The following is a 112,197-nucleotide window of genomic DNA, read 5'->3' on the forward strand; positions in this document are numbered from 1 at the left end:
ACACAGACCAAGTTACAACAAAGCTTAAATCCAAAATAATTACATTTTGTCACAATTCCTTCCACACAGTCCAAGCTACCAAGGAAGCGAGCTGCCAGCACCCAAGGAGAGACATGATTTGCTCCATGGCTCCCTTCAATCCCACTGCAAAAAACTTCCAAACGTTTGAAACAGCAAGCAAGTAAATCTTTTAATGCTCTCCGAAAAGCAATCAGCTCACCGAACGCATCATTCAGCAGCCTCTAATATAAAATAATTAAACCATGAAAAGCTGCTGCAGTAATCTTACTTAAAAATCCTAAATTCCTTTACATTTTGAGGATCTGATGGCACTGATTCCCAGTCAGACACACACAGGCAGGGCAGAGACTGCGGGAGCTTCTCACAGCCTGAGCAACCTCTTCCACTCCTTGAGCAGAGGCAGCTTAACTTTATGAAGATTTGTTGTTGCAGTACAACTATCCAAGAGATACAGCTAAATCCAAATTCATTTCATTTCCAGCCAAATTATGTTTTGATGCAGGTCACTAGAAGCTAATCTTTCATCTCTGGTTTTCATACATGAAAATGACAAGGAAAAGAATTTCAGATTAAGCAGCATTTATCATACTAAATAGAATTAAATCAAATGGAAAATTGCATAAAGAAACTCAGTTAAAACAATTAAATTAAAAAGCCTTTAACCTGTTTGAATGTAATCTTTGATTTTCTCAGAAGAGGAGAGAACCTTATTATTAAGCAACTTAAAAGGGATCCTGGATTACCCTTTCCCCACTTCCTTGCTCTTGAACTGTCAGTCTGTCTTCATGAGCAGACTTTGCTTTCTATCTATCAGGCAAGTTCACTTGCTTGTTCTCACATGCCAGAAAAACTTGAGTTTTCAGTATTGCAGGAGCACTTAAGCTGTATAATAAGCAGCAGATGAATCTTTTATTTGTTAATTTTTTTGTTAGCTACATGCATATATAGACAGACACACAGGTGCATGCACACATCTGCGTTCAGTAATATATAACACAGCTTCAGCAAAAACCTGAGCTCACTGGAAGCTTGCCTGCATTTAGCAACTTTTTATTGCTGCTTTGACAGCTCCCGTCTGAAATAGCTTGTGGTAAGTACTAAAAATGAAGAAATAGCAAAGCTTTCTAGAAGACACCTATTTAAAATGATCTCACAAGTATTTCAGCTTAACTGAAGAAATTATAGTTCTCTTTTTTTCCCCAAAAAAACTCCAAGACTTACATTACATCAATTAAAAATACATTTATTATCTTGGCTTATGGCAAAAGGGAGAGCAATAAGCAGTTGCTGTTTTGGAGAACAGCTCTCTGGGAAGAATTTTTCTGATATAAAACACAGGCCTAAGAGACTCAGTAATGCCTTGGGACAAATTTTTGCTGATGAACATTACCTTAGTTTCTTGGCTGGAATCCCCTCTGGCTTCTAAAAATCCAATTTCATTTCAAGGCAAATTTTGTCTTAGATATAAATGCAGAAAATCATGCAGTAAGGTTGGTTTCACACAGAGCTTGAGAAATGCTGAGATTTGGGGTCTGAGGCAGCATTTTCTTTGTTCCTTGGAATTTGGGACTTTTCCTTTAGATCCCCATGAGTTGGTGCTAACTGCATCCTTTGCCAATTGGGAGAGTTATTTTACCAGTCAGAAACAAGCATCCCCTAATTCCAAGTGCTCCACACGTTACTGCATGAATGTCAAGCTCTGTGAGTACCAACAGAAAGTTGTAACACCTTAGAAAAGCATCCAAGGACAAAAATACCAGAGGCAGAGTCACATACTGTTTACAGACACAACATACTGTCACAGTTTTAGTGGTGGCACTGGGGTCTTTGCATGCATCTGTTCCCATAACCTAAATTTTTGCTTAGTGCTTCTGAACAAAATCCAACACAAGTCACAGGTAAAAATCTGCATTTTAGCATGAGACTTCAAAGCTCATTAGTGCAGACAGTGACTTTTAAGCACAAAATACCACTACTGTCTCTGAAAGCCCCTGAGATGTAAATCATTAGAGGTGGGGAAAGCAGTCACAAAAACCATTCTGGTGTTTCCTGTTCCCATTCCTTTGCCATGCCCTTTGCTTGGGGCTGCTGCAAGGGAGGTGATGCCAGGCTGCAACCTCAGGCTGAGGTGCTGCAGCTTGGCTTACATTTGTTCTTTTCCTATATGTCAGTCCTTTGTGTTTGGAGATGAAAGTTGCAGTGTGACAGAGAGGCCTCTCCTCCCTCCTTTAGAAACTGCTCCTCATCTCTGGTTTTCCACAGTTCAAACGCAAGGCTTTGAAAAAGATTTTGAAGCTGCATTTTGGATATGGAAATTCATGGCTTTGGGCAGGTTCATGATCAGACCTAAAATTTCAAGCTTAAGATTATGAATCTGCTGCCTAAATGTAATTAATTTTATTTGTGCTTTGCCTTTCTCTGTTTTTTTAAACAGCAGTGGGGTATCTTATAAGCATTACTTACCTGCTTTTATATGTGGATATCACTGTACCTGATTCATTCAGGATTTGCAGGCATGGTGGAAGCCAAACTCTCTGCAGTGGAAGCTCAGGGGGTAAAGATCTCAGAGGAGGAGGAGGGGTGCAGACAGCCACAGCAGACCAGGAAGAGGATGAAGTTTGCCTGGACATGGCAGTAGGGGTCCACATGGGAACAGATTTGGGCAGCCACCCACCCCTGCAGCCACACCACCACCCATGCCAGGAGGCACCCAGTCAGGCTCTGAAGACCAAAAGGCAGCAAAGGAGGGTGACAAAATGAAAGGATATGTTGGGTTGGCTTTGTAGGTGAAACTGGGAAACCTGGATTTGTACTGTTTATTGCTTTTTAAATTTGTATGCTTTTTATCCTTGGCCTGCCACGTTCCTTCTGGAGGCTCAGTTTCCAAGCCCTCATTTTCAGCATTGTACAAGGAGCTCAGATTGAATTGTATAAAATAAAAATGAACATTGTGGAATCTGTGAAATGACACTTCATTTTTCAGTAAACCAATGGTAGCAGAGAAGAATCAGAAGAAGAAACAATATTGGATTTATTTTTCTTTTTAATCAGGAAAGAAGAGTTATTGGAAGCCTCACTCAACAGGTAAGATAAAAAAATGTTAAATATCACTGCCTTTTATTAAAGGAATCAGAAGAGAAAAATGTTTCAGCAATCAACAGTAAGGCAAGAGTAGCTGCAGACCTACAAAGATGCAGAAGGAGCACTGTGCCCATCACTATTGCAGTTTCACTGGTTTGTTATGAAAGGAGAAATTTCAGAGCCATGAAAATCAAACACCTCTCCTGTTAAGACATGCTGAGAGTTTAATTGCTTAGCCTGGAGAAGGCTCCAGGGTGACCTTAGTGCTGCCTTTTGACATATAAAGGTGGATCCCAGGAAAGATGGAGAGAGGCCTTTTATCAGGGTCTGTAGCAAGAGGACAAAAAGCAGTGGTTTTAAACTGAAAGAGGGTAGATTAAGTTTGGACAGAGGGAAGAAATTTCTTATGATGGGGCATTGGAATAAGCTGCCTGGAGAAGCTGTGGATCCCTTTAAGTAGGTTGGATGGGGCTTGGAGCACCTTTGTCTAGTGGAAGGCAGGGGGTTGGATGAGATGATCTTTAATGGTCCCTTCCAACCCAAATGATTCTATCATTCAATGAAATACTAATCCAGTGCAATTTTCCAGTCTTTTTGAGGGTTAAAAACATCCATGTTTTTCAGAAGGAAACTGGAGGGCCAGTTACCAGGATGGCCAGAAAGGCTTCATTCATTAGGAGCAGAAGCTACTGTCTAGGACTAGCACTTAGGATAGTTTCCAGCTGTCATATGTTTCTCCCACTTGCAGACCTGCAGTTAAATAAATAAGATTAGCCAAGATATATGCAGTTCTTCAGGGCTCTGCCAGACATTCTGCCAGCTCTTACAGTGCTGACCTGCTAGAGTTTCCTCCTGCTTTCTGCTTTCACTAATCCACTGGAAACCCAGACCCGGAGACCTGCCTTGCTGACCCCCATGTTCGTTAACCGTAATTGTTGATTCTGTACAATGGAATGGCACCAGCACAATTAAAACAGTTCCTTCTCATGCCAAAGCTCTTGTGGGGTTGGCAGAGAGTCCTAATGAGGTCCCTGAACCCATCCATCACCCCCGGCAGCCCCTGCAGCAGGTTCCATTCCCAGTGGCTGTGTGCCAGTCTGACACTGTGTGGCACGTACAAGTACTACAGCAACCGCTGCCACACACAGCCAGGGGACACGTCCCTCCACTTCACGGCCAGCTCCTTAGCCTTGGCACCTTAGAAATGTTTTCTCCTTGTCCTAAAAAAAGTCTCTATTTTTTTCCCTTTTATTCTCTTTCCTCCTACCCCAGACTCCCAGTGAGGAGTGGTTTTCATTTATTCCAAGCGTGTTTGGCAAGAGATTCCTTTTGTCCCACCCAGGCGTCAAGGGCATTTTGAGGTCTCGTTGAGCAATAAATAAATATTTGAGTCTTATTTCTGTTGTCTCGCTGTGGTGGCCTGGTTATCCATCTTGAGCTTTCCACCTTTGCAATCTGATGGAGAGAATGGGGAGAAGACACCTACTTCTCAAAGCCACTCTTCATGTCAGCTCTTCATTATGCCAAGTAAGAATGAATGTAAAATGATTTATCCTGGGGGGAAAGGAGAAATGCTGGATCCAGGCAGCTAAATAAAAATATAAATCCTGCCAGCTTTCAACAAAAATTGATCTTCATTGAGTGAGACAATCACAGGAAAGAGAAAAGAATTCTATATACAGAGTACAATTAATAGTGAGTTTTTATGGAACTACCACAGCTGCTGTCCCATACAGGCTGTGGTCAACGGTCAGAAAGGGAAGCCCTAAAAATAATGCTGCCATAGAAGTGAGGCTGCTAGGGAAATGGTCCAGCAGCACTGAGGGCCTAAGCAAAATCACCAAGGGCAAACTGCCCAAGCAGGAGTGATTTTATGTTCATTCTGCAATGGCAAATCCCATCATGCACCCACGGCACAGAAAAAGGGGAGAACACGGGAGCTTCGCCCAGGTTTGCAGCTTTGAGTCACTCAGTGCACAGGAGAGAGTGGTTACATGTGACGTGTGCATCTGGTGACATGAAATGTGTTTGTACCTGGGCAGCAGAGCGTGGTGCAGTGCCCCAAGCTAATGACGACCTGAGCTAGCGCAGCCCTCTGCAACCAAGGACTTCAGGGATTAATCAGCGGCCACGCGAGGCAGCATGTCAGGCTCTGTCAGCACCCTGGGTCCCACAGCAGCTCAAGGACTGCTTCAAGGAGCCCCAGTGAGAGGGAGGACAGGGGATATACACACCTAGCAGACCCAGGGGAGATCTAGTTGATTGTATCACACCAAGAGAAGGAGCATTAAGCAATGTCCAAGAGCATTAAGTTTGTACTTTCCAAAGAGAAGAGAGCTGTGATTTCAGGTCCCAATACTGCCTCTATTCTTTATTCATGTTTATAGGTAACCATGGTGACTAATCAGGAGATTTGTGTCAGGCTTGGTGATTGCTGTGCATAATATATATACAAAAATAATATACCTGCCTTGTTTAGAACAGCACTTTCCTTATAGGGAGATGGACATATTTTGATTTGGATACAGCCCTTCACTCCCCCTTACATGCAGTGAATGCTATCCTGTATCCTGTAGATTTTTTTGCTCAGGCTGGACCCAATTGACTGGAGCAGTCAAAAAGTTAAATATTTTTCTTTCCCTTCTTAGGAGAGGGGAGCAGAGATGTGCCCTAGACAGACCTGCTCATGGTGAATGAGATTTGTTTTAACTTGTGAAAGCAATTCTGCTTCTCTCTGTCCCTCCCCTCACCCCTCTGCGATGCACATCCTGCTTCCAGACACATTTCATCCCTCCCAGCTGTGAGGGTTTGAGGCAAGTAAACCCCGTCTGTCTCAAATCCATCATACTGTGTCAGGTTCTGCCCTGCTTTATATCTCATAAACATATATTGATGATTCCTTCCATAAACCCTCCCACAACTGCTGCTGTGCTGTAGTAAACTTTCTCTTGGCCTGGTACCAGCCAATGAAGCTTCAGCCCAAAGGAATATGGCACAGTAGCAACTTAGCTGCACAACACCTTGATGGTTGTAGAGTTGACATTTCCCTCCATTGCCAATATCGAAGGAAGTGAGAACAGGCAATGTGCAACCTTACAGCACAACATTGTTTCATCTCTGATTTCCTCCCCAGCCAATAAATGCCTCAGAAACTTTCTGCAAAGCAGGAATATTTGCGCATGATCTTGCACTTGAAAGCATATCAAAATTATAATGGAATGCTTTCCTCCAAGACGAAGATAATAGGGCTTGGGAAAATAATGTTTTAGGTCACGTCTACTAGAGACTGGCAAGCTGTCTGGCAACAAATTCTTAGGGGAAACACAGCTCAATACTCTTGCTGAAGGGGATCAAGTGAAATTACAAGACAGGGAAAAGTAACACGTCTTGAGAGGTTAAATGCAAAAGCCTGATTACTCCTCTCAATTTTCCCAATCTTACTTTGTGAAATTCACTATTTGAGAAGTGCTTATTTCCAAATTATACTGAGATGAGCAAGAGGATAAGTCAGTGAAACTACTAAATGAAAACCAACCCTTTTATATAATACACACAACCCGACCAATTTAGTACAACAAAATCTGTAGGCATTTGAAGTATCATGAAAATAGTGTCTTTAATATACAGTTTATATACTTACAATACGCAGTTTAAATTTGTTCATATACATTACAGGGATATTTATTTGCACCTGGTTTAAATAACAATCTGCCTCCAGCCTTTTACACAAAAGCCCAAAACAGCACAGAATTCCACAAAACCCATGCTTCGTTTTATAATGGAAATGTACTACGCCAAAGTTTTGGGGCTTTCTCTTTTTTTTTTTTTTTCCCGAAGTGTTACTTTTTTGACATACCCGAAGTGAATCTAAAGAGCTAAGAACAAACATATTTTTCATACAATTCAGAAGATTGTCCAAGTCAAGAGAATCACTCTGCAGATTTTCACACTGAAAATTTGGTTATTACACACAAAAATTGTGAAGTCTGAACAACTCCCGGACCACCAGGAGTTTAAGACATAACAAAATGGAGAGTCATTTATTGCTAGGTCTCAACAAGGGGGCCTGCATTTCCCCACTGCCCTGTCATCCCTATAAATAAAAAGGGCGATCCCTCTCGGTTATTAGGATTTGATTTGTACCTTCTGGTTTGCACACAGGAATGCTGCAATTTCAGAGCATCAGAAAGAGGAGCCAGGAGAGCTGGGCGAAGCTGTAGTCCTCTCACAGGGCTGGTGTTTGGCTGTAAAGTACCACGGTGTGAGCCCCTGCCTGGCCCGCAGGCAGGACTCGGCTGGCCTGTGCTACAGGCTGGCAACCCACTGGGAAGCACACAAGAAGCTGGTGCCAGCACAATTTGTTTTGTGGGGGGACAACCAAGAAGTTGATTCAAGATGAAAACATAAGAGAAAACAATTGTTTATAGACAGGTTTGAAACACAGCGTGTTTTCAGGCAGCTTTGCTGTTTACGCTGTTTCTCTTGAAGCTGTTGTTAAGGAACAAAGTTCTTTTAAGTGGCAAGTAAACCTGTTCTATTAGAAAATACATAGCAAATTCTAACCCTTGCTTCTAGCTGAAAAGAACACTTAAAAATGTATTTCCCTTCTAATTTTGGATGGACCAAATGTTTTCGGTCTAAGTTTCTAGCTGTAGGCAATTTTTAAAATATGGCAAGAACAAGAATGCAAATATGCACTTTGAGTTGCTGTCAACCCAGCTTTGGTTAGCCAGGCAGGCAGCAAGACAAAGAATCATCATCCTAGGCACAATGAGCACTTGAAAGAGACTAGCATTTCCCCTCAAGTTTCCTCTCCATCCCTTCCCTGCCCAATTCAGTGTCCACCTCCAGGAAAGCCTCCATGCCAGAATCCAGCTTTCACTGCTGAAGACAGCATCAGTCCTTGTGCCAACACATGACAGTTGCATAGAAAGGATGTGGTTCCTGGTGCAGGACAGAGAGACAGCTCCATACAGAATGACATGATGTGTTTTTTGCTACCAAAACCCCCAGACAAACAAAAACCCCAAGGATAACACACAGCTCAGACACCGATAATCAAGTAAGCACCAGAGGCCATACATTTATTTAATCTGAAGAAAGAAATCCAGGGTTAGAACTGGCCTATTTTAGTGGACTGCCTCGAAAATGTAAGTGATTTTAGGCACACTCTGGCACAATGCTCAATTGTTAGAGCTCTCAGGCCCCAAAGACAATCAACACAACTCCCATCAACATGGCTGGACTCCATTACTTCCCAAAATCAGACTGGTTTTCCCCACTGCCAACCTCAGTGCTGTGCTTGGGAGCTGCCACAGCCTGGCTACCTATAGAAAGGTAGCCCTTTCCATAACCAAGGATCCAAAGGCTGAGCCACAACACTCCACACACCCAGTTTGCTCATCACTCTGCTGATTCCACCAGAGCAGACACTTCAGTTCAGCTTGGGTACCACAGCAGGCAGACTGACACTGGAGCCATATAATTCACAGAACACAAATGTCAGGAACACCTAAATCCCCAAAAATGGCTTGGAAAGGGAAGGCAATGAGTGGCTAAGGGCAAAAGAAAAAGTTAAATGCTAATACATTATGCATAAAAGTAAGCAAGAAGTGCCAAGCAGAATGAGACAACTGGAAGGCCATCAATAGCAAGTCTGCAGTTAGAGGTTTTAGCTGTACTTTGGCACACAGGATCAGCTTCTGCAATCAATGCACATTTCTAGGCCTTTCTGTGAGCCAGTTCTATTTTGGTTTATGCACATGGGATGTTAATGCAGCATGGTCATGAATGCAAATTCCACCAGTCTCTTTGCAAGAATAACCACCTCAAGCAGGTAAGCAGAGATAACAGAATAGGTATGAATCCACAGTGAAAGAAGACTACTTTCTCAGGGATGTTAATATTCCAGGGGGTGTTATTATGTTAATATTATCCAGATTGTAGCACTTTCTTTTTTTTTTTTTTTTTTGAGATATTTTGGGGTTTTTTACCTGGAATTAACAAGCTGAGCAAAACAAGGTACCTGACATTAAAGATTTGGCCCTTTCATATTTGAACAGTCATTTGACACAGTGAGGTTTAAAAGGCAGTTGGTTTTGACTTGCATGTGGTCTACCAACAAGTATACACATCTAAACAGTATCTGAATTTGCTCTAGTCTTATTTGAAGCTAAAATGTTTTAGAATGCTAATTAAAAAGCATTTGGAGAAAAATATTGATCTGTTGCTTAAAGTCAATACATTACAAAAAACAGGATTATAAACTCTTGGGGGATTTTCTATTGGGATATTTATTGGCTCTATAGTACCCACAACAACTGGGCTTTGCTTTCTAGGTGGGAACTGGTGGTTTGCATTACTGGAAGACAAATAATGCATCTTGGCTTCAGCATGGCAACATGACATGAAATGTGTCCCAACAACAGACAGCTCTATTTGCTAATAAATTCTCTTTAATGAGTCAATATGGTTGAGAAAACAGGCAACTCTAGCATTTTTGCCTCTGCTCTGTATTTTCTCTTGATGCTCCCAACTACATGCCCTACCAATGGAGATATTTTTTAACACATCAAAAAGGTAAGCAAGGCAGGTGATGGTGTTCTCTTGGCCAGGGCTCTGCTCAGCAGTAAGTGAAGGTAAAGTTGCTCTAGCATTCCTAACTCTGATCACCTGAGGATCCTGGGCATGTGCACTGAGGAGGAAGGGATACCACGGACTGTTTCCTGAGGACCTCCACAAACCCAGTATATAAAGGCAGGGGGATCCTGGGGTTATTTAGACACATTTCAGAGAGCTCTATCAACTACAAGAAATCCACAAAGGATGATCAAAAGTTAATGCTACTCCTAGCCTTTTGAGCAGTTAAATTTGAGATGTCTTAGGGGGCAGACTAATGCCCACTCACCATCTCTGTGCTCCCTTTTAACTGCTGCTTCCATGTGACATGTACTGCAGTGAGTTTTTGCAGCTGGGCAACTGAATTAGCACAGCCTTTGATGCTACACCCCTCCCACTCTGACACCCACATCGCCCTAGCCCACTGCAAACAAGACAGGTGAACTGAAAAGATCACAGGCATTTCCTGTGGCATGGCCCAAAAGCTCGCTCAGCCCATTCTCAGCAGCATGCCATGCATGCTCTGTTTCCGATCCCTCCCACCTTGCCAGCACTTCATTTCAAAGGCATGACACAGGAGCACTGTCACCTTCCCACACAGGTCTGACCACAGGAACGGGAGAGCAGACCAAGCACATTTTCAGACAATCAGAACAGCAGCAGAAGAAACACAAGGAGTTGTTACCTTTCACCACAGCAGGGCTCCTGCAAGGGCTGTGCTAGCAGGCTGCTGCAGCAGGCAGGATCTGCTGAGAAAAGAGCCTGTGCACTGAATTGCTTTTCCCATGAGAAAGCTGCACGACCAGAAGTCATGCTATTTACTCCAGTCATCCAACTACAAAAGCAACTTTTGAAATCTACAGGTCATAAACTTTTAATTGGCCAGGGCAGAGTGGCTCAGTAGAAAATCCCCCTTCTCCCTCCCCTCTGGGCAACGAGCTAAGCTTGACTCTTGGTTTAAAAACATTTAACTCTTTTTTGCTCAAAGTAACATGGAAAATGCATCCACGTTACAGATAGTCAGGAAGATACTGCTAATAAAAATAATGCTGCAAGAATAGTGTATTAGTGGCACTTCACAGCAATTCTTAACATTTTCAGATGTAGTGTCAAAACCAATGCTTTTGTATATCTGCAAGTCACAGCATGTTGCCAAATATTATGTGAACAGAAATAATCCCGTAAGAAATATTTTTTTTTGCAGTTAACACAAAACTGTAAACTGGATTGGTGTGTGTCTTTCAGCATCAAATCGTTCAGTAATAAATACGACTAAGTCTTAACAGACTATGGAGTCAAAGTTCCCTTAGTGTCCTGTTTTTAGCAGCTGTTGAATGTTCAGGGATGCACAAAGGCACACCTCTGCAGATTCTCTACCTTTTTTATTGACATAGAAAAAAAAAGTCCATTCACCACTGAAAAATGTTTATCTGCATAGTAAGAATTTTTCTACTACTATTTACAAGAAGGATTTTTAGTGCAAAAAACCAGGAAGTGATGTATTAGCTCAAATGTATCAAGTACAGTTTCACTAAAAACTAGCCAGCATCACATCTTGGGCCGCCAGCCATTAATGAACTGTAATATTTTCTTAACCTGCAATTTGCTTAGCTTGAAGTCTTCTGATAGGATTTCTTCTGTAAGCTGAACCAATAAATTGCCATCAATCTTCTCTGTGACAAAAAATGATATGACATCTTCTGACAGACCAATAAACCTCAACGATTTAGACACTTCCTCTATGGAGAGTCCAGAAAGGTCTGTGGGTGGCTGCCAGGGAGAGCCATCCCCACAAGACCTTGGCGCTAACTGGAGGTGGAGGGGAGATGAGAAGGGGTAAGACACAGAGAACGTATCCTGCATGCCCTTTTTAGCCAGATACTGATCTTCCAAGACGGCTGGAGAGCCAGCTTTTGATTCCTCCTCGGCACCATCTATTTTCAGTGGCAAGGGACACATGTCTGTAACTGTCTTATCTTCGCTTGGCTGCGGTGCCCGGGGAGGTAAGGCAGGACACGAATGGCTCTGCTTTGTGTTGGCGACTCCCAGAGTTTTCTCATCAGTGCAGTCTAGAGAGTAACTTGCTGACTTTGGACAGCTGGAGATGGTGTTTGTGAACTCTGTTGGAGTCAGTGGGGAGTACCCTGTTGGGAGCTCACATCCATCGAAGTCAAAAGTCAAAGGTGCTGGACAGTTTCTCTTTGGCGTACCTGGAGTCTTCTGTCTGGGGTAACTGTAGCTCCTGCTTGGATCAAGCAGGAAATCACTCCTATTCAGGCCTTCAGCAGTTCCTGAAAAATGGTTTGGCCAAGATAACCTCGAAGGCAGGGCTTCAGCTGAGGGGCTTCCCAAAGGCATTGTGCTGTCAGGCTCTTTGGATTCACTTTTCATCATGTTACATGGGTAGCAGGAAACAGGTGTGCTCTCAGTCAGGTTGGTGTTGTCGCTCTCTGTGACATTACTTAAAGAACAAAGCAGAAAGGATGTCATTAGTAAGAAAAAAATTGGCATTCCAATGAACTCATAAATCTAATAGAAGGTGACCACCACACGGAAAGAATCTTCTTTCCTCCAGCAGAACTTTTCACATTTGAATTAACATGCTTGAATTAATGTATTGACAGTTCCTTCACCCATTCTTACAAGCCTGACAAGATGCTGATATACCCAAAAGCCCCATGTCTTGTTTTTCAAGCTCATAAAAAAGTTGATGCCTCAATTCAGTTCTGTGTCATCTCACAAATACTCAGTTTTTCACTGTTGAATTTCTGAGGGACACCACCATGGATAACAAACAGTCTCACATACACCAGAAAGATGTTCTAATCCAGCACTTCTCTATATTTATACCACAGATGTGTCATGGTATGCAAAAGCTCATATGAGGGCAGGTCAGCACTGCCCTAGGCCATGTGAACCAGTGCAGAGCACAGAGACATGGAGTGAGTCAATGCTCATGGCCAAAGGAAGAGTTTTAGCTGGAAGGATAAGCAGACCTGGCTGGATGTGCTGAAGGATCAGGCTTTAAGCTTACCCAGAGTAACTTGTTGGTGTGTCTGGATCTTTCAAAAGCTTTGCTGTTAAACACTTGCTCTTCAAAGGCACCTAAAGAAAGTTACCCTTGATCCACTTCTAGGTGGTGAACTAAGCTCAGCCAGTCCAAGGGAGCTGATGGTTTATATCCAAGTGTCCCCAAGAGATGGAGATGACAACAAAAGCACACAATCTGTTATCAAAAGCAAATGTTTACTGATTTTATACCACCTTCTAAAAGAAAATCTGAAAGATTGTGCTGATCTTTGGAATTTTAGCCAACTAAACCAGAACACTGGAAAAACAATTAGCGGACTTATAAAATCCTTACTCAACACAACAGAGAGAAACCAACAGCTGAAAAAAACTGCTTTGATGACTTGTCTCTCTCTCCTGAAAACTAACTACTCAAGTAAAAACTCAGTAGTCACCCCATGACAGCTCAGTGAACACTGCTTGAGAATGGATCAAGCTATCAAAATGGATCAATGGAGCTATCAAAAAACCAGCACAGTTTTCAATGGATTGACACAAAATTACTTCCTTGTGTGCTTCCAGTGGATCAGAGAGGCCAATCTGGGCTTGCCCAGATCAAATACAAAGTGCAGATGTGTAAAAACAGTCCTAATCTACATCACTGGAAAATATCTGTCCCAACAAATACTGTTTCCCTCTTTCTAACCATCTCTCAGTCTCCATTCTGTGCCTTCCAAACTTTTCCTCTGTTTATGTCACTAATACAAGTCTGACAGGTAAAGCAGCTGGATGTTTTCAATATGAGACATGGAGTTTTGCCCCCTCAACAGGCATACACCATCAACTAGTTATTTCTGGCTGCTTAAAGGCCAACTGGTGTATTGCACACAGTGCAAATCATTTTTCACAAACCAAGCCATCAAGCTGAGACAATAGTCAGTGAGGTGTTGTAAACAACAAACAATGCAGAGCAATTAAATTGATTGATCTCGTTTCTGTTCTCTAATTCCATCCTAGAACTGGAACATTTATTGAGTTCAAAGATTAATGGAATTTCTGAAAACATTTTAACACTTTCAAAGTGCTTCCTTATTTGGCCTCCACTAAAATGAACTGCCTGGGACTCAGAGTGAAAGGATGCAAGACAAGCCTCAAATACAGCTGAAGTCAGGTATCAGGCATTTTTAGAGACAGATAAGGACAAATCATACTGACTTTGTTTCTGTTTAAAATGCTGTCTGCAACCCTTCATGATCCAGAAAACAAGTTTATTGATATAAATGGCAAAGCAATCTGGTTACTCTGCACAATAGCAATTTTCTAGTAGCTTCCTCTGCAACACTAGGTCAGCTCTACCAAAATGGAGACACCTGGTCTGGACCCAGCTGGAGATGAATTTCATGCAAATACTGTGAAAGTCAAGGCTTTCTTTTCATAGAATCACAGGATTATTTAGGTTGGAAAAGACCTCTAAGATCATCAATCCAACCCTTAATCCAGCACTGCCAAGTCCACACTAAACCATGTCCCCAGGTGACACATCTACACTTTTTTTGAACACTTCCAGTGACTCCAACACTTCCCTGAGCAGCCTGGTCTAATGCTTGACAGCCCTTTCCATGAAGAAATTTTTCCTAACATCCAATCTAAACCTCCCCTGGTGCAACTTGAGGCCTTTTTTCCTCATTTTATTGCTTGTTAGTTGGGAGAAAAGACTGACCCCCATCTCACTGTAACTTTCTGCATTCCTGAGAAACTTCACTTCTGTTTTCCTAGTTTTTTGAAAGGCAGATGTATTCTTTGCTACAAAGAGAGAAAGCAGCATTTGGTGGGCCCCTAAAGCTGGGAGGTCTTGTGCTCAGCCTCCTGTGGAGTAGACCTTGACAGAACTACCCAACAGGCTTTCATAAAATAAGCAAGCAGCCTTGATTTAGAGTGATCATTGCCAGATCCACAACACTAAGCTGCAAATGTGCAGTACGACTTAGTGAGGCAATTTCAGCCTAAGTTATTATTCCAACTGCATCCAGGCTGAAATTAATTCAGTGATTTTTTGGATGAATTTATAATATCCACACAGGTTGCATTGTGTCATTGAAGGGGTACCAAAATAATGGCAAGAAGACATCCAAGGCAAAAAGGAGGTGAGGCTTCAGAAGATGAATATACTTTCTAAAGCTGAAGGAAAGACACTGTACCACTAAGAAAAGCTGTGCAGCCACATAATTCAGAATTTACTGTCAACTTTCATCAAGCCTGGGTGGATTATCTGGACTGTGGGTTGGGTTTGTGCTGAAGTGTGTTTGATGTGGAAGCTGTATGGCCTCCCTCTGCTACAGCTCACTTAGCACTCAGTGGTGTCTGCTGGTCTTTCTGTCCTCCATCACATCCACCCTGTAGGTGTCCATGCAGTTAGCACAACACATTTCTGCATTACCCCACTCTTTTTGTGTCCCTGATTATCAGAGCTGGCTGCACTGCGTGCAGCACTGAAATCCCACCCAAAAACTAACTTTGAGGTGGTCTGGTTTGAAGATTCAAACCTTTCAAGAAACATGGAGAACTATACATCATCTCTTAACTAGACAGCCTATGTCACCTACGAGTGATATTACCTCTAGCAGTGCATGCAGGTGTTTAGTATAAACTCCTATGTCCTATCTAGTAAAATATAGTTTTGGCTGGAGCTTTCCTTCCTTTTCAATCTTTAATAACAACTTGACAGTTTAGCCTGTTTCACTGCAAGTCTGACACCGCACCGTGCCTTGGAAACAAGTGCCTTCGAAAAGAACACTGCTAAATTTAACTTTCTCAGAAAGTGCTAGCACGGTGCTCCCACAGCTCAACCACATACATGTTGTGCAGTCCTGAAGAGTAGTAGGACAGAGTGGGGCTGGGAGAGCGGGTCTGCTGTCGGGCAGGCTTGGCCGTGCGAGGAGGGATGGAAGGGCTGGTGGAGGACGGCTTTGAGCTCCGTGGCGGCACCGGGGGAGCGTTGAGGAGCCTGCATTCCTCTTTCACCTGCACAAAAGAAGAACATGTAAGCAAGCAAGAAAATCTGGGCAACAGCAGCCTCAACCAGATGAAGCACATCTGGTTCCGCCTTATTCTTTGAAAGGAAATAATTAAATAGGGAGGAGAAGGGAGAAATGAAAAAGTATACACGTTTGCAACAGTGTGTATCTGTCAAGGAAGTCCAAAAGAACGCTTTGCCACTGGTAGAACTACCAGCAATCTTTTTTAGGGCACATTTCAGCAGTTTGATAGCCACTCTTTCAAAAAGTAGCAACAATGAAACCATGTAAAAGAACCTTCCAGTAACACATAAAATCAGACAGACTGTTCCTGACATTATACATTCTGTAAGGAGCAATTCATTACACCTAAACTTCATTAGTGTTGCTTACTCAGATGTAACAAACCAAGCTTATGTAATGAAAATATCTCAATGTTTGATGTTTCCTGACTTACTTCACCAGTGACAGTCAGTCATCCAACTCTAAGATGATTCCCAGCCTCTCTCCCTCAGGAATAGTACATTCATCTCATATTTACCAGCTTCTGGGTTCAAACTAGGGACTTCAGCCCATCTGTAGCTGCCAAAGCAGTGCAGGCAAGGCTGTCCAAAATGTCCAAGTGGAAAGGTGTACACCCAGCTGACAGGTCTGCTCTGTGCAGCCAGAGAACCTCACAGCTTAAAATACACAGCTGTAGCACTATCACCTGAAACTTACTGTGGTGTGCCTGTGTAGGAGCAAAATGTCAGGATCCATCCCATATAAAAAATATGATGGAATTAAGGACTTAATCTCATCAGGACATATTTGGGAGAGCAACTTTATTTAGTAGGGCTAGAGGTGAGAAGGCTGCTGAGAATTCAGCTGCCAGGCAGGATTTTTAACGATTCACCACCTGCCCCTGGGCAGGAGGAGACCTCTATGTTCTCCTTGTCTGAAACAGTCTTAGATGCATCAGAAAAAGGAAATTATTTTTGTATTTGAAAGCTGAAGTTTATTTTTAAATTTTACAACAATGCAGAGCTAAAAGTTATCTTAGCAGTTCTGCAACACATAATTAGCAATTAAAGTGATTTAATTTTATTTAAAAACAAAATAAATGTGGAACCTTTTGCAATCCACTTCAGTTCTTTCAAAATGCAACAACACATTTAGTACTTCAGTGAAATGGAAAACTGGGGACTAGGACATTGTAGTACATTTTTTCCCTAATTCAAAACAAGTCAAAATTACAGGAAATGCCCGTCAGCATAAAACACTGAAATAAATCTTGTTCTAAGGGATCTTATTTGCTCTTTCAAGGAAAGGGGAAAAAATGAATCAATTTTATTCATGTTTGTTATTGAATTCAGGCATAAAATTCTTCAACTGAAGACTTTTTCTCCCCCCAAGTCAGAATAGGCAAAGTTAATAGTGAATGCTATTGAATATATATATCCATGGGATTGGAGAGACCATTCAGGGGAGCTCTTGGAGCACAGCAGATGGTCAAGGGCTTAAAGCTTTTCTTTCCTGGAAGACTGAGGAATTCAAAGGTGCTGGCATAACAAACTATGCCAAACTCCCTTGCTTGACCCAGATTGCAGATGAGAATGAAGCCATAAATAATACCTGTGTGCAGTCCCAATTGGTCCCTGTCACAAAATCACAATTACAGCTGCCACATACAGCCCCCAGGAAAGCCAGCAGAGGAATAAAAAGGAGAGATTTTGCAGATTATTAATAACTGACAAGAGCAAGGGGAAGCTTCAGGAAAGCCATGCTTACTAGGTCCAAGAGAATGGCAATGAAATAAATGCAGGAGATGAGTGGAACAGCCACGGTGTGACAGGACAATGACCTCGATGGCTGCTGCTCTTAGCTGGAAATACTCTTTACCCTGGAAGCACTAAATGTCACATGGCTGTCAGGTACAGATAAAAAACACTTACACTGCACAACCTGAAACTTGTATTTGACATTGAGCTCTCTCATGCTCCAACCCTCCTTCCTGTGACCTAGGGATGGTGACCTGTTTCCATGAGGTGCATGAGGTGCTACGTTGATTTTAAGACCTCTGCTCCTTTTCCTTGCTGCCAGCCCAAGCCCTGCCAGCAGCACCTGGGCCCTGGGGTGCCACTGCTGAATGTGGGCATCACAGGTGCCCATTGCAGTGACCAGCTCTGAGGCTGCCTGGATAAAAGCTGCCTGTCACCAGCCTGTCTGTGAGTGTAACACAGAGCAGTTCCACACTCCTCGCCCACAGGAGCCCGAGCTTCCGGCGCTCTCCATTAGGGATGTGCTTTGTATCAATCAGGAAAACAGCTTCTGATCTTATGCAAATTAGTGTTTGGGGAATGAAGAAATCAGTAATTTACAGGCCTTAATTCAGAGGTTATTCCCCCCTCCTATGCCTTCTGCCTGCATGCTACTTTTATTTTCTGAAAGGTGTTTAGAAAATACACATAATGTATCACAATGCTTCATCCTGCTGGAGAGAAGAAAACCAGAACAGCTTCTGAAATACCCAGATGTCCTTTCCCATCCTACAAACAGCTCCTGGACACACATTTTAAATTTAGTGCAAAAATACAATTGCCAGCCAACCTTTACACAGAAATGCTATGGAATATCATTCTAGAGGGAGTGATGACTAAACCAGCAGCTCCTGAGATCTACTTACTCTATAAATACCTACATGGAAACCATGCAAACGTCTCCTTGGCCCCAGCCCACAGACAAATTCTGTAGGTCACTGATACTCATTCCAAAGCTGTTCCAGAAGCCATAAAAGCAAGTCTAAATTATTATAATCTATGGAAATGTAGGTTTTTAGTTTTGTTTTATTTTTAATGGGGTTACACCCCCTGCCCACCTCTCAATTTCAGCTAATATCTTTAGCAGAAGTTGTTTCTCCAAAATGGCTAGAAAGCTACACTGACATTGCTGACAGCACTCACACATTACCTCAGTAATGCAAGACACACATGACAAAATTGCACACTTTCCAAAATAACTCTAAAGTGTCTATCAGAGTGACACTAGGGATATGCATCTACCCCAAGTGTCACCCTGCTGTCTCCAAAAGGGACTCATGGGGATTCCCCAGGTATGAGGGTCCACAATGATGCTGTGCAGGTGCTCCACAGCTCTCCCAGTGCCCACAGCTCAGGGGTGAGACCCTCATGTTGCAGGCATGCCACAAGGGCTGCAGGGACAGCCTTCCTCCCCCACCACCCACCCCCAACACTGCAGCACTCCTCTGACCCTGTGCAGAAGCAGTTCAGCTCACACAAATCAGCAGGAAACAAATCATTTTCCAGATCCAGACCTGGCTGCCTGCCCAGGCACAGGAGTGCCAGAGCCAGCACAAAAGGGAAGCCAGGACGATGTGTCTGGGAAAGGAGGAGGAGGAGGAGGAGGGGGAGGAGGGTGGGACCAGCCCCACTCCAGTTAACGCCAGCGTAGGCTGCCAGGGAGCCTCATCTCCATATGGTGCTGCTGGGCACTTGTCCAAGAGTGTGGACAAAGTGTCAGTGCATACCTGACCTCAGAGGCAAGGAAGTGCTCTTGGGTTCCTGCACTTAACACTGCACATAAACACTCTGCTGAGAAGACACAATGTCTTGCCTTCCCTGGCGGCTCCAGCTCCTGCATTTGCTTTTTGGGGAAGTTTTGGTGGCACAGTCCAAGGGCTGTAGCTGGGCATTTTGTGCCTGCCTGGTGTCCTCCTCCTCTCTCCTCTCTGCACCTCCCCAGGCACTGCAGAGCCTGGCCAGGGGCATCCCCACAGAAATCCACTGCAGAATGACTGAATGCATCTTAGCTTTCAACCAGGTTGTGACCTGACTCATGAGGGCAAGGCTACAGCCAATGCTACTGGACTGTTAGATGGCAATAGGAAAGGTATGGGATCATCATGTTTTGCTGCAGTTTGGTCTCAAATTATTCTTAACTTACTGTACAGCCATGCTCTTGAAATCACTATAAGACTTGCAAGTGGAATGGTATTTTTTTAATTCCAGAAAAACCCTTGCAAAACAAATTTGTTAAATAATGATATACATCAAGATTCACGTGATATATGTATCACTGACATTTTGCTAAAGACTCCTAGACACTCTTTCCTGCAGGAACCTTCTTCCTTACTTTCTTTTCTTTTTTTTTTTTTTTTTTTTCTTAAATAATGCTTAGGATTATATCAAGACACCAGATAATGAGTGGATTCTCCAGCCAGCCTGCAAAAGGTCCTGTTGATAAAATATATTTGCATTTTTCCCTCCTAAGTCTCCATGACATTTCAGGTTTGGAGAAGTGATTTCTCCCATGAGTTTTCATTAAAAACCTTAGGCCAGGAAACATGGTCAGTTTACAACTGAGTCCTCTAGAAGGATCATTTATCAATTCTGCAGAGCTCCTATTTAAACATATTTTCTTTCAATAAGCAGTACAGAGCAATTAGTTCAGGTCTAGTTTGATAAAGTTTCCTTGGGGACAATGACACAGTGTTCTTCAAAATTTGCTACAGGGTCACAACAGAGAAGACAATTTCTCCTTAAAATCTGTAAAAATTCTAGCTGTTCTCATTATCAGAGCCTGTTAATTGAAGACACACTAAGGCAATCTGAGGCATTGCCAAGCGGGTCATGCCCTATACACTCTGGCCACAGAAGATATGAGAAAACATGGAGGTGACATGGAGAGATGATGCGGAAAGCAAGAGAATGAAGTGACTCAGCCATTCTTAGACCTTGTTTGTGTAAGCAAGAAACCCAAAATAAATATCATCTGAAAGTATCAGGATTAAGCTATTAGATCAGTAATATTAAATATACTCCTCTGATTTTTAAGACTTGACTTACACACAGTAGGAAACTAGCTGAAGTGGCACATCTTGCCGAGTTTGACTGTTCCCTTGCCCTGTATGTGCCCTTCCCCCCTCCACCAAGTATTCCCTAAAAAGATCTGCATGCAAACTCTTCAACACCTAAAAAAGGAAACAAACAAACAAATATAAATAACCCTGACTTACTGCTTCTGATTTGGGAGGCACTGGAGGTGGAGGTAGGGAAACATCTGAAGACTTTGTGGTTGTTCCGATAGTTGCAGGCACAGGAAGAGGCGCGGTGCCACACTTTGATCGGAAGGATCCTCTGTAGTTGTCACACTTGCTCTTCTCACTGAGCGAGCACGAGAGAGGCTGATCACCACCCTTTCCAGACCCTTGGTCCAACCAGAGCTCTTCGTAAGGAAGCTCCGCTTTCGTGGGCAGAAACATGGATTCTTCGCTAACTTCAGGGAAAAGGTAATCACTGCCACTGTCCCCGGACTCCTGGTACTGAAGAGCGTCGTGAGAGAACAGGGCCCACTCGTTACACAAGTCCCTGCAGCCGTGGAGGTTCACCTCGCTGTTGCCATGCAGGTTGTTGCCGTAGACGCAGACGGAGAGCCGGTGGAAGGACTGCGTGAGCTCGTCCCGCGCGTAGCTGAGGGAGCTGGGCACGTGGCTGTGCCCCGCGCACCGGCTCTTCTTCGGGCTCTTGCAGTCGTCGTTCCAGTCGGTCTTCACGTCCCGCACGGCACGCGAGTACTCGTCTATGTCAAACTGCTCCTGGCATATGTTAAACCAGTGCTGGATGAGGGGCTCGTGCCACAGCTCCCCCTTCACCACGCTATCGGGCAGAATAAATTTCGGAAGTGTCAAGTGCAAGGGAAAATGCATGGGAATGATTTTGTTTCCACGAAGAACGCAGCAAACTACCACAGTCTTGGTCTGAATGTTGACAAACTTGTACCTGTGCCCCTCACGGATGAAATGCAGGTCATAAGGGTTTCTTGGTGTAGGACTTGGCACAGTCACGTTCACAGGCAGCCTGGTTTTTTCTACTATATTGCGAATCGTGTGCTCGCCTTCCTGCATCTGCACCTCCAGCGGGCTGCGGGTGCTGAACTTGCCCTTACACTGGAAAGGGAGACTGATGCTCTCGTTGGTCCTGTGGTTCATGCAGATGAGGCAGGGCATTTTGCCTCTGCCTAGCTTACTAATTGAATTAAGCTTCCCGATTTTTTTGAAGATGGTGTTGAGCCGTGACTTCTCCTTAGAAGATTTTGCATAAAGGATTTCTGCTTGCCCCATTAAAGTGAGCTCATCCCCAGTACTAAGGGTAATGTTGTAAACTTCAGTGTCTTCATTGCATTCACCTGAAGCAACCTGCAAAATAATAATAAAAAATTTGGTCTTCCTCCAATGAAGACAATACTTCAAATCACATCAAATCTTTTGAGACTGAACTCATAAGACTATGTATTGGAAAACATTAAAGTAACTTTATTTGAACAGCTGACCGGTCAAGTGCAAGGTGTTTAAGCTGAAGTAACCTTTCAAAATTGTTCAGCTCATTCCTGCATCTTACTTGAGAGGAAAGAGCCACCTGAAACTGTGAGAACAAACATAACCAGAACCAGAAAGGGCAAATCCACATATCCCTGCAGTTCAAATAGCCACTTGTGTCATTCAGCTATGACAGACCATGTCTGGATTCCCTTGGGTATCTTTTCCCACCTTTGTTTTTGCTGTTTGTTAGAATGTATTTGCCAGGCTCTTGAGGGAAACAAACGTCTTTCACCATCATCAGCTCCCTGAGGAGCAGAAAAGGTGATCTCATCATTACAGATGAAGCATATCCCTTTGATATAATTTTTTCCAGGCTAGGGGGAATGACAGATGACATCTATTCCATGAAGGAGAAATCAAGAATATCAGTCTATCCCATATGCCTACCTCCCCCCCTGCTTTGCTCTCCTAGTCATAGACTTCCTTCCTCATTTTTTGATCATAATTGCAATTTAAGAGATTAAACAACATATGCACAGCCATGTGTGAGCGTTTCTAGTGTGGAAATTGTACCAGGAAAAAACCCCCAACAAAACAGATGTCCAAGGCTCATTTGCTTCTGAAGTTATTTCCCTACGACTGAAATAACTCTTTATAGACAAGATGGCTCTGCCTCATATTTGAGTGGTTTAATGTGAAAAGCCCTTTTCAGGGACCTAGCAGAACCCACCCAATTCTTTGGTAGCAGCAGATCCCTACTCACAAATGAAAGTGCACCAGATAAACACTACTGGTCTGTTATAGACCATTTTATTTGCATTTTATTTGAGAAACTGAACCTACTAAAGAAATTGCCAATGAAAACATATGCTAAAATTGTATATCCCTTCCTCACCTCCAAAATCCCTAAAGACTTCATGGACTTGAGTGAAGTTCAAACTCCAAGCTTCAAACCCTGGTATCATCACACAACTGCACGAAATCAAAGCTGTAATTCCAGTAAGTCAATAACTGACAAGCACAGTGAATAATGCTTCCTATTCTAAGACATGACCTGCAATCCCTCTGTATTTGCAGAGCTGTGATTATTTTCTGCAAGCCAGAACTGCAGTTGCACAGGCAGCTCGGGTGAGGTGCGCCGCCTTAGCACTTCAGGCGCGGGGCTTCCGGAGAGGAAGTCATTCAAACTCTGAATTATCTAAACAAACACTAATTGGTCTAATCCAGGAAACCACTAGGGTTTATGGTACGTAATACTCACTCACAGTTTGCACCAGTGGCCTGGCAGCATTTGAAACTCCCTGACATGAAATGAAAGCACTGGAAGTTCTTTTGACGATAAGGCCCATGTGACATTCATTGCTGGTATCTCCTCACACTGTCACAGAGCACTGCACTGGAGCTGCAGCCACACAGCCCTGCCTTTGAGGGGCTGATAGGGGCTGAGGACACACAGGGCTCTGTGCCTGTACCATGCCATCTCCCCCTTCTCTTTCTGAGAGGGTATTTTCTGTAAGAATACTGGTTTCTAGAATCAACAAGTCCCCACAAATGGCTGCTTTGACAATGCCAGCTATATTGTTGGACTTTTCACTTGATGCTGCACCATCACAGCTTTTCTTTACTACTTGTGGGACACTGTCTGGAGCAAGGGAGGTGTCACAACCTGCACCTGTGGGAGCCCCTCCTTGGCCAACTTACAGTTCCCTGGTGATTCCCAAACAAACAAGACACTGCAGGAGGAAATGGTGGGTCAGAGTGAAACCACAGAGGTAACTAAACGGCTGAGCTTTACAATGAGGGTCTTATGGAGCAGCTACTTATTGATGCCATCCTCTTCAACCAGCCAAACAGCAAATGGGCTTTTAGAGTCAACTGACATGTTTAAAGACAAAATTATTTTAAATTAAAAACATTGCAAAACATTTTTTTCATTGTTTAAAAAAATACAGTCACAGGATCATTGCAGGTGAAATAAGGCTGAATTTAACCCTCAATCTGTGTACAGATGGGGGAACGAGATACAGGAGAGCAGCAGAGTAGAAAGGGACCTGGGATGATGGCAAGTTGAACATGAGTCAGCAGTGCTCTGGCAGCCAGGAGAGACAGCTGTGTTCTGGGGTGCATCAGGCACAGCACTGCCAGCATCAGGCAACGGAGGGGATTGTCCTGCTCTGCTCTGCTCTGGGGCGGCCTCACCTTAGTGCTGGGGGCAGTTTTGGGTGCCACAATGTAAAAAAGACATGAAGCTCTTAGAGAGCATCCAAAAGAGGATGGTGAAGGGCTTTGAGGAGAAGCCGCATGAGGAATAGCTGAGGTCACTTGGTCTGTTCATCCTGGAGAAGAGGAGACTGAGGGGAGACCTCACTGCAGTTACAACTTCATCATGAGGGAAAGAACAGGGGCAGACACTGATTTCTTCTCTGTGTGACAGGACTCAAGGCCTGAAGTTGTGTCAGGGGAGGTTTAGGTTGGATATCAGGAAAAGGCTTTTCACCCAGAGGGTGGTTGGACATAGGAACAGGCTCTCCAGGGAAGCGGTCACAGCACCAAGCCTGACAAAAGTTCAAGAAGCATTTGGACAGTGCTCTCAGGCACATGGTGCAATTCTTGGGGTGTCCTGTGCAAGGCAAAGAGTTGGATTTTATTTTCCTCACGGGCCCCTTCCAACTCAGTATATTCTATGATATTCTATGAAAAGAAAGATGATGCCATAGTTCTAGTTTAGCACGCTAAGAAAAACGCTGTTCTGCATTCTTTCTTCTAAACAAAAATATAAAGTGTCACTTGCTGCTCAAAATTATAATAAAAACCAAAAACATGAAATGAAAAGTATAAGATCTCATAAATTTATCTAATAAATTCTACTTATGGTGATGTTAAGATTGCTGATACATCCCACTGGGCTGCTTATACTTTAGAATTGGTAGGTAAATATGTGTTCCAGCATATTGGCAACAAAGATATACCACACATATCATATATATCTCTCTCAAAAAACATAACAGTGCACAGATACTGCTCAGCTTTTGTTCTGAAGATTACAAAGGCTAAGGATCATTAGGCTAAATGATCCTTACTTTGTCCTTGTAGCAATGACATATAAAAATCAGACTTCCTCTTCCTTGTTCAAACATTTCACTTTATCAACAGCCACAAAACTTACAGACAAATCAACAAGGAGCCATGGACTCTAGCTTAGTTTTACACTGCCTTTGGTGAGCTTCACGGGCCTCCAGAAGCCCAGGAATTAGTCATGCAGAGCATTTCCTGAGAACAGATGGGACAGGAGGAAACGGCCTTGAGTTGCACCGGGGGAAGGGGGTTTTAGATTGGATATCCGGAAATTTTTTTTTACCAAAAGGTTTGTCATTCACTGGAACAGGCTTCCCAGGAAAGTGGTTGTGTCACCATTCCTGGAAGGATTTATAAGATGTGAAGACGTGGCACTTGGCGACATAGTTTACTGGTGGACTTGACAGTGCTGGGGTAATGGATGATCTCAAAGGTCTTTTCCAACCTAAATGATTCTGTGGTTCCATGCCAAATAGTACACTTATAGACAACATGAAAGTGCATATCATAAATTATTCCTGGAAGGCAGAAAGGGAAGTCCCACACCAGCCTTATCTCCCTCTACCCTCTAAGCTTTCAGCACTGACCCAGCAGGATTTGCATCTTCACAACCCTGCTGAGACCATTCTCTGGGCCCCCTCTGCTTCCTGCAATGCAGCTGCTGCTGGGGTGTAGCAGAGCCCTGTACTGTCTCACACACTTGGACCTGCTAGTGGCAGGTCCCAGCTGGTGAATGTGACACAGCAAATCCCTGGTATATGATGGACTCAAGCAGCAGGGCACACTGGCAGAGTTAAGGTGGTCCAGATCACAGACTAGTGCAGAAATAATCATACATTCTTGTGGTAAACTCCTAAAGTCTCATAAAAATTCTGGAAAAGAGGTAACACTACAGAAGGCAGAAAACACCCAAGAGGTTTTCACTCAGCTGCATCACATATCCAAGGAGGGCTTTATACATTTTAACAATAATGTTTCATGCACTGTAAGAAGTCCTGCAGTTTTATTTTGCACTCGCTCCTCATCTGCTCTTCTCATCCAGTTTTCATTGGTAACAGGTGAGAATAACCAGTGATCTCAGCTTTGTGAAAGAGGCAGTGCTTGCCACACCACACTCCCAATGACACCTAGGAATCAGGAGTAGATATTCAAGCTGAAAAATAAATGCAGAAGACCCAGAGATCCAGAACTTCCTCCCTATTGTACTTGCCTTCTCCCTTCCAAATGCCAGCTGTTAATCCATACTATCTGCTCACTGCTGATGCCAGGATGCTGACCAGAAAGTTTACAGGCATACAGACATCTTGCCAAACACACTGCAAAACTGCAGTGGTCTAAGTCACTATAATATTTTATATTTTAAGACTCATGCAATTTTTCAGTAACATTGAAAAGCCATTGAAAAGTCCTGCAGAAGACAGGCATCAGAAAAGCAAGGAATGATTACTTAGGAAACTGTTTTTTGGAAAAGCTCAGGTAAAATATTCCTTTTGCCTAAGGAAAGGGTAACTAGCAATAATAGATTTTGGCAACACCTGAGTCAATATGCTGTTTTGGACCTCAATTGTTCTAATTTGTTATAGTTTGAAGCAGAAGTCTTTAATTGGACACATAAAAACACCTTTATAAAAATTACTTGTGGCTTTATATAGGTAGGTATAGCTGCTAGACTTTATTAGAGTAATGCAAGCATTGCATTCACTTTAAAAATACAATTACGAATTTTTTTTAATTGTTAGAGCTCTTTGTAACTGAAGACTCTGATTCACAGCTACAGCATATGGTTTTTACTGTTAGAGCCAAGGGACCAATTGTAGCACTACAAATATATTTAATAGATCATATATATTAGATATATATATATTTTTACAGGGCACAAAAATTGGAAAAGATTTTAAAATGTAAAACAGTGTCTTCAGGAGAGCTGTCAGCAGAAAAAAAAAGAGCAAACATTTTCAAGAAAGTTGGCTAAATTCAGTGAGACAGTATCCCATTTTTCTTTTATAAATGTCTGTTTCCCCAAGACAGGATCAGCAAGAAAAAGTCTTCATGCATTTCCCTCTGGGATAAGAGGGACTGTGCCTAATTGCTACATTAACAGCTGGCTTCAGTGCTCTTTAAGGAACGTCTCAAATGAATCAGTGATCTAAAACTGCCCCAAAATGTGGCAGGCAGCACTGCAGAGCTGTAACATGGAGTGTCTCCTTATGTGGGACGTCAGGAGCCACCGAGGCAGTGGCACTTGCCATCCAGGCTTCTTTTGGAGCAGGACCCCCACACAGGTACCTCAATGCAGGCACACAGCAGCAGCAGCTCTGCTTCCAGTGCTTCCCTTTTCCTTTTTCCAGGAGGAAAAGAGGCAGCCACAGGACTGCAATGCCAATGCAAGACACCGAGGTGTGGAGCCTGTGTGTGTACCGGGGACAAAGGGGAAAAATAAAAAACCCAAACTGCTTGGAGCTGACTCTTGCTGCTTTGTAAGGCTGGCATCAAGCCACAAGGCCACTAAAGCACTAATTCTTGAGGTCAAGTATTATGAATTGCCTGAAACTCCGGAGCCAAAATCTACACAGCACCTCATTTCAAGAAAGTCACTACTGCAGCACTTAAGAATGTCACTGTAAGTTACAGCCTCCTATATATGTGCTTTATGGCAACTCAGGGTCAGTTTATTAGAGTCACCAGAATTACAATCAGGAAATCAATTTTGCTCCACTGTACTGCATTACCATCTGCCAAAAAAAAAAAAAAAATCAAAAAAAAGGGCGAAGTTTTCACTACAGATTTCTTTCTGCCAAAATGCACATTGTACGGGCCAACACGGTTAAATCACTGTGAAAAGCGGATTACATTAAAAAAGATGAACAAATCAGGTATCAAAAGTTCTCACCAATCATACAATATTTTGATAGGTAAGAAAAGAATCATTATAAGGCTAATTCACTAACCCATTTTTCCATTCTAGAAAGTGTCTGCAAACAGCTTCACAGACTCTCCAGGGAGACCAAGTGATGTCTTCAGAAAAAAATGTTATTCTGGAAGATCTGAAGGGTCCTGCAACACTAAGTGAGCTGGTTCTCAGTGTGAAGGAACTCCTAGTTTGTCTACTGTTCAATCTATCAGACAATACTGCTGCTTTTTTAAGGGAACTTTTTGTGAATTGCCTTCAGTATTATTTGGGTGGGGGGTGTGTTCCTTGTCTTGTTTTTAAGACCTGGTGCAAATAGCTTCCTGGGTGTTTGTACACACTGCCATTTGTATGAGACCAGAGCAGTTGAAAGCAGACATCTACTGCTGTTGCTTCAGCAAAAGACAGGGTCCTGGGGTAGCTCAACATTCTTAGTATTTTGCTCCTAGCAATAGAAAAAAAAAAGCTTGTTTTTGTAGCATAATTCTGTAACATAAACAAAATCTTCTTCAATTATGCACTGAATACTAATACAAAAAAGGTTCTCAAGTATCTGGTCAGTGAAGAAAGGACAGAATGCCTCTATTTTTTGATCAGGAAGAGATTAAACTATTGACTGAGTGAAATTATCCTCAGAACACTCTAAATTATTGTGCCTGTAGATGCTGCTGGCCACCACTCGAAATGACCAAGTGGGTATCCAGTGCAGTACATATGGCCAGAAAAGTTACTAAGTACTTTTAGCCATTACAGAAGTTTTATTTAACCCAAAATTTTTGTTTGCTAGTCTCTGAAAAGATACCACCTTTCCCTCCTAGGGGCACTTGCTTGTTACAGCAGTTTTTCAAACACCCATCAGGTCCTCAAGCCCCTGGATCAGGACACTGCCCAGAGAGCCTGTCCAGCTGCAAAACCACAGGGAAGGAAAGGAGAACCATCTCCCCTGCTTTGCTAGGATAAGGTGGCTGAGTTTTCCCTTTAACAACTATTACAAGAAACAAAAATAAAGTAAGCCCCTTGGAAATGATCTCGCAGCCCACCTCAGCGAGAAGGCAGTTTGGAGAATGGCAGTGGTAGCTGTGAAATCCTGCTGGAACTGCCAAGGATTTACACCCAGGAGCAAGGCTCACACCAAGTGGAATCATAACCATGGTGTACTGGCACATGCAGACACACCTCAACAAGCACAGACAAAAGAACACAGCCACTGTCCGGTCACCTTGGAACTCTACAGGCTCCTTCTTCAAAAATTATCCACTGAAGAGTTGAGTGTTTGGAATAAGAAATAATTCCTGGACTTCAGAGCTCCTTCTCATCTTAAGTGCTTCATCAGATATTTTGGGCACTTTTTTTTTCTTTTTTCTATTGGATTAGCTGCCTTCTGATACTCTCTTCTGAATTTAAACAGGCACGCTACATTGGACAGGAATCAACTGTACTTAGTATTCCTCCCTTTGCTCTAATCAGCTTGACAAAATCTCTCCCATATTAAAATTTTAGCGTACATAATTCTCTTGCACGTAAAGGGTTATTAAACACTTTAATAAATCCTGCTAAGTTCATTTATTTTTTGGAAGATGATAACCTTGGAATAGACTTCTATGAAACTGGAAAAACTGCCAAGAGGAATACTGCCAAGATAACTGTGTAACTAGGTTAAACCTGGATTATAGTACTGTTATTTACATTAAGGAGTATCACTATAAAAACCTTAAAAATGGATTTGATATCTAACAGAAAGCTTTGCTTATTTCTCAGTTTGCCATATATGAAAAAGAGTTTTAAAACCACTCATGGTAAACTCAAGATATGGCATTTTAGGTTTAAAGAGGCCTGTAGACAAACAATTTTTTGCACTAGAAAATCAAAGCTGCACATTCTACTGTGCCATTCTCTTGGTTTGGTCATTGGTCAAAAGAGAAATAACAGCACAGCTCTGGATAAGGCCAGCAGTCACAAGGATTTTTTCTGAGCAGAGATAAAATTTTCTTGTTCCCTTGCCTAAATTTACAGAAGTGTTCCAACTTTCTCACCTAGCCTTCATTCATGAAAGCCTCTGTTTTACAGGCTTAGGTTAATGCAGAGCACAAATGAAAACAAGCTACTGTCTTGCAAGGTGCGAGTCTTAGTCACTGAGTAAATTAACTGATGAGCTCTTCCACTTACACCTATAAAAACTGTGAGCTAGCTGGTGTCTCCCAGCTGTAGCAGTGCAAGAAAGAGGAAAAAGCCATTAAAAGGTTGTTACACAAAGCCCAACCCGATGCACAAATGACCAGGAAATTCCAGGCTGGTTTTGCACCACCAGTATTAGCCAGGTTCCCCTGCAGGTACACGATGCAGATTTCCACCACTGCACACCAGCTCTAGGATGCTCTTCTACCAGTCTGAGATGGTGCTGCTGGCACAAACCAACCAGATAAGCCTGGAGACCACTCTGCTCTCACGGCAGAGCTGACCTACCTTGTGCAGCGTCACACGTGTAGGCAGGACAAAGAAGAACAAGCTGTGATTTCACTGGTTCGTGCCCCTGCACTGCAGCATGTTTGGTGATAGCAAACCCTCTCGTGGGATCAGTGACCCTTTCATGAGCCCAAGAGCTGTGCACAAACACACACATGCACACAGAGAACAACTGTGTCTTTTTATTTTGGCATGGTTTGGTTTTTTTTTTTTTTTTTTTTTGTTATTTTATTCACAATAGTATTTAGCTGCAGTAATTTTGAGACAAGCAACCTCATCATTTCACCCTGCATGCTCTCTGAGAAAGAGGCTTTCTGGAGAGGGATTTGAGCAGCTGCTGCTTAGCAGAGAATGAAATTCAGACTGCTGGAGGGGGAGGAGGAAGGGGGCAACAAACAACATTTGTTTAAAATCTGGCAGGAGCATCCTAATTAGATGAATTATTGAATGGATCATCAGGATTGCTCCCCAAAGTGCCATAGGGCAGGAGAGCCCTTAGAGGACATGTTGATTTAAGACTGCAGAAATGATCCCAAAGAGCACCATCACCGAATGTGGAACACTAAAGGCTCGTTTGTCTCAAAAATCACACTTCCCACTCAGCGCCGCTGCTCACTTGCCATGTATATAAAGGTTGCAACAGTTAATCATTTAGACAGGGACAAATATTTATTTAGGGACTACCTTAACGTTGAATGTTATTTCCTCCATGACGTAAACTCGTTCAGGAAATGCTTTAGCCACCTCCTCCACACTGTTAAAATACTGCACTGGCTCCTTAATATCTCGGTCTTGCTCCAGCAGCTTAAACTGCCCTGAAAACAGATGATAAACAGAAGAATTGTAAGATATTTATATTGGACAACTGTCACTGTGGCAACTGCTGGCTCAACTTCTGCACCATTTTGCTCGGTCAATTTTTCCAGTTATTAGCAACCAAACAAGAAGACGAAAGATTGTAGAGTCTCCTGAACCTGCCATGAAAGACACTCACTTTCACTGGCTTGGAATGAAAAGAACATGTGGCAGCCAAAGTGAAATTAAAAAAGATTGGTTTATCACATGCTCTCTAGAAATAGTAAATAATTATGGAGGCATTTGCATTTGTGTACTTAATTCAGTGTCATAGTATCTGTACAGATAGCACTTTTGGGTCTTTAATATTAAAGGTTTTACAGAAAGAAACCACACCTACAAAACCCCAAAACAATAAACATAAGGAGTTTGGGTTTGTTTTTAGCATCATCAAACAGTAGGCGAAACCTAAGCCTTTTTACCCCTGGGCTTCCCTAAGAATGGAACAGCATCTAACTTTCCTTAATGATAAACTGAACGCTTTGAGAACTTTAGCTAACATAAGATATTAAACCACACACATGTAAAACTCTTTTGAAGGTGTCTGCCTTCAGAAGAGCCCGAGAAAGAAGTGTTTCTTGCTAATTTTACCTCCTCCCGGCATGAAAACTTGGGCTATTTTCTATCTCTTGTAAAAGGCAAGAACTAACATGGAGGGAGCCACCCCAGGCAGACCTGCCAGGGACAGCCAGGCACATCAATCACCTGTGTGCACTATGAACACAAGATTTAAAACTTTATTTTATAAATACAGAGATAAGAAAAGTTTAGACAGTTTACTGTTAAACTTAAGCTTACTTTTTTTTTTACTGACTTAAGCTTAAAATCAGTGGAGTGATCTTTCCAAATTTAGAAATGGTAACTACTACTAAGTTAAAGGCTGGTCTCAGCAGGACTTGATGTAAAAAACAACTTTCGAAAATGAGAAAAAGGTTGAACAAAATCTATGGCTGCTGCAGCTCCTGTAAATCACGTTTTAAAATCTGCAATACATGCACTGGATTATTGTTCCCAAATAGCGCTGAAATTCATTAAAATACATCCAGCATGTGAGGATGTCAGCCACCTACAGAAATATTTTCTCACTCCTTCAGCATTCTTGCGCTCAGCACCCTGCTGCCCCTTTACATCCCATCAGGCTTGAGACCTCTGTGACACGCTGGGAGAACTCACCCACACTGAACTATTTCAGGCCACACAAGAGCAGAAGCCAACGCAAACTCAGCGAGCCCTGGCGCCCACGAGAGAGAGCTGTCCTGCCCCTGCCAGGCGTGTGCACACACATGTACCCACTCACCCACCCCTCAGGAGAGGTGCCACAGCAAAGGCTCAGCACTGCTGCCCATCCCCAGCTGTACCTGCTGCCAGGGGCACACCCTTTTAATCAGTATGTTAAGAGCTCTGTGGCTGTAACCCTGAAAATCAACTTGTAATGCGGAGTACTTCCTTTTATACCCTTCCATATGTTTTGTCTTTCTAAAGTGATCATGGTAACTTTGAAGTATTATCAGCAGGGTAACTACAGATGCTGGTATTTCTCACTGCAGGACGATTTTTCAAGTGTTTTAATATCCTTCATTACGCTTCCCAAAATCAGTTGACTTTTCCCAACTTTGTATCTGCTCCAGAACATGCTACGATGTGACATTCAACCAAGGCAATTCATGTACTTTGGAGACCAGCACTGGGTAGAAGCCACAGGAATTTTGGTCTGACCTGAGGAAGGCCTTCCTATAATGTACCACAGCAGGAATGGCTTCTCTGGGTCAGAGCACAGGTCTGCCTCATGCAGCATTCCACCTTAGACAGGAGTAAGCAACAGCAGTGTAAGCAGGTTGGAGTTAATGTACAGTTAGCAATACTACCCAGAATCTCCTTCCCAGCTCTCAGAGGAACTCATGGCTGAAGGATGAGTGACAGTGCAGGGATAAGGTTTTGGGCTTAGCAGGCCCAGAGGTTTTCTTCCCTGTAAATTTGTTTAATTGCTTACTGACGGTAAACTTTCATTGTAGATACACCTTCTTATCTCGAAAAACTCTGGCAAACTCTTTTTCCATAAGCTTTAAAGAACCTCTGGGATTAAGACTACAAACTGTAGGAGTGATAAAACTATACCTGGCAGACAGTATGGGTAGCCACAGGAAACCTGACAGCAGACAAGCATTTGGAAAATGCTTCACATACTCAATAGAAACATGCCAGCATACTAAAGCTGAATTCCTCAGCCTGTCTGCTTTGAGCCCTTTTGGGTGCAAAGCAATAGAGGGGCCAGGCAGCCAACACCTTTGGACTAAGGGAATCTGAAAAATTAGCAGGAAGCTGCTCAGTTAACTGGTGCTGGGAAGTGCGTTATGACTGATGCCAAAGCATGCACATGGAGACGAAGAGAGAGCTGTGCTTTTCAATCCCCAGTCTGCCACAGACCATGAAAATCCTGCCTTCAGGAATTCCCTGTCAGCCACAGCCTAACCAAGAGGAAGATGCATTCCCTGGCTGAACAGGTCCTTTTCCTCACAGGCACCCCACTTTCCTCTAAAAGAAACTGAGGAGTGGGGAAGATGAGTGAAGTCAGGTGCCCTCGTGCATGGAGTCAGGGTGTGCCAGGACATCGTGTAGCAGCAGAGACTATGAGCTGTGCCAGGGAGCATCTGACAGCACAGAAAAGCCACTACTCAAAAGCACAGAGCCAGTAGATGTACTTCAGATAGTCACTAAGAGCAAGATGCTCTTAAATTTAACAGATGCCACACAGTGTTCCTTCACCATGGGCTGACCTGAGGATGTGTTTATATTCAATTGTTATCCTCTTTGACTACCAACACAGCCATTGGGAAGCAGCCCTAACTGATTGCCCAGTTTGGGATCCAGGGGTCTGATTTGCAGGATTTCTGGCTGTGGCTACCACTTGAGGCAAGCTATGATTAGAGTTTTTAATGACAAAAAACCCCAAACTCAAACTACACCAAGTTTAGGTCATCTCAGACAGATCGATACTCAGTGGAGTTACTTCTGATTTGATACTCCATGCTTATGAACAGAACTGAGCTGAATATGATATTGCATGGAAGCTAAATAGTTTTTTGAAACTGCAGTATACTGCAGCAATAAAATTTTACTAGTTCAGAAAGAAATTGAGAATTCTCACTTCAGAGTGGGAACTGAGTTGGCCAGAGTAACAAAGCATGAATTCACATGAACAAGTAAAGAAAACAAAATACTGAATAGTAATACATGATATCAGCAATACTCATCCAGGCCTTTGAATGAGACAGTGGCCTTTAATTCTAGGTTCTCTAGTTACTCTGTTTGGAAGCATAATAATACTATTTTTCTATGACTGTTACATATTTAACAACAGTGAATCTGGTGGCAAGACAAGGCCAGTTACTCCCTGCAACCCTAAGTTCTACAAAAAAAGTCCCAAATTCCTCAACACAGAACAAACGCTTTAGGCTGTGTGCAACTGGGAGCAGAGTCTGCTCTTTACTGCAGAATTACACATTCCTGCAAAAAAAAATAAAAAAGGAAAAAAGAAAAAAAAGAAAATCATAATTGGGAGCTTTGGTTGGGTACAAAGCGAAGCTCAGAGCTGTCTGTGTCGCTATCTGTGCCATCCTCCCCGTCCTTCAGCTGAGCCTCACAAACACAAAGCCGTCTGTGCCCTCCCTGCTAATAAGCAGCAGTTCACGAGGAGGTTGACGACAGAGGAGTACACACAGATCCCAAAGCACAGAAGAGAAGGGCAGCATTAATCTCTGCCTGTTACGAAATCAAGAAGCATGCTGTGCATGGGAGCTGTCAGGGCTAGACGTTAAAATGCCTCTTCCGTGAAAAAGATGGGTTTATAATTTGAGATTTAATATAGATAGTTTTTAAAAATTCATTCCCTCATTGAAAAAAGCAGACTTTGTTTTATTGGAAGGAGAGAAAGAAGGGCTGAAGAGCCTACAATACACTTTGGAACCAGACGTCAGTAACTAACTAGCTAGCTAAGTAACTAACTAACTAACTAACTAGGAGGAAGCAGACAATTTCTTCCTATGTTTCTACCTGGTCTCTATTCAAGCCTCCATAAAAAAACAAAGCATGGCTGAAACACAAGTTTAATGGACATAAGTATGGCTTGACTGCATGTTAAAGTGGAAGTTTATTCCACTTTGAAAAAGGCACAATTTCCACAATTTCTTTGGGACACTTGACAAAACTGACAGAAAGCTTGAACAAACCACAGGGCAATTTCACTTTGTGTTAATTAGGAATTTAAGAAAAAAAAAAAAAGAAAATATAAAGCTAAAACTATACTTTTATAGAAGCTCACCCCTCTCTCTCACTAGCACAAAAAGAATAATGAAATGTTTCTGTAGTAAATCAGTAAGGGTTCAGAAAGATCAAAGATTTCTAATACCTGCATGGTCCACTGAGCAGGTATGGCTATTCCTCTGCAGACAAACGCTAGGGAGAAATGAACAACTCCTGCAACCTTTATATCTCTTTATCTTTCTGTCTGGCCTCTGGCAGGCACAGTATTGGAACAGTTTCATCCTAGTATATATTATCTCTGTAGATTATGAATTCTTATTTCTCTCTGAAGGTACTTACAGCAAAGACAGTAAATCTACTACTGGTGGAAATGAGTCTGGAAAAATAAAAAGGCAAGGAAGGACCTAAAATAGTGCTTATTCTCCAGTTTATGAAGGCATTTATAAAAACCCATTAGGAGCAGGAAGATCAGTCCATCTTCCTTCTTGCCAGATTGGCCCTGGAATGGCTGTGAGCAGGGGCATTAATCAGCCCTTTCTGTCCCAGCTTCTGCTGCTTCCATTGCTTAGTTTCTTGCAGGCTTACGCACATTCCTAACTCCAACCCAGCTCATCCAGGTTATTTCTGTGATGTAAGATCCCCTGGTTTTTGCAGTGACTTACCCCTTACCCTCAAATAGTCCAGCAGTTTCCCACAGTCCAGAATGTTTCCAAAACAGAAACACTGTACATTCTGTACAGTGACTGCACTGTACCTAGACCCAGGCAGTCTTTATCTATGGCAGGCATTCTCTGGCTGGACAAACTGTCAAGTTTTCATTGATATAAAAGCATGAGAGCATGCTTATCCTCATACATGAAACAGAAAAGCCGGAAAAAGAAACTGTTAAAAAAAAATAAATGCATGTCATCAATAGGAAACATGGGAGGTCACTGAAACATCTGCTCAGCTCTGTTAGCTGCTAAATGCTTCTCCAAGGAGGCAGGAGCTGTATTGTCTGTCTTTGATTATTTAGTAAATCTCACAGCCCTCTGTGAGGCTGTGTGCAAGGCCCAGTGCTCCTCAAGAATGCGCAGACAGCACAGCAGGGTAGCAAAAGTACTGCAGAGGTTTATGCTTCATATTATTTGTTGACTGCTGACTGCATTTTAGTATTTCAAAGAACTGCAGAGCTACTCAAAAAGGAAAGGTTCTACCTGCCAGAATATACATATACAATATGTATAATATGCATAATTTTGGAAAAAGACAGTTCTTGCCTATATTTTTCAGCATTCCTGTGCATAACACTGATAGCAAATGACTTTGTTTTTCTTCACAAAATGATGGTCTTTGATATAACCGGGCAGAGTTCAAGAGCGTAAGCCAGTAGAACACTTCAGCAAATCTGGTTCTTAGATGCACCTGTGCAGTCTTTATCTGACTGTGTATACAACTCTCCTCAATGTCTGATAAAGATATAAATTCATTTTAGTGGGGGACAAAGGAAGGAAATCTCAATTTATGTTCTACCATAACTCTCAGCCCATCAACTAGATCATATGGTAGAGCTATTTAATCCCTAACTAATCCTTAGATAAGGCAGCCAGTCAAGAGAGAGCATGGCAAAATAGACTCTAAAATAATAGATTAATCTATAACCATAACATTGTAATTTAAAGAAAAATTGTCAACTTTTAATTTAAATTGACATTTGCCAATATGTCTTTGCATAGAACCTAAATGTGTCATTTTGTTGTTGCAAGCAGTGTTGTCCTAGCAGTGTCTGTAGCTGTCTAGACCTGAGAAAAGGAAGAAAAGCCCATCACAATCTTTGACATAACTATCACGTGGCTAATTGAGACCACAGAGTAAAATTAATACTGAAGCTCATTCAGGGACCTATCACCAAGCCAAGGTGAAAGGGTTTGGCAGACATGCAGAAGTCATGATGAGTGGGAAATAAATGGCTTGCTTTACTTCTGTCATCTTCCAACTTGTCAACATTGAGCCCTCCAGAGGAGAGAAGAGTGCAGGCACACTCAGCAGCAGAGTCCCACTGCAAAGAGAGGAATTGCAAGTGTAAATGGAAGTACAGAATGCTGCTTTCAACAGCAGGAGCTGACAGCAGGCCACAAATGGACTAGCACAGGCAGGCTCGCTGCTCACAGAGGAGACAGGAAAGTGAATCACCTGCTCTGTTGTCTCTGAACTCTCCACTGAAGGAGCTGCTGATTCCATCTCAGGCTGGGATGTGGCAGCAAACTAACATGGATGCAGTGCCATGGTAAGTTCAACCCCTCAGTCAAAGAAAGAGCCAGATAGCCCAGCAGCACAGGTTCATCCTTGTCTGCCACACCGACAGCTTCAGAGAGCTATGGAAAAAATGGCTCGGGGGCAGAGAAGATATTTTTTGGAGTTATTCACGAGAACTTCTTTGTTTATTTTCATATTGTAGCCTGCAGAAGGCATAGAGGAAACTATAAAACGGTGGAGAACACAACAGGAAATACACAAGTATATCTTTGGTGCACAGCTTCCAAAGGATGGCCACTGGGATACAAACAAGAAGTGCTATGATTGATTCTTAAGGCATAATCACTGTGAAACAGGTGTAAGAAATAGAAAGATTCCCTCTGTTTTTTTAAGAACTGCCTGCCAACACTTTTCTTGAGGAGACAGGTGAAGAAGAGATCTCCTGTGTCCCAATCTACACCCAATCTTCCGGAAATTTTGGGTATGTATTGAAAAAAATAGACGGAATATGAACTAGAAACAGATCTAAGTAAACATGACACCAGTAGAATTCATCAAGTGTACTGGAGCTAAACTTATGGCACTGAAAAGCAGAGGGCAAGGCACAAAGGCACATTCAGTCAGCAGATATTGTGTAACATTTCATGGCGAAGGAGCCCTTCAGAATGAATAGTTTTACTTCCTGGAAATCTTATGAAGATTTTGAAGGCTTAAATGCCTTTATTCCTCACTGTGTCATGTCTGTGGCACAAATACCCAATCAAACAAGAAAGAATGAGTCAGGCACACTGACATGGTGAGACATGTTGAAGCAGAGCATCAGCCCACTGACACATCACCTGTGCATATGCACAGACACCATCTGAGAGATCAAGGAAGGGAATCCAACCAAGTTTCCCACACAGCCACGCAATGCTTGCTAATCAAACCCTCTAATCCTGTGCAGGCAAAGCAAAGGGGATGGTACAGCCTAGCATTCTCTTTTGTCTTATCTTACTTTTATGATTTGTAAGTAGCATAACAAAAAAAAGAGAAAGATTCTGTTGGCAGCATAACAAAGAAAAATCAGTTCAAATGGTGACTGATGATAGCTTAAAGCAGATTTAACTCACAGATATTGCAAGAGAGGGAATTTTAGGTTACAGATCATGTAAAAAGACAGACAGGGAAAACAAGCCTAACCTCCAACCTTTGTTTCATAAGTTATTACCATCACAAATACAAGATTACCACAATGAAATGTTCCATTTTACAGGGTCACATGTTTTTGAGTGTCTGGACTGTAAGTTAACAAGATTTAACTTACTGGGTTGTCATCAATCTAACCTGCAATTAGCGTAATTTTCTTCCTTTCCCATGTGCTTCCAACAGACATGAAGAGTATGTTCCATAAGCAGTGTGTTAGTTCACACACTCGACCATGCAGAGGACTATGGTGAGTTCCACACTGTCTGACTTTACTAATTAGTGTCAACAACAGCTGTGGCAAGTTTCCTGTTGAAGAGTAAGAATATAAAGACATACAGATGAAGATGAGATGGTCTCCTGGTGAGTATCAGCACTTACCCTGATCACAGCTCAAAAAGGGATTGAGAGAAAGAGTTACAGAAAGTCCAGCTAAAGCAACCCAGAGCTTGCATGAAACAGTATTGAGGTGACTACATTCTACAGCAGCTGCCCAATGGCAAAATCTTTCCTTGTATGAGCATCATCCCCTTGGTACTGGAGTGGATAATATCCCTGCAGATCTCAGTTATGACAGTGTTTAACAGTCACTGAAAGCTTATGGCTCCAAACTACTGCAGCAGCATCCAGGATCCTTATGGGAACATCCAGTGGATCCTTATGGGAACATCCAATGGAACTGCCTGCATCCAGACAGGAAGACTTGGTAAGAAGACAAAGACAACTTAATCCTTCACTTAGAAGCCTTTAGCAAAAACTACCAGAAAATAAACTGAGGCAGAATCAAAGGTGAGAACATTTATGGTTACAGTTCTTACTATACTTTGAAACATTTGCCTCACTAAGTAAATGCATTGCTTTCACTTATACATTAACACTGATTTGGGGCTAAAAATCAATCCTAAGGAGCAGAGACTGAGCTTAGATATGTCAGTGCAAACTGAACATCAAACCCCTCACTGAGTGGCAGATAAGACCCTTAACAGAACCTCACACTGCTGTGCCCATAGATTTTTCTATTTGAGTGAAAGACATCACATACCTTTAAAAGTAAGAAGCAACACAGACCTAATCTGCCTTTGGATCTAGTCCTAGCTAGGTGATCTCCTCCCAAATCATCTGTGTACATCCATCCCAAGACATACAGACATTAAACAAACAGGGTTGTCTACAACAGATTAACATTTAATTAAAGCACAGAAGAAAGCTGAGATGAGAGTGACAGAACGAACTCCTGGTTAACATTTGAAATTAATATTTCTAGTTTCAAGCAGGCTCAAACAGGCTATGTTAGAATACCTGTTAAAGGTTAGCCAAGCATGCTGGGATTCTCCATCACAGCTGCATCCAAATATTTTGCCTTTATACCTAATTAAAACTGATTTCAGAAGAAATTATGAATGTGTAATTTTTCCTCCTCAATGTTGGCAGAGAAAATCCCTTTTCCTTTTATTCCAGAACAAATTTGTAATTAATAATTTGGAGAAAACACAATAACACAATCTGTTCCTGTGGGCTGATGCCCACACCAGCAACAGGGCAGTTGTAGTCCACAATCTGCATGGGGATTATGCACTCCAAGTACCTAATGAGTACAGAAATCCAATGACATCCTTCCCTTGCCTCAGCAGGTGCCTCCTCACAGAAAATTCACCTTTTCACCTTGTCAATTTGGTTGCTAAACAGAGAACTTCAGTTCCTTGTGCAAATGAAGCGTCAATGAAACAGATGAGAGTATTTTCTGAGGGCAGCAATATTTCAAGACCTGAGTGCAGTGCAGTTCTGGTGGAATAGTTTCTTTTAATTCCAGCGCCTAAATTTTTTCAAAAAGATGAAAATTAGTTTTTGCACTGAGAGAAAGATAAAAGCCAGACAGCACTCAAAAGAGAAACTGTGTTCACCTGTGGTAACAGAAAAATGTAATAGTGACAGGTGGAAGAGGCTTCATTCTTAGAGAAACATGAGGTTGAAAACAGGGCCAATAATTTTAGGGGACCAAAATTTGATTGCATTGAAGAGAGCCAACCTCTGCAAATTAGAAACAAGCAAGTTCTAGTCTCTGTGTCAGGCCTGTTCTAAATCCTAGAATTTCACTTTGATTAACAAAGAGTGCAATTACAGGGAGAGATTTAAGATGTGCAGAAGTGCATTTTTACCACAACATGGATTCCAGGGATCCTAACCACAAGCAAGTTGTGGATTTACACCAGACAACTTTTTGGATTTGGTATCCATCTCTTAAAAAATAAACTTACAAAGTGAAAGCAGCACTCATGAACAAGTTCATACACATTCTTCTATTTCTTGGTAAGTCAAAACTTTCACTAAAATAACAGTAGCAACCTCTGAGTTTAATGATTAATTTTGCCTTTCTGAGTAACAGCTTTTATTTATTGATTTGGCAAAAGCTTCAAAACCAGCACTCACCAAAACTCAAGCTCTCAATGGTTCTGCCTCAGTGCAAAGACACTTTCTTCAATTGCAAGCCGACCATCCTTTACCCTTTCTGCTCTTTTGCTGACAGATCTTTTCCCTCCTGCTACTCCCGCATGAGCATCCCCATCTCTGTGGCCTGACCTGAGCACCATTCATTCATTGCCTTCTTGCTCACTGAGAGCCTTTTGTGCCCTTCAGGTTCTGCCCCCACGCTGTGGGCAGCACACCCTGGCCCAGTGTGGGACGGTGTGTCCTCCGCCCAGGGAGAGCAGCCACATCCACAGCACTGCCCCTGGCAGCCACTCGGGCTGCAGTGAACAAAGCTAAAGAAATACTGCATTCACCAGGCAGAAATCTTTAAAATGCACATAGACCAATTCTGTATAAAAAGTGCTTTTGTTCCCTGCTCAGGAACAGGTTTTTTAATTAACTGAATGGGAGGAGTTGTAAAAAAACAGGAACAATGACTGAGTCAGAAGCTCAGTCAGTTCTCAGTAGCTTAACAGGGCTTTAACATGAGACAGAATAAACTTATTTCATTCAGTTAGACATTTTTATCAATGTGTAGAGAGACTTCAGAGCTGAGGCTTGGTATCCTGAAAGACTGTCTGTGCATTATAGAGCAGCTTATTGTTTCAAAGCTTGTATCTCATTTGCTTGCTGAATATATATATGTAGTTTCTAGCAGAGCCTGTATTTTTCCCCCTTCTCTCCTCTCCCTCAACATAAATCTGCTAAACTATTGTACTCAAATTACTGCAGAACCTGTCACTCAAACAAGTTCCCAACATTTGTGCATCTGCAATGGGAAGAAGCAGTTTCTGTTATTCTGTGTAATTAAAAAAACAGTTTTCTTTGGAAAGGTACTATCACTTTGTATTGCCAATGCCTGTCAATGACTGCAGACTATAGCTCAGTTTACATATTTATAATGTGTTTAAATTAGGAAGGAATTCAATTTATTAGGAAGGAATTCAATTTATTATAGCTCCGACCACCAGCAATCATGACCAAGTTCTGAAAAAACAAGTTCACTTTACTTCTGGAACAAATTAAACAACATTTTAAAAACTGAAATGAAGCCAATTTCCAAAGAAACTCTTTAATTACACAATAGGTCTGGTTTATTCAGCTGAGGTTTCCTGTCAAGGAGAGTATTAAGTACATTCATGCTACAGCTAAAATTACATTAAGGAGAATTTGAAACAAGTGCAGAGCCAAAATAATACATGATCTGAAAATCACCTTGATGAAGTACACATAGGAGCTTATGCTCCAAAAACTGTAATGCTGGAATATCTATCAAGCATACAAAGTAACTTGCAGCAAGCAAACATTTTTAATTTTTTTTGGTTTAGGATCAGCAGTCACGTTTGTGTCACCGCCTCAGCTGAGAAGGTGTTTTGATCCCTGCATTCTGCATGAGCTAAGCCATCTCTTCACTCACTCCCTATGAATGCAACAGAGTTTGTCAGAATTGTCTGGTTTCCAGTACAAGAGGACATTGATTCAGTGCTGTGCAATTTACCCACAGAGCAGACAAAGCTCTTGATAACAGCTCAAGATGAATGAAGGCAGCTTTTAAGAATGAGCTTTTTGGCATATGTTCTCAGCATGTGCTGAAGTGTCACCAGAAAAAAAAAAAAAAAAAGGGAAAAAAAGGGGGAGAGAGAGATGAGCTGAAAAGGTGAATAGAGATGATGAGTAAGAGCACATTGCTTCAGCACTGCCACTTCATTTAATTTTCACTGCTACTCAAGAAGGCAACAAAGATGATAAATCTAAAATGCAGATCTAAGCAAGATATGCATCTGCCTCAGTTCTCTTGAATGCATTCTGTCACACACCTTAAATAAGGAGGGTACCATCTAAACCTCTCCCTGGCAGTTCAACTTGCCGTAGCTGAATCCAAAAGGTATAAAGAAACAGAATGCCCAGCCAAATTTTCCCTCTTGTAAGATGCCTGCCAGCTTGCTGAGAGCCAAATGAATCCCGTTACTAGAGGCTGCCAGCCTAGCCTAAAACAGCTTGACGGAAAAAAAATGTTACAGACTACACATGGGGTGGTTTAATTCCAAAAATGTTTTCAGATCACCACTTATGGGATTTTGTTTTCTCCATCTAAATGATAATTCATGAGTTAGAGTTGTACTTGTGAATACTTTCCCTCTGTGTGTTTCTAGTGAAAAGTTCTCACTTATACTGGGCATTTCCCATTAAAAGGCATTTTTCCACCAATCCCACTTTGTAGCCTTTCACTGAAAGGGCTATGAAGTGGTAATTATCAGTATGGCTGGTCTCCTGTTTGTCTTTGAGTGCTCATGGACTTCCCCAGCTGCTAGATTATCATGAGATATGTTATTACATACTGATTTCTAAGTATAAATTCTAACATTAGCAGCTGCAAGTGTTCCAGGGAAATTCTGTGCTTTAAATCTCTGCAAAAGAACTTTAATTGTAAAACAAAGTGATCTTAAATCTGCCTCTAAGATTAGGAAAAATATTAAAACTTTCATTTTAAAAAATTAAGTTATTCCTTGAATAATGAAGCTAAATCAATACTGGATAGTTTGCCTTAGCACATAGATTTAAAGTTGTAGAGATGCTATGGATGGGAAAAAAGCATATTAGGGTTTCAGACAACTAGAATTGGTTACTGCAGGTATTTAGAAAGAGAGGCAGATGGTGCTTAGAGACTAGAAAAACTGGGACATCCCAAGCTAAAAGTAACTCAAAACCAAAACCCATCATAAGATCAGTCTGCTAGAGCTGTTAGAAAGTTTTCCTGACAGTTAATATTACTTTCAGGAAAATGACTATTACAGCTGAGATTTCTGAACATAGAGAGGCAAATATGCTTAAAAACAAAAGCAGAGAGGCAAAGAAGTTTAAAAACTCCTGCCTTTGAAATGACATAAATTATGCTCTTTCAAAGCACATTTTTCCTCAAAAAAGTCCAGTCCTTCCTTTTTTCGACTGCACTCCTGCATGCCCAGCAGAGCAAAACCCAACAGCACACAGGGCCCTGACAGACACACAGTGGCACGGTCATCACCGTGTTGCAGAACGTCACTTGGAGAAGGGTCACCTGCCCCAAGGAAGCAGAACAACACTCATTTTACCCCTTCATTCTGCCACCTCCTCCCACCACACCAAGCTGCCCTGAGGGGACAGTGTCCACGCCACCAAAACCCTGCCACTGAAGGTGAGAGTCTCAGCTTGGCCAGCAGTACATGCAGGGTTCACAGAAAGAAGCTTCAGTGCCTGCCTCCATAAATCAGTACAAAACACGTGTAGTTAAATCATGAGAAAGACTGTGACCACCTAACCTGGTTTACAATCTTTGTCTCTTTGTCTGCTGGGGGCTCTCTTGAGAGATTGAGTGATACCAAAGCAGGCAATTCACTTTTCCTCCTTGCAGTCACTCTCCACGCTTTGAGCACGTATTACTTTGGCCTCTCCAGCCACTCTTCAAGCTGGAATTGCCCAAGTGGCTGGGAGTCTAAATACCTGCAGCAGTTATTCGATGGCTTACCCATGTATTACCCTGCCCCAGTGATGCAGCCCTGCCTGCTGCAGGCTCCTCATGGCCGAACAGGCAGCTCATTTGCCAGCTCTAGGAAGACTCAGCTGAGCCAGCTCTCAGAACGCTGGATGCCAGCTGACCCAAGGTTTTCCTTGGACAGGAGTCAGAAAACCACTCTGCACACTTTCCATCTGATCCACACTAAACGAGCCTTACAGTAGCCAAACACCACAAAGTGACAAACATCTGCACTATGGGGAAAAGGTGGCTATTTTCATTTTCCACAGTGGAGAAGACGAGTGGTACATCCAGACACAAGTGTCACATCCCACACTCTGCTCCCCTGAGGCAGCAGCACGTGTGACAGCATTGAGGCAGACATGGCAGCAGCACATCCCTCCCCCAGCAGCACAGGATGCCTCCCTTCCAGGGACACCCAGCACACACACCCTGGCTGCCTTCATGTGCTGGGCTGCTGCTCTGTCCCTGCTGCTGTTAAACAGGCAAGGAGTTGCTCTTACACATCCATGGGGAACGTGGTAACCTGATTTTTCAGACCAGACCTTACATGCTTCACTTCCAGGGTTTCTAGGGAAAGTCTCAGCCCTTGCAGACAGCTGATCTGCAAAGCCTGCACACATCTTCATGCATGCTGAAGGCATGGACCTTTATATTTTATTTACTCACTTTTTCCCTGACAAAAATCACGTGCACCAACGCCTCTCTGCTACCCTTCTCCCTCATCCACAACTATTTCCCTTTGAAGAAAAAAAAAACAAGCAAAAGAGTATGTTTGGAATCATCTTCTGTGATTCTCCTCTAGGAAGGGGCATACCCAGGAATCAGAGTATGACCCAAATTTCATAGTAAATTTATGAAAACATAGAGTAAAGAAATCCATGCTGTACAAAATGATTATTTTCCTCTACCATTAGAAAATGCTTTACAGTTAGTATTAATATTTAGAGAAATCAAAGTTTAAACACATTCTTCCCAGAGTAATAACAGAGGATAAGTTTATCTATGACCACATAGCACACCAACTCCGACAATCAGTGAAAAAAGGAAGGTTAATTAATAAATTGAGTAAATAAATTGAGCCAGATACCAATCTTTCACAATAAAAAAAGTTTACATATACCAGAAATATCAAAACCACATACTTTAGATCTTCGTGCAAGATTAGAGCATGAAGCACTATGGGCTAATCCAGGAATATCAGACAATTTAATTACATTTTCTAGTGAAAAAATTAAACCATATGCATAGCTCTTCAGATCAAGCTTCCTAACATGTGTCTGGTTTTAATATCCAACATCTGTCTGAAAATGAGATTTTCATTTCCCTTATGAAATCTGATTCCACCTCCACGGTCAAACTCAAGGAGCAAACTCAGCTCATCTTTGATGGAAAGAAGTGAGTGAAAGAGAACAAGTGTTGGGTCATCTGATTTAGCCTTATAGCTGAGAGTTCAATCACTAAAAATCCTACAATACAATAATTATTTCTTCACAGGTGAAGGCAACAGGGAAAGGCAAGTATAATTTTTTTTCCTCAAAAAATATACCTTACATTTTCTTCATTTTCTCTCGCTAGGACTCCAGCTAATTACGGTCTCAGCCATTATTGAACAATTTCTCCCACACTGTAGTGCTCTCTCTCACTAGTTTTGGCTGTCTCCTTGAGGAACCCTTGCAGAAAGACTGCACGTGTGCGAGGTACAGACAAAGAAATGACACAGTGCTTCTGCTGGATCAGCTCATCGGTCACCTTCTGCACCCGTCCCCTGCTCTCACTGAGCAACACAAAGCACGGGGAGCTTTAGAAACCTGCCCATTGTGAGGATCCAGAAATATCAGTGCTCCAGCTCCTGTCAGCTGAACAACATCTCTACAAAGGAGAGCCGTGGAGGTGGTGGTGTAGCTCCAAAAAAACAGTTGCTGTAGGTGTTATTTTACAAAGCTGTAACACCAAAAAAAAAAAAAAAGAGTGCTTTTCTGAAGGAGGAACACAAGCCTGCATATTCCATCTGTATTTTACCTTATGCTAGTAATTTGCTTGCCATGTTTTTCAGCAGCCTGTTTCCAAAGGATCTTGAAGCCCCTCTGAAAACTTTATTTCACTGAGTGTACAGCTAAATTCTGTATTCAGAAACTTGGTGAAACTTCTGTGTCCCTCATACTGATCTGAAGTTTTAGAGTTGTTTCTTTTTTTTCTGCAAAAGAATTATTCTGATATACTTTCCCAATGCTTTGAAGCCTGCATGGGATGCCTGCATGCACTCAGTGCCATCAACTAGGCTTAGAAAAACCTACATCTTTTGGGTAGATGGATGTGGTGGGCAGCTGGAGCTCAATCTACCCCTCTTCTGTTTCATTTGAGCTATCAACCTGAATTGATTACATCCCTGGTACAAGTTCAATCTTTCTGCCACAGTCAGATCTGTATATACCTAAGAATAAAAAGAAAAAGAAAACAACTGCTCCAAATACAATCCTTGGGGCAGGGTAGATGATGATACATCTTTATGGTCAAGGAACTGTGAGCATGGAAAGCAAATTCAAGTCATTGCTCCACATCCAGCAGGACAGAAAATGCATGAGTATACACATCTTATATGTTATCTGCAAAAGTTTTAAATCACTAATTATTGTAGGGTATGATTTTCTATTTCTATTGCACATCTGAGAAGCTTTTCAATTAAGAAAAAAACACCCAAAACCAAACCACAAGCCTAACTATTCAGATTGAACTCAGCATGCTACAAAAGTGTGAACAGTTTAACATTCTCAGGAAAAAAAAAAATGGAATAGCTAAAAATTAATTCTGCCAAGTCTAATTTCAAACCTCTACAAAGAAATCATTATGAATGTTCCCTCGCACCATTCACCCACACTTACACTAATAGCTGTATCTGACTGCACATTTCCTGTGATGGAAATGCAATACACAGCAGCAGCAAAATATCTTGCCCCCACTGTTGTCAGTTTAGCAGAAGAAATTAACCTGCATCCTCCTGGTTCAGGAAAAGCTTCGTCAATACACATTGGACAGCAGGGGCTGGAGCTGTGAATATGTTCTTTTAATGATTTCCAAGCAGCGTTTGCTCATTACATTACTTAAAATAATAGCTCAACTCTTTCAGGGTTGATAGTTGTCTAAAGATGAAACTGCTTTATTTCAGCTTCCATCCAGCACCAGGAGTAGGAAATTGCTCTTACTTCAGAAGGGAGTTCCTTCTGATGAAGCAATTAACAAGATAATCCAAGCTGCTGCAGCATTTGGAGAAGGCAGCCAGCACAAGGGGCACATTGTTAGCAGCCCCCTGCCTTGCAGGGGCACCCTGGCTCCCCTTAGGGCAAGGGTTCAAAGCCTTTGTACAAAGCTGTGGAAGGGGCAAGCTGCAATTCACCCTCTGCCCTGTTTTTCCTCCTTGCCTGGGGTGCCAGAGCTGATGCCTTGGAGACAGGTTTCAAGGATCAGGTCTCCACCTTGACTTTCTGCCCTCTTCTGGCTTGACTCTCCTGAAGGCTGGTGGCAGAGAAAGGGCTGGGGCTGCCTTTCCCTCCCTGTCAGGACTAGTCCCACAGGAGCACACAGCTCAGGATTACACAGAAGGGAGTTTTGTTTCCACTTGGCATCTGAACTGATACAGAGAGACAAAGGGAGGATCAGCACTGAAAATTCATTTGTATATCAAGGGGAAATCCAGAAGCCATTGAAATTGTTTACAGCAGGTTGAAAGAATAATACTAAGAACAAATATTGTGCTGACAGATATCCAGATGGCTTTTGCAGACAAATCTCAACGCCTTTAGCCCAGCTAAGGCTCATTAACATTTACATATCATCTCAGGTTTTTATTTCTATAATTTATAAAGCATCAAATCAAGAATGTTTCAGAGAAATGGGAGCCATCAAGCCTTCTCTCACCCCCTCCTGACTCTGCTTTGGGATTGAATTGAGTTTACATGGCTGAGCAAAATGGTTCAAACAATTGCTGCAGATGACAAAGAGGGGAATGGGGAAAAGGTGTAATGCACTGGGGAACTAAAGGATGCTGATTGTGCAGCCCTGTGGACAGGGCTTTTCTGTGACAGAATTTCACAGAATTCCTGCAGTTTCACACTGCCAGAACAGGCTCCTGGAAGTTTGGAAAAGGAAAATCACATAAATGGTAGGAGAAGGCAGGTCCATCACCTTGTATCCAAACCCCTAGTTATTCCTACAGAAACTCACCTGGCAATTCCTGTTGTTATCTGAAACCCCTGTATCTAAGAGGATGATGGCAAAGTACAGCAAGAGATGTTTCCCTACCAGACACAAGAGCAAGTCAGGAGTGATGTGTCAGGGAGTTGCAGTATCCCACAGTGACCACGCTCCTCAGTGGGAATCAGGCACAAGTATCCAGACTTGAGACAAAGAGCTATGAAAGTTGAAATATTCATCCACATCCAGTTTGTGTGACAGAGAAGTTTACCTGGCAACCCCTTTTTTTCCATGGCCCTCCCATTTTGTGATACCAAAATTCCCTGAGTTCTGTACCAATGCATTCTGGCCACACCACTCACCACTGTTCCATGCACTGGGTACAGATGGAGTATAAACACTTAACATTTTTCAGCCTATCAAAATAACTCATTCCAGTCTGCTGCTAGAGGTAAGAAAGGGTGAAAAAGTAGCATTGAATCCTTCACCTTCATGTAATGGTAGCAAACCTAAAAATAGATTTATAAAGCATTTGTAATCCTTAATCTGCCTTCAAATCAAAGTGATGCTGAGATCCACCAGTGTTTAGAGACCCCAAGAGATTTATTTGTAAATAGTTGGCTCAGACTCAGCTAAATCCTCCTTCTTTGTATTTAGCCAGTTTGGTGACCTGGTAACTATTCAAAACATAAATTTTAATGAGAAAAATATCCAACTACCTCCAGCACATTAAGGTTCTGTAACAGAGAAAAAAAAAAAAAGAGAGAGAAGAGAGAAGAAAAAAGAGGAAAGGTGTTGGTTCACAGAAGCTGGGGGAAGGGAGACCTTTTCAGCAGCACATGAATTCAGTGTTCAGAAGAGGCCTGAATCCTCCACACAGGCAATGTGTTTTGTGTGGCTCCCTGCACAACTAATCTGTTGTTACTTATTCTTTTCTCCTGCAGTATAGATGGACCCTGTGTAACAGGGGACAGGGTTTTGGAGAACAGCCCTCATTTTGTTCAGTACAATACAGCCTTCTCAACTCCTCATGCTGCCACTTGAACCCTCAAACCCTCAAAACAGGCGAGGGAAGAACAATTTTGAAATGAATAAAGCAAATAACTGATTTGAGTCTCCTTTGGGTGTAATGTCACATCCCAGCTTAAGGGCTAGTAAAAGCTTTTATGGAATATTTTTCTCACCTGGTACTTCATACAAACGTTCCCTATGGATATTTCTCAACTTTCCAAAGAAAAGAGACAGTTGCTATTGTCCTGAACATATTTCCAATCAGATGTTTGGTGAAGATCCAACAGGACAGGCATTACATGCCTGCTTGCACATGATTAACTGGCATCACTGCAGACCAGTGCATACATTCATTTATGTAAAGACAAGGTTTTAGGCTTTATCAGTGACATTTTATATCACAGCCAAGGAACCTTTGCTGATCTACCATGACTCACCAAGATTAATACTTCCCGTAACAAATTTTGTAATACTGAAAGAAGTATAAAAAGTGCCCACAATAATCCAGAAAAAAAGCCTACCACTGAAAGCCATTTTTGGTGCATGCTGGTATTTTTGTATCACAACACCCAAGAACACAATTCACATGCTGAATCTGTTTCATGTAGATAAAGTTTAACAGATTTTTATCCATGAAGGCATAGAGACATGCAAGCACAATTCCCAAAAGATGAAGGAATTCCCATTCTCATAGTTAGAAGTGAAAGGAGTGGGCTGGAGAGGGAAATGACTGTAGTTAAAACTGTCAAGGAGTCTCAAGGAATGAATATGCATTGCCTGACCTGAATCTATTCCAGTTTCACATGGTACAAGAACAGAACATTTGTTTTCACATGAAAAACAAAAAATAAATGTGTTTCCATGGCTTTCCTAGGTAAAGCTGCATTTGAATCTGTTTTGAGATAGCACTTTGTAAAATGGTTTGGTTACTATTAAATGCTTTAGAGCACTTCAGGCTGGTAAAGGATAAAGTACTTGGCCCCCTAAAACAATATTGCTCTCAAGTATTGTAAAATAAAACAGAAGGACATCCTTAATTTCAAGAAGAAACCTGACCGAACACGGCAGCAGGAGACCTCTGTTCATACTTCATTAAACAGGGTGGAATTTATTGCTCAGTAAGGAAGTTCAGGATGTCAAACTTTTGCCATTTGGTGCAAGGCTGGAAGTTGCTGTGTGAAGCAGGTGTGACGGAGCACAGGGTTGTTCAAGCACGCTAAAGCAAGAACGTCCTGTGAACTCCTCCAGAACACCAAGGCTTCATTTACTCATTTGTTATCTTAAAGTCATACTTGTCAGCTTCAGGTCTCTGAACCCAAATGCTCCCAAACACAGTACTGGCACTCGTGCACTTGCCCCTGAGGAGAATGTATGACTAACCTACCTTTTAAGGACAACTACGCTGAGCTATGAGACGTGGGATTCACTCTTGTACAAAATTCTGCACTGAGAGGTATTTAATTTTGTCTTTTATTAGCAACTCTTGGCAGGTGTCACTATCAGCACTGCAACAAAGAAATCGTGGAAGATGGAAAAGGAAAAAGAAAAAGAAAGATCGGTGATATTAATGGTCCTACCTACCAAGAAACTAAATTCACATAAAATTATAAAATTATGAAGCTTAGAAATCATGGTCTTTCAGCTACAAAATGGAAACTCTACCCTATTTAGCACAGTAAATCTATTCTATTCCAAGAAATGAGGGGAAAAGAGAGTTGAGGTGAGGATTCAGAGGAAGTTATTTGGCATCCATCCCAGAGAACTGCTAAGCCCTCTCCTTCCACCCCTGCCTGAAGCCCCAACCCACCAGAACACAAAGAAGAGTTTCCAAGGAACTAACTTATACCCCAGTTAAGAGGGAAATCTGGAGCCACACTTATAAAATAGGAAACAGTGAGGCTCAAGGATATCGGGGTCGTTATGTCCGATTGCAAGAAAGTATGAGAGTACAGATAGTTTACAGGAGGTGATATGAAAAATAGGTAAAAGGCTGTTTATTCTTAAAAACCCTTAAATCCTAAAAACATAGAGCTTAGTTTCTGCTTTGTGAAAACCACCCAGTCGCTTTGTGAAAAGCTGTGGATGTCTGAGTAGCCAAAGAGGCAACCTGGAAGGGTGGGGAAGATTTTGTGGGTGGAAGCAGGAAAACAAAGAGGTTGAAAAAGAAAGGAAACTGTGTACATCAGCACAACTACTCAGATGAACATGAGTATTCTCAGCTTGGATGCATAAGGGCTTAAACCAGTAGAATCCAGTTTTCACAAGTTCACAGCCATGAGCAGAGAGACCTTCTCTCTCTAGAGAAGGGAAGAGAGGGGGAGGAGAACAAGCAAGTTAGCCAAGGAAGGCCATCTGTTAACTGAACTTCAGCTATGAACTCAAGACCTGCCTTTACTAGGCTCAAACATTAATAGAAGTGTCCAGAAAACACCAACAGCTAAACATAAAAATTCCTTTAAATCAACAAAACTGAAAAAAAAAATAAACACGGAGGTGTATTATTTTAAATTAAATGCTACAGCCACTTAGTCACAAATTCAATGTAAAATAAACCTTACAACCAACTCCAAAGCAAAAAATTCTTAGTAATTTCAAAGGTGTATTCTCATCAGTCAGGAACAGGAGAACAGTTAATGCTACGTGCCAAAATTTCTCCTGGCAGCATTTGTAAAGTTTAGGAAGAAGTATTTTGGAGAGATACGAGAAGAAAAGGGAGTGGGACAAAAAGCCTCCCACACACATCCCCAGCTCCCTACAGAAAGGAAGAAAACAGTGAATCTCAACACCAGCTCCAGATTTCAGGCAGTAATTCAGAAAGCTGGGAAACATGAGAAACTAGATGGCTATAACCCTTACCACTACACCTTGTGGTACACCACCAAACTTTCTTTCCCACAGAAAGAAATGTCACCAGTGTACTGCAGGTGATAAAGACAGGTTCATTCCTTTCCTCATCTTGCTGTTCAACTCTTAAGAGCATCTCATAAAACAAGACAAAAATCAGAATAAAATTGTCCATTTCAAAGTAAGGTTTCAGTGCTACAGATACAGCATTTAGTAATAAGCAGGAAATAAAGGGAAGGGATGTCTGTCCTTACAAGACAAATCTGTAATGTCCTTAATCAGGCAGGGACCTCTGGAGGTCATGAACTGCTCAAAGCAAGACTAACTTGAAAGGTGGATCGCAGGCCCAGTTCCATCAGGGTTGGAAGGTGTCCATGGATGGCACCTCTGGGAGATCCTTTCCCAGCTTTAACCACAATGATGGTGACAAAGCTTTTCTTTTCATCCAAGCCTAAGTTTCCCTGTTGGACATGGCATATGTTGCTCTTCCATTGTGCACCTCCAAGTGTTTCACTTGTCTTCTCTCAAAACTCCCTGTGGCTGGTGGACACTTGTACGGGGATAGAATATAATAAAGACAGTGTAGAAAGTAATCTTACCCCTAAGGAGTTGCAGCTGGGCCACTTATCAAAGATTAGGAGCAGGACTGACCTTAACAGGCCACAGCTGTAACCAGTGAGAAGAAGAGTGCTATAAAAGAGTGGGGTGGCTGGGTGAGAAGGGGGTTGGAGTTAGTTGGCTGTGTTGAGAAGAAGAATGAGTCAGTGATCTGAGGAGATGCCCATGAGGAACACCAAGATGGTATGGAACTTTTGTGATAAGGAGACAACAGTATGGAACCACTGCAATAAGATGACAACAGACACTGTCACCCCCTGTGTTTCTCTTGTTCAGGCTGAACAAGCCAAACTTCCTCCAGCTTTTCTCATAACACCACAGGCTACACCCTTCAGCTATCCCAGTGACTTTTTACTGCTCATCACTAATTCCAGATAGACCAAAATTTGCAGAGAGCTCTTCACAGCTAAATAATCTTGCCAGTAAGATCATTCTGAAGTTAGCAGCTTTCCTTCTCTGACATTCCCTTCATATAGTACATTACTGCAATTTCCCTTAACACGAAGGACATATAGTTTCATAGTTGTATCTATAAATGGTTAAATACTCGAAAATGTAAAACAAGCCTTTTTTACTCCCCCCCCCCAAAATTATATACTTAACATATCCACACCATCAACTACTTGGTTCTGCCTTTTTGTCATATTTTACAGTTTTCAGGACATATTTGTATAGTAGTTTCCTTATTACGAAAGAAGACTGCTTGTAATTATGCGACTCCAGAAACTATGGTGTTCAACAAAATAACAAATTAAACAATTACAAAAAAAAAATATAATCAAGAATTGAGAGGAGTTCCCTTGATGGTAAATGAGCAATGCCCTCCTTGCTATGAGAAGGATAAAAGCTAAAATATACTTCCCTGATAAGAAAATTCATAGAAATACTAATGACCTAAAAAGAGCAGGCACAAAGACTGAAAACACCACTTTCAGAGAGATATTACAAAATGCCAGTCATGGGAAAACCCTCCTTTCACTCCCACCAGAGCTGCTAATCTCCCATTTAATCCTCCCCCTCTCCCTTATTTTGCAAAATAAATTATGAAGCCAGAAGGAGCCAATGTAATCATCTAAGTCTTTATCTCTTTGACAGAACAAGCCAGAGGATTGCAATGAATTATTTCTTTTGAGTTAAGGCTTATAGGTTTTTGCTTATTCCAGAAGGGAAGAAAAAAATTCCCCCATCAATCTTGACTGAAATGTTTCCAGGGAAGGAAGTTTTACCCTCAAATTAATGTTTTTGTCCTCATACTGATTGCTACCATTTTGTTTACTTTCAATTCCTGGCCTGGCAGGCTCTTCTAGCTTTAACATTACCTGGCTTAATTTCACTGCTTCAATAAGGGAAAACTCTTCAAGATTACAGCTGAATAAAACCAACCTTCCTTCCAAGCGCCCAGAGTTTACAAGTGATATTATTGTCCAGCCCATCATGTTAATGTGCCTCTTCTAGAAATCCTGCTTTTCCCCTAGTATCTGCTCCACTGTGAAAACTAGACATCAGTTGTATTCTGGCTGCAGTCACATCATTCCCAAAGACAGATCTGTATATGCCTCTGTTTTCTCAACCCATTGGTTACTATAAGGCCCATTTACCACAGAAATTAGATTAAAACATCTCACAGTGGATAATCAAGACCTTTTCAGAAATGATGCTTCTTAAAATAGTGGGCTTTAATCTTGTAAGTGTAACTTACATGTCTTTGTTCCCACATATATATTTTTTGTATCTCTCTATAATTAAATAAATGCTGTTTTAATTTAGAATAATATTTAACCTAAATTAATTTTCTACCCATGCCTGATCCTTTGTTTGTCAGATATTCAATTAATTAATAAAAATGCTAAAAAACACACGCACATTTGAGAAAGAATGGGTATGAATGGAACTTTATAATAGCTCAGTTCCTTAAATCACAGGAAAAAGGTTCTCTTTTCCCTCCCTTCTCTCACTTCCAATGAGGAATTTGTTATCTCTAAACCAATTCTGGCAAATATCTGACCTGTTTTTAAAGCTTCTAACATAGGAGATGTTTCAAACTGTCGAGGCACTTTAAGCCAATGTGTAGCATCCTGACATGGAGAAAAGTTTTTTGGGTTACTTGGAATAACTCATTTAAATCTCCTTTGCTAGGACTCTTCCCTTCAGAGGTTGTGCTTTCCAGCTCTTGGTTATTCTTGCTGCTGTCGTCTGGATTTCCAGTTGCCTGCACTTTTCTTGATATTTGGTGTCAGAAGTGAACGTGCTGCTCGGCTCCTGCCTTACCAAGAGCTGGGAGAGCAGAACTGTATCATCCCACAGAGTGACTTCCATCTCAGACACTTCACCCCTCCTCTTTCCTTGAGGCAGCAGCATGACACAGTTGACTCATGTTCAGATTTATAAACAGAAGTAAACTATTACTAAATTTGTTTTCCATCTCTAAATATCCAGCTGAAAATAAAATCTTTGATGTCTGCTGCCAGCAATGTGCTTGATGCCTGCCTTTAACCTTTATTCATGCTCTTGTTCTAAAGAGGATTCCATTTCAGCTGTCAAGAACTCTAAAACTGGAACAATCAGGAGCTTGGATGGTCGATTTTCAGACATATCAAAAGACCACTTTCTTAATAAATAATAACAAAAAAAAGCAGAGTAGAGCAGTAGATGCAGACCATAAACACTTCTTGCTTGAACCTCAGTTGTCTGTATGTGTGAAAGGGCATTTCATTTTGTTTGTCCCCATGCACCCTCCAACATACCAAGTCCACTGGATAATATCTGTTATTTTTTCAGGAGAAATAAAATCTATCATTAAAATAAACAACAAAGAAACAATGAGGTAAAAGAGCTGCTGTGGCAAACACCGTATTTAAAAAAAAAAAACAACTCAAGTGTCACATGGAACAGCAAAAGAAACACATTCTTTATTTGCCCTCTTTAGAGCTTCTGTGAGGTAGAACATCTTGGGGAACTGACCAACAGCTAGAAAAAACAGGCATCAGCAATGATCACTGAGATAAACAATCAAAGTGTTCAGTAGCACACAGAGATTTCTGTCTTTGTAGTAACACCAAATTAGACTATAAAAACCCAGCAAGGGAGCACTCAGGCTACAACCCTCTAAAACATTCCTGAGTTCAGAGAGCCTGTGTCCCTTGCATACAACAACAACAACAACTGTTGTCATCTCAGATATACTCCCCATGTTTTAGAAATGTGTGTAAATAACATGCACCACAACCTGTACTGCACTGCAGCTTCACAGAATATATGATGTTTGTACTAAACATCCAATAGTTTTCCAAAAGGGATGCTGGTGTGAAAGAGCAGTGAAATGGCCAGTGAGTTGAGGAAGAGCCAAAAGAAGCATTTTCAATACATGAAGCATTGGGTAGGAGATATATCATGTATATGTGTGTCTTAAGTCTCAATAGTTCCTAATGAAAGAGATGAAAAAACACTATGAAGGAACTGTAAAAGCCTTCATTTTGATAAAAAATATTCTATTTTTTTCTAAATGCCGTTAGACACACAGATAGTGACAGACACAATCTGTTGCTTGAAGCAATTGAATGTATGTCTTTGTTCATCACCTAGTAAGATGCTGTTAAAATCTTCCTAAAGTTCTGACATGGTCTTTGAATTCCTCAAAGTCAATTAGTCCAAGAAACAAACAAACAAACAAAAAAACCCAAAGAAGCTTCTGTTGAAATGTATTTCTCATTCTGAAATGTGTCAGGCAAACATGCTCTATTTTTTTTCCCTCCTAAGGAAAGTAGTCACAAGAAGCATTAAGAATACGTAAGAATTTACAGAAATAACAACTGAAGTAATACCATAAAAGGCAGAAATGAGCCATAACATTAAGAGCTACAAAATGTGACATCTCCATGGTGCCTCCCAAGTAATGATTAATATTTTCCTTGCCTCATATACCCATACAAGTTCTAGAAGCTTAGCAATATCCTTCTTTCAAGAAAGAAATAAAAATCCCTGGATTCTTCTTTCAACTGTTGTAAACAGAGTAGCATGAAGGAGTTGAAGTGAGCCAGCTCCTCTCCTTTGTACATGGAGTGCAGAGGCCATTCTTAAACCAGCTTGAATTTCAGAGCTGCTTTCAAGCAGCTACACAGTGCAAGTGCTCCTGGTTCTAAAAGGGAATATCATTTAAGAAGGAGCTCTACCTGGCTCGTTTCTGAATTGCTACTTAGGGTAGATTTTATCGAAAATGTCCAAATACAGCATTGTGCAACACTCATATCTGACAGGAAAGGGAAGTGCTTTTAAAATGTAGTAAAAATTATTAGAACCACAGTCATTTATAATGAAAGATGCCACTGACTTACATGAGACCAACAGATAGGAATTGCACTTTCTGTCAGTGAACACAGTTCAGCCTTTTCTACAATTTTATTATTCACATATTTTACTAAACAGGTTTCTACTAAACCATAACTTGTCCAGTTTTCCTGATGTGAACCCATTTCCAGCTGTAGGGTGAAACTGACTTAACCACAACCAACATTTCAAAGTCTTTTATGGAAGCAGTGTTATTCTTACCAAGATAAACACTATATAAATTTCCACAACAGTCTTGTCTGGAAGCAGCATAGGAAAGTGTTCTGAGTTCTAGAAATATTTCTAGATGTCCAGCAGATACTCTTTTAAATCAAGTGAGTAAATCCCTCTGCCCCCTAACCATCAACAAGAAGAATCTTTAAGAGCTCCTTGGCTCATCTGACTTTTAAGGATGCTGTTTGCTCAAAAACTACTAAGCCTACTACTCCCAATAAAGACTAACAAAACACATCTAGAACTCTATATGCATGTAAGACATCTTAACACACTTATCTTCTGTTACATGCCTCCCACACAATGCTTATAGTGACTATACTATCTAGGGTGTGCAGTAAAATGATGCTAGGATGTTATTTAGAGAATCAAAATTTCCTTAAAAATCACTCTGAGTTCTGTCCTGTTAGAAAATACCAGTAGGGTTTGTTCACATGGTTAAAGTGCCTAGATTAAAACCTTGCATGTGTGACCTCTTTAATCCAGATTAATCACAGATGGGGAACACATGCAATATAAAATAACATTCACCCAGATCACTCTCTGAACCCTTCTTACACTGGTAGCTGATAAATGAATGCTTGTGAGGAGGACTTGTAGAAGTCCCCTTCAATCCATTCTCAATCAAGTAAGTGTAAAACTACACAGTAAGCAACCACCTTCACTCTTCTGAAGAACGGGTTGAGATTAGAGGGAAGGAAGGCACATGCAGTTAGTGACATATTACAGCATAGAGATACATTAGTCAGGGTTTGTTTGGCTTTTTTGTTTGCTTAAAAAAATATTATTAGAACACCTTCATTTAAAAAAATCTATTTTAACTGTATAAACCAAAAATAATGGCTATTTCTAAGAAGTCTTCACTGAATTTTCTGAATACAACATCCTTCACCATGGTTCACTTTTTAGATTTGGGAGAAGAGGCAGCATCTCTCTTTCATGCCTCAAAAACCAGGCAGTCATCAGGCTCCCCTGCAACACAAGAAGTCTGTCCTTCCACTCAGCTAGACCAGGAATTGAAGTGGAGATGACTCATGTCCAGGTAAGCACTGCTGGCTACTTGTGAGAAGGTCTCCAACTTTTCTTCTGCCTGTGTAACAAGAAAGCCTCTGCTCCTCACTTGCACCTTCCCAGAGAATGCAAATTTCCCAGATGCCAAAGAACCAAGACCCAGAACTAGTCTTAGCTGAAGGCACCACTTTCCATCCAGGCTGGATTGGGCTTTGAGCAACCTGGTCTAGTGGAAGGTGGCCCTGCCCATGGCAGGAGGCTTGGAACTGGATGGTCTTTAAAGTCCCTTCCAAGCCAAACCTCTCTGTGCCTAAAAAACAACACAGAGGACTAAACTGGGTGCTTTCTACACTGCCACCTGCTAGTAATAACAATGTCTAGTCACAGAAAAAAGAAAGTGTAAAATCCCACCCTGTAGAGATGAGACTAGAGGCTGAGAACATTTTCTGCTCTATATCAAACTGTTTTGCCCTCCTTCTTCAATATTCAAATCCTCCATTTACTCTTCCCGCCAAGGACTCCATGTGTCTCATCCCTCCCATGCAGTGCAAAAATAGCTGTTCCTCCCTAAGAGCCATGTGCCCAAAAGTCTGCCTGCCTTTTCCAAATGTATCTTGTGAAATTCCAGCTGGTCTAACAAAAATATTATGCCTCTCTATATAACTTGTTGTCACAGAGACAACATACCTACAAACACTACAGCTACTGCCCCTCTCTGCCTGCATATTCCCTTCCTTCCTCCTCACTTCTTCCATAGAGAAAGAAATAGGACATTCCAGGGTATCCAGGTTTTAAAACTTTAGCTAAGATTTAAAGTCAGAGATTAGTCAGCTACCCAAAAAGCTGTCAGTTATTTGATTTACAGGGAAAAGCCAGAAACTGGTCAGACTGCTTGCCAAAGCTCTCTGATACCTCAAATATCAGCTGGCATTTTGGCGCTAGCAAGATGTAGAATCCACAGAAATGTGGGACAGTGAAGTCCCCCAGCTATTAAGTTCAGGTTTCTGATCAATCACAGACCATCACAGTAATAGCTCTGTAGTTCACCAAAATTGCCAGAAAGAGAGAAGGTTTAGATTAGATTTTAGGAAGAAATTAGTTCCTGTGAGGGTGGTGAGATGCTGGGACAGATGGCCCAGAGAATCCCTGGAAGTATTGAAGGCTAGGCTGGATGGGGCTCTGGTCTAGTGGAAGATCTCCCTGTCCATGGCAGCTGGGTTGGAACTAGAGGGTCTTTAGGGTCTCTTCTATAATTCTATGATGTAGCTCTCCAAGAGCCTCAGCAGAAAAGTGGCTCGTATTTGTGCACGCAGGTTATAAAAGTGTAGGCCTCCATCTTCTCCCAGGCAACCCATTCACATCCCAGAGAAGACAGCACGCTCCCTGAGGAGCCAGGCTGGCTTCTCAACCCTTTGGAAGAGGCGCTTGGCAGCTGTAGCTCCAGGTAGGGTGTCTACCACTGCTACCAAGCAAGAGTCACTCCAGTAAGATTTTAATTCTGAGTTCCCTCCCCATCTACAACTAGCCAAGTACTAGTAATCTGTCACAAGCTGTAAGTCTCAGGCCTGTGCCTAGGGCTGAGTTTCTGCTTTGATCACAGAAGGTTAAAACCACCTCAACTCTCCTAAGGACAGAGTGGCCACCCATGAAAAGCTAGTTTTCCTGTTAATAAACAATATGGGGAGTATTCCTCAGTTTTGGCTCATCTGTGAAGGATTAACAGCCTCTGAATGTGAACATCGCATAGAAGTCATGAGCTTCTAGTTTCAATTCAGACAGAGGACAAGCAGAGACTTTAAGCTTCAATTGGAAGCTTTCATCAGTCTACTTACATTTATTCGCCCATGCAAAACTGTCAGGCAGTTTTTTCATTTGCTCCAGGACAGCCATAATTATCCAATAAACCTTAAGTCTTTATATAGATTTTAATTAAATGTGTTTACAAACTGCTTTATAAGATTACAGACAACATCTGAATCTCCAGGAAAGCCTTTAGGAAGCATTTAGTAAAGTAAGAGAATTCACAAACAAAAACACACCTGGAAAAAGCCAGATAACCCAATGCTTTGGCAGGCCCTCAACAATTCTTTTACTGGTAGCAATCAACATCCACTACAGATTCTGATTTATCATCTACTACTTTTAAAATAATGGGGCAAATCCATTAGCCCCAAATACCATCTTAATCAAAAACTTCAAATCAAGTTTTCAGGAAAATTGTGCTAGGAAATCGACTCTTCTCCATTCTTGTCACTACTGAAAGTTTATGCTTCAGAGTAATGATGTGAACAAAATCAAGCACTTGGTAGTTATAGTTATTCTTGATTACTCCAGAGGTAATATGCAAATTAATTCAATTTAACGAGGTAGGGTGTCATCACAATCAGCTAGGCATAACTGAGTCAATATGCAATCAAGACTCCTCATAAACAGAAGTTTCATCATCCAAGTCAGACCAGCTTGTCCTTTGATTGATGTAAGCAGACATCAGCCTGCAAAGGAAGTGCAGTTTTTATGTATAAAATAACCTCTAGAGAGCAACCCCTGCACATCCTACTCACTCACTAGGGAAGAACTGAACTGAGAGCAATCAACATGTTTAGTAACTAAAGCTCAGTTCTGTCCTCCTACTGTGCTGTGCTTCCTGTTCCTACCATCACATGAAAGACGTCATCATTCAGTAGTGCCAGGCTTGCTCCATCACTATTTTCACTCTGTTTTCATTCAGGTTCTTACTTCAGTTCACAACTTAAATAGAAATGAACCCAGTGGACACCTTTGCAGAAGATTTCCAGGTCTGTGCAGCACCAAGCAGCTCACACCTACAGCAGCAGAACATGGTGAGAAGCACCACACATTTGTCTTTTACTTGGCTTGACAAATAGTTGATGATCATCACATTACTCAAAAGACAGGGTATTTTTTTCAGGTGTGTTTAATCAGTGAGGCATGACCCTTAATTTCTGCTTTGCATTCGATTTTCTACTACTTGCCTTTTATTTTCCTGCAGAGGCTTAGAGAAGTTATGTTAAGAGTACATACAGTTCATACACAAGAGACTTGGGAGGGAACAGGAAGGCTTCCAAGTTTGTTACCCATGTAGTAGCTTTTAATGTTTTATTGACTACACTTAATGCAATTGTGAAAAGCAAGGAGTTTTTCTGTTGTTGTTATTCAGCTTATACTGAATAGAAATATCAGGATCTTTACAGAAAAAAAAATAGTCAAGTGGGTCAAAGACATAACATTAAAAAGAGAGCCCTGAACAACTTCAGCAGCAGGTAAGTGGTCCAACCTTTTCAGTGAGGTTACAATGACCATCTCCATACACAAGCCCACATGAATTTGCTGTACTAAAACAGCTTCCAGGGTAGTCTTGGTTTTTAACTTTCAACTATCAGGTAAAAGCTGGAAACCAGGAGCAGCACAGTATCACCACCACTTTGCCAGTTCACCAGTGACCAGCTTGTAGGTGGTCCCACAGAGCATAACCTAAAGGCCTTCTGCTGGAACCAACCTCCTCTAGGAACCAGCTAACTTGGCAAGATTTGTGAAGAGAAGCAATGAATGAATGAATGAACTCTTAAGAGGCTCAGTTCCACATAAGCATAATTAATGGATCCAACTATGAAGCATAAGACTGACATTATCTTGGAAAAACTCCAGGGGTCACAGGCACGATACAGGAAAGGAAGCTACAGAAGGAGCTACTGTATTTGCTTAATAAATCTATTGCACAGACTGCTGTCAGTGGATTTTGTTCCAAGGAACTACACAAACAAAACAGTCTTTACAGACAGAAGAGAGGGAAGGGGTGGGAAAGTGGCGAGGAGCCTCAATCTCATGATCTCTAACAATGCTGAACAGCTGAACCAGTCATGGACAATGTCTGTGGAACTCATGAATTTTCTGAATTATTGTGACAAATCTCAATTTCACAACCTGAAGGAGAAAGTAGCCACTTCTTTACGAAACCAAGAAATGTCACAGTTTGTCATTTAAATATGAGGTTGCATTTAAACAGACAACTTTTCTTGTTGAGCCATTTGCATTCTTTGAAATATTTTTCATCATTTTCCAAGATGGGAGTTGCTCCCATGTTGTCTACAATTGCTCTTCTAGTAAAATAAATGGGTCAAGTTGTATACAATCTGCTTTCCTATGAGACCACTGGAGAACTGTAAATATACACCGATGTCTGATTTTTCACATTACTTTCTCAAATCACTTTAGTTTAGCTAATAAGCTTTAATTGTGCTGGTTTTGCATGGAAGTATAAATGTTAAGAATGAAAAAAGATGTCTGTAGCAGAAATTCTCCTAAATTTAAGACTGCATACACTGCAAGTGTAAGGATGCCTTAAAATTACACAAAAATCATGTTTTTTCATTCAGATTTAGGAGTATGAAAAATGCCAAAGGATAATCAATTCTTCTTATATCCTTCAGCTGCACTGCTTTTCAATTAAATTTAATTATTATACCCCTAAATGTGTTACTTTCATATCAGACTGTCTGGACATTAATCACAGAAACACAGCATTAGTAAGATATTTATGTAGGGTACTACTAACTCTTTCAAAGTTTTCCTGAGGAGACATTATAGACACGACTCTCAGATGACTCAGTAGATGGCAAAATTCCCTGTACTGCCAATTATTAATTAAAGCTTATTCTAGAGAATAAAGCTTATATACAAGTGTCTCTGGTAACTCAGAAACTCCTTGCAACTGGGTCTTGGCATGTGATTCTGGAGCTCATTATCTTCCAAACAGGCTTAATTATTTTGCAGAAGTATTTTTTTTTTCCTTTCACTTACTGCTGTTATGGAAGCTTGGTATTACTACCCCATTGTTCTGTTTGCAACAAGAACTTGGCCTTCAGAAAGAACATCGTGCAACTCTGAATTGCTAACAGGCATAAAAAAAAGGTGGCAGTAGTAATTACTTATCACAATTTCAAATAGATGGACAGACAGATGTGTGTGTGTATATTTGGATATGTATGAGCATATGAGCACATATATAGAGAGAATGGATATATACGTATAAATTTTAAAACATGGACCTTACATAAATTTTAAAACATGGACCTTACCTATTAAACCCCTGCAAAAGACAAAACCAAAACCCCACTTCATAAACCCATAATCTCACACCTTCGTTACCCCTGCTTTCCCTTTCCCACATCTACCACGACACACTTAAAGCATCTGTCGGTGTCGGAATAGATGTCAGAATAGCACAGCCCTCCCTTCTTCAACACATAACCCTGACACACTTCACTGCAGAAAGCCAGTGAGACAGGCTCCAAATATTTTACTCTGCAGCTGGTCTTTAAGCCCTAATAACCAAGGGAGGTTGAAGTCACTCTCTCATCTCCTAATGTGTAAGAATCAACAGAGCTCCCCTTTGAGCAGCCAGCCTACGCCAGAGCACAGAACAGATTGTGTCAAGTGACAGCTGCTTTCTGGCAGAACACGCAGGCTCCCTACCAAGAAAGGGAGGCAGGAAGCATCACTCAGTTGAGGAAGAGGATGCCAAATTAAAAAAAAAAAAAAAAAAAAAAAAAAAAAAAAAAAAAAAAAAAAAAAAAAAAAGTCATACAGCCATTTGAAGAAGATCCATGCAGCTCTGAAGAGTTACCAGCATATAGAATACCTGAATATATATACTCTGTTGTCATCTTCTCTTCCCCTCTCCTCTGTTAACTTGCCTTTAGCAGGAAGAAAGTTTCCCACCACAAGAACTACTTGCCTATGTATCTGAATGGTGCTTCAGGTATTATGGCTGCTCTACAGAGAGAAATAATAAAGGACTGTCAAGCTCTCTAACTGGTTAAACCAAGTTTGAAATTGAACGTGTCCTACAGATACTCACTTTTATTCAGAAAAGAATTAGGTGTAAGAGAATGAGCTGTAGTCTGGTGATTGATCATGGGTACTACTGTGTGCATATACACACGTACAAACACCTGGAAACACATTTCTTGCTATGTGTCAGAATGCAAGAACAAGGCATGGAATAAAAAATGGTTTCATGGCTCCATGTTCTGACCAGCTTCTGCAAGTATTATTTTAATTTTGAAGTATCTACTAAATACAGCTTAAGACCAGTCACAGCTTCGTTCACGTAAGAAGTTTCTGAAGTTACAGTAGCATTTTTTCTGGATGCCTACAATGTTCTGCAGCACAAAGAGTGTTTTTTTTAATGCTATATTTTTAAAAACAAGTTGTCAGAAGCACACATTTGTACATCTGGATGTATTACCTTCCAAGATGAGGAGAAAAAAGCTCAGCCCAAGCACCTTTTCTGCCTCTGTTAAAGAAATATAAACAAAAGAACCTTCTCAAGAAAATCTTGGCAACAAAGCAACAATTGTTTCTTAGAGGACTATTTAGATCTCAGGGCTATAATACATGGCAAATTTGCATTCATATCCTTTAGCTGTATGATTTAAGCCCTTGTCAGCTTGATTTCAGTCCTGCTTAAAACCTTTGTCAGTATGTTAGACATACAGCAGGCTAGCAACTAACTGCTTTGTTAAATCCACATTTGTGTGTAAGCAGTCAACATACAGATCATATGGAGGGATTTTTACCAGTTAGTTTCAGCAGGATGAAGAAAGGACTAGAAAAGGTTATGGAATTAAGCATTTTTAGAGGAAATGCACTATAAAGACTGAGAAATCACAGGATATTCTGAGTTGAAAGAGACACACAGGGATCATCAAGGCCAGCTCTTAAGTGAGCAGCCCATACAGGAATCAAATCCATAACCTTGGTGTTGTTAGCACCATGCACTGACTAACTGAACTAGGCTGGTTGTTCCTTTGAAAGGTCATATAAATCAGACTCAAGAAAGTTCTAATACTACATGGTCAGTGAAGAATGTTAAACTGCAGACTGCAATCTTTCAAGGACTCAAAAATGGCAAATGGGTGTAACGTAAATGCACCAGACACTAACAGTTCAGTTTGTAGATGAAAGAGAAGTTCCAGCCCCTAAGAATAAACATACCTACAAACTGATCTGATAATAGGAAGAGTGTTGCAACACAAGATAATACTAATAAAACAGGAAAGATGGTTACAAAATCTGTTCTTGCAAGAGTCCTGATCACGTCATGAATTTAAGAGATTATAAATTATTGTCTTTACTACTTCCTCTAGTGCTTTACATTCTGTTTACCAAACAGAAATAGCATGCAAGGAACTCATATAGCAGGTGTTCCACTTTGCTGCAGTGTCCACTTGGCCACCACAGGCCACACACCAGCAGTGGGGCACCTCTGCTGATGCAGGACAGCTCCAGAGATGAGGCACAGCTGGGGTATGAGAATGGATTCAGAATCCAGCACTAGGTAACCAAAAGCTGCTGCTGCTTCTGAAATGTCAGTGCTTGGGCAGACATTTTCCACTGGAATTACATGATGCTCTTCTAGTTTTGCATCTGTGTTCATGAATACACTGCAACTCAGTGCCAGATTGCAACTGTTCTCACAAATATTCCTTTCTAGCCAGAGACCAAGTACTTTTAAAGCTGGTCTCTGGTCAGGATCAGGCTAGTTCAGTTACTATTCTTAATTCTGGGTCTCTATTACACAAGCCCACACAAATACTTCAGCCCAGAGCCAGGAATTCCCCTTCATTTTCCATCACCTCAGCCTGTAGCATCTGGTAAATAAAAATACAGAGTCTCTCATCTAAAAGGAGCAGTTTATCTAGACATGGGTTACAGCACTTTCTTGCTGTGTCCAGCCTGTGGAACTTCAGCCTCAACTGCCTTCTTGTTTCACCTGGGAAGTTCTCCTTTTCTCCTGGCTGGATCTAAATGTTGAGATGCCTCCAGAAGAAGACTTTGAATGGCACATTCATAGCCAAGAATGCAGTTCATCTCAAAAAGAACCACAGGAGTAGCCCCACTGCCTTGTCCTTACAAGACTACAACAATAAGTAGCCTCTTACTGGAAGGTTTACAGAACCTAAAAATCATAGAAAACCTACTGCCACTATTCTGGACCTAAGAAGGATTTATTCTAACACAAAGCACCCTTTAAGACAATATACTAGTAACTTTGTAGGAAATTAATAATGGATTTTGTTTTGCACTGAATAAGTCAATTAGACAATGTGTTGGTCTTGTTATGTGCACAATGAAATAGGGGAATGTTTAGGGATTCTTTAAATGGCCCAAAATCTACTCTCACGGTTAACAGCTATAAATATAATTACAAATTTTTCATAGGCAAGTACAGAATAAAGTTATTTTTTCCACTACTGCTTTTCACAGATTACAAGATCACAAAGATTTTACTCAAAACTTAAATGCTAAGGTATTGAACTTGCAGGACAGTGGTGCTTAACAGATGAACATGTATCACTGAATGACTGCAAAACAAGAGGGAGAGAACAGTCTAAAAGTGACTTTGCTATATTTAGGAGCAGCACAATCAATACAATACAAACATCAACTCCACAAATATAACTCGGGTTAGTCGCCAATGCCTGCAGCCAGTACATTTGCAGACAAAAAAAAAAAGTAAATAATTAAATAAATTAACAGTTAAATCAGTAAAAGAAATTGCCAGGCACAGAAGAAATTTTTTGATTTGGGGAATTTTTTTCTTTTATTTAGGGGAATTTACCAAATCTTTACATGAGTTCAGCAATCTCTTAGCTATTCTTCACACATTTACTTTGATTTTGCTTTAGTTACTGTGAGACTGTTAAGCAGCCAAAAACATTGAGGTGATACCACACATGGGCACAAAATAACAGGAAAAAAATAAAATAGTGGCAATCTAACAGCCTCTACTGACTTTGCAGCTCAGAGGGAAATGTTGCACTATAATCTGGATGCAATCAAATCTCTGGTGGGTTTGTAAATCATTGCTAAGAATAATCTGTCTGGTTGTTTACACTGTTTAGAAGAATACTGGTGTCAACACCCAAAGTTTGATTTCCACGTTGGCCTAAACTCTTTCTTCTGTAACTATTCACAGACAAAATTTTGTCATCTCTATTAGTCAGACCTTCTGGAATAGTCAGACAGTGAAGTTAATAGGTCTCCACAAATCATAAGTGATAACTCCCATGCAGAAAAGGAAGAAAGAAAACTTTTTTCCACCACTGGACTAAAAGATACTCATGAAAACAGCACTGTGGGGTTTTACATTTACTGAGTTACTGACTTCTGCATGGTACACATTCCATTTACAATGAAAAATCCTACAAATGTACACAAAACCAAGGAGATTTGACTACTAGAGTTTGGATATATAGGGTTTTTTTTGTTCTTGTTCTTTTTCAAACTAAAAAGTGATTAACCTCTGCCAGCTAGTTTTAATGTTTGCAATTTTATCCACTGGAAGGAAAGAGAGAAGAAACAACAGTTGAAGGCATCTGTTTCCAAATGTTTGATTGGATATGGTTCAAAGAGTCTGCAGTTCAACTCTTCAAGAGGTGCTCTCATTAAATAATACAAATCCTTTGTATATGATCTTGCACCTGCTCTTTTCAGTGGAAACCACATTTATAATGTTCACTCCTTAGTGTTTCTGAGATACAGCAGCCAAGAGTAAGGAACCTAAAAGGTGCTCCCAAAATGCAACACACATAAATTCATTGCTGTGGGAGGTTGGGAGTGACTAGTTCTGTGCATTTAAAATTAGTAAATTGTACTTATATGCTCTGAGTTTGTAAGGACACATTTTTTTGTTGCTGCTATTACAACCAAACTAAATATGGAATACGGAATCATATGTAATATGGAATCCTTTTTGTTGTTGCTGTCGTTACATTTGAATTCATATGTATGAGTTCATATGATTTCATATGAAATCAGTTAAACAAATATATGCACCCTCCTATCTGCATTATCTCCATTCATCCCTGGGCATTAAACTGATACTGCTATCATTTATTTCTGTATATAGATGGATGTTCTTTTATAGCCACTGGATTAAGCTTAAATATTTAAGGCAAAAAGGCTTTTGAAACTTAGTTGTCCCTGAGTAAGATTTGGAAGCCTTGCCATCTGTAGCCTTCACCTCCTGTCACTGAGGTGAATCCATAGATCCAGCACTGTGTTCATATAACAAAACCACCCACATTGCTTCCCTTATATTTCTCACTTTTTGAACCACAGCAGTATGAGCAGAACACCAGAGAGAGAATACAGGTATTTCCAAATACTCAGAAACAGGGTCTTCTCAAGAGCCCTTATTAGTAATCCAGCTCTGCTCCCACTGAATTTACTGGGACTTTTATCACTGTCTTGGAAAAAGAGAAAGATAAAAAAATAAATCAGTGGCTCAGCTAAGGAAATGTTACATACATCCACAAAAGTTTCCCTGAAAGGCCAGTGAAGAGTTTCACCCAATCCTTCCCTGATGCTGTTTGCTTTTTCACTCCAAACATTCCCCAAAAGTCCTGACATCACCCATGTGCCATAGCCACTTCCTTCTTACGGCAGAGAAAGAAGAATTTTTCCTCCAGTGAGGAACTACCAAGGGAAACAACTTGCTGAGCATTTCAAATAAAGACAATACTTGCTGAGGAACTACCCAACAAGGGTTACTAAGTCCTAGAACAACAAAATCAATCACTCAAGATAAAGTTCAGAGTTACAGCATTTATTAATTTAAGCATAATTTACTAGTGAAACTCATCTGGCCTAAGTAGCCACGATACAACAGGCTATAGCATGCAACAACATGGAGCCTAAATGTAAAAAGCACACAAAGCTATTTTTAAATCTATTTCAGAGAAACTGTTTGAGGACATAGGTAAGAGGGTGTGTGTATTCATTTTAATGGTTCCTCACATGTAAGAACAAACTTTAAAACCAGTTTTGTTTATTTGTTTAGTACAGAGAATTCCTGCAAGGGAGACTAATATTTATAACATTGCTAGTCAAAGTATTCAGTCTCTGTTCCCAAGATCATCCCTCCAACTGAGGAAAGCAAGAAACAAAAAGTCCCATCTGCCAAAACCAGCCCAAATTGTTTCTATTGTTGATTTCTTTTGAAGTTAATGATAATGAAGCCTTGGGCAAACGCTTACCAACCAGGTCCCCCATTTTAGTTTTCCAAATAGCTATCCAAACAAGGTTTTGAGCTTCATAAACAACTAAGCCTTTACAAAGAGAGTATTTTTTAAACTGATCCAACTATATTATGAACAAGATCAAGTATTACTCAAGTGCTGCCTTTCAAAAGGCAACAGCTGAAATGTTTGATTCAGATTTGGAAGAGCAGGGCTTACTCAAGGGGAGCACCCAGGCAGTAATGCTTATTTTCTCCTCCACTTCATTTAATAAATGCATCTAAGCATCACTGTGGCTGGATCAGCAAGTAGGGAAAACAATCAATACCCATCCTCACCACACACAATGCAAACACTAGAAATATGCACATAAATCCCACATATGGCTCCTATGACACAGCCCCTTCAAAGGGAGGGTCTCTGTTTACATGCAGTACAACTCCTATCCATCAGAGCAGCTTATGAGCACAACAGGCATTTAAAGCTGAAAATGTTCTTACCCTGAAAAAATAGCCTTCTATTGAGCAAGGCAGCAGATAATTCTGTGTGATTTGGGCAGAGCAATCCCCTCAGAAGCATTCATACACTGTCTTTGTTTTCAAAACTTGGCGAAGAGAAATTTAATTTTCATAGCCCTTAAACACTAAGTTTCTAATTCTAGGACTTCACCTTCCTTCCTCACTCCTTTAAGAGCTTTTTCCAAAATGGAAAGCAAGGACTTCAAACTTATTTTGCAGAAACTTTCTAATGGAAACACCAGCTTCCTTGCACACCCACTCAGATGTATACAAGTTGTGGCAATATGTCATAGAGGAATTTCACAGCATCATATACTTCTTTCACCATCTCCCTCAAGCACATCAGTTAACTTTATTCTGTGCCCTTAAAATTTGTGACATTGGACACCTGAAACTAAATGAAATACTGAAATATATTAAAATACTATAGTATTCTTGAAAACTGCACATGAAAGAATTCTTCTGGCTATTTTTCGAGAACCAGAGACAGAAAGTGCAAAAACCTGATTTTGAATTGCCTTGAATTTTCTTTACCCTTTTTCATACGAGTTTAAGACAAAGGAAATAAGCTAGATACCTTATGAGCTTAGTCCCAGGTAGGAAACTGTCAACTACTTACTGTACAGTCAGCAGGACCTACCAGCTCCTCATTGATCCTATTTGATTCACCATGCTACAGGAGTGTACACACCCTTTACACTTTACAATGGAAGACCTAGATTAAAAAAAAATTAAATCCCCTATGAGCATCCCAACAGCAAAGAACACAGCTTAGGTTAGCAACATTAAAATTAGGTAGGCAATTTTGCTACACTGGTTTTTTAGTTATCTGCCTTAAGAGCATACCTTACTTAAAATAAATTTACATTCCTCCCCTTGAGAAGTTCAAGCTACTCAGACTGAATGATTTTTACTGCTTACAGACAAAGAAGTATCTGGGAGTAGTCTGCCTTCAGATATAGAGAAAGTATGGAAATCAAATCAAACTAAGATCTGCTATTGTGGTGTGTATATATACATATATAAAGAGAGAGAGGCTATTACTCACACCTTGCTATGATAATGTGACTTGGCAAATACAGAGGGTCAAATGCCTGCACTCTCCCCCCCTCCATATTGTGCTGCTATAATTGGTCACCAGCAATGTGACATAGAAAAGGTTTGTACGATCACACTCAGCTGGCACATGTCCAGGCAAAGCTTGGGGAGGGAGAGCTTCCCAAGAGTCCCTGCTAGACACACACAGTTGGAAGAATGCCTGAAGCAAGACTGAAGATTAACAGTCTACAAAAAGACCTCCAACACCCAGACTGTGTTAGCCAGCTGAAAAGCTCATCCCCAGATTTTAAACCAGTCTGCAGACACCAGACCCGGCAGTGCCTGAGGCCAGCAGCACAGCTCTGCTTCCAGGCTGCTTAGATAACAACTGTGCAGCCAAGGGATGGACGGGGAGAAGTTATTTTAAGTCGCAATTACGAGTTCATAGTTATCAAAAGAGCCGGATGAACACAGTCATTGCAGCTAATAGCTTCCTCTTCTCTTCTGAAAGAGCCACAAGGGTTTTAGTAATGGCAACTAAAGACAAAGTAAATAGCAGCAGGTGAAGGGTTAGGTGCACGCTGCTGTCGCTACCACCCCAGTGAACTCCAGTACCTCCCATTCTTTTTTCAGGCAGTCCTACTGAAACAGGTCTGAAACATCTCTCTCTTTTTATCTTGTAGAAGTACTTAACCAGCCTCTTTCCTACAGAGGATCCAACAAACCCACCGTGTAGCGGCAGTGCTCAAGATACAGGACTGCACAAGCATCCCTCACTCTTCAGCTCAGGGCTGGGTAGCCACAAATGCACATGGGGAGGTAGCAAAATACTTTGCACTTTCAAAGCAATCACTGAGTGGCTGGGAACGAAAAGCAACACTACTGCACAAGAGGTGAGGCAGAACTTCAGAAGGGGTTAGCACTAAGGTGATGGAGCACGAGGTATTCCCCCTTTGCTACACACAAACTAATTCCAACATGAGAACAAACACTAATGGCAGAGCCAATATTAAAAGTCACTGCCACAGCACAGAATATTCTTCAGCAGGCAAGGTTAAGTGTTGAAAGACAGCCTGACCTTGCCACAAGTTCATCTGAAGTCACAAGGCTGAATGAGGAAGTTGGGCATAAATAAGTAAGTTTTTACTTGCACGAATCCTTACACAGCTACACCTTGGCAATGGATTTCTCTTAGATCAGTCACACAGCCATTACTGACAGCAGAGACTGATCATCATAAATTTTTTGCTCCCACACTGGTGGCACCCATGGTTCAGAAACAATGGTCCCATCAATCCTCCAGACCCATTACTGGCTATCAAATACAGTATTTTCTGACAAGTATTTACTGAAATTAATTTTAATAGGATTTTATAGACCAGCTAAAATCATTTACTACAGTCTTTCGGACTACTGTGACTTTCAGAAGTCAGACATTATGTTACTTTGTTTTATTCATCATTGAAAATTTCACATGCTCTAAAAAAGTATATATGGTACCCAGCCAACACTGAGAGCTAAAGAACTCTGTGCTTTCCAGTTTTCTAAACCAAGTTCTGGAATATTTTCTTACAGCTTTGGTAACAAATTGTTGCAGAAGCTACAGTGAAGTTTTGTCTTTCTCTAATACTTACATGATGATGTTTCCTAACCCCTTTCCTGAAAGGAGACTCACCAAAAAGTTGCAGGATTTTCACTTTTTTTTTTTTAAATCTGGCAAGAAGATGCTGCTCAAAGACTGTGCCACACACAAACTGAATGAGCAGCCAACTGCTGAGTGGGAGGCTCATTAAAAAAGGCCATTTGCTTGCCATATGTCTCTTTCTTCTAGACAGACTAATTCTAGTCATTAAAATTTTGACCAGAAATGCAGATTAGCAAAGCAACTTTTTGCTAAAATGGCACCAGAAATTTTCCTAAGCCAAGCATTGAGAGCTACTCAGTGCTCAGAGCAAGTTATCAGTTTGACAGGGGAGCCCTGATCCCAAAGCAGGGCTGGCACACTGCCTCATCCTTGCAAGGCTGGTGTTTCCTGACCTCCCAGTAGGGAGCCCTTGTCTCTCCATCTCCTCCTCCTGCTGCCATCCACCACCACCCATGTTGCTGCTGCTCCTGTGCCCTGCTTCCCCCTCCAGCAGCACCTCCTGTTCACACCTCTCCCTCCCCACTACTGCCCTAACACTCCCAGAGCCAGCAGGGTGACAAAAGTCAGCACAAGCACATCTGGTCCCAGCCATCTGCCTGGAACAGCTCTTGCAGACCTTTGGATTCACCAGATCCATCAGATTCTTTGATGCCTTTGTGTGTCTTTCACAGTGTGTGTACTGACACACCAGCAGATAACAAACAGGTAACCCACAGGCAGCCACAAATTCCTAAAGTGGGACAGTGGTCAAGTCAGCAGCAATCAGATTGAAAAGAAAGGAAAACAAGCAATCCACCCCAACCCTTAGGATTTGAAGTCCATCTCAGCCTTTTTTACACTCAAATAAAGCAGTTTTTCAGATAGGAACATATGCATACTAGATCTTATTATAAATGTCCCTCTCTCTTCTATTTACATTCTGTTTTAAGACACTACGAGTCTGAACTCAAATTCAGGTTTTCTGTTGATTTTATTTAGAAAGTTTGTCTAAATTCTCGTGTTATGTTTCTATAGCAACTCTCCTCTTGGATGGCTCAACAGCACTGCACAGAAATAATCTGATACCATGAACAGCTACAAGTATTGTCCATTTCCCCCATCCAAAGTCCCACAGTGTCCCCCATCCAAAGTCCCACAGTGTCTAGTGAAAACTAAGGCTGATTTAGTATCATACAGCAACTTCATTCCTACTCAGAGTATTTCCCATCCATCCCACACCCCAGGACATGCTTTAGCTTTTCTCCTACACTGACTCAGAGGGACACATCCTTCCCAGCAGCTGGTTCTGTGTTTCTAAGCCACATTTGTAAGAATCTCTCAACTCAGATCCATGAATATAATGCAGCACTACTTTGTTTTTCTTCTATTTTTGGCAATGCCATTTGTGTAGCCAATGTCTTAATTCTCCCACATACTTTGAGCCCATGTAATTAATTCAGCAGAGACATAGTAGCTAAAGAACTGGATTATTCAAGTCATCCTGCCATCCATCTCACCCATCTCATCCATTTCACTTTTCCCATCAAGTTTCACAGTGATCCCACTTGGCCTACACAGGCTTTACTTTTTGGGTCTGGAAATGCAGAGGCCCAGGCAGCATTTTATCAGAGACAGCTTTCTCAGTCAGTACATTCTGCTGAATGCTTTCTTCTACACAGACACACACCGCACACTCGCCTATGCTCAAAAAGTTATAAATTGTTAAAAAAAACTAAATAAAGTACACAAACCAATTATTCTGGCAGAACACAACAAATGCATTTCCCATCATTTTGATGAAGCACCTCAGGTGGGATCTTGCATCCAGCTCACACATCCCTCTTCCTTTTTGAGCATGTGCAGCCACCATAACAAAAACTGGGCCTTTCACATGATGAGCTGGTCCAGACACAGCAAAAGAAGGATCAGGTGAGTGCCATGAAATAAGGCAACAAGGAACAGATGCAGCTGGTTTGAGTTATTTCAGGCACTGAAATGCAGCCAGCCAGCCTTGGCTGGCCATTCCCAGTCCACTGCAATATAGAATTCATGTGAGATGAACCGGAAAGGTTGAACTGGTGACAAATATTTAAAGAGCGTGATGTCAAGGTGCCTCCCCTGAAAAACATAACCTCAACACATTGATTTGAAAGGTCTTTCTTAAATCTACATAGGCTATCAACCATCCAAGATGACAGTAGCATCTGTCAGTGCTGTAGACTTCGTGACAGGTGGCTCAGCAGCCTGGTGTTCCAGTTTGAGGACATTTATGAAAGCCCTTTTACAGCGTACAATGGATTTCCTTCTTTGCCTCTGCTCCACCCAGCTATGGAGCCAAACTGCACACTTGGGCTCAACAGAAGAGCTGGGGCTCACCTGCAGTAAAGGGGATGAATGATGAATGGAAGATAGAGCTTCATGTCTGTACATAAAGCTGCAAAAGAGTAAGTACAGGCTTTCAGTTTCTCTCTGTTGCACAGGTCCTTCAGAGCAAGAAGTTAAATACCCATGTTCCTCCTATGCAGGTAATAATGGTCACCTTTGCTATTAGTGTTAATAGCTTCCCTCCCCTCCCTGCCACTGAAACAAGTTCATCTCTGCCAAGTGAGAACAGAAAATCCCAGCACAATAGCCCACAACAGTGGAAAACGCCAGTTTTTCCACTTCTTTAAATTTCAAAGCTCACAGAAGTGCCTTCCCCTGACACAGCAAAATCACTGCCTTGGATCACAGGCTAAATTAATCACACAAATTACATTCTCCATATAAACAGTTATACATGACTTAAATAGCATGGTTTTATTTTCCTATTGGCACAGTGGTTCAGTCAAAGCTTAGGACATCCATGATGTCAGCTGCTTTAATTGGCAGCATTGACGTGACCAGCTCTTGTTCCCAGACGTGAAGTGTGCTGGTTTCCACAGGGAGGATGCTGAATGAAGAATTCCTACAACACTTCCTATCAGTTGTTTTCAGCAGCAAATACTGGCTCCAGCAGGAAAAAAAAAAAACCAAAAAAACAAAACAAACCAACCAAACAAAAAAACATCTGTTTGGGCATCCAAAAATTCACAAGACGACGTCACCCTGTGAGATTTCTCTACGGCTCCCTCCCTAAGCACACATGACCTACCAAAATTCCTGCTCCACATTCCTGCCAGCTGGGTTCTGTATTTACAGAAGGGAAAGACATCAATAATTTTTGCCTTGCTCGTTTGCCATGTCAGCTCAGTTGTAACAGTTCCCCCTCCGGCCCCCAGAAGGAAAAGGGACAGTCTGTCTGAAAGAGATTTCACAGACTAATTATAGAAAGCTCATGGCAATTTCTTCCCTCACAAATTCCCATGCAGATTTAGTCCATGTAACAAGTCATCAGTAAAGGAAAAAGTGGGGATGAACTTGAAACAAAGTGAAACCAAAAGCAGAAGTATCAACCAAATGAAAAGAGATGTGCAGTAGTCCATAACCAAATTCCCCAAGCATTAAGGGCTTTATTTTTTTGCAAGTCTTCCTCCACTACTAGCATGAACTGTGATTCAGGTAAGAGTCATGGGATAGCTACATTGGTGACTGCTTTATTCCTAGCAGTAACATGTGCTGGCTTTCTACTGCAGCTGGTACTCTGTAAAAATGAAAGTTCATGCAGCCTTACAGAAGAGATTAACAAAAGGCATCACTGCCCATATGAACCATCAACTCAAAATATCCCATTTCTCAGAATTTAATAAAAATTCTTCCCCCAAGTTTGCACAGAAGAGAAAGAATATTTTTAACTGATTAAACATATCCTTTACAACTCCCTTTACCTCATTAGGGGATAACTTCAAAGCCATATGGGTGGTGTTAAAACTGTAAAATTCCTACTTTAGGAAAACTGGTGTGAAGTTCCAGATTGTAATTACAGAGTATAGAGTAAGAAACCCTCTTTTTGAGCTCCTTAACTATCCTTAAGGACTTTTAACTGTATGGTTTTCTACAGGCCTGTCAGGCAGGCAAGGGGTGAAGCAGCTCCTCACTTTATTCATGCCTTGCTCAGTGCCTAGAAACAGGAACTGCTTCCCTGCCCCAACCTTGCTGGCAGGAGCTGACCAGCTGGGTAGGCTGTAGTGTTCAAGCAACTCCTCCCTTCTGAAGTTAGACCTCACGAAAGAGGAGAACAGCTGTCTCTTGGGAACTCAGGAGCCACATTTCCAATTTTCTTGTAGCTAGCGCTTAGGGTAGCTTCAAATCGATAGAAATGTGGGATCAGACCAGAACCTCGAGTGCAGCACTGAATACACCTCAGATTCCCACTGGGGATCAGCCTTTTTCTCTCAGCTTCCCAGTGGTTAAGTCAGGCAGCTTTTAAGACCCTCTCCCAAGCACTTAAGTCTTTCCAGCATCATGCAAATGAGCCCAGCACTACAAAGTACCAGCCAAGAGCTCAGGCAAAGTAATTCAAGCAATGCCAAGCAAATCCTGTGTGATTCAGGCCATCTCCCAGTCTTCTGGGAACCAGTTTCCTGGCTGCTATTCTACCCTGCCCTCAATTGCAATCTTTCAAAAAGTCATCCTCCCCAGTTAATTTCTTTTGTACGAGCCTCTAGAACTTTTTCCTAATTGATGCAACTCCAATTGGCTTCTTTTGCTGCTCACGGAGATCTGAAACAAGCAAACAGAATGAAACAAAAAACCCCACCAACCACCTTACAGTGAATGTTTGTAAGGTCACAGCTGAATTTCAGCAAGTTTCAAGTTTGCAGACTTTGAGTAACAGCCAAGAACTGTGGAAGTCTGAGAGGAACATGTGATATTAGGAGTCATCAGTTGTAAAAGTTGCAAGTTTTCCCTCTCTCCTCCTACCTCCCTTCTCACAAATCAAACACAAGGTTCAACGCTGAGACAAAACTCAGGGTTTTTCTTTTTAGAACAAGGATAAGATTATACTTGTGCTGAAGTCAAGGTAGATGGGAGCAAGAGGGCAAGACAGCTGTAGTTAAAAGCATACACCTCTTCCCACCTAGTACCTCACTGTAACAGGATTGGAAAATGTCCCCATCATCACAAGCTTTTGGTCCCTTTAAGGCACCAAGCATATTTTAGAGTAGAACCGGTGCCTACAAACCACAGACTCTTACTCCAGGTTAGAAAGAAAGAAAGAAAATATAAGTATTTTCTTTCCATGAACTTCTGTGACACAGATTTTTCCTCCATTGCTTGGAATATTACTACCCTGTGAACTAGTGCCATTTTTTTCATTACATCAAAGAGCAACAGTCTTTGAGGGCTGCAGACTCTTTCAGCAGTTCCAGTTTTGCTGTCTGGCCCATCTGAAATACCTAAAAGGTAAATTGGAACTAAAAGAATGTTAAATGTAGCATAATTAAAAAGCTGGATGAAAATTTTGATATATCCACCCACCAAACTGAACATCAAGCAAATTCTACAAGTTCTGTAGGGGATACCAGACATAGGTTGTATATACACAAAGAAAGAAACATAGACATAAGGTTGTATATACACAAAGAAAGAAACAGGGAAAAAAAAAAAGGAAGACATATGTATACTTTCCTTAGCAGTTATAAAACAAAACACAAAGTAGACAAGATTCTCCAACACAGGTGATCTGACAAAAGGGGAATATTTCATTAAAATTAGGTAAAAAGCTGCTGCTTCAACAGACTGGCTAACAGGGGGACATGAAAGAACAAGAACAAGTGCACCCAGAGATGCAAAAGAAATAAGCAATTTTTGCCAGCAATCTCATTGACTGCATTTTGATTCTGCAATTTGATATTGCACTGTAGATCAATGGAGAAGTGTTTGCCAAAATTTAAATGGGCACAGAAAGTGAAGTAACAGACAGGACCATGGGAAAGTCTGACAACTTGAAGGTAACTCTCAGAGGAAAAAAAAAAGAAGACAAATATGGATATTCACTTGTATATAAGAAGAGTTCATCCAGTTTTTAAAGGTGACAGGTTTGAGAAGCTAGGAATATGAAAAATTTCCAGACTACAAAGCTGTGATTTCCTAGAATAAAAAAAATAAGTCTTTGTGGGGAAAATGAGATAGCAACAAACTAAAATCAAGTCAATAAATATATTTTAAAGCATAAACATTTCCAGAAAAGCATGTAATGATGCTGTATGGGCAATTACAAGTGTTACAGACACTACTGATCTCAGAGTTGAGGAGGCACAAACTGCTCAATACAATGAATGCCCTCTCTTTACAAACAGACTTTTAAATGAATACCAAATACACTTTCTTCTACATGATTATGGGGAAAGGTTGCTGTTCTCAAGAAACTTCACACAGTCAAATATTCACAACTACAGAAGTCATATTTCTCTTTTAAAAGCATGAAGGCTATATGCTGGTGGCAATGCTTTCCTTTATTAGAAGTACTTGTAAAAAGTTTTCAAACCTCTTTTCAAACAGATTGTTTTGCAGATGTACAACTCTTCAGAAAAAAAAGAAAAAAACTGAACAAAACTTGAGTACTGGGGGGATTAAATGTGTGGGAAGGTTGTTTTCTTGGTTTTCTTCTGAGGAAGAAGATATCCATTCATTAATCATTTACCAGCCCACGTACACATGGCAGCCTGCCTCTCTCAGGAGCATTGCATTTGGGCCCTGCTCTCTAGAAAGTGATATTCAGCTGCAGAGCACAAAAGCCTCAGGAGAACTATGTGATAGCTCAGTGACAGGCCAAGTTCAAAGCAAAACACAAATTAAAGTGCAAAACATTTCATATCAGGGAGTGGTGTGCCTGTTGGCTGGAAAGGACTCACCTAAGTTCTTTACTCAGTTCTTTCTCTAAGGCAGTGTCCCTCCCTGCCTTAGATCTCACCCACCTCTTTGAACTTAAAATTACCCCATCAGAGCTGTGCTGCTCAGCTCACTGAGAAGAACAGGCATCGCTTTCCCTGGCACACCCGCTCTTCCAAGGGAGGCACAGCACCAGACAAAGAGCTCTTTGTCCAGCACCACCTTCCTCAAGCAGCAGACAGCATGAAATTGCATCTGAGGGAGTGGAGAGGCTGAGCTGAACTTGAGCAGGCTCTGTCCCCAAAGTAGCACAAGCTGGCAGCAGATACCATAATGCTGACAAGCAAAGGATGCGTGCCAGTCTAATGCTCGCTCTTCTCCCCAGGGCCAGGCAGAGAGCTCCACAGCAAACCTACAGAAGACTCAACATAATATAAACATCTCACAACATATTATAAATATCTCAAAGTGCACAGCATCACTGAAGGAAAACTCTGAGCTCTTCCAGACCTCCCAAACCACCATGCAGCAGGTTCAGGGTGGCTAATGAGGAACAGCAGCTGCTGTCACTGTCATCATCTCAAGACAACTGGGAGATACCAAACTCACACCATGCTCTCCTCCTCCAGTGTCCAAGGGAGAGCAGATAGCAATAAACCTCTAGGAATGGCCAAACTGTGCCTTGGAGGCAGCCATGCCTTTGGACCTGAGAGAGGACTTCCGCAGGTGCAGGTTGCCAAATCTCAGGGAGCTGTCCTGCTCTCCTGCTGCCAAGGCAAGCTCACTCCTGAGGAGACCTGCAGAGAGCGTCCTGCTCCGTGTCAGCAGGACACAGGGAGGAGCAGGCACAGCTCCGTGAGTAACTAATCAAACCAGTAGAAACAGGTTTCAGTGGGGTGTTTGTTGCACACCACTTCCAACACTAGAGAAGGGCCTTCTGACTCATTCCCACCCAACACCCCACCTGTGGAAGGTGCACATGACAAGGTTTTATATTTCCTCATTTAAAAGACATTAAGAAAGATATCAGCTCACTTAGGTAAGCAACCAGAGTGATTACTCTGTATTAGCAATTGCACACCTTCAGTCTGTGGCAGGGAGGTGTGAGTTCACAGGAGTATTTTCAACATCCTGGATGTGTTACAGTGTGGCACACCCTGGAGCAGGGTGTTACTTTCTAATATCTTTATAGAAATATTTTTGTTATTAGTTGCCTCCTGTGTGCACACACATGGCGGCAGAGAGGCATTCCCTCCAAACTCTGGGCAAAACTGAGTAGAAGACTACAGAAAAAGAAAAGGATTTTTACATTTATGTGTTTGCCTTTTTTTTTTATACATCATCTCAAAGGAACAGCTTTCCTCTCAGGATGGAAAAAACCAGACAGTTGAAAAAAAGAGCCATCAGTTGCAACAAGAGAGATAAGGTCCTGAAAAACCCCAACATTAAAAGTCCTGTTATGATTTGATTAAACGTGGGAGTAAGTATTTGGTGCAAAATGACCTGGATGCTGCCAATTCATCCCAAAGTACTTTTTTCTTTCATTGCATGCACTCACCAACACTAGCATGGCCTTTGAAAGGGAAGACTGCCCTGTGTAGGTGGGGGTATGCACACACTCCACAGCCTTCTGTGCCACTTTTCCTGTGCAGCAGGTTTTTAGCAACCACATCCAACCTGATCATCCACTTTCACATCAATAATGTGCACACATAAACAACTATGGCCATGTAGCAGAGGCATTTACAACAGACTGAACCCAAGCCATTTACAGTCAGAGGAGAACACCTCTGTGGCTTGAGCTGATGAATCCTCAGAAACACAAACACACAAACCTCAGAACCCTCAGAAAGGTAGTTTTGAGCTGTAGAATCCTGGAAAGTAATGCAAGAGGAATCAGATAACACCTGAGGGCCACAGTATTAAAACCCTGAGAGTGTCTTCAGTGCCTTTCAGTTATCACAGAATACGTCTGAGTTGTGGTCACCAGCATGTCCCTGGCACACATCTTCCTATGCAGAACTTTTGCAGAAGACTGAAAAGTATCTTTCTTGGCAAGCAGCAGCACAGCAAAGTGTAATTCAGCACAGCAAAGTGTAATACCAACAGGCCCTGTATCTTCCAAATTGAGATCACAAACCAGTATTTTCCAGAGGCTGCCAGGGGAGACATCTATCAAGGTGAAGGTTACTGTGCTGCCTAAGCAAAATCTAACAGTAATATTTTATGTCAGCTAGAGGGTATTGGTAACACACACTTGCTTTTAGAGTAGAAATTAAGGATATCAGAGTACCAGGAACAAAACATAACTAGTTCAGACAGAGAGCTGATAAGACCTTCCTTGAAGTATCAAGTGTGAATTGTGAACCTGAAGAAAGGAAGCAACACCAAAGGAATGTCCATCTGCTGTGATGGTGTACCTTGGATTCTTGTGAAACCCATTCTTTCAGGCCAAGACAGAGCACTATCAGGACATTAATTTTAATATGCTCTCCATTCCATATGCATGTGAAGACTTCTGTTGTTTTAAGTGCCAGAAACACATTAGTTATTGGTTTTAATTACATAAAAATTTAACTTGATGCTACATTAACTTTAATTTTTACTCTAAAGAGAAGCAGACTGGAGAGAATATTCCAGAGAGAATGGTTATACTAACAGCTGTCATATATGATCTTTAATAGGCAAAAGTTAACCATGTCTGCCACCACCAAAAGAAACAACCAGGGCAGCACTTTCATAGTAGGGAAAGCACCACCAGCAAGACTGCACAACTCAGGTTCTGGTAATAAAACTTCACTTAAATGTAAAATACAGCACTCCCCCTCTTTAGCTTTATTGTATTTGTTTTGTATTTGCTTTATTGTATTGTTTAATAAGTGTATCAAAATCTGATTTAGCAAGTAGCAAAATAAGATTTACTTTATGGTCATAGTTATAAATACATGACTGATGACTTTGTGGTACTTAAACTGTAATCTCAGGAAAATAAAATCAATCTCAGTGTCTCTTCCTGCTCAACTGTTACAATGAAAATCATGTTGCAATTCGTGACATTGAAATTCTTCTAGGGTTAAAGAACAAAAAATGGTACTCTATTAAAGCCAAAACAAACCTTGAAAGTCATTTCAATGAACTCTCATATTCCATCTCTAGGGGTCATTCTGGTAGGTAGTACATTTCAGCTGACAGAAGTTTAAAGTTTAACCATGTCCCATAATCCAGGCCAGCACCCAGCCCAGCAGGCTGGCTCGGGCAGCTCCATTAAAGCTGGCCTCTCCAGCAGGGAATTCTGGATCCCAGGAGCAGTGAACTGAGACACTGCACAGGGCAGCGCTGACAGCACACTCAGTGCTGGCTCACACACCTCTGGATGGTCTCCACAGCAGCACAAGCTCATCTTTAGGCTATGGAGGGCACCTCTAACTGCATTTAGATGTCAGCATCCAAGTGCCACTGCAGGGCTTCACTAGCTAACCCTTCACATGTGTAGATTCATCTCCCCTTTCATGGAGGCAAGCCCATCAGACACACTCTGGTTCTGCAAATTAGCCCAGACCATTTTTGTGACGTTCCTTTGGCAACATTGGAGCTCATCTCGTGTTCAGTAAGTGTTCTCACTAGTGGAAGCTTCTGAACTTTCAGGTATTTTCATGTCATTAATGAGGGTTTTGTGGCAAGGAACTTTGACAGAAAAACGTATTTTGCTAACTAAACACACCCCCTTTTCCTGCATTAACACAAGCCAGGAAGAAAAGCACTTTGACACTTTTGCAGTATCTCAGGGAATGGATTTTTATTTTTCTGGTGTCTGTGTAAATTTAAGATATGAATGAATGGAAACATGAAGAGTCAGGAAACCCTGCTTAGCATATCTTTGTTAACTTTAAAAATGAAGACCAAACCAAGCCTTCAGTAAACCCATTAAGATCTCTTATGCCATTAACCATTTTATTTTCCATTCTCCTTCCAGGAATCAGTGTAAGGATTTAAAAACATGGCATTCAGTTCAAAGGAAGTGAAGTGTTTATCTGTCCACACCACTGGAGCTTATGCAGCCAGGAGGTGTAAAACAAAAGAATCAACATTACTAAGCATAAGCACCAGAAAATGTTTATCCTAAGAAAGTTAACTTCAGAGAGTTTTAAAGTCACATACATTATGACACCATATGCCATCAGACCAAAGTTTTTAAACATATAATAGAAAAATTAACATTCCAGCAGTGAACTCCAAGGAGAAACAGTACCTAAGAAGGCAAGTGGTGTAATTTCCATCACTGGAATAGGGTGCATTGCTGCAGCTGCAGCACTGGTGTGACTGACACAAACCAGCTCAGCCAGGTCTTGTCCAACTCAGCACACCCTCAGCGCACAGTGTTTTAAAGGAGACTGCAGCAGAGCCAAGAACATTATTCCATTGATAACTGTTTATGCAGAACACTAATTAAAACTAAAACTCACATCTTTACTTTGTAGCCATGGCTCTTTCAGTTCACACTTTCCAGCTTTGAAAAGTTTTCTACCTACTGCTGTAATATAAACAGTTCCCACTCATTGTATTGCTCTGTTCAGCTTGTGATAAGAACACTAAACAGCAGGAAAAAGTATTAAAAATAATTTCCTAGCAAAGTAAAAATAATTTCAAATAATAAAATAAACACGGATTAGTTGGATCATAGCTACTTGGAACAACAGTATTATTCTATCACCCAAGAAGGCAGAGAAAGACAAGGCACTACTGAGGAGCATTAATTTAAAACTGCAGTATTATTATGAAGAGTCCCTGGTGTTTAACATGAAAACATCAGAAAATCCCCCCCAGCCTGAATGTAAAATCCATTCCATCTTTGACCAAACATTTCAAGGCAATATCAAACTTTCACACTTGTGTCTCCACATTCACACATGAGAAATGCTGGCAACTCATTATGCTCAAATTGAAATCAATTCCTCTACACAGCTACATGTTCTGTCAATGTGCTGCTCAATGAAATACATCTATTTAGCAGCCCTGCAAGCAAGTCAGTATCTCTTGCTCTGTAACATTACCAAAAAGTTAACTCACAGACAACGGCATGAGAGGCATAGCTTCACCCTCTCAAATATAACCATCAGTATGAGTGGTAGGCAATGAATTATTTTTGAATTTGTATTTCAGTGAACATTAGCTTTACCTGCATAATGCACAGGGATTTCTATCTTTGGCCCTATGACGTAGTGACCCTCCTCCAGACTGTGAGCTGTGATGGTTGTCCACTGCCGGCACGAATGAATCAGAAGATAATCGCTCTCCCGAAGACCTTCTATAGTTTCTCCTGTAAGACAGATGTAGGGTTTTTTTAAAAAAATAAAACAAACCACACTTACTGCATGATGAATTAGGAGAACAGCACAACAAGCATTTTATTCTTATTGGTGTTAATTTTTTCCCGGACTTTTTGATAATTAAAAATGCAATTAAGTAAATTTCAACTCTATCCAGTATTCACATTTGCAACTTAAGCACCTTACCTTCCAGAAAACAAACAAGAAGCAAAACACCTCAGTGCACGCATACAATATCACAGAGATGTAATCCAGATTACTGAGTAGTGGCTCTGGGGCTCCTTTTTCAACTTTCTGCATAAACACACTTTTCATATTTCTATTTCAGTCTGCCTATCTTGCTTGATACAAATACTCAAGAAGTCCTTTAGTTTTTAAATAAAGAAAAAAAAACCCACCACATTTTCATATTTTAAAAGAGAAGCATCACACTACCATACAGTAGAAACTGGATATCACACTTTCAGACACAGAGATTTCATCTTTGCCATTCTATCCCTTTGCAAGCCACTGCTTAATTAGATAAACTTAATCCTATCACTTAAGGAAGAGAAATTAATAAATAAATATTTAAAAAATTTTCACAAACATCTAAGTCCCCTCTCAGACTGAAATTCAATGAGAGGCCTACCCAGACGACGTGTTGCTCACCTTTCTAAGGCACTCTTATACTTTTCTACTCTGGTGTCTGTCAAACCCATCCCAAACACAGTCAAGGATCAAACTCTTCTTTCTTCCCTTGCCCTCACAGCTTTGCATTTCTGCAGAGTATCCTTCCCCGTTCTACAGCTTGCAGTGCATGATCAGGTCTAGAGTGCTTTGCTAGGTTTTCCAGTAATTCCAAGAGCCATATTAGACAGACCACCTAAAGTGCCAGCAAAACAAGTGTGATATGATGTGTGAGCAAAATTTCACAGAGCAGGAAACTGTTCTGTGTATCATCACAGAACTGCTCTTACACACCTGCAGTCCTGCTCAGTACATTTCTGCATTAAGCACACAAAAACCTAGCCTTTCTCCAGGTGTCTTCGAAGCAGTCACTTGGACTTTCAGGAACACTCAGCAGACACTAAACACGGTCCAAGAATAATGAAACTTTAAATTTCATTTTCCTTCTCTCCCACCAGCTCTCTGCAGTTACAGCCAAAAATAACACAAATAGTTTAGCCCTGGAATCAAGTTTGGACAAAACCCATCCCCTTCGGTTACTACAACAAACTGAACTTTCTCCACATTGTCCTGATATCCCTAAAATTCAGTGGAAGAATGAGAATTTCCTCATTTTTTCCTGGGGCAGCAGATATTTCCTCTGTTCAATCTCTGCAGAGCTACCTCCCACTGAGCTTTTTTTCTGCCTGCAACAGGCACTCTTCCACCGTGGGCAACAGCTTCTACATAGCCCATTCCTGCCTGATTTCATGCTCCCATTCTATCAGAAAGCACCCTCCCACACAATTTTAAACAGAGCAACTGGTGTGTGTGAGAATTGTTAAGATTTTAAATCAGAAGAGAGCATTAGGGCCATCTGCTCTGACAGCCTTTGGCCACAGGATTCTGCTTGTCTCCTCCAGAAACTCGGATCTGGCTAAACGAGAGAGAGACATGGCCAAACCTGCAGAGTCCAATAGATGGACCTCCATGAGTCTGCTGTTCCACAGCCTGTTAAACTTTAGAAACACTCCTGCTTTGCCCATTTGTGTCTTTAACTTAAACCCATGGGTAAACTGCTATGATGGGGGTGTAAAGGAGAAACAAAAGGAAGTCAGAAGGAATACAAAGCTCCTTAGTAGCAGTTATTCTTGCTCAGATGAAAGCACATTTCTAGGTTCCCTTCTTTTCCACAGCACAGAAAGGAGCTTCCAGGTAAACAGGCCATTTCATGAACTGGCTTCCAGGTGTTCCTTGGACCACATCCCTCGGCAGCCCAGACAGGCAGACTGCTCAACACCAGCTCCTGATCCTGGGAAGCACCACCCCTCCACCCACAGCACACTGGGATAAAGGATCTCATAAAGCCCAGGGAAGAGTGGCAAAATTACCATGCAGCACCAGGGAACTTCTTTCCCATCCATATCTTGAAAAAAATTCACATATATTTGCTGAAGGAATTACACATCTGCTAAGTTTTAGCAAATTATCAGATCTCGAACATCTCATGTTTTCTGCTCACAGGGCAACCTCTAATATGTATAAAAATTACCTTCAGCTTGCTGCAACGTTTTATGATTTTGAGGAAAAGCACAATAATAATAACAACAACAGTAATAATAATAATAATAACAAATGGTGTTATTTGAAACTCATGGTCCGTTTTGAAAGTTACACTCATGCTTCCTATAATCTGTGGCAACAAGAAATTATTCTGTCCCACAACAAAATCCAACCAATGGCACCTAAGGGAAGACTTAGCATTTTACTAGTTTCACTGACAGTGGTGAACAATTTGGAATAAAATAGAAAGCCTCTCTGGTATACATTTTCTCTGCCTTACAATCTGTAGGTATAATTTCAGACTATTACCTAAAGGAAGGCTGGACTCTACATCCAGAATTGCAGGGAAATAATTATAGTATGGGTCACCCTCGAAGAATCTGAGGAAGATATTCTCAGGAAAATAAAGACACCCATTATGAAAAGGTGCTTCCAGCCATGGCTCACATGCTGTGATCTGTTTAAGTGGTTGCTCCACTAAAACTGGGTGGGACAGGTGAGTGTAAAAAGAGATTAGTAAGGCAGGCCCAAGAGTGACTACATCATTGAGTCTGCAGCTGGAAGTATCTGTATTTTCTTAAACAGAACCTTGGAAACCACGATTCTCATTACACCAATTATTTGCTGCAACTGATTACATCGGAAATGAATTTCATGCTATGCCACAGGAGACTGGAGGAGACAAGGTGAAGCAGATGTGATGAGGAGTTGACACTCCCCTTGGCTCCTTAACAAAGGGCAGGTCTGCCCTTACCAAGCCCTGATCTTTCCTAACCATTGGTGAGACAGATTCCTGGGGTTTGCTTTATAGGAAGAGGCTCCTTGTCACCAAGGGATTAAAGGAGTCAAAAACACTTGGCTGATCATGGTATCCAATCTATGCAAGGAAACTGTGACTGAGGACAACAAAGCAACTCACTTCTTTCTTCCATTTTCTTCTACTCTATCTCCCCCACAAGACTTGCTCACTGATTTTAAAGTGCTTTCTTCCTGGAGGGGAGGACTTTCCAGGCTGGAAACCCCTCTGACCCTTGCTACAAGACTCCTGTCCCAGCCCAACCCAGCCCAGGCTCAGTTATCCCTTTACACTTCTCTCAGCCAGCCATACCTTGCAAAACAGCCACACACACTCCATCTGATTTCCCCCCACCCCAGTGGCATAAGTTGTGCAAGCCTTTCATTAATCACATTTTGGCTGTGTGGGAGAGAACCCAGCAGCCCTCACATTCACCAGCTATGCAACTCAGTTCTCACTATTCAACACACTCCTGGGCAGCTGCTTACATAAAAATAAGACAACATGAGGAAACAGAGAACACAGGCCACTCATCTTTAGCAACAGTTTTGTCTCTTATGATCCAGTGTGGATTAGGTGCTCTATCTTTTCACCCTCTCCTCCCTGCCCCACATGCCTGCAATATAATTAAACCACTACAAAGAATCAACAGGCAAATACTTGTGCTGGTCTTTTACTCCCCCAAATAAAAGTCAAGAGAAGCACTGAACTACCACATGCAATTCCCCACCCTTCCCCAAGCTGCCTCTCTCCTTCCAAAATATGAGTCAAGTTTATTCATAATAATGCCTGAGACTAAGACACCCATGATTTGCTAGCAGCTCCTAAACCCTACATCAAGTGTCAACACCCAGCCTTGCCTGAGATTAAAAGCCTCACACCCCTAAACTAAATCTTAGCCAGTATGTTCCCATACAAGCTGATCTGCCACAAGTCTTCTGACCACAATCAGTATCTGGGTACTTCACTTAGCACCACCAAAACAGCACTGCAATAGGTCTTCAGGTGCTCATTGCAAATAAGATTCACTATGATTTTTTAATTGCATGACCCATTTCTGTACAATTCCTAAAACCCTCTAATATTGCCAACACCACACTTGTTGAAGGGTAGTTGCAGGGGAAACACTAACCAGGAAAGGAAAATCATTCACAGGTTGATACAGTCATTACTAAAAAAGGTAACTGCTTAATCAAGAGTCCCATTCCTATTAAACACTATCTAAATTAAATACCAATACTACTTTAATAATTCTTTCTAGTTCCAAAACTGGATCATCCGTATTTGGCAAATATTGACTCTCTCATTGTAAATATTTCAATTTAACAGCTAACAACTGTAGCAAGACTGATGAAGGAGCAACAGGATTCCTTCATCTACAAATTCAGAGATGAAATTACGTCTTCACCTCCACTTTTTGAGAACCAGGTGAGAAAACAGAAGTCAATTACATGCAGGGACTGAGTTTATATATGCCTATGCTGCAGCACAGGAAGTAATTTCTCTTGAAAAGAGACATTTCTGCAAGTTGTTGTCACTGCCTACTTTCTAAAGACACACGCATTTTTATTTAGTTTAGCATTTCACAATTCCAAAATGTCTATGAATTCCCCCAAAGCCTTAGGAGAAGAACTGAAGACCATTTCAGTTTTGAAGGATCTGAGCACTCCTGTCTCCTCTTTGCTTCCTCCTGGATCACAGAATATCTCAAGTTGGAAGGGACCTGTAAGGATCATCAAGCCCAACTGTTCATCCCTCACACGACTGGCTAAAACTAAACCATACGGGTAAGTATCATCAAGATACTCCTTGAACTCTGACAGGTTTGGTGCCCTGACCACCTCCATGGAAAGCCTGTTCCAGTGACTGACCATCCTTTCAGAGAAGAGCCTTTCCCTAATGTCCTGTCACAGTCCACAGAAGAAAACTCACAGGTCCCACGTACTCTGCTTGCCAAAGACAACAATGACTTTTCAACACCAACCACTAAAGAAAATTCATGAAACAAATGAAAAGAACCAACCAACAAACCAACAACAAAACTTTTACGGTTCTCCTCCTAATATTGGAAAAACTAACATTCAAGTCACTGCAAAATGTTCAGGCCAATATGACTCACTTACTCACTCACTCACAGAAACTACACAGCTAAAAATAGGCAGTGATGTGCAGGAATATAAATGCTTTATAATGCCACATACTTTGTCATTGTGGCTAAGAGTTTGCATCACTGCCTTAAAGCACAAGCTTTGCATCTGGAGACATTAAAATAGTAGGTAACCAGGTAATTCAGAGAAAGAGAAGTTGTTGCATGCAAGGTTCCAGTAACGCAAGAGATTCCATTTTCACACACCAGATGAGCTAGATACCATTTCCTTCTGCCAGGAAGATGTTATGGACACATTCCACTCATCTCATTCATCACAGAAGACTGCAAAGTGAGCTTAGTGCTGTCCCTTGCACATCAGCCCAAGCATGCCGAACTTGCTCTTTCTGCGATGAATAAGCTTACAGAAAAGAACCAGGAGCTCACAAGAAACTTAAGATGGCTTTTGTGAAATAACTGATGAAAAAGATGCCTGGGAAAACCCCAGGGAAAACTCAGCAAGACTTAGGGCCATGTGTTTTCATTAAGCCTGAACACCATCTGCATGCAAGGTAACAGATGCCATACAATTAAGTGCATCACCCAGACTGTCTTGGTCAGTTAAGTAGGTGGTGAGTTTAATTATTCCATCTAATGTTCCATAATCACATTACATATCATTACATAGAAAAATCTCAGCAATATTAAAAATCATGACTGGGTGCTCAGCCAGGTACCAACCAAACCACACAAAAGAATAACATCCACCTTATTCCCCCTCATGTTTGCACTAACATTCGCTAGGAATGATGTGCCAACTGGAAAAAGAGGTGGCTGGCTGGTCAGGTGAGCACCTGTGCTGTGAAATAATTAGGCAGAACTATCAGCATGTGCCTACTGTTACAAGGGAAGGAGGTCTATCTGGCAACAACTGAAAACTAAGAGAAAGAAAAACTATTGAAGCCAGAAAAAAGGAAAGAAGTGAGGTTCTTATGCATCATGCTCTCATTGCACTGTAGAGCCCTACTCACACACTATGTGCTTCACTGGGCATGCAGCTTGCCTGGATTTTCCCTAGCTGAGGACCAAACGAGCCATGCATTAAGACAAACCTTAACATTACCCTACCCCATCATGAAAACAAAAGGACAGCCCCACACAGTATGAAATGCAGTTATAATCTATCTCTTGTTAAAAAAAAAAAAGAAAAAAAAGGACAGTACTACAGACTTGCATGGCTCTGTGCAAAGAGATGTTTTGGGTCAGAGGGAGGTCACACTGCTAGCACAAATATAAATGCCAGTGCTGCTTTTTCATGGCAAAAGAAGGAACATACAAAATCTGTCACTAGCAAACTAATAAAAGCTGTCTTGTTTCTGGAAAGGCAAATTTGTGTTTCAACAGACACAGTTAGTCACGTAGCTCCCACACAAGGTAACACCTTAAGATGAATTCAATTTCTTTTCATCTTACTGGGGGATCCACAGAAGGTAAAAGATGAAGCCAAGGCCTCCTCTCAGCACAAAAGCTTTGGGGAGACCCCATCTAAAACCCAGAAGCTCAGGGCTGAGCAGTGATGAGACAGCACACCTGAGGAGACCACACACAGGTGAGAAACACCCAGCACCTGTGAGCAGCTGTGAACTGCAGGCATCACACACACTTCAGTCCCCTTGGCAATGAGGGTCTGGGAGCACCACAGGTACCTGCAAGCCTTTCCAGGGTATGTTTGCAGTACCACCAGATGTTAAAACAAGGCTGAGTACCACAACATTTTTTTGCTTTAAAAAAAATAAAATAAGAAAGAAAAGATCAAAAATAACTGAAGAGCCATTCTTATCTGAGAGTCTTTGTTTCCTCTCACTGGTGGGCTAATCCTTTACATAATCTTCAAAGAGGTCTCAGCACTTTAGTTCTTGTTTAGTCAGTTGTTTGTTTGGGATTCTGATCTCTTAAAATACAACACAACAAAAAACCAGGCATAACATCCACAAAAAAACCAGCAGATGGCAACTTCTTGCCCCACACAAACCAAGTAAGCAAAAACAAAAATATGTACACCAGGCTGCATCACAAAGAGCATTCACTGTTGATTTGAATTTGTACTCATTTGATTCAGGGACTCACAGAAGCACCAGCAGCACTCAAGCAGCACTGTACTGAGTTTGTTGCTTTCATGGTATTAAGAATACAAGTTCTCTGAAAACACATGCACAGAAAACGCCTCAGAGTGTTAGCATGGGCAACAAGCTATTGAAAGAGAACTCCAAGTTCCTTGCAAGAGTGCAGGGGGCAGCTTCCATCCGACTTGCACAGTGCTGTCAACATATGATCCTTCACCACCCCGGCACTCAGCTCTGTTACTGCCCCAGCTTTTCCCTGGCACAACAGCTGCCTCCTCTCCTACAAAACATTTCATTGATACTTAGAGCTTTCTTCTTTTGTAGTGATGATTTGGGATTTATGTTTTGGGTGAAGAAACAAAAAGTTTTTGCTAAGTCTGAATATTTAAGTTAGGACAAATTATTTTATTATTATTTAGCAGGCTGTGCCACCTCTCCTTATGAGAGCTCCATCTGAACTCTGAGGAAGGGTGGAGGGAGAAAGTCAAACCTTTTGTTTTCTGTACACTGCATCACACTGCACACTATCTGCTGGGTGTTTTATCTATGGAGACGCACCTCAATGAATGTCAAAGACTAATAAATATTAAATTAGGGTGGTTTGCTTGCTTAAGCTTTGGAACTGTCCTCTGTTACTGAGTCAAATCTCCATTGAGCTGTTCAGCCTGTCAGTGCTATTTCTTTGGCAAAAGCACTGGTCTGTGATGTAGGTCAGCAGAAAAAGTTCATTAGGTAGAGAAGAGCACCTGAATTTTTCAAGGCTGAAGTAGCAACGGAAATTTGTAGGGAAAAATTCACATCATTGTAATGTTCCTTAAAGGAAGGGGAAGAACACCCTAGAAATATTTTCTACATGATGAAGCCCACTTGTAGCAACATTAGACCTACAAAAATTGAATTTTTTTAATGTCACTGTGACTGAACAGATGTTCAAAAGAGTTACTCTTGCATTAAATGCCTAATGGCAGAGAAGTAGAAAGAGCATGCAATTGGAGAAAACACTACTACTATGGAAGAAAAGCCTTCTCTGAAAGCCACTTCATGTTATCAGTCTGACTTTCTGATTTCATACAGACACAAAACAAGGTTGATTAAAAAATTAAAATCAAGCTGATCAGAGAAACTTCCTTGTTTAAAAGAAAGCATAGCAACCTGCGTGGGAGTATATCATGCAAAGTTTAAATACAGCCTGCCAGTAATTTAAAAGGGTAAATATTATAATTTCTAGGAGCAAATATTGTAGTTTCTAGGAGTAAGATGAAAAAAAAAAACAACCCAACCAAAACAAACCACATTAAAATTTAAACATCTCAGGGCTATATAATGTAGTGTACTAAATTTTTAATTTAAAGTGGGCAGATTCATTAGGCAAGCCTGACAGTGGTCTCAACTGACTTTCTGTGTCTGAGCATAGTGGAAGAGATGAAAACAGAAGGCTCTGTACTCAGCTACACAATCTTTTGATCTTTCAACACACGGATCTATAAAAATATTCCAGTTATATCTAGGGCTATTGATAATCAGCCTCACTTTTCAGTTTCCCTTCTTCCTTCTCAAACAAATTCCCAAGTAGTTTTCAATATGTACTTCCATTTAACACTTCCATTCCTGCAGCACATTCATTTGTGCTGCTTCCCATTATCTGGATCAATGAGCATTTCTGTCATGATTCAGACTCCAACTTAACACCCTTCTCTCCAAAAAAAATAAACCCAAAGCAATACTGACTTGACCTTCCATCAGCAGCACAGAATTCATATCTTCCAGTGGGTGAAAAGTTTCCTTTGACAGCATAAGGATTCATACTTAATTTGATTTTAAGATGACTTACATACTTCCTTTTTTGCCAGAAACAAGAAGTGGGGAAAAGTTGTAAGCATAAAGTTCAGTTAAAATTAGTCTAAATTCTTCTGTGCTGTCTGTCAGATTAAGGCTCAATCTACCGGTGTTCAGTGTTGCTTTTTAATCACAAAAAGAGTTTAAAACAAGAGGTTTTAAAAATTATTTTTATTTGAGAGCTAGGCATCAAAGCCAGCTCAGGTTGTGCCTCACAAACTCAACAACAATTTCACATCATCTCTTCATTAATTCACTGCTGAAACAATGTAGGAAATGTCAATGAGATTTGTCCAGCCTCATCCAGTGCTGCCCAAGAGCTGCTCATCTGCAGCAAGGTCTGCCACCAGCAATTACACTTGTCCCCACCCTGGATGGTGGAGGGAGGGACACTGAATCTTCCTGCAGCTTCAGGGGAGCTGGGCAAGATGCACCTTCCCAAGAAACAGTTTGTCCCAGATGAAGCCTCTTGCCACTGCACACCTTGGCTGAAACACAGCTGCTGCTGGCTGCACTGCAACAACTTTCAGCTGTCTGAAGAGGGAATGCAGCTTGCTTCACTGACCCTACCTGCTCAGCAAGGAAGGAGCAAGGACAGCATCACCCCCAGAGTGCCTTCTGTTACCACCTGGGGTACTTTGTGCATTGATGTAATCCTTCAGCCTCACAGTACTGTGATCAGACTTTGCTCTGGGCAACCATTAAATATTTCACAATCAAGAGAGATAAGGCTTTATTTCTGCAATTTCCAATCCCTCTGCAAAAGCGTGATAAAATCAAATTGCTTCAATCCAACTGATGCTGAACTTAAGCTATCACCCACTAATACCTAACAAGAGAGCAGAGACTCCCAACCACCTATTCTTTTTATGCCTGCCAGCAAGAAGACAGATTTATTTCTCTAGGATTAGAATTTTGCTATTGGAATGACTGGATATACCAGTACTGTTGCAACAAATCAGCATAAACCATAATCTCATTACAAAGCTATGGGACAGATTAATCCACTGAAAAATCCAGTTTGTTCCAAGGCAAGCTTTTCCCTAGCTGCAAATATACAGAGACAGCATCTCAGTGAGCCTTCAAAAAAACCTCTTTGACCTACTGCAGGGAAGAGAAGGACAAATATTTTATAAATAAGCAGTAACTGGAATTTTGGTGCCACTGCCACTGATGGTAAACTCTCTGCTGACTTCAGCAATCTCACAGTTTGAACTTTGGCATCTTGCTTTCTTTGTGTTCATAAGAAATCTAGTGAGGAAAAAAAAAAAAAAAGAAAGAGTAGTAACAACACAGATTTCATTGAGCTTTGTTTGTGTTTATTTCAAGCCTTCAGAGCTAACATCCCAGAATGAGAAACCTTACTTTTTATGAATTCAAGCCAAACAAGCCAAAACTCATCTTTCAACACAGACTGCTCTTCACTCCCACACAGGGGGAAAAAACCACTCAGTACAACAACATCTTAACATTCACATTCCAAAACAGAGTAACTTGCTATTGCTACCATAATTACTCTTCTTATTAATATTGAGCATCATCAGATGTAACTGCAGATTTGCTGTATCCTCATGACAGATTTAATTCTATGATTGATCAAACAAAACAGTCAAACGCCATGGTTACTTACAACAGCCTAGAAAATATCAGCAATTCTTTAAACTATTCTGATACTCTGCAACATGTTGAAGTCTGCCAACTATTAGTGGCAACTATTTGTCATGGTAAAAAAAGGAAGGAAAAAAATCATACAACCATACAATTCCTTAAAAAAATTAGATTCTTACAGAAGAGAGCTCTCTGGTTTTGAAGTCACCTAACACCACAAATCTGAAGTGCTAAGAAAAACAGCAAGGAATGACAAGTTTAACGGCACTTAAAATAGCCACAGGTTAGAAATATTGAGGAGAAAGCTAAATAACTTTTCATTGCATGCAAGAGAGGTTCCAGCCTAGTTTATTATTACTATAGGGAGTGAAAGGAATTGTATTGATCTCATATGTTGTTAATTTTCCATTTTGAAATCTCACGGCCAAAGTCAAAGGGGTAAAAAAGTTAAAATATTTATCTGCCCTTTGCAATGAAGGCACCAGGCCTGGAAATGAAGAATGCAAAGATCAGCTTTCAAAAGCAGTCTGATAGGTAAAGAGAACAACAGCACTACCTGACCAAAGGAAAAACACAGCAGTAACGAGATCTCTGAGCAGTTTGCTGCCATACAAATAAGCTCCTTTAAATATTTCATTCAGAGAACTGAGGTTCTCTTTCACTAGAGGCAGGCGTTCCTCATTTTAGAGAGCTGCTGCTCAGATGTGTCTATAAATACTGTGAGGTCCACTGCAGGACGCACTCCCAAGTGCCTGTTTAGCATCAGGTGCCCAGCTGGAGAAGCTTAATACTTAAGGGGTGGGAGGTCAGCATTTAGCATTGCACTTAACACACTGTCACTGACTTCCTATTTATGTCCAAGCACAGATACTGAGTGGTTGCTTCAGCTGATCAAGCCAGAGGCAGCTGCACACCTTTGGCTGCTGCACAGGTCTGGGGCAGTGAGGTCAGGGAAGGCTGGGGAAAGCTCCCCAGAGTTGGGATGCCAATGGAGAAAATGTTAACCCTACCAACCTCATGGATTTAAGAGCTAGAATTTGATTCCAGATTGCCCTGGCAGACAGAGAAACAGTCTGTTCATTCAGACTTATCCTGGGCACAGCATGAGAGCTGGGGAGCTCTCATTGACAGTTATTTATAATTAGATGATATTTTAAAATAGCATCCAAGTAAACATGCTCTATCCTCTCATTATCTATCCCAAGTCCTAAAGGGACACCATGGCACTTTGTGTTGCACAGCAGTGATCCCTGCTTGAACTTAGGGCATCTTGGACAAGTTCCCAATTAAAAATAAGTACCCCAAATGCAGGAGCTGCTCAAGCATAGTTTTCTTTGGCTTTCAGAGAACTCATCATTACAATTTAATTTGTCTCTCATCTTTCTTTCAGCCCGGGTTTAAGGATGAAATAAAAACAGCTGGAAGTGAACAAAAGTTCATCTCTGCTCTGAAGTGGGGCTGCCACCTGGCTGCTTGCCCAGTGGCCTGGCCCACCTCCCTGTGCCCTCTACAGTCCAAGCAGGCACTAATGGCCTGTGCACACACGGCCCCTGATTGCTGGAGCTGCCATTGCCTCTGCTTTTTAGCTACATCCACCCCACCCCTTCTGCTCAACCTGCAAAAATTCAAGTGTCACTAACAGGCAGGTAACGCCTCTTCAAACATGGGCTGACTGCATACAGGGACAGAAGCATGGATGTTCAATTCTAATTGGCACTTCTTTGGTCTGCTTACATCCTGGAACAGTATCTGGGTAATACAGGAATACTAACAGGAGGAACACATTTAAAGCAGCCCTACACCTTTTCTGATCAAGAACAGTCTTAATCCTGAATACAGTTTATTTCCATTGTTTCAGAGAAATCTATACTTCAGCTGTAAAGTAAAAGAAGAATGGATTTTGCTTTTAATAAAACATAAGGGACAAGTGAATAACAGCTCTTAACAGCTCTTTGATAATAATAATATTTCTATCACCTTAAGAAGGCACACACAAAAATAAAACCCCAAAAACAACCCACCTTCCTGTGGAAAGGAAAGCTTTTACTTTTGGCAAGCAGCATGCAAACACAGAGTGAATAAAAAAGCCCATCATGCCTCACTCTCCCCTTGAGGGCACATTTATCTTTGCCCACAGGCAATTTGGTCGTAAGATATTTTGTTATATATTGACAGGAATCCAAATGATATTTGACATTGCAACCCATAAGACATGCAACAGAAAACTCTCCTCCTCCAGCCTGCCCTACATTTGGCTGCAGTGCTGTCACAGCTTTGCTGCTGCTCTGCAGCCACATCCTGGGTCCAGGGGCTGCAGCAACACATGTGTGTGTTACTACATTTTGTATTTTGAGCCCTCTCACCTCTCTGAGTCACACATGTGAACATGCTTTTTCTATTTTCCTGCTTTACATTCAGAGATTAAGACAGGAAAAAAAAAGTCTGACCATAATGAAATTATGTTAGTGCACCTTGGGTAAAATCTCAGATTTAACTCTATGCGTGTGCCTGTGGCCCCTTCAAAGAGGAAACAGGGCAGTTTGTCCTTGGAATACATAGAAGCCTAAACAAAAAGAAGTAGGAATATAATAAAGTGCTTTGGAAGCCAGTCTTTCAGCAAGGATACACACCTAAGATTCTCCTTTTGGCTCAACACATCATACCACAAATTGACAAGGATTACTGTTTTTCTTACAAACACACAGCATGCCCACTCTCATTCTCTAGGTCAAGCCAACAATCAGTGTGGGCTAAGAAAAGGAAGCATTACATGCAAAGCCTATCAGTTCACATTTGAGTCCTGCCAGCAAAACTCCCTTCACCCAAGTGAAAGAAAGAAGTGATCATGTCAGTAGCACAGTGCAGGACTCCACAAGGGGAGATGCCACGTTTTCTGCACTGATAGCAGCCACCCCTCTGCAGCAGGGAAGGAATTGCAGCTCCTTCTAACAGCAACGAGCTGCAATTCCAGCTTCTGCTCTCAGTGACCAGAAACACTGAAGTCTCTAGAAATGCCTAAAATTACTTTGCTTGCTTGCTTTTCCATGTCTGGTAGCATACAGGCAGCTACTCCTCCTGGAACACACACAGCAAAGCACCACACTACTCTCTGGTCCAACAAAGAGCCTGACTTCCTCCAAGCTGAGGGAAAAAGAAGAAGGCAGAGCAAAAAGATGAGGGCATGGAGGGATGAAGAAGCAGAGTTTGCACAGGTGCTGGAAGAAGACAGCACAACAGATGAAAGGGGTGAAAGACTGTCCTATGTGAATAAAAGAAAGGATATGAGAAGCAGCTCCTTTTGCTGCTCCATCCTGCCACTACTGGAGTTTTACCTGACAGTGACCTTGCAGATAACCTTGCAACACCTCCTGGAAGCCCACAAATGCAGGACAGGGCATGGAACAAATGACACAGATTGGAACCAAGGGCTCCTTGAACCCACCATGCTCTAAAGGGACACGCTGAAAACAGGAAAGCTGGACAAGAAGAGATCTGTGCACAAATGCCATTTTCCTCCCCCTCCTTGAAGAAAAACTTTCCTTCATTTTCCCACTCCAATCTTCCCTCCTTCATCTCCAAAATGTGCCAGGAAGCAACAAGACTAGCTTTCAGTAGGGTAAATAAGCAAAAATGCCAGTTGGAACCACAACAACAGAAAAGCTGCAAACTGAAAAACAAACACAGGAGAGGGGGTATCCAAGCATTTGTGGACTACTTGGAAATAGCTCCTGGAAGTTAGTAACTTGACTATTTAGACTGCATAGCTTTTACAAACCCAGCTGCAAGGCAAACATGCTCTGTTTCATTCTGGCTGCCCAGCCCAGGCAGTGCTGAGCAGCAGCCCTGGCAGTGCAACAGAGAGTGGGGGCAGCTCTGAAATGATGGCTGATGCTGCACACAGGGACCTTCCTCCTCTCGTGCCCTTGGCTCAGCCTTGGGCACACAGCCTGTCCCTTCAGGACAGAGTGAAGGCTTATGCACTCTGTTCAGGGTGGTTAATCTCTGTACTCTGTGCACCTAGCCCACATCCTCCTTGCTGAGCAGAACAGCGTCCCCACACAGCCTCTCGTCCAGCACATTGCCTTTGGAGGGTGCACGCCCCCACACTGCATCCCAGCCAGCAGCTGCTGATCCCCTAAACAGTGGCTGCAGTCCCCCAGCCTGTCCCTGGAAATCTGTCACCCATGGAGCCACATCCTTACCCATGCCAGGTAGATGTTTTGCCATGAGGACACCAAGACAGAGAGCAAAGTAGCACATGGCACGAAATGGCCCATCAAAAGGGGTTTCTACTTCTTTACTCAGCTCTTCTTCCCACTCCCCCAGCTCTGACTGTAAGGAGAAATGCCCCAACTTCCTTGCCACCACCACAATGTTTTCCCTGCTCATTTCACAAACAGAATTGCAGCATGTTGTGTTTTATATAACATTTGAGTCACTAGGGTTCAGCCCTGCTATGAAGCAACTCCAGTATCAGCTTCATCAGGTTGAGCTCTTGGGCATCTTCCAGCCTCTGAGACCATGTTTAGATCTTTATTCTTGGTTCTCTTAGAAGCCCAGGGACATTCTCACAGACCAAGGAAATCCAAGTTCTCTGTGATTACAAGATTACAACATCCTGAAAGAAAAACCCCAAAACCAAAAAGGACTTTTTTCAAGTAATTTTGCATTTCTTGAACATTTGCACTTTCAGGAAGCTCCAAGTGACCTTCCCCACAGCAACAAGATTTGCTGCTTTTCCTGGGAAAACCACCATTCACTCCTCTGCTGAGGATGCAGATGCTGCAATCCCTGGCACAGGGCTCCCCACACCCCCAAACACACAGCTCTGGCAGATATTTCTCAGCATTTCCCATCTTCATCGTGACTTGATCCACTCAGTGTGCACCTTGCAGTCTCAGGAGCATCTCCCTCCACAGAACAGGCAGCCTGAAGGATTAAAGGATGAGGAAGCTGGACTCCACAGCCTCCCCAGCCCCAGGAAGACCCTTCTCCCTACACCAGCATTCAGCACCAAGCCTGGCAGGGCAATACCTCACACAGCAGCAGTGCAGGGGAAATTGAGACACAGCAGCTACTCTTGCTGGTGCAAAGCATCAGCCAAGCAGGCAGGTGCCCTGACAAAGCTGTGATTTATTAGTTTTATGCCGACTTGCACACTGCCTCAGAGACTGCAGTGTAGATGTGGCTTTAAACCTCAGCAAAGACACTCTTCAATCTGCTTATACACCTCAACTTTACATTTCTGTGCTAAGCCCTTTAGATGAGCAGACATGGCTTACAGGTGGAGGCACAGTGAAGTTTGCTCCACACGTTTTTCATACTGCAAACAGTATGAAAATTGCAGACCACAATTGCTATGTAAAACTCTTTCCAAAGAGAAGGACCATTAAAAGCAAAAAATTTCAGACTTGAAATATTGGCTCACTGAGTTTTATGAAGGTTGGTTTTGAGTCATATGCAATCCACATTAAGATGATGAATATTTTCCTATAGGGGAGAGACTTAAGCTGCCCTAATCCAACCAACTTGTTACTCCTAATGCCAAAAGGAAATACAGCAACACCCATGCCCTTTGCTTCTGACAAACCACCACTGGAATGACTGGAACACACTGCAACTCTTCCCACAACTTCCATCAAATCCTGTTGCACCAGACCATGCTGTCCAATATCCTCCAGCATTTCATCTTGGCATAGCTGCCTTTGCCGGGGCACTACAGGGAGTGCCAGTTCACGTAATCACCGAAGCCAGGAACACCTAGTTCCAGAACAGCACTTACAGACAAAGCACAAAACAACGAAGCCCTTCTTTCCTATGCTAGACTTATACCATTCCTTGCAACAGCAGCATATGATTCATCACACCACATTTGTTTTAAGCTTAGGGGCTTGACTAACTGTTTGAGGCACCTTAATACCTTAGATTTTATGTGTACCTTGTGCTTTATTTGAAAGCTATATGTAATTTAAATGGGGAGAGTAGGGGGATGGTGGAGGAGAACTTCAAGTTTTAGCACTTGAATTCCAATTAAGAAAAGACTAATGGTATTTCACCTTCCAATACCTGAACTACATAATTATTCAGGAAATGTTTATCCAGTTATGTACACGAAGGCTTCACCTCACAAAGTCAAAACTTTAGAAACTGGAACAAAGAGCTAGTAGTTTCACACCTTGAATAACAGAGAAGAATATGAACATTTATTAAGCACATAAGAAGTAAGAGCAATGTAACTATTTTCCATCCTAGCAGCCCTAACACCCTACCAGGGTTCAAATGTCTGGTTAAGAACATACAATACACACTACTAAAATGGGTATGATGCTGAACTCTTTATCTCACCCTCTCCCAGGGTACTCCTAGGAGCAGGTTTTGCCAAGCTACTGGCTTCCATCTCCAGAAAGGCACGATAATCTTCACAGACACCATTCAGTAGCTGCAGGTTTTAAATGAATTAAAAGCTTTTTCACTAAAATGTTTCTGGAACACATCTCTGCCAGCAGGGGAAAAGGAAAAACCAATCCAACCAAAACAAAAATCCAGGAGCAGTGGTTAGTGGCAACCTGTCAATTGTTTTTTTCATTCAATTGTCTTGATGGAAAAAGCAGACCACACAGTGAAGGTAGAAAGAAGAGGAAGCTAGCAGGAGATGCTACTGGAATTACTCTTCAATGGCAGAACACACAGTCAGAGTTTCAAAGCTGTTCAGCACCTCAGGAAGAAATCAAGCCATGTGGACACAATGGATCTTGAGGATATTTGCTGCCAAATCAAACACTTGTCTTGTCTGCCCCATACATAAGAACTATTACCTGCCACACCTCAGTGGACAAGGCAGCCACACCTACAGTTGGCAATCAGATCACGGCCATTACCCAGGGTCTGAGCATATCTGAAACTTCTTTATGGTCCGTTCAAAAGCTTTGCCCTACTCCCACATGATGCCTTTTAAAGATTTCTTCAATAGGAGACTACTGAGACATGCTGCACTAGCTCAGCAAAAGAAGGAGGTCATTCAAGACAATTAAAGCACAGATAGCAGCATTCAGACCTTTAAAGAATAAATCTCTTTGTAGTTTCAATGTATTGTTCAGCTGCACAGATAACCCACATTTGTGGAGTGATGCAATGCAAAATTTTCATTATGTACATGGCCACGCTGTTCTATTGAGTATGATCGTCTTTGATAAGATGTGAGGGTGCTCAGTTTGCAGAACTGGAATCAGCTCTGCAGTAATGTGCTGAACAGAACAATAGTCCCCTGAACATGACTGGGGCAGAGAAAGTTGTCACCATGAGAAAGTTTTGCAGTGGAAGAGAAAAAGAGAACCTGAAATACAACTAAATAAAATCCCTTTGTCCCCAGGAGCAACAGCAGTACGAACTCACTACTCGCCCACTACTGATATGCACAGGAGTTCACTTAAGGGTAAGAAAGAAGAAAAACACCTTTTAAATCTGTTACCCATTTAACAGATTTTTCCTTTCTTTATAGCCACCAATTCTGCCATTTCATCTTACAGCACATTTACAATGTGTAAGGAGGAATTTCCTTCACTGCCTTGGTGGCTCACTGAGATCCATCATCTCCTCCATAGGAAAGTTCAGCATGTTTTCCCTGCCATGCACAGTAGGGAACTTCTCTGTCAGTTGAGGTCAAGTGCCACTGTATTTGATCCCAACAGAACCACCACATATTTTTTTTTTCCCTAGATATTACTTCGGAAAAAAAATAAAAATAATCACAGGACCACATGGCCTCTTAATCCCATAAACCTTAATCTTTGTACACAAACTGAGAATTTCTGTGAACTCTTCCAGTTCAAATTCAGTATATGGGTAAAAAATACCTACAAGCAAAGGCTGATCTTTACTTGTGAAAACATATCAAGACTGTCTGGGAAAAAGGGAGTTCCACTAAGAAAAAGAATGACAGGCTCTTATGAATCTGAAGGGAGCAGTAAGCTTACAAAAAAAAGCTTGGCCTAAAGCTCAGCTCTATGCAAAGCAATATTTTCTCGATCTTAACCTTGATAGCATTTCTCTTTTACCCTCCAAAATTATCCTTAGAAAAATAATTACCAGAAATCTAAAGCCCTGAGATCACCAGGCACAACATCATTTATGCACTAGCAACAAGACACAGTCCCAGCTTCGCCATCAGCTTTTTGCCCTGATGGTCTGAGGAGAGCCAAGCCCAGGCTCACGCGCAGCCCCGGTTCTCACAGGCCAGCCACGCTCACCTTTTGCCCCGTTGCAAAAACCACACTGTGATAAGATCTCTTTCTGCTGCGGGTTCCCAGAGCAAAATCTTCCCCCCACTGCACCCACCCACAGGTCTCTCACTGGGGTGGTATTCAGCTGTGACAATGCAAATCGGGACTAGGGGGCACAAAGGGGGGAGGACAGGAAAAACACAGCACAAAGCTCGTTCCTCTCTTGCTCTTCAAGTCTTGCTTCTTTTCATCTGAAAGAGCCCACTCAGTGAATTCCACAGCGTGAGATCAAGTCCATGCATTTTCTCTGGTAGGGTGTTCAGCACTTTTTTAGCAGCTTTGTATTTGAGTTATTATCAAGAAATATTTGTTATGGAGGTTGGGAAAAAAAAAACATACAAAACCCATTTGCTCCCTTCAAGATTGACAAGTTTGGGTTTCTTTCAGTCTATTTGTTCAATTAATATAACAATATTCACCAAGAAAACAATAAAACATTGAAACAAAAAAAAAATTGATTTATGACTTAACACCATCCAAAAGCATAACATGAAACATAACCAGTCTTAAAATTCAAAATGAAAAACCTGAAAAGTTTTTCAGGTTTTCAAACTCTGAAGAAAAAAACCCCCAGAAGTTGACATATTTATCATTTCTAGATGGATAAGGTTGGCATGAATGCCTAACTACTTCCAACTATATCTTGATGTAACAAAAGACTACTTCCTCCCATACCATCAAGAAAAACCCTCCCTTCTCAGCAGAGGACCAAATTTAGTGCACATAAATATTTCATAACTTCATCCTGTCAAGAAATCAAACTGAATTACTTAGGGCAATTTTCCAGGAGCTGTACATCCAAGCTCGAAGAATAAAACTGTACTGATCATACTCATTCTTCTGCTTCATACTGAAAGGCCAGAAAGTGAAGCAACAGTGCAAAACTGGACATCTTGTGTGGTGTCATCTAAGAACATCATCCACCAAGTGCTAAACTCCATGAAGAAATGTAGAAACAACATAGTAAGACTGACATCTTCTGAAGAGAATACAGCTCCAGCTTTACAATCCTCTCCTACAGCCTGGTTTGCAGGAAGGAAAAAATTCTGGCTTTCACAAAACCTCGTGAAAAATGAAACAGCAGCCAAGAAACAACTTGCTGCTACAGACAGAGGCCAACCACAGAATCAAACGGTGACTGAAGACAGACATCTACAGGTGGCTTGATTTCCAACAGCATGAAACACACGCAGCTACCACTGACCTGGAGAGGAATTCAGCACCTGAAGAAGACATGAGAGCATTTCTGTGCAAACAAACCCTGACCCAAAGATAAGAGCCACACCCTGATAAAACTGGCACACGACACTACTTTGCTAACAGAGGTAGCCTTAAACTTCCGAAGCACTGGATGACACACTTTTGGATTGTCCTCTGCATTTATTTTCTTCAGCGTTGCATCAAAAAATTTTCTGACTGAGCTTCACTTGTTAACCTTGCAAGACAAGAACTGGGATGCAGAACAACCACCCCGCCAAAGCTCGTGCTCCAGTCAATTCCACAAGCATTGCACACTCCCAACTTTCCTCCTTTAGAAGGCTATGCACTGATTCATGGCTGCTTTCTCTTACTGCAAGACAAGCTTCTCTGGAAAAGGGAAAAGCATTCTCTTCCTATCCCCAAGACCATGGCGTCTACGTTCTTTATAAAATATTGATTTGTCTGCTGTCTGTAGTGCCCCAAGTTAAAAGTACATCCATTTGAGTAGGTAAAACCAGAGCCATGAGCTGCTGAACCGGGCAGACCTAAATCAGCTCCAAGCAGAAGCCCTTCACACAGAGCCCCACCTGAGCCTGCCTCCTGGCAGGGCTTAGTGCAGGGCTGAACCACTGCAGCAGGACACCCACACCAACAGCTGCCTCCTGTCTGGCCATCTCAGGCCATGGGCAGAAGAGCTCACGTCTGTTTACATCCACTTGCCTGTGCATATGCTCTTCAATGTGGCACACAGGACAAAGAAGCCTTCGCACAAAAGCCACAATATTTTTGTCTCCCCAACAATTATGGGATATTCCCATCAACAGCTCCAACACAAGGACTCCCCCTCGAGAAAAACCCCAACAGCTGCCTGCTTCAAAACCCATAAACTTTCTCTACTCACAAAGCTTTTTCAGGTACCTTCCAACGAAGAAAGACAAGAGGAGCGGGGAGATATGGAGGCACAACACACAGAGAGGGAAATTAATAAGTCATCAATATATATACATCCTGTTAGAGCCTGAATCAGTGCCAGGAGCCTCAAGTAAATCAACAGCCTTAAGTGCAGTCACTGGAGGCCATCTTAGCTGCTCCTAGTGACAGGAGGTTTTACCACGAGGAACTACTTAACATACCAGCTTTGCCATTCTCACAGGACAACATACATTTGACAGTATGATGAACAGCCAGATGCAGTTAAAAAAAGCAAAAAAAACCCCTTTTCTTTAACCTGCTCCTGAGTGCCAGCTCTGAGGAAGTACTACGAGTGAAAGGAAAAATACTGCATAATCCAGGGGCAAAGTCAAAAATCATCACTGCAGTATGGAAATTGCAGCTAAGTAATAAAACAGTCTTGGTCTTGACCTGTACACTGGGAAGTAACAGAGGATAACGCCTGTGCTCATTTTTAATTTTCCAAATCAATACAAAACTTGATAAATCAATAACTGTTCTATTATATCATAAAAGTACGCGGTGACTTCATAAGCTAATGAATTATAAAGCCTAGATTTTTTTTTCCAATTTCTGAGTTACCTTTGGCATTCCTTTAGAGAGCTGGACAGTTTTCATGGAGCTACCATGCAATGCACATACACATTATTACAAAGCAGCTGTCTGAGCCTTTATAAAAAAATTCCCATATTTCCCTGGTTCTCTGCACCGACACATTACTTTTCAAGGCATGGATCTAGGAACGGTAAAACGGTGCTGTCATAGCTGTTCTGTCAGACCTGATTCATATTTCCTGGAGTAAACAAAAAGCTGCACACTTGGAAACGGTAGGTGAGCACCCAAGTGAACTGTAATAAAAAGTTATCTGGAGACTAAAAAGGCTTCATACGTACTCCTTTTTTTTTTTTTTTTACATGTCCGTGGCCTTCTTAGGGAATTGTAACACAAGGGATTTAGCCCACTTGGCTATTTTGTATGCCTTCTTATTTGGCCTTGTTGTAGCATCACTTCATCAAAACACCAGTGCTGAAAGTGCCCTTCCACGCTGAATTGGGAGGGCGAGGACCTCTCTCAGCGGGGCAGGCTGCTGACAGCACACCGGCTGCACCGAGCTGCCCTCCGCACCCACGGAGGGGGCACAGCACCCAGATATGTGTGTGGGCGCACAGCAACGCGCGGACCCCGCGGCGAGCGGGAGCCTCGCACCGAGCCCCGGCAGCGGCACATCCACATCCAGACCCAGAGCGCTCCCGGGAGCCGCGGGGCGCTCCCGGCACCGCGTCCGGCAGCCCGCCCGCAGCCCGGCGCCCGCCCGGCCCCGCTCCCCGCCCCACGCACCGCTGTCCAGCCGGGCGATCTGGGGCAGCCGGTAGGTGCTGACGAGCAGGTCCAGGGGCACGGCCACCGCGCTCCACTTCACGTCCTTGAGGCTGCAGCCCAGCGGCGGGCCGGGGTCCATCTTCCCGGCCCGGGAGGGGAGGGAGCAGCCAGACAGGCAGCGCCGGAGGGGTGCTCCCACCCGGCGGGGCGGCTGCCAGCGGGGCGGGCGGCGGAGGGGGCGCCGGGAGGGAGGGAAGGAGCGGGGCTCGCTCCGCGCCAGGCGTCCGGGACGCGCGGGGCTAGGCAGAGGGGGAGGCCCGCCGGGCGCCCGCTGCTGCTGCGGCGGCTGCTGCTGCCTCTGCGGCTGCTGCTGCTCCCGCCGCCCCCCGGGACCGGCTGGGGCCGCCCGCCGCCGCCGCCGCGCCTGGCCCAGGAAGCGCCATCCCAGCACTGACTAATCAACAGGGTGCGAGCAACGCCTGCGCAGCTGCCGCTCCTCCCCGCGCCGAAAAGGAAAGTGCCGGGCTGCCCGCCCGCCCGGCGCGGAGAGCCAGAGCCAGAGCCTGCCAGAGCCGGCCAGCCCGTCCCTCTCACTCCACCCTCCGACCGCTCGCCCGACGTGCAGCCCGCACTTGGGCTATGCATCTCTTATTTTAGTTTTCACCTGTGAGTCATGTATATACGTGTGAGTTCATGTATACAGGCTGTGCACTGTTACTGCACACGCAGGTATTACACATATTGCGTATTCAAAGGTCTTCACACCATGGGAACGTTTGTAGACATTCGTTCTTCAAAGTCGCTTCTGTGATGAAATCTTATATGATCTTCGTAAGATATTTTACTTAATGTTATCCTTTATTTTATGCATTTTGATCTCCAGGCTGCCAGACTGCAGAAACGCTGGGAAATGAAACCAGCAAAACTCCTGGGTGGTTGCACTGTACTGTGCTCAAGTTTGTTCCCTTCTGTGTCAGAACTGTTTATTTTATTGCAGCAAACTTGGCTACATTTAAGCTTTTACTGTTGACTAGAGACATAAAAGTGCCTTGCAGTGATAAGCAAAACGACTGACAACATCCACAGCCAACATCTCTCTCCAGGCTCCAGCTTCTCTATCTATCCTTGAGACTACTGGGGATGGCAGAGCTCCGGGAAGAGCTGTGGTTCCAGAGCCTTCCTGCAGCTCACCCTTCCTCACGGCCTGGGTAAAGGGCCGCACACTGCTGCGTGCCTTTGTCACTGCTGGTGGCACAGCACTGCCAGCACGAGGAGGGCTGAGACAGACACACTCTTGTTCTGCTCTGCCACAGAGACTGGGACTTTATCCATGGCCTCCAAGATGAAACAGAGCCCGTGGAAACTAGTCAACATAGAAGATTACAGAAAAGCCAAGTTATCTTGCTTTTTGTGGATCAAGGTTGGCTTGAATCTCATCCTACTGTGGGTCCATGGTTTAGCTATAGTGTGGCACTGGACTTTCACAACACTGAAAAACCTTTGTTCTTTGCAAAGAAAGTTTTTCTGCTGTTGGATGATACCTACTAGAATAGGTAGCTTTAATATTTTTTTAAGTTACCTTGAAAAGATACTTCTTTTCAAAGTAGTTTTCCTTTTACCAAGTTCACCAAATGCTTTTCAACGGGCCGAGAGGAGTTTAATTCACTGATGTTTTTAACAACAACATCAGTGAATCAAGCTCTTGAAGTGCAAAGCAATATCACAGACTGGCTCAGGCTGAGAGGGACCACATTGGATCATCTGGTCCAACCTCCATGCTCAAACAGGGTCATCCCAGAGGACATGGCACAGGATTGCATCCAGACAGTTCTAGAATAGCTCCATTGAGGGAGGTTCCACAATTCCTCTGGGAAATCTGTTCCAGTCCATGGTCACTTACACAGTAAAGAAGGCATTCCTGACATTCAGGGGGAACTTCCTGTGCCTCAGTTTCTGCCTGTTGTGTCTTGTCCTATTTGCTTGGCATCACCGAGAAGAGCCTGGCTCCATTTTCTTGACAGCTTCCCTTCAGGCACTTATAAACATTTTAAAGTCCCCTCAGTTATCTCTTCTCCCTTCTCAAGGCTCACAGGCCTGGCTCCCTCAGCCTGTCCTCATAAGAGAGATGCTCCAGCCCCTCAATCACCTTTGTTGCCCTCCACTGGACCATCTCTGGAAGCTCCATGTCTCTCTTGTATTGAGGACTTGACACGGCACTCCAGATGTGGCCTCACCAGGGCTGAGTAGAGGGGCAAGATCACCTCTGGATCAGCTGGCAATGCTGTTCCTAATGCACCCCAGCATACCATTGGCCTTCCTGCCCATCACGGCACCCTGCTGGCTCATGGACAGCTCGTTGTCCACCAGGACTCTCAGGTCCTTCTCCTCAGAGCTGCTTCCCAGCAGGTCAGCAGGTATCAACCACTCCACACAGCTCTGTGTCATCAGTGCACTTGAGCACTGTTGCTAAGAGCATTATGGCTGAAATGGAACGCATGGGTTTAGCTCATTCAGGTTTGATGAGGTTTCCAGGTGCAGTATGTAAAATGAAGCAGATGAGATCAGACTGAGATTCACCAGGACTTGAAGCACTAGTCTGTCAGGAATTGTTCTTAAACACTATCTTGAGTACCATTAATTCCAGGAGAGATACCATCTCACAGCATGTGTCTCTCTCAAACATCAGGCACTTCTGCTGTCTGGGAAGAAAAGCATCTTTCACATAGAAATAGTTACTCTTGATTTTTCTTGAAACATTTTTTCATTCTTCTGTACTAGATGTCCTACGGCCTCTAAATCTACCTTCCTATAACTGTGTTTGTGTTCTCTCCAACCAGTGAAAAACCAGGCCACTTGTAACCATTTTACTGGAACAATGTGCATTCAAAGAATTGTAACTTCTAGATACTATATAAATTTCATTCAGTTGTCTCCAGGCAGAGTTCATAATGCTCAATAGTACTTAAATGTCTTGCTCTTGCTCTTGGAGTCACTTTGTTATGTGTCCTAACTGTACTCCAGCTCCACCTCCTTGGAATATATTCTAATAGTACGTAAATGGCATTCAAATCACCAGCACATAACAGAAATTTCTTGTTCTAACTGCGCCTGATGTATAATTAACACTTTAGAGATAATTTTCCTGATGTCTAGCAATGCCTTAGTGTGATCTCTTAGCAGTCTCCTACTGGTGTAAAATGCTAATGAAGCCACCAGACCTGAAGAGCAAATCTACCCTAGGGCCAGGGCCTCAGTTTCACAACGTCTTAGTTTTTGTCTATGTGACTTTCAGGTGATGTTCAGGGACAGTCTTTATGAATCAACAGAAAATTCTTGACATAAAACCATAAGCAGTGGGAAAAGGACCCAGAGTAATTCCTGAAATTATTCTTAAATGCATTTTGAATTGACTTGCACGCTGATTTCACAACACATTTATGCAACAGTCTGTAAAATCTGTAGTATGTATGTATTCCATTGCCAGTAACATTATTTTTAAAGCATTTCAGATCATCCTCAGTTCATATATGTGTTAATATCTGAAAAGGAACTGTTCACAACAAATTCATTTTGTATGAGTCTGGTAACATGCTTTACAGTGTTGTGTGCATACATCAAATAAAACTGAGCTTTATACAGTAAGTTTCATGAGAAACCATAATATTTGATATTTCTTTTAAAAAAGCCCCAATAATTTGCATTCCTTGTTCCTATGATTTTTTTTTTAACCAAAGGCCCAATTTTCCTAATATTTACAAATCCTGTGGGATATAAACAGGATGCAGTGATCATTTCAGATTGAGATCCTACATTTCTTTCTCTGAATCTCAGAATTATAAAATTATTTCAGTTGGAACAAGATCATTGAGCACAACCTTTGACCAAACACCACTTTGTCAACTAACCCACAGCACTAAGTACCACAAGCTATTTCTTGGAACACTTCCAGGGAAGTCTCTACCTCCTCCCTGGGCAGCCTGTTCCAATGCTTAACAACCCTCTCCATGAAGAAATTTTCCTGATGTCCATCCTGAACCTTTGTTGGCCCTTTCTAGTGAGAGTGGTGTTTATTCCCCACTGGCACACTCCTGTATTCTACAATGAATGTATTTGGAAAAAAGCAGTTTTGTTCCAGGAGATGGGAAAAGGAGAGCACTCATGGTGCTCATGGAGTGTTAGGTGAAGCATCAGCTAGCAGGAGTTAGCATCTTACAAAAACTGCCATGGGAA

The 112,197-nt window shown here is 41.9% G+C and overlaps 1 protein-coding gene across 1 annotated transcript; it reads right to left on the bottom strand.

The window, feature by feature from the left end:
- Positions 1–9,079: 9,079 nt before the first annotated feature.
- On the bottom strand, positions 9,080–108,119 carry GAREM1 (GRB2 associated regulator of MAPK1 subtype 1). The gene is made up of 6 exons (XM_058039170.1): positions 107,986–108,119; positions 85,407–85,547; positions 31,190–31,320; positions 20,758–21,936; positions 15,584–15,750; positions 9,080–12,181 (listed from the first exon to the last, which is right to left on the bottom strand). The coding sequence occupies exons 1-6, from the start codon at positions 108,104–108,106 to the stop codon at positions 11,269–11,271; spliced, it is 2,652 nt and encodes an 883-aa protein (XP_057895153.1). The 5' UTR covers positions 108,107–108,119; the 3' UTR covers positions 9,080–11,268.
- Positions 108,120–112,197: the final 4,078 nt, after the last annotated feature.

The sequence above is a fragment of the Melospiza georgiana genome, chromosome 1 (genome assembly GCF_028018845.1).
Source record: "Melospiza georgiana isolate bMelGeo1 chromosome 1, bMelGeo1.pri, whole genome shotgun sequence".
Taxonomy (NCBI): Eukaryota; Metazoa; Chordata; class Aves; order Passeriformes; family Passerellidae; genus Melospiza; species Melospiza georgiana.

Bases quoted from the DNA above. Each gene is read 5' to 3' on its own strand.
- GAREM1 (XM_058039170.1), bottom strand. From the start codon at position 108,106: ATGGACCCCGGCCCGCCGCTGGGCTGCAGCCTCAAGGACGTGAAGTGG. The intron at 31,321-85,406 runs GTAAAGCTAATG...ATCTGTTTTCAG, and splicing joins AATCCCTGTGCATTATGCAG to GGCAGTTTAAGCTGCTGGAG. The intron at 15,751-20,757 runs GTAAGTCAGGGT...TCTTTTGTGCAG, and splicing joins TGCCTCCCAAATCAGAAGCA to GTGAAAGAGGAATGCAGGCT.